The sequence below is a fragment of the Podarcis cretensis genome, assembly GCF_951804945.1.
Source record: "Podarcis cretensis genome assembly, chromosome: 14".
Lineage (NCBI taxonomy): Eukaryota > Metazoa > Chordata > Lepidosauria > Squamata > Lacertidae > Podarcis > Podarcis cretensis.
In genome coordinates this window covers 46,132,616-46,255,798 of record NC_137183.1, presented here as the reverse complement: position 1 = coordinate 46,255,798, position 123,183 = coordinate 46,132,616, and the positions used below count along the sequence as shown (strand labels likewise).

The window sequence follows — 123,183 nt, the reverse complement described above, 5'->3', positions numbered from 1 at the left end:
GGAGTTGGGCTCGTTTAGCCTGGAAAAGGGAAGCAGAGAGGAGATACGATAGCCATCTTCAGATATCTCAAGGACTGGTCACCTGGGAGATGGAGCAAGCTTGTTTTCTCCTGTTCTGGAGGGTGGGACTCGAACCAATGGCTTCAAGTTACAAAAAAGGAGATTTCAACTAAACATCAGTGTGGAGATCACACAGGGCCCCCAGACGTTTCACGGTCTATTGACCCTGTGCCACCACTGCGGTTGCTTTCTTTGCTGCCACCACCCCGCTTCTCACGGGGACACACGGAGTCCAGACAGTTGTTAACATAAACAAATAATCAAGTTTATTTTTAAATGCAGGAATAAGCGTATGGTTTCGGTTTACAGTGGTGCCCCGCAAGACGAATGCCTCGCAAGATGGAAAACTCGCTAGACGAAAGAGTTTTCCGTTTTGGAGGTGCTTCGCAAAACGAATTTCCTATAGGCTTGCTTCACAAGACGAAAATGTCTTGCGAGTTCCTGCGGTTTCCCCCCCCCTTCCCCCCCTTTTTCTAAGCCGCTAAGCCACTAAAAGCTGCTAAACCGCTAATAGCGCTAATCCGCTAAGCCGTCAATGGGCTTGCTTCGCAAGACGAAAAAACTGCTAGACGAAGAGAATCGCGGAATGGATTCTTTTCATCTTGCAAGGCACCACTGTATTTTTCTCTTGTCAGTTTCTTACACTTAGTTCCTAACAACTCCAAACTGATTAATCCAATTATCTATCTGCCTCAACCTAACATTTCCTCTCACTCTCTCACAATACAACTCGACCAACCCACTGCCTATTCCACCCTCTTCCTTCTCCAACACCCAAGCCTCAACTCCCAACTGACAAACCCCAACTCCCAACTCCCAAAACCTCCTTTTCAAAACCTCCCACTCTATCTTTTACTCCCCCCTTGCATTCTCACTGGCCAATCACATCATACCCATTTTAACCCTTTCCTTGACCCATCCTAGGAGGCAAATGCCACAATCAGGAATAACTTTTGACTATAAGAGCTGTTCAACATTGGAATGGACTCCCTCGGGAGTTTGATGGGCTCTCCTTCCTTGGAGGTTTTTAAGCAGAGGTTGGATAACCATCTATCATGGATGCTAATGCTGAGATTCCTGCACTGCAGGGGGTTGGACTAGAGCAGGCTTCCTCAACCTTAGCCCTCCAGATGTTTTGGCCTACAACTCCCATGATCCCTAGCTAGCAGGACCAGTGGTCAGGGATGATGGGAATTGTAGTCTCAAAACATCTGGAGGGCCGAGGTTAAGGAAGCCTGGATTTAGAGGACCCTTGTAGTCTTCTCCAAACCTACAATTCTATGCACAATTTTAGAAACTTCTTCTCTGTCTTCTTACTTTTGTTTTCTCATGATGAAAATGTCCTAAATCCTGTAATCATAGCAAAGTCGCTCCATGCCCTTGATCGTTTTGGGTGCCCTTAAGCTTTTTTCCAACTCTGGCAAAGGGGATTACTACAACTACTAATTGAGAGTCCCACGGACTGCAAGAAGAACCTCTCCATTCTTAAGGAAATCAGCCCTGAGTGCTCACTGGAAGGACAGATCGTGAAGCTGAGGCTCCAATACTTTGGCCACTTCATGAGAAGAGAAGACTCCCTGGAAAAGACCCTGATGTTGGGAAAAATGGAGGGCAGAAGGAGAAGGGGACAACAGAGGACGAGATAGTTGGACAGTGTTCTTGAAGCTACCAACATGAGTTTGACCAAACTGCGGGAGGCAGTGGAAGACAGGAGTGCCTGGCGTGCTCTGGTCCATGGGGTCACGAAGAGTCGGACACGACTAAACGACTAAACAACAACAACAACTCTGTCTTTTTACTTCTGTTTTCTCATGATGAAAATGTCCTAAATCCTGTAAACATAGCAAAATTGCTCCATGCCCTTGATCGTTTTGAGTGCTCTTTTCTTAAGCTTTTTTCCAACTCTGGCAAAGGGGATTACTGCAACGCCACTAATTGCCTAAGATCCCTGCAGTTTTTCGTGAGGCTCCGAATCAGAGTTGTTCAATGGTTTTACTGTGGACTAGGGAGTGGTGGTTTGGGATGGGGGGGGGAGGTGGGCAGGTCCTGCCTATTGGCCAACTCAGAGGAGGAAGTGAACTGCAGCAGCTGGCAGGGTGGAGAGAGAAAGTGCCCTGCAGAGAAGACCTTTGGCATTTATTTTGCTAGTTTACGGGGAGGTGAGTTCGCATGAAACAGTACAGGGAATGTAACTTCTGCCGATAGCTGAGAGCTTTCTTTCAAATTAATGCTTTAAGTAGCTTGGCCTTCCTGTGTGATTTCTTTCAGTTGGAAGGAAGACCTCACTGTGTTGCATGAATTGGACTTCCTGCCTGGTAAACGGTAGTTATAGGGGCTGCAGTCTTGGGTAAAACTGCAGAGAGAAATGGAATTTGTGCGGAGAAAATGTTTGTGGTGGAGAAGGGTAGCATTGTCTTGGAGGGCCAGGGGGGTTGCCCCATTTGCCGTTTTGATCACAAAATATTCAGTGGTTCAGTTGTCTTTTTCAGTGGCTTGGGTAAAGGAATTGGAGGGGATACTCACCAAATTTGCAGATGACACCAAGCTGGGAGGGGGTCACCCAGGCTGCAGAGGACAGAACCGTGCTTCAAGGTGACCTTAAACAGAGAATGGGGCCCAAACTAACAAAATGAATTTCCATAGGGACAAATGTACTGCACTTAGGCAAGAAGAATCAGCTGCACAAATATAAGATAGGGGGTAGGGGTGGGATCTGGCTTGCCAGTACAATGGTACCTCGGGTTAAGAATTTGTTCCGGAGGTCTGTTCTTAACCTGAAAGTCTTCTTAATCTGAAGCACCACTTTAGCCAATGGGGCCTGCTGCACCACCGCTGCACGATTTCTGTTCTCATCCTGAAGCAAAGTTCTTAACCCGAGGTACTATTTCTGGGTTAGCGGAGTCTGTAACCTGAAGCGTATGTAACCCGAGGTACCACTGTAGTACATTTGGACTAGATGAGCCCTGTGGTCTTCTCCAACTCTACAATCCTATGATTCTATCTAAAGAATAGAATGTGTGCATACAGCTCTCTTTATGATGGTGTCTTCCAGAAGTGGGAATCTTTCTCAGCCTGAAACCCGCACTCCTTCTGGGCAACGTGCCAGTGGTGGGTGGGGCCTGAGGCAAAGGTGGGTGCACAGATGGCTAGTTTATTGTCATAATTAAAAGATACATTCCAGCTGGGCATATATACTCAAGGAGGGTCAATGAACAGGGTGTCCTGGGGTGTCTCCCAAAGGCTATATAGATGGCCCCCAGATCTAATATTCCCCACCTCTCTGTTTGAAGGGTTTATCTGGTCTGCAATGGGCTGCAATTATTTTCCCCATTCAGAGTATACCAATTATTTCTAAATTTGCACCCACACATCTATAAATTAGTACATGCCCATTTTGTACAAAATTGTGTCTCTTTTCGGGGGGATGTGTAAGTGGTCAGCCTAGACGTTGGCGCTGTTGGGTTGTTGCTATGCAGAACATCACCTGAGATAAAACTTGCATGGGGAATCAGGGCAGGACTGGCCGTATCAAAAATATGAAGTAGTTGCTGTAGGGAGCAGATTCCAGAGCGACTGCAATTCACATCTGAGGCCAACTCAATTTGGAGATATGCAACCCAGTTTCACAGGAAATCTTGGGCCCATGACTGAAGTAGACCATGTTCCATAGATTCTCCATCTCTTTCCTCTCCCACCAAATAACCAATATCCTCCTGGCTGCCATAGCAATGTGTACGCAGCCAGCCAATTCCTTTATGATGTTTAGGTTGTGTACATTACCATATATTGAAAGGGGGCTCTAGTTTCCAGGTGCTGGGATCTGAAGCGCCGTGAGAGGTAAACTATAGTTCTCAGTATTCTTTGGGGGGGGTGCTTTATGGTGTGTATGCAGCCTTTGGCTGTGTACAATGCAGCAAAGTAAAAAAACTATTAAAAATTAACTGTAGCAAGGTTATCCTTCTTCTCAGTTTGGATTGAACCTGGTTTTGCGGAGAAACCAGGCACAGTATTCCCCTAAGAATAAGCAGGCTAGATATCTGAGCCATGTGTACACTACTTCCCAAACCAGTGGGTGGGAGGGCAAAGTAAATGTGCACAATTAAAGTACACAGAATATACACAGTACATTTGAAGCACATACTTTTTCAGTGCCTGCAGAAGACATTCTTATTCAGACAAGCCTACCCAGACGTTTAGAAAGTCTGTATGCGTTTCAATTCATTTTGCTCTATTCTATTGCAGTTTTAACTTTCTGCGTTATGCAGTTATTGATTGCAGTGATCATTTTACGGCTTCATATTTATTCATTTATTTGCAATCTGCTTTGAGGTTTTCTATGGTCAAGCGGCACATCTGTTGTAAGAGATCAATAAAAAAATGCAAACCTCTCTCCACCCCACCCCCTGGCCCAACAAATCCTGGGAACTGTAGTTTGCCTCCTGCGCTGAACAACAATTCCCAGCATCCATTAAACTACAATTCCTGGTAATTCTCTGGTGGAAACTGTGTGCTTTCAGCTGTAGGTGTGTGGACTTTTCAGAGAGCTTAGGCAGTGTTTCTCAGCCTGTGGGTCCCCAGATGTTCTTGAACTACAACTCCCATCACCCCTAGCTGGCAAGGCCAGAGCTCAGGGATGATGGGAGTTGTAGTCCAACAACATCTGGGGACTCACAGGTTGAGAACCGCTGTGTGAGTGTTGCTCAAACTTGGGTCCCCAGGTGTCGTTGGACTACAACTCCCACCATCCCTGACCGCTGGTCCTACTAGTTAGGGATGATGGGAATTGTAGTCCAACAACAGGAACCCAAGTTTGAGAAACACTGGCTTAAAGAGCCCAAGCCATGCTCTCCTCCTCTCTCAGGCAAAACTTGGGATTTATTTTTCGCAAAGCGGGAGCTTCGGGCCTGCGGGCTTTTTCCCCCCTCTCGTCTCTGGAAAGGAAAAAGCACATTTTCCTCTCTTCCCTCCCTCCTCTTTCTTCGCTCTCTGCAGGGCCCCCACACCCACGCAAGGAAGTGGCGGCCACATTTTCTCCTTCCTCCCCCCCCCCCCTTCCCTCTCGAGCTGAGGAGAAAAGGGGAAGTCGGAGAGAGCAGAGAAGGAGGAGAGAAAAAAAAGCGCGGCTGCCGGTTCGCCTCGACGCCTCAGAGTCCGTGAACCGGCCGGGGCCTCCTTTTCCCGGAGCCAGGGGAGGCCAGGCTGCTTTGCGCCCGGCTCGCCTTCGGGTGCCGTCGAGGTAAGTGGCTCCCTCAAGATGCCCGACTCCCTTCTCTCGGCGCCACCAGGATATTTTTTGCGCCCCAGGCGAGGCAAACTCCTTCCGCCCTCTCCCCGCCTCAGGTTTTTATCGTCGTGTTTGGCCCACTTCGGTTTTCAAAAGCCTCGCAGAAACGACAAAAGTCAAGATGTTGTAAAGCGAGGGCAAAATGTTCTGAGAACGAATTTGTAAGAAAACTGCTCCCCTCGGAGAGAGAGCTGCGCCCTAGCGGGAGAACTTTTTATTAAACTCGGTATTGGTGGTGTTTTCCCCTCCCTTTTTTTGCTTCTTCCTGAAACCAAAGCTGCTTTTCGCGCAGCAAAGAGGAAGCAATTGCGCTCCCCCTGCCAAGCTCCCCATTCCCAGTTTTCGTTTTTATTAAAAAGTTACAGATAGGTAGCCGTCTTGGTCTGCCATAATCAAAACAAAATAAAAATTTTTGAAGAAGTATCTGAAGAAGTGTGCATGCACACGAAAGCTCATGCCAAGAACTAACTTAGTTGGTCTTTAAGGTGCTACTGGAAGGAATTTTTTATTTTATTAAAAAGTTAGTTTCTAGCATGTTTTCAGAAGCTGAGATATGAGGCAAAATGCTGCTCTCGTTTGCAGGCAGAAATTAGCCAGCTCCTCGCTTATTTTACTTTATAGCCTCTCCTCTGAAAAAGAAAAGTCTTGGGAATGCCCACGAGCAAGACCTGGTTTTTTTTGTGTGTGTGTTGGATGCCTTTTGACGTTTTGCGTCTATTCCCTACAAAAATCTGGAGAAGAGCATCTGCTTTGCCCTTCTTCTTCTTCCTCGTCGTCTCCTGGAGAGATGCTGCCAGTCAGTGCAGACAACACTAGGAAACCTGGAGAAACCCAGATACTGGGGAAACCCAGCCAGATAGGCAGGGTATAAATAATAAATTATTATTATTATTATTATTATTATGGGAGGAACCAATGGTCTGACTTAGGATAAGGCAGCTTCCCGTGTTTTAAAACAATCCTGTTTAAGGTTGCTTTGAATTAGGATGAGAAGTCAGGCTCAGATTCTCGCTGAGAGGCATTATTGCATTTCTAAGCAAGGACTGATGTGTTTCAGCTGCGGTTGGGCCACTTCCTCAAGGTACTTAAAAAATAATAATGTGTGTGTTCAGCACTGTGGGTTTAAAAAATAAAAAAGGAAGGAGTAGCTCAGCAGAAAGCTATGTGGCACTTTAAAGAAAAAACATTAGCGGCGGCAGAGGCCCGCGTCATCAAAGCCATCAGATGTAATGCAATTCATGTATTGCAGTTGATTTTAGTCTACAGAAGTACCCCCCACCCCGGTAAAAAAAAAGAAAAAATAAATTAGGGTTTTACCCAGCTAAGCCCTACTCAGAGTAGACCTGTTGAAATGAATGAGGCATGTCCATTAATTTTGGCAGGTCTACTGGCTATGGCAAGCCTTTAAGATGCCATGAGATTCTTTTGTTTTAATATTTGTTGTTGCTTGCTGGGTGCATGCTATAACTTTAAAAGCATATTCAAAAGACATTCTTTCCATCAGAGAATTCTGGGCTCTGTAGTTTGCTAAGGAGTTGCTGGGAATTGTAACCCTGCGGGGTAAACTACAGTGCCCAGAATTCTTTGCAGGAAGGAATACATTTCGAATGTTCTTTAAAAGTACGGTATCTAGTGTGTACACAGCCTAATTGAGATTAAGGATCTGGGATTTGCACATTAGAGCATTTAATATAATGTCACAAGCTCTACGAAAGGTTCGTTTTAAGGGAAGGCAACTCAACTGACTCTTTGGGGTGCAGGGGTCTTGAGGGGTGCAGGAGATTGGGCTGCCATAGGGGTCAGGGTGTGGTGTCTTCTAGACCAGAACTTTCCATACTTTTCATGTTGGTGACACACTTTTTAGATATGCATCATTTCGCGACACAGTCATTCAGTTTTACTAGCAAACTGGAGGCTAAACAGAGCCCTTTCCAGCCCCGGGAGAAGCATGGGGAGCGTTTGTGCGACATATCTACAAACGGCAGCCGAACACACTTAACGTGTCGCGACACACAGTTCGGAAAGCTCTGCTCTAGATGTTGAACTACAACTCCCATCAGCCTTGGCTATTGACCATGCTGGCTAGGAGAGATGGGAGTTGGGAGTCCAACATTATACAAGGCAGCACTTGGCTACCCTAGGCCCAACTGTTTGCTCCTATCCTGATGTACAACGAGCTCATCTTCACTTGGAATGTGTGGCCAGCATAGCCTTTCCATGCTTTCTTTTAAAAATTAGTTATGGGGAAATGCATGGCATGGGTGCCCATGTGCAAGTTCTGTTCTCAGTGCCAACGCATTTGAGTGCTTTTGTAGTGAACAAGCTCTGTAGGGGAAAGCTAGACGCTGACACAACTCTATCACAAGCACAGATGTGGCTAAAAATAGCATGTGTGCCAGAATAAAAAAGGCAAAAAGTGATTAATTTTCATGCTTCGGGGCAAAAAAAAGCTACAGGAGACATTTTTCCCTCTAGGGGGCACTCTGGCCCAATTGGGTTCGGCTTCCAGAGAAGAACTAAGGTTGCACAAATTTCTGATAGGTGAGGTATGCTGTTTTTTTCAGCATTAAAGTTGGCAGTCCTCTATTAAACCAAAAGGGAGAAAGTTCCTGCCTTCAGAGAAGCCTGTATATATAGGGGTGTGTGTGTGTGTGTGTGTGTGTGTGTGTGTGTGTGTATCTATCTGAGTCAGTTATTGATCTGGGTAATTCTCTCTCAACTGGAGGGAGATGAGTCCACCAGAACTGTGACTCATTGAGAGACACAGTGGGAGTCTCCTAGAGGGCAGTCAATTATGTTGTCAGTCTAATTAATTAGATGATCATAGAATTGTAGAGTTGGAAGGGACCGTTAGTCCAACGCCCTGCAATGCAAGAATCTCAGCTAAAGCATGCATGACAGGTGGCCATCCAAATCTCAGCTTAGAAACCTCTAAGGAAGGTAAGAGAATTACTTGCCCCCAGTGGAGGCTGGTTGGAAGGAGATCAGCAACTCATGCTTTTTGCATATCCAAGCCAGCAGGGATTTGGCTGACACTGGGGGAATTCAGCCAGCTTGCAGCTCCCTGCTCCTTACAGCTACTAACACTCAGCCAAGTCCATCCAGCAACTCATGCAGAGATACAATGGAGAGACTCATCTGAGGGTGGATAATTCTGCTAGAGACCTGCTTTACCGCTGAGTCACAGCCTTTTCCTGTTTATTGGATGTGCTAGCTGAAGCTGATGGGAGTTGGAATCCTTCCCTATAAATCTGCTTTCCACCTACACACAAACAAGCCTCTAGGATTGGGTACGGTTGAGATTTCATCATATTTTGTACCCTATACATTTCGTTGTCTGGCAGCTATGATTACTTCACTGCCTGGAAGATGTTGGTCATAATTCCCACTGGAGACAGACAAACCATGCCTTGTATAAAGTTGTGTAAAGATTATTCCTTTTTTTTTCAGAAGTGGTTGCTGCTCTTGTCACGGTTTTGTGTAGAGGAGAACTTCTGGGCACAGTTTTACAGGGCAGAATCTCCTATAGATGAAGGAGAGCAATTGAGACTTTTTTTAAAAAAAAGCTATTTTTATGAAATACTGAGAAATATTCAACAATATACAGAAGTCAGCATCAAATACTAAGCATTTTTTAAACATAGGAACAAAAATAAAGAAAAGAAGAAACTTTGAATTCTCTATCAGCTTTAAAAACTCATGCAAAACTCTTACCCCACTGGCGATTTATTAAAGCGTCTTTGCAATATTTGCTTAATTTCCAAACATGCAAGCTTGAGCCCAAGTGGAGGCGGAACAACTAAGCTCACACCTGAGTTCAGGTGTGAGGAGGCCTTTGGCCAGCTGCCCTCTAGTGGGCTCATGTGGCAAGGACAGGCAGCAAGGCACACCTGAAAGACACCAACCACACTTGGCTCCTCCAGCAGCAGCAGTCTCTGGTGATTTCAGCTGATTGGAATGTGTCATTGAACTGTGGAAAAATCCCTCTTGCTTGCCCAAAGGAAAGATGGGTAGGGGTGTCTGGCCGCATCGACTTTTGCCACACTCACCAGTGGCCAGCACTTTGTGAAACATCCACAAGCAGGGATTGGCAAATACGCCAATTTCAGTTTCTTGCTTTCCCATTCTTCAGTTCTTCACATTTTTATGTCAGTCTGTTCCTCTTCTTCTTCTTCTTCTTCTTCTTCTTCTTCTTCATCTTGTTTAAAAAAGTGCTCATGAAAATTCACCAGCATTTTATTTCATTTCCTCCCCCCAAAACCTGCATTTTTGCAAAGCAATTTCCCCTAATACAATGCATTTTTGTATGTTCACCATTATGTGCATTAACTGTATGCATTTTTGTAGACATTACTTGGATGTGCATTGCAAAATTCGGAGAGGTGTGAATTTCGAAGGAAGGGTGGTGTTTCAGTTCATCTGTAGTTTTGGAAAGTGTGAATTAGTGAAGGTTGTCTATAAATATGAACTGCAGGCAAATTCTGCCCCATCCCTTCCCACGAGGGCTGATGAAGGAAGTTTATGACTCCTTTCCCTTCCACAACCTTTCCGTGAACCACCTGGTTGGAGCTTACGCTATTCCTCTGGCCACAGTCAGACAACCTCTTGCTAGAACAAAGCAAGACTGAACAGAACCCAGCCGAAGAGCCCAGACCTGGTGTTACACCACCCACAGAATTGTCTCTTATGATTCCACTTTTGATGCTTCCTGCCGGGTCTGTTTCTAGCCTTATATGGCGTTTGTCAAATTGCTCTTCATCAAGATGCAGCTGTTTCCTCTTTCCGCCTTCCTTCTCTAATTATACACACATGCTAAGGATTCTCGCGGGCGGAAGTCGTTCTGAGCAGGACTACACGGGCTGTAATCCTACATGTACTTTACTGGACCGTAAGTCCCACTGCAGATGGCGAGGGTTTACTCCTGAGTAAACAAACATACAAGTGCACTGTGGTTGCAGTCGGTGAGAGGCAGCCTTTCACAAGGCTGGAGGGTAGGACTCGAACCCATGGCTTCAAGCTACAAGAAAGAAAATTCCGGCTAAACACCAGGAAGAACTTTCTGGTAGTAAGAGCTGTTCAGCAGTGAAATGGTCTCCCTTGGGAGGTGGTGGACTCTCCTTCCTTGGAGGTTTTTAAGCAGGAGTTGATGGCCAACTGTCGGGGTGCTTTCGCTGAGAACCCTGCATTGCAGGGGTTGGACTGGATGACCCTGGGGTCCCTTCCAGCTCTACAATTCTATGATTCTACAACCTTCCACCTCCCTTGAGAGCCAGTGTGGTGTAGTGGTTAAGAGCGGTGGACTCGTAATCTGGTGAACTGGGTTCGATTCCCCGCTCCTCCACATGCACCTTGGGCTAGTCACGCTTCTCTGTGAAGTCTCTCAGCCTCACTCACCTCAAAGAGTGTTTGTTGTGGGGGAGGAAAGGAAAGGAGATTGTGAGCCGCTTTGAGACTCCTTAGGGTAGTGATAAAGCGGGATATCAAATCCAAACTCTTCTTCTTCCTCTTCTTCTCCCTTGCTCTTGCTCGTGGTGGACTGCGTCTGATGAAAGCTGTGATCCAAAACATCTGGAGAGCAGCAGGTTAGGGAAGGCTGATGCTAGACCGTAGCTGCTCCTGCCAATATGGCTTATTTAATACAATCACCAAAGGAAATGAATTGTTGTCCTTGATTGCCCTGGTGGCTAGTCTGACTTGGTCAAGCCATAGGAACTGGCTGAGTGAAAGTTAATGAGCTGACGTTGAGGGAGCCCCTTCAAATCTGTTCTTTCTTTCAAGCCAGCTTCCTGTTTTGAAAGGTTATCAGAACCGCCTTGTTCCCTTTCAATAGTCGTTCTGAGCCAAAGGCCGCTGGGTGTAAGACGAAGGGTACCAGTCTGCCAGGATTTAAGCAGGAAGGACTCAGGAACATACAGTAGTGGGAAATTTAGGTCCGTGCAATTAAAGTGGACTTAAGTCCTCTCGTCACTAGGAATGGAAGGAAATTTCCATTTCTCATTTTTCCATTCTTAAATTCAGTTCTTGACATATGTACAGCAAGATGCGATTTTACTTTTTTTAATTGTCATGAAAACTCACCAGCAGTTTGGTCCAGATTCCTCCTAGTAAACAGGCAGACCTACCTCACATGGTTGTTAGGGGGTAAAGAACAGGGATGGTAGAGAGGAGACTATTTATGTTGCCTTAGGTTCTTGGAGGAAGGGCGGGATAAGAAATTAATACATTTACAGTGCAATCTTATACCTGTTATAAGCTTTGAGCTCAAAGGGACTTATGCAGAATTAAGCCCTTTTGAGCTCAAAGGGATTTGGTCCCAGGTAAGGGGTCACAAGACTTGCAGCCAACCTTAACTATTTTGAAATATGTTACTTAGGAAAAATTAACTGTTTTTTCTGTATAGGTTGAGAAGCCATGGCTTATCAGAGTTTCCTGCTGGAGCCAATCAGCTGTCATGCCTGGAACAAGGACAGAACCCGTAAGCCCTTTCCTTTTGCATTATGACTGTTTAATTTTAGTAATCACTTTCCACACAAGCGTCTCAAGGCAATGCAATTGTAAAAATAGCAAAAAAAAAACAAAAAAAAAACAAACCAAAACAGAAGCGCTGAAACCAGGAAAAATAAGTTGAAAACAACACGAAACAGGTACCTATGTCAGAGACTCATTCATCCAGCTGGAAAAGCCCTTCAGGACAAAATGTCCCCAGTTGTTTCCAGAAACATCCTTTAACTGCTGACCATTGAGGCTGATGGTTGCTGCGAGTCCCAACAGCCAGTGGAGGACCACAGGGGTTACACCCTCCTGCTGCAGGGCGAGCGAGTGTTAATAATTATAACAACAGCAACAACAGCAACAACAATTTATTATTTATACCCTGCCCATCTGACTGGGTTTCCCAAGCCACTCTGGGCGGCTCCCAACAGAATATTAAAAACACGATAAAACATCTAACATTAAAAACTTCCCTAAACAGGGCTGCCTTCAGATGTCTTCTAAAAGTCAGATAGTTGTTTATTTCTTTGACATCTGATGGGAGGGCGTTCCACAGGGTGGGCAGCACTACTGAGAAGGCCCTCTGCCTGGTTCCCTGTAACTTCGCTTCTCGTAGTGAGGGAACCCCCAGAAGGCCCTTGGAGCTATACCTCAGTGTCTGGGTTGAACGATGGGGGTGGAGACGCTCCTTCAGGTATACTGGGCTGAGGCCGTTTTAAAGGTCAGCACCAACACTTTGAATTGTGCTCGGAAACATACTGGGAGCCAATGTAGATCTTTCGGGATTGGTGTTATGTGTTCTCGGCTGCCACTCCCAGTCACCAGTCTAGCTGCAGCATTCTGGATTAGTTGTAGCTTCCGGGTCACCTTCAAAGGTAGCCCCACGTAGAGCGCATTGCAGTAGTCCAAGCGGGAGATAACCAGAGCATGCACCACTCTGGCGAGACAGTACACGGGCAGGTGGGGTCTCAGCCTGCATATCAGATGGAGCTGGAAGACAGCTGCCCTGGACACAGAATTGACCTGCTAACTGGGAACTACCTGGATTGCTGGTTCTTGCAGCAAATCTAGTCCTCGGTTGGGAGCAACTGCAAGAGAAGAGAATGTGAGCGATTGCCCCATTGCATGAATAGATGTGGGATGGTGGGGGCAAGAGAGAATACAGCCATTGTTTGCGGGTCAGCAGAACGCCCTGGCAGATTGCGGCCAGCAGGACTTCCTGCTCCCCGGCTGTGGGGTTTTGAAAGAACTGCTGCAATTTGCATGATTGTCCCCAGGAATATAAACATAACAACACTTGAAGCATATTTAAACCACATGGCTTCCTCCCTAGAGATTCCCGGGAACCAAAGCTTAACCTTTCCTGAAACACGATTTCCAGCACCTTAAGCAAATGACAGTTCCCACAATTCTTTGGGGGGGGGGGAAGCCATGTGCTTTAAACGTGTGGTGTGTTACGCAGCCTCTCCTTTCCAGAGATGGGGAGGTGGGAAGAGAAAAGAGGCTCTCAGGTACTTGGGAAGAGGCTGTAGAGCACCCAAGTGAAGATGTTACTCTCTACCTTTTCCTAGGGCTAGTTCCCATGAGCAGATGCATCCCTTCAAATCATGGCCCATTTGTAAATCAGAACCACATGTTTTGTAGCAGCATCAGGAGCTAAATAACTTTGGAAGAGCTGGAAGGAACCTAAGAGCTCAGGGCAAAAGTCCTTCCTGACCATTTGTGACTGGTGTCCTGGGCACACCCCCAAAAGTGCCCTCAGCCTCCGAAAGCTTGGCAGAACTCGAAATACGCAATATGTGCACAAACTCTTCCCTGCCTTCTGTTCTGCAGAACTTGCCATCTGTCCCAACAACCACGAAGTTCACATCTACAAGAAAGACGGGACAAAGTGGAGCAAAGTCCATGAGCTGAAGGAGCACAACGGACAGGTGACAGGTGAGGACCTTCCGATTCCTCTTTGTGTGCAAAACGGCACACACACAACCTTTCTAAAGAGCCATAGCCCCTGTAAGGCCATTATGCCTAACATTACCTAACTGTGCCGTTGCCTTTTTTAAAAACAAAACATTGTTTACAGTGGTACCTCGGGTTACAGATGCTTCAGCTTACAGACGCTTCAGGTTACAGACTCCACTAACCCAGAAATAGTACCGCGAGTTAAGTACTTTGCTTCAGGATGAGAACAGAAATCGCACGGTGGTGGCGTGGCGGCAGTGGGAGGCCCCATTAGTTAAAGTGGTACCTCAGGTTAAGAACAGTTTCAGGTTAAGAACAGACCTCCGGAATGAATTAAGTTCTTAACCCAAGTGTCAGGGGACTGCCATCGGAACAGGGGAGGGAGGCAGGGGGACCATTGGGATATAGAGAGCCTCCGAAACTCGTAAGGAGCTGTTCCTCTTCCAGCGGTGGGAAAAGCCGCACCTCCAGTGGAGAAGAGAGGGAAGGGGCCAGCCAAGAGAGGAAAAGGCTTGAGGATGCTGCTGAGAACCCCAGCGCCGCACCTCACCAGGCTGGCCAGGAGGGATGCACGCCACTTCCATCACCCAGCTTGCGCAGAGGGGTGAAACTCAAGAAGGGGAGGAAGAGGCTTGGGGTGCCGAAGTTCTTATGTTGGGGGAGAAGCCGGAAGGGGCCACTCCTGAATTCTTCAAGTGACTGAGACAGACATGAACTTGGTAGATCTGCACTGTAAATAGTTTGCACAATAAAACCTATAAAAGACAGTTTAAATAGTTTGCACCATAAAACCTGTAAATAGTTTGCACCATAAAACCTGTAAAAGACAGTACTCACGAGCAACCGCCATCAGCATCTGACACCGAGGTACCACTGTATTTCTTGATGAATCCGCCATTAAATTTGGCAGCCCTTGTAATCAAGGCCTGCCTTCTGGACCTCTGATCTATGGTGTCCTTTGCAGGCATTGACTGGGCCCCCGACAGCAACCGCATCGTGACCTGTGGGACAGACCGCAACGCTTACGTGTGGACCCTAAAGGGCAATGTGTGGAAGCCGACGCTGGTCATTCTGCGGATCAACCGCGCTGCTCGCTGCGTGAAGTGGTCTCCCAAAGAGAACAAGTTTGCGGTCGGCAGCGGCTCGAGGCTCATCTCCATCTGCTACTTTGAGCAAGAGAATGACTGGTGAGTCCCAGCGAGGAGGAGAGGAGGAGGAAGAAGAATATAATAATAATAAAAATTATTATTTATACCCCGCCCATCTGAAGAAGAATAGAATCATACAATTGTAGAGTTAGGAGGAGGCTGATCTAGTCCAAGCTCCCCTGCAAGGCAGAAATCTCAATCCATTATAAATGGATTTATATATGGAATTTGGTGGCCCTGACCCAATCAAGCTTTGCCTGCGTTGGACCCCTTCCTGCATTGAGCGTGAACTGCTCAAAGCCTCAGCTGCTTCTTCACTTATTTTTGTTTTTCATAAAAAAGGTTTGCTTACTTGCTTGGTATGATTACTGTCTTGTCCCTCATATTTGCTGTCTCTTCTAGGTGGGTTTGTAAACATATCAAGAAGCCCATTCGATCGACAATCCTTAGCCTTGACTGGCACCCTAACAATGTTCTCTTGGCGGCTGGATCCTGCGATTTCAAATGCAGGTGAGGCAAATATCCTGGATCACATCCAACGTGTGACTTCAGGATGTGTTTGGGGCGGGGGGGGGGGGGGCTCTGTTGGACAGTCTCCCTTCCAGGCCTTGACTGGATCTGCTCCTTGTCTAGCTTTGATAGACCCTCCAGTAACATGCTTTCCCCCTCCCTCCCTCCCTCCCTCCCTCCCTCCCTCCCTCCCTCCCTCCCTCCCGCCTCTCCTCTCCTCTCCTCTCCTCTCCTCTCCTCTCCTCTCCTCTCCTCTCGCTCCTGCCCTGTAGGATTTTCTCTGCTTACATCAAAGAGGTTGAGGAGCGGCCCTCGCCGACCCCGTGGGGATCCAAGATGCCGTTTGGAGAGCTCATGTTTGAGTCGGGAAGCAGCTGCGGCTGGGTCCACAGCATCTGCTTCTCTGGGAGTGGCAGCCGCGTGGCATGGGTGAGCCATGACAGCACCATCTGCCTTGCGGATGCCAACAAGAAGATGGCGTAAGTTGGGCTGTTGGGTGGGGGTTCAGAGTTTCCCATGAACCGGCCTGGCCCAGCTGGCTGCAGGGACTTCGCTTCCTTGGGATGAGCTGATCCTGAGACTCTGAGCAGATCTGCTCCATGCTCTTTCAGCCCCTGTGTAAACCCACACGACTTCCCACAAAGAGTTCTGGGCCCTGTAGCTTACTAAGTGTGCTGGGAATGGTAATAATAATGATGATGATAATTTATTATTTATACCCCGCCCATCTGGCTGGGTTTCCCCAGCCACTCTTGGTGGCTTCCAACAGAATATTAAAATACAATAGTCTATTAAACATTAAAAGCTTCCCTAAACAGGGCTGCCTTCTAAAAGGTGTCTTCTAAAAGTCTGGTAGTTGTTTTTCTCTTTGACATCTGGTCGGAGAGCATTCCACAGGGTGGGTGCCACTACCGAGAAGGCCCTCTGCCTGGTTCCCTGTAACCTCACCTCTCACAGTGAGGGAACTGCCAGAAGGCCCTCGTTGCTGGACCTCAGTGTCTGGGCAGAACGATGGGGGTGGAGACGCTCCTTCAGGTATACTGGACCAAGGCCGTTTAGGGCTTTAAAGGTCAGCTCCACATCCAAATAACTTCATTGTACTAGCCATTGGCCATGACAAATTGAACCAAAACCATGCAAGGTCTCTGTTTAGATCTCCGCGTCTCTCTTATAGTTCATTGCTATATTGTCCAGTTTCTTCTTTCTGATCTTTTCGGTTGTCAAAAAAGGAAAAAAATTGTGACTTCATGAGTCACTGAAATGTTTACATCGCTAAGAAGCAGTAGAACCTTTTCTTCTGGGGAGATACATCTTTCCTGTATGGACGGTTGAGTGAGAAATCACCTCCTGGGTCCAGTGTATAGTGGGCAAAATGGGAATGGTAGCTATGCGAGGGGGAAAACTCCCAGGAGTTTTTGGGTGAAGTCATGCACATTGAATGGGTCTTAAATCAGTGGTGTGGACCTGCCCCCAATAGAACTGTGATGCTTCAAAGCAAGGCGGAGGTTTAGGGTGGAGGCAGGACCCTGGACAGCGCCTCAGAGAGCTCAAACAGTGGTTGAGAAAAGCTCAAACGTTGCTTCAGCCACAGACTGTCCATCAGCGTGGTTCCCTCTTCCTCTAGGGAGAGAAGTCTCTTCAGTTAGAGAGTCCTTAGTCTGCTTCAGCAGTCGTTGACTCCAGTGGACTGAGGGAAAGCATTGCTCTGCTGGGATTTCTGGGCTGTTCTCCGAGTAAGAGGAGTCCAGCTTGGCCTGTTCAGGTTGGAGAGGTGTTGACAGAACAATTGCCTCTTATGTTAGAACTTCTGGTTTAATAGGCATGCCAGGGGCTGGCTCCAAGGTCAATTTCCTCTTCTATCCCTCCTCCAAATCCACAGCCTCATCTCCCAACGATAGGGAGTGGGAACCCAGAACACGGGCTGAATTTTATGGTAGGTCCAGCCACTAAGGGGCTGTAAAGCAGCTAATCTGTGCTAACCAACCTTGCCTCGTTCTTCCCTTCAGCGTGGCCTGCCTGTCCACGGAAACTCTGCCTCTCCTGGCTGTGACATTCATCACTGAGAACAGCCTCGTGGCCGCGGTAAGTCATGTACCATAACTCTTTCCAAGTGTTTATTTGTCCAGTGAAGATTCAGGCCCCATTCCTACGTGGAGCAATGGTATGTGGTGTAGTCCTGTCTGGACCGTTTCATTACAGTCTGCAAGTGGGCAATTGCATTCTTAACAACCAGTGCTTTTTTTTCTAATAAAATGTTTAGGGGTACTTTAATTTACTTTAAACTTAAATGAGTACTTTAAACTCATATTGAAATACTGCCCGTCAATGAGGTCAAACTTAAATTCACAAAATGTTTAGGGGTGTGCGTACCCCCAGAAAAAAAGCACTTCTTACAACTCTCTTTAAAAACACACAAGCGCATCCACTAATCTTTGTAGTGACAGTATCATGACCTCTAGCGGTGCAGTTGGGTAATTTTAGACTCTGGACTTGAATTCTCTTAACGCTGCTGCCCTGCCCTCGGGCTCAATTTCCTTCCCTGTCTTCTGTTGCTCCCCCTTGCGGTGTTATCCAAATTGTAAGCCCCTTGGGGCCAGGGACTCGCTCTGTTCTGTTACTTGCAAAGTACATAGATACAGTGGTACCTCGGGTTAAGAACTTAATTCATTCTGGTGGTCCGTTCTTAACCTGAAATTGTTCTTAACCTGAGGTACCACTTTAGCTAATGGGGCCTCCCGCTGCCACTGCACGATTTCTGTTCTCATCCTGAAGCAAAGTTCTTAACCCGAGGTACTATTTCTGGGTTAGTGGAGTCTGTAACCTGAAGCGTCTGTAACCGGAAGCATCTGTAACCCTAGGTACCACTGTAATCTCATAATTATCATATATTTTTATTAGTGGCCTACCTTACAGGGCTGTTGTGGGAGGAATATTGAGAGCGTTTTGGACCCTTGGGAGTAGATGTTGCTGATGAAAAGCCTCCAAGGCCCTGACCTCTGCTTGCCTCCCCCCAGGGCCACGACTGCTGTCCGATGCTGTTCACCTATGACGAGCAGCAGGGCACGTTGAGTTTCGGGGGGAAGCTGGATATCCCCAAGCAGGGTGCCCAGCGTGGCCTCACGGCTCGTGAGCGCTTCCAGAACCTGGATAAGAAAGCCAGCTCTGATACCACCAGCAATGCCACTCTGGACACCCTCCACAAGAACAGCATCAGGTAAGTTCTTCCATGGGCTCTGCCCTTCTGCAAATTAAACAAGATAACATTGCAGAACTGCAGCTGCAGGCGTGCAAGACCAGATCCAGCCTGATCTAAGAGACCCGCCAGCAGCTGCAGGGAAAACACTGCCCCAGCTCCCCTGTGCTGAGACTTTGGAAAGCCGTGACCAGTCAAATGACACTGGGATACATGGACTGGCTCGGTATAAGGCAGCTCCGTACGTTCAATGGAAGGGTCATCCTTCCCCAGTTCTTGTTGAGATCCTCTCTGAATTCACCAGGCAATGGGGCAGATCTGCTATGAAAGAATGAAGCTCAAACTTCAGGGCCTCTCGTCCTGAAGCCACATGGCTGCAAAATTCTAGGGCAACTAAACCAAATTTGAGTCGCACATCTCCAATTGATTCATGTTTTGTTGTCTACATTTCAACAACCCCAAAGTTTTGGAGTTGGTAGCTCAGGTGTTGTAAAGGTGTGGTGACCTGTCATGGAACAACCCCATTCAAGAAGGTAATAGTGGCTACCCAGACCTTGTTGCTGGTTGCCAAGGGGGCCCCATAACTCTTCAAGCTTCAGGGCCCCCAAAATGTAGATCCGTCACTAGACATAAACTGCTTGAATCCTGGGAGGGCAGAGGTTGGGTAGATTGCATGTTTGGGAAGCAGGCAATTTACCTGCTCTAGTTGGAGTCCAGAAGGAGCAAGTGTGTGTATTGGAGGTGCTCCAAGATACATCTTTGACACCAGAGGGCATTCCTCTATGGCTAGCAGTGCCTTTTACCAGCTTTGTCTGGTTCGCCAGCTACTGCCGTTCCTGGACAGGGATTGCCTGACCACCTTAGTCCACGCACTGGCAACCTTGAGGCTGGATTACTGTAATGCAGCTCTATGTGGGGCTGACCTTGGACCTGGTGCAGAAGCTCCAGCTGGTGCAAATGCGTCAGCCAGACTGCAGGAGGGGATATCTGGCCCAACAGCATGTGACACCTGGCTACCCATTTACTACCAAGCCAGGTTCAAGGTCCTTGTATTAATTTACAAAGCCCTGAAGAACTGACGTCCAGGGTACCCCAGGGACCACCTGAACCCTGATATCCCAGCTCCATCACTTAAAACGGCTGCAGGAGCATCGTTGGTTGGTTCCCCAAGTTGGCGAGGCTCATCTGACAACAAGAAACTAACATCCTTAAGGGTCATTGGCTCGGTCCTGTGGAACTCTGCCAATAGAATCGGCAGGTGCTCTCTGTTTCAACTGCCTGCTGAAAACTTTGTAGGCAATCAAAAATGCACCTTCCCACTATACAGTCGTAGCTTGGTTCTTGAATGGAATCCATTCCAGAAGTCCATTCGACTTCCGAAAACGTTCGACAACCAAGGCGCTGCTTCCGATTGGCTGCAGGAGCTTCATGCACTCAATCGGAAGCCGCGTCAGCTGCGTCAGACATTTGGCTTCCAAAAAATGTTCGCAAACCGGGACACTCACTTTCGGGTTTGTGGTATTTGGGGGCCAAAATGTTCGAGTGACAAGGTGTTCGAGAACCAAGGTATGACGGTATTGTTAGCTGAATTTTTGAATTTCCTGATGTAAGCCAGGCCTGTAACTTGGGAAAAGACCCTACCTCATCCAGGTCACTATCTTAGCTGAGCTGGGCTGTGGTTCAGTGGTAAAAAATCTGCTTTGCATGCAGAAGGCCCCAATCCTTGGCATCTCCCAAGTAGGGCGGGGGGGAATCCCTGTCTTGAGTCCCTGGAGAGACAAAAGATGTGACTTGATTCAAAGCAAGTTTTCATGTTCACCTCTTTGGGGGTAGAATTTCCTAATGGGGGTGTGCTATGGTAGAAAAGGCCCCGCCCTTGGAACTATCCCCTGCCTTCAGTCTGACAACCCTTCGTCCTCTGTAAAAAAAGGTAAAGGACCCCTGACAGTTAAGCCTAGTCACAGACGACTCTGGGGTTGCGGCGCTCATCTCGCTTTACAGGCCAAGGGTGCTGGCGTTTGTCCGCAGACAGTTTTTCTGGGTCATGTGGCCAGCATGACTAAGCCGCTTCTGGTGCAATGGAACACCAAAACCAGAGCAGCACATGGAAACGCCGTTTACCTTCCCACCAGAGCGGTACCTATTTATCTACTTGCACTTTTTGGCGTGCTTTTGAACTGCTAGGTTAGCAGTCATCTTCTGTAGTCCCGTACAAGTTCCCCTCTGCTTTGAGCAGTACAGTGGATGCTCGGGTTGTGAATGTGATCCGTGCGGGATGCACGTTTGCAACCCGCAGCGGCGCGTCTGCGCACGCGCAGGTTGTGATTTGATACTTCTGCGCATGCACGACCCCCAAAACCGGAAGTAACCCGTTCCGGTACTTCCGGGTTTCGGTGGGTCCATAACCTGAAAAAACGCAACCTGAAGTGTCTGTAACCGGAGGTATGACTGTACTAGTTTGGCAGTTAATGCCCACAGTTGTCTTGTCTTCCCTTTCAGCCAAATATCTGTGATTGCTGGTGGGAAAGGCAGCTGCTCCAAGTTCTGCACCACAGGAATGGACGGAGGCATGAGCCTATGGGACATCAAAGTAAGCAATAATAATAATAATAATAATAATAATAATAATAATAATTAATTTATTATTTATACCCCGCCCATCTGGCTGGGCCTCCCCAGCCACTCTGGGCGGCTTCCATAGAAACCAAAAATACAGTAAAATATCACATGTTAAAAACTTCCCTGAACAGGGCTGCCTTAAGATGTCTTCTGAATGTCAGGTAGTTGTTTATCGCTTTGACATCTGCTGGAAGGGCGTTCCACAGGGCGGGCGCCACTACCGAGAAGGCCCTCTGCCTGGTTCCCTGTAGCTTTGCTTCTCGCAATGAGGGAACCGCTAGAAGGCCCTCGGCGCTGGACCTCAGCATCTGGGCAGAATGATGGGGGTGGAGACGCTCCTTCAGGTATACCGAAGGCTGGGTGGTGAAGATGCAGTTTTTGCCCTAATAGACCAGTGGTTGCACCATTTGCATTTAGTATGTGAAGATGCTCACTAAGGAGTTGCACCAGAGGAAGACTTTGGATGGCCACTCTCCCTGCAAAAAGCACCACCTCCTTATGGCAAGGATGGGAAATAGTTTCTTAAGCCTGAGGGGCCACATTCCCTTCTGGGCAACCTTCTCAGGGCCACATGCAGCTTGTTTCCTCCTGCTCTGGAGGGTAGGACTCGAACCGATGTCATCAAGGAGTTTCCAACTAAACGTCAGGAACAGGGGTCAGCAAACTTTTTCAGCAGGGGGCCGGTCCACTGTCCCTCAGACCTTGTGGGGGGCCGGACTATATTTTGAAAAATATATATAAAATGAATTAATTCCTATGCCCCACAAATAACCCAGAGATGCATTTTAAATAAAAGGACACATTCTACTCATGTATAAACATGCTGATTCCCAGACTGTCTGCAGGCCGGATTTAGAAGGCGATTGGGCTGGATCTGGCCTCCGGGCCTTAGTTTGCTTACCCATGATCAGGAATAACTTTCTGAGAGTAAGAGCTGCTTGACAGTGGAATGGGCTCCCTCAAGAGGTGGTGGACTCTACTTCCTTGGGAGTTTTTAAGCAGAGGCTGGATAGCCACCTGTCATGGATGCTTGGGTTGAAATTCCTGCATTGTAGGGGGTTGGACTAGATGCCCCTTGGGGCTTGGGGAGAAAGTCTCAAGGTCTACAAAGAGCTGCATTCAGCTCCTGCACTTGAGGTTTCCCACCCCTGCTCTCTGGAAACCGTCCGTAAGAGGTTTAATTAAATGGACCCGTGCCCAACTCTTTAACTTCATTTGGGATTGCTTCTTTTTAAATTTGGCAAAGTCCTTAAGAAATACACTTCCTGCAATCTGAAGCCATGAGACATACACAATGTGTGCTCCCATTGCAACGTGATATATCACGCCTGGGATCAAGCTATTATTTTCGGCACGTCCCCAGGGCTTGAATACACCCTGTAGGATTTGTCTCCACTGCAAGCTGCTGAAGTTGCCAGGTTTCAGGCTTTGGCCTGGCCTTGCATTAGTCAGAGGGAAGCAGCTGGTTTGGGGGGTCACGAAAAGGCACCAAATGGTTTCAGCTGTTACTGCTGGCATTTGTACTGCCAAGCGTCTGGGATTTTGGGATCTCTGGGTTGCGCCCAATGTTTTGTTTTGTTTTTTTTAAAAAAATTTTTATTAAGCAAATCAAATTATAAATCAAATATAACCAATTACATTTCCCACCCCTCCCTCTCCCACCCTCCAAAGACTTCCCTCCCCTCCCCTCTCTGATTTGTTCCTACATATTATTCTCTGCATGTTATAAAGTTGTAGGTATCATTATCTTATCTATCATATGTTCTACTAATAAATTTGTGGATATTTATTCAAAACCTGCCAAGGAGTCAAAATCCTTCCGTTGTCTTTTTAAGTAGTTTGTAAATAGTTCCCATTCTTCCTTAAACTCACGGTTGTCCTTCTCACGCAGTTTGTGTGTTAACTTTGCCATCTCCGCATAACTCATCAGCTTTTCTTGCCATTGTTCTTTCATTGGGACTTCCTCACTCTTCCATCCTTGTTCTAACAAGACTCTTGCCACTGGGGTTGCGCCCAATGTTAGTCCTGTTTCAAGCAGACTCATTGAAACAGACATGACTGTTGCTGCTCCATTAATTTCAGTGGGTCTACTCTGAGGCCATACCTGCACTATAAAGCAGTATCGTACCACTTTTAACGCAGACTTCCTGCTCTTGGAACTATTCCTTTCCTTTCCGATGACCCTTTGCCCACTGCATTGGGCGTCCAATCCCCTGGAGCGCTGACCAAAACTCTGGACAGCTGCTATCCTTCAGCGCAACAGTGAAAAACATGGCCCACCTTGGGATAAGGCAGCTTCCAATGTTCCAAGTTTAAAACTAAGAGAAATTAATATTTGGGCCAAAATCAGCAGTTGCAGTTTTTGAATTCTGGATGTTGTTGTTGTTGTTGTTATATTGCCCTTTATCCGTAGATCTCAGGGCGGTTCACGACATAAACATACAAGCTAAAAAATGCAAAGAACAAAACAAAACCAATAATCGCCCCCTCCCACAACACATTAAAAAGGGCATCAGATATCAGCAAGCCAAAAGCCCTGTTGAAGAGGGTTGTTTTCACCTGACGCCTAAAGGTTTATAATGAAGGCGCCAGGCAAGCTTCCCTGGGGAGAGCGTTCCACAGACGGGGAGCCACTCCAGAAAAGGCCCAGTTTCTTGTTGCCAAATCTCTCATGGAGGGGGCACACAAAGAAGGGCCTCAGAGGTTCGGTTCATATGGAGAGAGGCGGTCCTTGAGGTATTGCGGTCCTGAGCAATACCTTGTGAATATTTTCCAGTCACAAGGAAAATAGCTCTGGAGCAGGTGTTTCAGTGGCTCTGTTTGGCGCATGTCTGGGTGTTTTGACAATCCTTTAATGACTTTTTAGGTTTTCCTCAGCCAGAATGCCATTTTCCTTCTGACAAACCTGCGTTTTCATTTCAGAGCTTGGAGTCTGCTATGAAGGGCCTGCGGATCAAGTAACAAAGGACTGAAGAGTTATTCATCTCAGCAGCGCTTCCGTCTCACTGGAGTCTGGGGTGGGCAGGGCAGAAGACCCCCGACTACCAGCTTTTGCTTCCTTACCCGATGCAACCTGCTTCATTCCTGCAATCCCGCATACCTAAGATGACAATCCCACCAGCTACAAGTTGGGCAGATTTTCTGTGTCGCAAGTGGAAAACAGGTTGATAACTGTTAACAGTGTTCAATAAAGAGATGCTGGTCACAGTTAGAGTAGCAAAACTTCCATCTCCCCCTCTCCTACCACCAGGAGAGACCATCAGCACAACCCTAACCACGTCCACTCAAAAGTAAATCCTATCAAATGGTTATTTTATCTTTAGCAATGATTTCCACCTGTTTTCTGGGGACAGACATTAAACTAACCAGCCTGTAATTGCCAGGATTGTCCCTGGATCTCCTTTTTAAAATTGTGTTACATTTACTGCTTTCCAGGCCTCATGTATGGAGGTTGAGATGAAGGACAAACTGCATATTTTTGTTAGCTCAGCAATTTCGCATTTGAATTTTTTGAAAACTCTTGGGTGGCTGCCATCCAAACCTGGTGACTGATCACTTATCTCGTCCACCCCCCAGTTGGGCCTAGAATATTATCTCTCATTGCCACTATCTGCCCTTGTTCCCCAGGCCACTGGGATCTGCCTCATCTTTTCTGTTGTAAAGACAGATGCCAATGATTCATTCAGCTTTGCTGCAGCAGTCTCCTCTTCCCTTGTCACGCCTTTGACTCCCTTGTCACCCAAAGGTGCAGCTGCCTCCCTAGATGGCTTCCTGCTACGAATATAGTTAAGAACTTGCTGTTGTTGGTCTTAAGTGTTTTCAGGAGGGCTAGTATGGCGCTGCTGACTCGATGTCCAATACTAGTCCTACTTAAGAGTGGACCCATTGAAATTGGCCTCAACAGGTCCAATAATTTCAGTGGGTTTACTCCCAAGTAGAACAACCCCATCTTTTTCCTGGGGTAGTTTTCTGTCTGCAGATGTTTTTATGGAGAGGGTTTCTCAGAACTAGACCACTGCCACAGTTTGAAGCAGCGCAGGCCCAATTTGAATAGACTAGGCAAAGAGTGGGGGACAGAGTTGGCTCCTTTGTTCCCACCAGTCCCATCTTGCATGAGCCACAGTGGTTTCTGCAGGCCCATGTCCTGCCTCATTGAAGGCTTTGGAACTCATTCCTCAGCCAGCAGGGCAGGCCAGCCAAAGTTGCTTCTACAGAAGACAAGGCACAGAAGGCGTTTTACGATAATTTAAACTTTATTCAGCCAAATATACAAGTTTTGCTTCCAATTTGCACCTCTTCCAACATGTTGCACAATCAAGAAAAGAGTTCTCTGGTTTTGCAGGGATGTGTTTTGTTTTCGCAGTTAAAAAGTCACTATCAGAGGAGAAGGGAAGAAATTAAGGATGGCTTCTTTTTTAAAAAATACAAATAAAAATGGGGAGAGAGAAGGGTAGAAAGTGGAAATAAAAAGACCAAAACAGCCACACGGTCCAGATCCAAATGTGTTTTTATTTCTTTGCTGCTCCACATTCCAACCCTGCAGGCCGTTTTTCAGACGAGTGCCTATCGCAAACACGCACCCGCGCCAGCATTTTGGATTTGCGCCTGCATGCCAAGACTACCGACCCTACTCCCCCCTCTCTTGAGGCTCTTGGGGCCTCGCTGAAGCCGTATTTTCCCCCGCCCCCTCCATTATCGCTCCAGCTTTTTCCTGCTCCCCTGAATAGGTAATCTGGAATTTGAAAGACAGCAAAATCGTTCGGTTTATAGCCCCCCCTCCTGAAGCGGCTGTGCGGGAGAATCGCTGCCCTGGCGACTCCTGCGTTCAAAGGATTATAATAGCTTGCCCACCCACCCCACTGATTCCCACCCTGCCCGCCCACCCCTCCCCACCATGGAATTCTGTGCCCAGATGAAGACGAACACGCTGCTGCCAAGTGTCTCTTAGGAGGGAAGAGGACGCCGGTTACGGCCGTGCTCTTCACGCTGCGGCGTCGCCTCCTCTGTGTGTGAAGCCTCAAAGAGTGCCCAGCAGGCGCCAGCCAGGCACAGTTCCTGGGAAGTTTCCCTCCTCTCTTGTGGCTGGCGCTTACTTGTTAAGGGACAGGGACTGCAGTCTTTTGCCTGCTGAGGATGCTTCGTCTTTAGCTGGTGGGTGAAAAAAACGGAGGGAGAGAAGCAGGTTTATAAAAGCTAACTAGGCATTGCCTTGCAGGGGCTTGGACCATGTAATCTCTTTGGGTCCCCTTTCTACAGTTCTGCATAAAAAAAATCCCCAGCTCCTTTGGCCTAGAATCGGGTGTTGTTGAAACTTGCCAAACCGGGTACAACTCCTTCTCCCTGTCCCCCGCCAAAAAACCTTCTTCTCTCCCGCCTCCCCCAAGCCTAGACTCTTTAAGGTGGCATTCCTTGAAGCCCTGCTTCTTGGCTGCTTCCTTCACCTTACGGGAGCCATCAGTTTCCTCTCTTTGGGACTTCTCTCAAGCAGGATCCCGAGGCTGGCCAAGGCTTGGATATTGGGTGGGAGGGAAGGCAAAGGGAAAGGGGCAGGGGTCTCCAGAGAACGCTCATTCCAGAATTAGTCCCATCTTTCCCCCAGTGTGTATTTCTTTTTTGATCTCTATGTGTGTTTTTGGAAAACAAATGTGGAATGGCAGCTGCGTTCCGCCCCCCCATGACCCACAGCCTCTTTACAACCATAGAGGCGTTGCGCTTGTCCGTAGCACTGTGTATAAGTGAGATATTGTGGAGAAAGTTGTGTGCATCTCAAAGCAGTACCAATATGGAAGCAGTACCAATGATCTTCAATAAAAAATAAGATGGGTGGGGTGGGGTGGAAGCACAGAAATTGGGTCACTGAAGCGGCTGGGGCAGGAAAACAGATCCATTAGTGAAGATATAAAACCCAGCAGTTACCCAGATGGACATTCCAGGGGAGTGTCAGGAGGCTGCTGAGTGCTGCAAGGCCTTTTTAAAAAGCAGAAAACTGAGGGGGGGGGGAGGTTGCAATAGGGTTATGGATGCTCCGACAGCTGCAAAGAACAGGCCCACATTTCTGGAGAAGCAGGAAAAAATAGGAAGAAACCCTCACCACCTCATGAACTAGAGGTAAGGCACACAACCTCAGCAGTCTTTACAGATTTCCACCACTCACCCTCACCCCACTGCCCCAGACTGAGAAAGCTGGGGCAAAAAAATACCAGGCCAGCACTTGTGATTAAAATACTACTTTTTCCTGCAACTACCGATCAGGTCATATCCAAGGGTCAGTAGTAATGAAGTAAGGAGACCCACTGAGACCAGTTTTCTTGGCTTTTGATCCCACACCCTGATCTGCAAGCCGAGAAACACTGCTTTTCGTCAAGCAGCCAACTAGATTACAGGGGATCCTGTTCAGCAAAGCTGCCCCCCCCCAAATACACAGCTTATTTCTGCTCAATACACAAACATTTGGGAAAATGTGTCGCGCCGAGACGGCCCATCAGGCCCTAATATTGTCCACTCTGGCAGGCAGCAGTTGTACAAGGCTCCAGGGCAGGGGCTAACCTGAAAGTTGAGGCTTGGGTGCATGCAAGGAATTTATGGCCCCCTCTTGAAGGAGGTTAGATGAATAAAGTTATTTGGGCACAGAGTTGCTTCACACATGAGAGTGGCTCAGACACAGCAGTCCTCTGCTTCAAGTCTTAACATTTTATTCCCAACATAACAACAGCCCCCAAATTTCTCTCTCCCCTCTGCAAAAGTAGTTACTGTGCAATAATTTTGTGTAAAATACTAACGATGCTTGACGTTTAAACAGCTCCTTCGGGACATGCAAAGAATGTCACTTCTCTGTAAACTTCACAGCTGCCTTGCACCTGGGCAGCAGGCTAGGAAAAGCCTGAAGCGAGGGAGCCACCACCAGTCAACGCAAATAGGGAGCTAGATGGCCAGTGGTTGGATCCCGCAAAAGGCAGCTCCCTAAGTTCCTGCCAGGAAGGGGCTCTATATTAAAGAGGTGGTGGGTTACTTTTTGGGGTCTGTGGGCCTGATCCTAGATGGGCAGAGCCACTCACCTGTCAGTCACCTGATGGCACAATGGCACCAGGAGAAGGCGGGACTTCAGAGCACAACGCAGGGCTTGCAAAACACTGTGCACAGTGATTCAGAGGCCAGAGGCTTGGGCTGAGGGGAGGGAGAACTGAGCTTTCTCCCCCTTGCCAGTTCACAATTGGGGCCACATTTTAAGGTCCACATGGTGTACTGGCAGCTGCCTCTCTAGCAAGTGTGTGTGTGTGGGGGGGAGAAACAGTCTTGAGGAGGCCAATTTGAACCCCTGAGGTTTGGGCCTTCTTCGGCTCAAAGGCTTCCTTACCTTTCCTTTCTTCCTCTTTCTTTTTGGCCGCCTCTTCCCTCTGTTTCCGGATGATGGCTAGTCGGGCGAGGTCTGCCTTGGCCTGCTCTGTCTTCCCGGCGAGGTGCATCTTCATGTACCTCTCTTTCGCCTTCTGTTTCTCAATCTCTTCTCTGTTTTGAGAAAAAAGGGGGGGGGAGGAAAAAAAAGAAGAACAATCCAGCGAAGGAGGTTTTAATCAGAGTTCAGAAGACACTCCTTCCCACATGGACACAAGCACAGCTTAAAGGAGGTGATGGAGGGCCAAAAGGATTGTGACGACGTCCCATCCGTTTGCATTATGCCTCTGCCATTATCAGAGGCCACCGGGTACCATTTGCTAGGGAGCCACCGCAAGGGAGAGGCACCTGCCTTTATGCCCTGCTGATGGTCTTTCCGGAGGCATCTGGCTTGGCCCCTGGGAGATACAGGATGCTGCACTAAGTGGACCTTTGAAGCTCATCCAGCAGGGCTCTTACACTTTCAAAATGAATTTTATTATTTCAGTCACAGACCAGCTCCAGCCCACATACAATATCAAGGAAGTCGTAAAACACGATAGGGATACATTTGAATTTGCAATTAGGTGTAACAGGGACAGTACAGATATAGCAACGGTTAAAAAAATAAATAAATTAAAACTTAGTCACTAACATATAACCTAAAATTATCATTTTAAACCTTAATCATGATGATAGCACAGCTTGTTCCCTAAGTTTTATGGCAATCACACAGAATTTGGCTACCCTTAACGTGATCTCAGGATCCTTGTCCTCTACCAGGGATTTTAGACATTGAAGTTCGGATTCATTTGGAGATTTTTGCATAGCAGGGGTAATAAATACTGAGTGCATATCCCCGTAGAGATGGCAGCGTAACAAGGCATGAGAGACAGTTTCTACCTCCATCAAGCCGCAGGGGCAGACTTGTTCCACATATGGTTTACGCTCAAATCTGCCCTGCAATAAGGCAGGTGGCAGCAGATGGCTTACACTTTTATGTCCCTCTACCTGCTCCGCTTTCCCACCTGAATAGCATTCTGAGCAGAGACTACTCTGTGGATTTCAACCCTAGATAGAGGGTACAGCTCCTCCTCTGCATGCAGAAATTGCTGCTTCGGTCTTTTGTGTGCAGGTTGCCACAGACACCTCTGGTACCCCCAGCCCCTCCGCAATTGGCCTTGCTGTTTTTCCAAACCAAAATGAGTTGGAGGTGGGCATGTGGGACTATCCACAGCTGGAGAAAGGTTAATCCAATCCAAACTCAATCCTGCCATTCCCAGCTGCCACCCTGCTTGCACGGCAATGAGGTCTGAAAGAAGCTTCAATGTAAAGAATCTTTCAAGCCTAATTGTGGTGCTCATGGGGGGTAGGATTTAATGGGGGACACCAGTAACCCCCCCACTGCCAAATGTCTTCCCGTGCCACACAATTACACCTGAGAAAACTCTTCTATTGCCTCCCTTTTTGCAAGTCAAAAGTGGGGCTGGGGCAGGTGGGCTGGCCGTTTCTCTCAAGCTGCAGTTTCCAGGAAGATGTTTAAGCTTCAAAAACCCAGATTTTTTAAAGCCTAATTGCCGGGGGAGGAGGGCCAAGTATGCTGTAGAGTTTGCATCTAGGGTTGCGGGGCACTTGGGGAGGTGGGTAATTGCTGCCCATGATGGTTTCTCAGGTTTCCAGATGTGTCCACAGGGTTGGTGCACCTCCCCCCTGCCACTCTCTGGAGCAGCAGTTCTAGTAAAAGACCATCTCACTGCCAGAGACCTTGAAGAGTAACTATCAGAGCAGCCCTACAGCGGCGACTCTGCTGACTTCTTTCCGCACGGGGAGGTGCTTGCCCTGGGAAGCCAAGCGCCCCTGGGTTTTGCCCCCTAAAGAGCAAGTCAAATAACTGGGACAGCAACTAGTGCCTTACTCTTGCTCCCCAGTCTCTTCAGTGTATTGTCTTTTGCAGGCCACTGTATTCCCGACTCAATTCCTCTCTGGCAGCCTCTGCTAAAGGCACACATGCAGAAAGGCAAAAATATGGACAGATCTACTAAGATGGTGAATGCACCATGTTCGGTCGGCCAAGAGGTGACTACTCAGGGCTGCTTTGCTCAGCATAGCTGCGTTGGCATGCAGAAGGGCGTTAAAACACAATTTATCCTCCCTTTGCTCCTGGGACAGGCCCGTTATTGTCCCTTGACAGTCTGCGGGTTCCCAAAATAGGGAGCAGGGAACCACAGGCTCCCAGACTTCTACACACCCCAAGCAACACTTCTCTGAGAATCCCACACGCCAGAGGGGAGGAAAACACCTTACCGTTCTCTCCGCGACAATTCCCTGGGGCTCTCCATGTCTATCTGAGTTACTTTTTTGGCTGTCTGTGCAACGCGGTTGGGATTCTCTATGTCTATCATGCCTTCCACGCCTTTGTGCTTTGGCTGGAATGGAAGAAGACAAGAGGGGAACATGAGCAGCGGCAACTTCAGGTGGGTGGAACAAACAACATGTAAAAGCTTATGGCGGTGTGTGATGATGATGATGATGATGATAATAATAATAATAATAATAATAATAATAATAATAATAATAAATTTATACCCTGCCCATCTGGCTGGGTTTCCCCAGCCACTCTGGGCGGCTTCCAACAGAATATTAAAATACAATAATCTATTAAACATTAAAAGTTTCCCTTAACATTAAAAGCTTCCCTTCAGATGTCTTCTAAAAATCTGGTAGTTGTTTTTCTCTTTGACATCTGGTGGGAGGGCGTTCCACAGGGTGGGCGCCACTACCAAGAAGGCCCTCTGCCTGGTTCCCTGCAACTTGGCTTCTTGCAGCGAGGGAACCGCCAGAAGGCCCTTGGAGCTGGACCTCAGTGTCCAGGCTGAATGATGGGGGTGGAGATGCTTTGCCTGAGGGGTTGGACAATTTCTAAAATCTCTAAAAGCTGTTGCACACTTTTGTTTGGGGTCCTCACCTCCTTGCAAAGTTGAGGGGAGGGGGCTGTTGCAACATGAAAATGAAGATCTCCCTTGCTTTCCTTTTACTAGTTCCTGCCTCCATCCATTCTTCTCTGACTGATCATGGACTTAGGACAGTGGTTTTCAACCAGTGTGCCATGGTACCCTGGGGCGCCTTGAATGATGGTCAGTGGTGCCGTGGGCAACATTGGCCTCTGTCTGTCCTTCCTTCCCTCCCTCCTCTGAAGCTCTCTCACATCTCTGCCTCCTGAAGGCTTGTGCAGCTCTTCGTTGCAAAAGCCTTAGCTACATGCTCCGTAAGAGAATGGTGCCCCTGACGCTGGTCAGGGGGTGCTGGTTGCCAGAAGCTGACATGGCCTCAGAGTAAGCAAGCAAGCAGGCCAGCCAGCTAGTCTGCCAGCCCTTGCTGTTGGGAATGGACAGACAAGTCCCAGGCCTCTGTGGGGCAGTGTGAGGAGGGACCTCTCTTTGGGGGGCAGCTGAGACCAGGGGCAACAGCATCGGCTGCCTGGAGGACTCCCAAGAGGAGGGGAGAGGAGAGGAGGCTAAGGGAACACTCCACAAGGGAGGGTGTTCAAAAAAGGGTGAGAGGTTGCTAGCTCTGCAGGCGAGGGGCGACGTAACTGGGCTCCTGAGTCCCACGGGAGAGCTGCAGAAATAATGCAGTTGGTCAAGGGAGCCGTGGACTCAAAAAGGTTGAAAACCTCTGACTTAGAGGATTCAGAGGCCCTTGGGGAGTTGGGCTACAAAAAGCCAACCCATGTTGCCCCTACAACAACCTTCTCAAGGTTTGCCCAAGCCCACTGCAGCAGATATCTGAACTGGGTTGGTGGGCTCTTCCCCAGTTGGTTGCTGGGTTCTCTCTGGAAAAACTGCTCAGGGAATGGGACCAATTCCTTCCCTCTCTGCTGCCCCTGCTTCCCGCTATGTTATCAATGCATCTCAAGAGAGACAGGGGTGGGGAAACTCTTTCAGCCCAAATTCTCTCTTACGGGAATCTTCCAGGGGGCCGCATGCCAGCGGTTGGTGAGGGCCAGAAAAAAGCAGGTGGGGAAATGGATGCGGTTTCTCAGCTTTGTAGAGTAGGTCCTATTTCAGCCAAACACAACTCACGAGTTTTCTATACACCTCTCCCTTTCTCTCGTTGCAGTTTGAGGGCATGTCCCAGCTAGTCAGACGTACGCAAAGATGGGGTGGAGCAGGCTAGCAAAGGGGAGGGGGCATGGCTTTGGGGGAGTCCTAAGGGCCACACAGAAATATCTGGAGGGCCACATTCAGCCGTGTAAGAGCTCGTCTGAAAGAAAACCAGCCCTCCAGGGTGAAGAACTCGGCAGCAATCAGCTGGATGAGAAATGACCTGAATTTCAGGGATTAACACGAACTGAGCATCCTTCCATGGCACATCTCGTTAGTACCTGGTAGTCTTCATCGTCCTCCTCCTCCTCTTCGCTCTCGTCTGAATCTAGCGATTTCTCCTTCTTTTTGGGTTCTCCTGTTGCCCCATCGCCACCTTCCTCTGCTTCCTCCTCCTCCTGTGGAAGTGAAAAGCATTATCAGTGCTGGGCGACCACAGAGTAGAAGTTACAGTGTGACTGCTCCTCAAACTGCTCTTCATCCATGAAGCTCACTGGATGATCTGGACCAACCGCCTCCTCTAAACCTAACCTAACCTGTCAGGGCTGTTGTGAGGATGAAACGGGGGGATCCATTTATGCTGCCCTGAACTCCTTACAAAGGATAGTGGACTATAGATCTAATACGTCTATTTTATTTTTTTACGTCATGTTCTGTCCCAGAGGTATGGGCATGTGCAAAGGAGGGCAGGCAAATGACGGAAGTGGCCCAAATTCATTGGGTTCTGTAAGCAATAATTAAGCATTTGAGAGCTAGTGTGTTGTAGTAGTGAGGATGGTGTGAGGAAACATCGGTTCAAATTCCCATTCAGCCACAAAGCTCACAGGGTGACCTGGAGACAGACACTCGATTCTAGTGTGCTGTACCGCAAAGGGTTATTATAAGGATGAACTAAGTACCTATCCTAAGCATCTCCTTGGAGTAAAGGTAAAAGGTCAATGCTAATAAATACGTTGCAAGCCTTTGCCCAACGTTAAGGTTAAATGATCTTCTCTCTGTCAGGAGTGCGTGCAGGAGCCAGGCTCTGTGACCAGTAGGACTTTGCAGGCTTGGGGGCCTTCCTAAGTTTGTTCTGAAGAGGCAAGGCACGGCTGCACAGGTGAGGCCGATTGGTAACTCGCAGCACCTGGTGGCAAGAGCCGGGAAGGGATATAAGGTCTGCATTTCCCTTCGGCTCTTTGCCACAGCAACACGTTCCCTGCCTTGCTGTGTTTGGCTCCTTGACTCCTTGCTTCCTTGATCCTCAGACCCTTGACTTCCTGGACCTCTGTTCCTGCTCCCACCCTGCCATCTTGCCCCCGGTCCCGACGTCCCCAGCCGGGACTTTGATCGCCTGTGAACCGGACTGTGACACTCTCAATATGAAAAATGTAGAATTCCTTTTTCTAAATCCCCATTTTTGCAGATGGGAGGCTGAGAGAAGAACTCATGTGCCTGTGTCAAAGGAAAGGGTGAACTAGGCAACTTCCCATCTCACAGTTCAACTCATGCCTGCTATCACTACCCCGGTCCTGTGAAAACGGCAGCAGACACACACACACCTTGGCCTTCTGTTTCTCTGCTTGGAGCTGAGCGTCAATCTCCTCTGGGCTTGTGTACTGCCGTGCCCGGCCTTTGTGGCCTCCTTTCCTACCTGCAAGGAAAGAGCCAGTTTAGGGATTTGAGACCTACTGGTATAGGGCAGTATGCAAATTTAACATACAGCAAAAAATAAAATAATAAATAATAATAATAACACGACTTCAGACAGCCGCTGTTGCCCTCGTCTCCTCACTCTCAGCTTGTTGCAGTCAACCAAGCAAGACCAGACCAAAATGCCTAGGCAGTCCAGTGCCCTGCCCCTTCTGCCCAGTTGCCAGCCATGTGCAACGAAACAGGTAGACTCCAACTCTTCATCGGCACCAGCCAGCATGACTAATGGATGTGGATGATGGGAGTTGGAGTCCAGCAATGTTTGGAACGCACTAGAGGCTGGAAAGTTTGCCCTAGAATGTCCCAGCAGCCAATCATCATCATCATCAGTGCACCCTGCCAATCTGACTGGGTGGCTTCCAACATATATAAAAACATGACTTCCTGCAGAGCATGAAGGATGAGGGAATCGGTGGTTCCTTCATTTAGCATCTAGGGGATAAAAACCACATACAACCACAGGTGGCAGCCTTCCTCAATCTGGTGCCCTCCAGATGTTGGACTGCAACTCCCATCATCCCCGGCTTTTGGCCATTTTGGCTGGGGCTGATGAAGGCTTTGAGGCATGTACATATATATTCATAGTGACTGGTAACTTGGCAGAAGTCCTGCAATATGAGGAAGGCTGGCTTGAGGGGAGAGAAAGCTCAAATAATAATAATAATAATAATAATAATAATAATAATGATGATGATGATGTTATTTATATCCTGCCCTCCCCAGCCAAAGCCGGGCTCAGAGCAGCTAACAACAGTAAAATAATACAGCATTCTAAAATCAGTTCAAATCAAATTAATGGCAACCACTGGGCTACAGTTCTGTGAGAGTTACCAAAGGAGGGGGTCAGACTGTACCTTGGCCAAAGGCCTGGTGGAACAGCTCTGTCTTGCAGGCCCTGCGGAAAGATGTCAAGTCCCGCAGGGCCCTCGTCTCTTGTGACAGAGCGTTCCACCAAGTTGGGGCCACAGCTGAAAAAGCCCTGGCTTTGGTTGAGGCCAGCCTAACCTCTCTGTGGCCCGGGACCTCCAGGATGTTTTTGTTTGAAGACCATAAGAAAGGCTGGAGAACTTTTCAATTGGCAAGTCCCAGCATTCCTGGTTCTTTAAAACCTTCTACCATCCCTCCAGACCTCGTCATTCTTCCCAGCAGGGAGTCAAAGGGGTCCTTTCCATCTCATCCTGGACATATCACTGCTCAACCCATTGCTCAGCATGGAATTCTAAGCCATGATGGCCCCCCACTTGGCTTGTCCACAGCCTTCCTGTGGGATTGGGAGTCACAGCATCTCTGTCTTCCCCTCACTGCCTGACTCATGCCCTGGGCTGCAGGCCAACTACAAATCCCACAGCTGTTCCATACAGTCAGGCTGCATGTGCAACGCCACATTTAAAGCTGTGTCATAGCACTTGGAACAGTCACAGCTTCCCCCAAAGAATCCTGGGAACTGTAGTTTGTTAAAGCTGCTGAGAGATGTTAGAAGACCTCTGTTCCCTTCAGACAAAATACAGCTTCTGGGATGGTTTAACTGTCAATCCCTCTTCCCAGGGAATGCTGGGAACTGTAGCTCTGGAAGGAGAATAGGGGCCCCTTCTAGATGCTGTTAGACTACAATTCCCGTCAGCCCAGCCAGCATGGCAGCGGCTGGATCCCAACAACATCTGGATGCACACAAGTTCCCTGTGCCTGCTCTATGTAGGTGGAAGAAGCAGTATATTATTTGATAAAAGTAAATGGATTATAAGCAAGCTCACCAACTCAGCTTCCACTGTGTGCATGTACAGTGGTACCTCAGATTAAGTACTTAATTTGTTCCGGAGGTCCGTTCTTAACCTGAAACTGTTCTTAACCTGAAGCACCACTTTAGCTAATGGGGCCTCCTGCTGCCGCTGAAGCACAATTTCTGTTCTCATCCTGAAGCAAAGTTCTTAACCTGAAGCACTATTTCTGGGTTAGCGGAGTCTGTAACCTGAAGTGTATGTAACCAGAGGTACCACTGTATGTAGCACATCAAAGTCAGAAAGGAACTATTTTCACTTGCTTTCCAGAAGAGTAGCTGCACTATTCTGTTAGTTGGAGAGGTGGGTGGGGGTGGAATCCTCTGAATACTTATTTGAGAATAATACCGTTAAACCCAGTGGGGCTTCCATTTGAGTAGACCCATATGAAACTGGAAATTCTAATGCGAGGTAGAATTCAAGATTGTGCTCATGTGAGCAAATCTGCCTACAATGGACAAACAGTGGGAACTGGATTTAAAACAAAAATAAAAATAAAAATGGGGAAAAACAAAGATTTCAGACTGCTTATGTGCCACATACTGAACAAGGATGAGCAGTCACTGTTTTCATTCCCTCGTAGCTCAAAGCTGCTGTGTCAGTTGTGTTGCTCTATAATTCACTTACCGCATTTTCAGGCAATGCCCCCTTCACTTGAGGGTCTCAGGGCAGAAAGACACAAAGCCAAAACTAAAACAATTGCAAAGAGAGCTGAGAGAGGCAGGAGCAATACAAGGAGGTTAATCTAAAAATGTGAGGTTGGGGAAATAAACCCCTCCTCTCTGCCACTATCTTTTTTGTTTGTAGGTGGAGGTGGAGCTGTCCGGCCAGCATGGCCAGGAATGGAGGGAGATGCAGTCCTACAGCATCTGGAACCATGTTGACTATTCCTGACCCAGAGAAAGACATCTGTCGCGTTGGGTGAAGCTTCATTAATTTAATTCCAACTGGCCACACAAAACCTCTTACTGCTAACTGGTTAACGCAAGCTAGCTTGTCTGTCACACAACCCTGACACTTAAGTTGCTTTAAAAAAAAACCAAACAAAGAAACCCACATTTGGGAGCTGCGTCCTCCAACGCACATGGAAGTTGCTACTGCAAGATGCTATGTGGCTTTGAAAACGATCAAATGCAAAGAACTTGGGTCAACCAATGGTTCTTAGCTGAATAGATCCTCCATGCTCAGAAGCAAAATAACACAGACTACCAGGAACATACAAGAAGGGGGGCATGTTGCTTTCATGCCATAGTGGCAAACTTCCACGGGAAAAGTCCCTATGAAAAACAGAAGACTGGATAATTTGGACCTTTGATCCGACCCAATAGAGCAATTCCTGAAATAATTCTGTTGTTTCAAATATGGATAGCCAGCACCCCAGCCATAAATGCTCAGTGTTTGTATCCTAGCCATCTCCTGCCATTACGTTTTTTGAACTATGCTTTGCTCTTGTACTTTTGGCCAGATCTGCTGCACTGAGAGAGCACCGGGTATTGCAGCTTCCATTTCCTTCAGGATGTCATCATGCTTCAGTGGCAAACCTCATCATGCTCCTTTTGTAGATCCAGCGAGGCAGAGAATCCAAGAGCCACCACTAGGAAACCCTGATTATGGAAAAGCTAGCATTCAGGAAAGACATCCTGGCAGAATCCCTTGGAAATAGTTCAAACTGGGTGTGGTGCAGCTTCAGGACTTGCTCGTTCTTCCTCTCCTGTTCATGCAAGCAACCAGTCATGCACTGAATATGCAGCGGCAAGGCAGCCTCTCCACTGGGGGGGGGGAGGGGGCCAGCAACAAGCTCAGTCATGCCTCCATCTTCACTAAAAAAAGGTCTGGTGAAAGCCAAGCTATCAGTTTCTTTTCTCTCTCTATTGCAGTCTCCTCCTCCTGGCTCTGTGCCACCGCTTCAGACGGGCAGAATTTTCAACTTCATATATATACACCCTTCACTTCTGAAGAATTAGGGACGCTGTCGTTTTTAACCAACCAATTTAGCTAAATGCACAATAGCCATGATAACCTTCATTCAGAAATGACGTACAATAAGCTCTGTATCAATTCACCGAAACTGACACACACACACACACACACACAAAAATTAGCATCAGCACTCGTCAAAGCAAGATGACTGCTTCTGTTTCCTTCCTCAGCTGCTGCTGCTGGTGGTGGTGGTGGTGAAGAATGAAAGACATGAGCTGCTAGCCTCCAGTACAAAACAAGCCCCTAATCTAGCCAAGTGCCCACTGGCTTCCCTTGTTCAATCTGTTCTTCTCATGGGGAAAACAACACAGGCTTACTCAAAAGGTTGGGTTGGGGGACCTGTGGTTCTCCAGATGTCACTGGAGAACTCTCATCAATCCAGCCAACTTGGTCAATGGAAAGGGATGGTAGGAGTTGTAGTCTAAATAATGGAGGTTCCCCAGCTCTGTTGTAAGGACAAATCTATTATGTGCAGCCTGCTTTGAGCTCTTCTCAAAAGGACTATATTTATATACTGATTAGACTCAACCCCCTCAACCTCTCAGGGGCTCCTATCTTGACCTCCACTCCTCTCTCTAGGTGAGGACTATCCAGAGGGTTTCCTTTTTTAAAAGTCTTGCTGTTAGCTTTTGTCCTGCAATTTCATACAGAGGCTTTTGGAAAGTGTTTATGGAGTATATTACACAAGGTTGCAGGTAAATGATCACAAAATCTCGGAAGAGCAGCACTACTGGATCAAACACAGGAAGCTACCTTATACAGTGGTACCTCGGGTTAAGAACTTAATTTGTTCTGGATGTCTGTTATTAACCTGAAACTGTTCTTAACCTGAGGTACCACTTTAGCTAATGGGGCCTCCTGCTGCTGGTGCCGCACCGCGGCGGCACGATTTCTGTTCTCATCCTGAAGCAAAGTTCTTAACCCGAGGTACTATTTCTGGGTTAGCGGAGTCTATAACCTGAAGCGTCTGTACCAAGTCAGACTATTGACCTCACTATTATCTACAGTGACTGGCAGCAGGTCTCTAGGGTTGCAGACAGGGGGCTCTTCTATCTGAGGCCCTTCCATGAGAGATCTGGAGGGCAGCAACACAAAAACCGGCTTTATCTGAGGTGGCTTCCCATTTGTAGAATGCTCTCCCCAGGAAAGCTCATCTGGCACCATCTTTATATATCTTTAGATGCCAGGCAGAAACTTAAAAAATAATTAAGCCTTTGGCCTTTAACTATCTGTGGCCTTTTAAAGTGTGTGGGATGGTTTTTTTTAATGTAACACAAATGCACACTGTTTTAATGTATCTATGTGGGGTTGTTTGTTTGTTTGGCTGCAAGTTGCTTTGGGTTACCTTGGGCAAGATAAAGTGACTAACAGATTTAATAAATACAACAACAACAACAACAAAACAACCACCACCTTGGGAGATGGCAGGGAGCAAGAACAACAACAACAACTTTGGGAAATGGCAGGGATTGAACCTGGAACATTCTGTGGCAAGGCTTAGTGAAAGCTGGTTCAGTAAAGTTTGGTCCTTTCTAATAAGACATGAAAGCAGCCATATACTGAGCCAGACTCAGCCTGAGCTCAGTGTTGCCTGCACCAATATTCCCAGCCCTAACCTGAGAAATGAACCAGAGACCTTCTGTTTTCAAAGCAGGTGCTCTACTGCCAAGCCACAGTCCTTGCCCTTCAAGCTCAAATTACCGTTTAATCTGGCACCCTACTGCTAACAGCAGGTGCCTTCCAGAAGGTCGTATAGAAAAGAACCACCTGGATTCTCAACATTTGAGATTTAGGAGACTATGTGCTTTAATGGGAAAAGTTCAGGGGCAGTTCCACGCCCCCTTTCCTTTCTACTTGTGCAAGCCAAGCGCCTGAATCGGCCCTCAGCCTCCTTCCCACGTGGAAGGCATATCAGAGGCTTCCCCCCCCCTTTCTTTTTGTACGCATGCCCCCGCTTTGCCTGACGCAACTGCCTCCATGCTCAACCCGCAGCGGGGAATCTAAGGCAACCTGGTACCTTTTAGCTACTGTTAGGGAAGGCTTCCAGAAGTCGTGATTTGGTGAAAAGTTGGGGCGGGGGGGGGGGAGAGTATCATCAGGACAGAGCCCACTGAAGGCATTCACCCCACCCCAAGTTTCCTCTCCCCATCGTTTTCTTCCCGGCATTTCTAAGCTGCCTTTCACCGCGAGCCCCTTCGGGAGGCAGCTCGCGTGGATCATCAAAAAAAGCACCATGAGTCGTTAGGTTGACGATTAGAAAACAGCAGCGCAGACCGTTCCAGAACAAAACACGTCTTTTTATTTTTAGTTAAAAAAAAAATACCCGGACCAGCGCCTTGGGTTTCCAAGCCGCACGAAAAGGCAGGCAAAGGAGCAGCTTGGAGGGAGGGAGAAGAGAGGACCCCCGCCATCACCCTCACGACCCCCCTCCCCTAAGAGGCGCCCCCTCCCTCCAGCTCTTAATAATAATAATAATAATAATAATAATAATTTTTTATTTATATCCCGCCCTCCCCAGCCGAAGCCGGGCTCAGGGCGGCTAACAACAAGACCCTCCAACCCCTCAGAGGGTCCCCAGGAAGGGAGAACCAGAGACCCCAAGTCCCCCCCTCCAGCCGGCCCAGAGGGGAGCCCAAGATGGCAGGGGGCTCCCCGCTCCCGCCGCCTCCTTCACCCCACAGGGCCAGGCCACAAGGCCCCGGGCCTCCCCTCCCGGCCGGGCTCACCTCCTTTGGGCATAGCGAGGACGATGGCGGCGGCTCCGGCTACAAGCGACTCTTTCCTCCCCCTCCTCACTTCGCCCCGAGCTTTGGCCGCGACCCGGAAGCGGAAGTGGAGCCGGCCCTGCGCTCCTCAAGTCTATGGTCCCCCCCCCTCCTCCTCTCTCTCTCTGATACACGTTTCGTGCGCGAGAGGAGCGGGCGGACACGCGCTGCCTTGGGGGCCTGGCCGGCAGGATGCCGGCGTCGGGAAGCGGAGGCTGTGCTCGGCGCCGCCTGATGGAAAGCTCGGAATTACGAAGCGCACTCCGCGTCCGCCGAGAGGCTTCGTGCGGTCCGCCTGCCTCGCCCTGCGGCTCCGGCGGCCGTCCGTGGAGTGACTTCTAGACAGGCGTCAGCGAAGACAGCCGCAGAGGGAAGCCCCTTATCGTGACGCAAGCGCGAGGGAAGGGCCTTTCTCGTCTTGGGGACGTCATCGCGAGGCGACGGAGAGCTTCGAGGAGGCGGAAGAAACAAGAGTCTCCAGAAGCGTAGGAGCTTTTCCATTGGGGGCTCTCTAGGGGAGGGTGGGGGTCGCAGGCCCTTCATTTGACGAGTTCTCTTTCTGGCCGGCGCATTTCTTTTTTGCTAAGGTCCTCCAGTGGCGTGTGGCAGGCAGGAATTTATGAGGAGGGCATCCTACCTGGCAAAGGTTTCACCTGTTGGATTTCTGCCTGCTTGGCAGCCATTAAAGCAGGCTTGGGGAACCTCTTGCTCTCTGGGTGTTTCTGAATTCCCAACTCTAACTAGCCCCCGCCACCGTGGCCAGTAGGGATGAGGAGGGTTGGCAGGGCCGGATTTAGGTTTGATGAGGCCCTAAGCGACTGAAGGTAATGGGGCCCTTTATATGTCCAGCTGTCCTTTGTCAACAACAAATTGTCACTGTTTTTTGTGTTGAATATATGCTATATGGTAATTTATGGACCTAATAGGTATCTAAAGCCATTTTATTTGTTTTCTATCTTATATTTTGGAAATGTACATCCAGGTTTTTTTTCCTTTACTTTTTTTTGTGCCACCCTAGAGAGTGGGGCCCTAAGCTTGTTTAGCTTATATGTAAATCCGGCCCTGGGGACGCAGGTGGCGCTGTGGGTTAAAGCCTCAGCGCCTAGGGCTTGCCGATCGAAAGGTCGGCGGTTCGAATCCCTGCGGCGGGGTGCGCTCCCGCTGCTCGGTCCCAGCGCCTGCCAACCTAGCAGTTCGAAAGCACCTTCGGGTGCAAGTAGATAAATGGGGACCGCTTACCAGCGGGAAGGTAAACGGCGTTTCCGTGTGCGGCTCTGGCTCGCCAGAGCAGCGATGTCACGCTGGCCACGTGACCCGGAAGTGTCTCCGGACAGCGCTGGCCCCTGGCCTCTTGAGTGAGATGGGCGCACAACCCCAGAGTCTGTCAAGACTGGCCCGTACGGGCAGGGGTACCTTTACCTTTACCTTTAAATCCGGCCCTGGGAGTTGGCGTCCAGCAGCAGCATCCAGAGAGCCGCAGGTTCCCCATGGCTGCATGAAACAATAGGCTTGGGCACTGATACATTAAGCGGTGTCTCCTTCCAGGTTGTCCTGCCCTGGTGCTAAAAGGCCAATCTATGGCTTTTAAAATGTTTCTGGGGGCATTGCTGTTGTTATGTTATTTTGTTTTCTTATAAAGTGCCCTGTGATCTTCAGATGAAGGGTGATACGTATATAAATTTTATTAATAAACAATAATAAATTAATAAAGAAACAGAGAATGTGTTCAGATAACCCAAGGGAAATGAGGGGGGGTGTTTTTTGGTTGTTAATGCTATGGGGGAGAAATTAGGCTATTCAGACACCTGGTTCAAAAATATGTAAAAGGAACATGTTATCCAGAGTGCTCTATAGTGGTACATATTTTATTACTCCCTTATTTTTTCCAGATTCACCCCCCCCCCCCTCTGTGCTGACAAGATGCCCAAGGTGAAGAGGAGTAGAAAACCACCCCCAGATGGCTGGGAATTGATTGAACCAACCTTAGATGAACTAGATCAAAAAATGAGAGAAGGTGAGTAGCAGAGTACTAATTCGGCTGTGAGCATGAATTGTGTAATAGAACAGTATATGAGCTGGCCTTTTTGGCACATTCAGTATAGGAAGCCCATGGTGGTTTGTACACAGATCCCAAGTGCAGTCCATGACATCTCTAGTTAAAATAGAGATCTCAGAAAGATAGTGTTGAGATAAGGTGCATTTATTTGGCACTGTGCAGTTTTTAATGGTGTTTTGACTCAGAACCGTGCAGTTTAAGCAAGACATATTTACTGCTTTCCTTTTTTCATTTTCCCCTCTCTTTGTATGGCTTTGAAAAGAGGACAGGTAGTTTGTTTGGGTTTTTTTACTTTAAATTATGGTACACTTACCAGCTGATATTGGCTTAACGGTGGATATCAGAAGAAGCCTTTTCAGTGTCCTTCAGACAATCATTAAGTAAACAGAAGAAAAAGGTGATAAGGGTTTTGATGGGAAAGACCAGAGTATTGAAGGTCAGCAGTGGAATTTACAAAGCCTCACAGGCCAGCAGTTTCGAGGTGTCAAATATAAACCTGCAAAGGCTGGAAGTTTTTATGCTAATTATTAGTTAGCACCTAGTCTTCTCAGTGTTGTACATATAATTTGGCAAAGAAATTGTGCTTACCAGAAATGCTTGTAAAACTCTGGGAATTGTACCTACCTTTGGGAGTTCCCTTTTAAAAGGAAAAAAAAAAAGACCAGTTGAAAGGAACATTTTTTTTTCTACACTTACGACTGAAAATAAAAACCAAAAGACAGAAACAGAGACTTTACATTCCTTGAATTCTGTTATAGATTGGACCGTGGACTTAAAAGGCACCACTCACATTCACAGAGATGATTCATCTTTGTTAACCTTGCATCAGTTAAAATGGTATCTGGAATGGGAACAGTTCTGGCTAAGAAATTAGAAAATTACTGCATGGGTAGTGATCCGAGTACAAATCACCTTTATATACTGCAGGTTAAATGTGATGACTGAAAACATTTGTTGGTTCAGCTTGCAAAAAGCTACATGAGAAAACTATAGCATATATTCTCCAATGAATTCTCACATCATATTTATCAGAATATTATAGGATTTCCCCCCTTGTATTTAGCAACATGAAATAATGGAGATGTAATGAACATTTGAATTAGCTGGCAAAATTAACATGTTTTCTGCCCTTCTTCCCACTTTTCTTCAGCTGAGACTGAACCGCATGAAGGGAAGAGGAAAGTAGAATCTCTCTGGCCTATCTTCAGAATTCATCACCAGAAAACACGTTACATTTTTGATCTCTTCTATAAGAGAAAAGCCATCAGTAGAGGTAACACAGCTGTCTTTGATCTTTTAGGGGGAAATGTATATGCTTCGTTCAGTATGGCTGGGAAATCTGCTTGAGCCGGTCTGTCAAATGGAAAAAGAAATACTAACCTTTTTAGAATGTAGGTGTGAGCAAATACTGCCAAAGGGGTATAGTAATTTTTGTTTGCCACTACTGAGCATTCTAATTATCTCATCCTCTCTCTCTCTCTCTCCTGCACAGAGCTGTATGAGTATTGCATTAAAGAAGGATATGCAGACAAAAACTTAATTGCAAAGTGGAAGAAACAAGGGTACGAAAACCTCTGCTGTTTGCGCTGCATCCAGACCCGAGATACCAACTTTGGAACCAACTGCATCTGCAGAGTGCCCAAAAGCAAGCTGGAAGTGGTAAGAATGTTGTTTTCAATAAGCCCCCTGGGTCATTACAACAATTCTTTCTGTGTCCTATTTCTTCTGCCTTTTTGTGCAACCTGGTTCATGCAAGTAAGTAGCAGTGTGACCTCTGGAAATCCAAACCACGTGAAAGGCAAGTGTTTGTTACTCCTCTTGCTAGAGACCTTGTCTGTCTCTGAACTTTCTCCTTGGGGACAGTTTGCCATTTCAACTTAGTAGGACTGGATGAACAACCTCATCCTGTTATGTTGTGAACCACCCTGAGATCTATGGGTATACAGATTGATTGAATTATTATTAATTTTTTTATATTGATCTTTTCTGTGAACCGCCCTGAGACCTCCGGGTATAGGGCGGTATATAAATCCAACAAATAATTAATAATAATTAACAACCACCATCTCTTGCGGTTCCACCAAAAATGTTGCTTCAAAACTGACCACCCATGGTATAAGTGTGTGTCTTTTACTCTAAAACTTCTGGAAATCAAAGAAATAGGCTGCAAAAAGATTTGCAGTCTCATTTCCTGGCTTTTCTAGTACTCTGACATCTTAAGGGTCTTTTAAAAACAAGCAAGTTATAAGACTGTCCTTGCAGTTTTGAGAGAGTCCTATCTTTTTAAAAATTTGGTTCTTGTAATAAATGCTCCACCCTGCAAAAGTAATATGAAAGTCAGTAGGAAACAGTGTATCTATTCTCATTTGTTGCAATCCTGTAAGTTTTCATAACCAGCGAAATTTCCTTTTTTCTTGCTCTACTGTGTGCTCAGGGGCCTGCTGTGACTAACATGCTGATTTCATTTTACAGGGAAGAATAATTGAGTGCACTCACTGCGGGTGCAGAGGCTGCTCTGGATGAAATACCCTTTCCACCTTTTTAAAGTTACCCTTCCCTTTTGAAGAGTTCTTAAATGGCTGGTTCATCGTCAATGACTGTTAATAAGAACCATAATTTGTTTGTCGGAGATCCACTCACCGCCGGGTCTTATAACAACCTGAATTGTAAATGCTGTAGTGTTAATGTCTTGTATAACTACTTTATTTTAAAATAAAGTCTTGCCTATTGCCTCAGCAGGTGGTTTGTTTAATTCTGTGCTGCTACTATTACCTTTATGAATGTTTTCATAATAAAGAACATAAATGAAACTGGACCCTCCTTTTTCCAGGGATAATTTGGAAACATGGGGTAAAGTTGTTTAATAATTATGCTTAGTAATATTGGATTGGGAGACATGAGTTAATTCAGAGTATACATCAATGCACTAATGTGGGACAAAGGACCTGTGTAAGTTTGCAAAACTGCTGCTTGTTAGGGGAGGAACAATCCCCCTCATTCTAAAATTCCCAATAAAACTCAAGCTCTCCGTTTACCTGTGCACCAAGACTTTTATAGGAATTGCCTATGCCTTCAGACTTACATTTAAAATCTCACACCCTAGAAACATGTATTTTAATAATAAAATTAAGGTAACAAGAAAGCTAAATTTTGCATCCAATATAAAATTCCATACTTGCATGAAATATGGGGGAAGGGCACCCTTCTGGAACTAAAGAAAAAAGCCCCAAGTCTCATTTAGAGCAGAAAATACGAAAAATTAACTTTATTACAGCAGTTCACATTGCAATGTGTGAGGTCTTCATTTTTTAAATATTTTTGTCGCAACCCGATAAATCAGGAAGGGAGAACCTTTAGCATTCTATATATTCCACTATTTGATGATGGAGGTTGATGGAGGCTGAAGGGGCTAAAGGTTCCCCACAACTGCTATAAAAACCTCCTTGGTAGTAAATCCCACTGAACGTAGCAGGGCTTGCGTCTCAGTAGCAATACTCCCTTTTTTTGTAAAACAAATTCTAAAGCCAATTTGGACAAGAATGCGGGTACAAAATGAGGCAAAAGGAACTTTCCAACACCACTACAGAGTATTAACATTGGTTTTATTTTTCTACCACCTCCTCTGGCTGCTGTAGTTTTCTGCATCTTCTGTATTATGATTGTTTTCTGGCTGCTTAGGAGTTCTGTATTTTGCCCAAGGGTGTGGTGTTTCTTCTGCCTCCATCCACTTCAGCCAGCGGAAGTAGTAGGCTCGAAAGCCATTAATTTTCTCCAGGTAATAGTCCTTTGTTTTGTACTGCAAGAAGAAAAGGAGGAGAGAATTAACACTCTGTAACAGCAAGAGAAGATTAGTTCTATTCTAAGAAGTGAGAAACTGCTTCTTACTACATGTCAGGAGCTTACATACTGTATTTTTCGCCCTATAGGACGCACCGTCCCATAAGGCTCACCTAGTTTTTTTGGGGGGGGAATGAAGGGGGAAAATTTTATCCCCCCCCCCAGGTGCGGGGCTGTGGCAGGGGAAGCCCGAGCTTCCCCTGACCCCAGCCCCCAGAACAGGCAACTCTCCATAAGCCGCGGGAGCCTGGCGCCGGGCTCCTGCGCCTTGCGGAGAGCCGCGCGAAGTCTGGAGAGCTAGAGGGGTCGGTGCGCACCGACCCCTCTCGCTCTTCAGGCTTCAGCGAATGCCTGCATTCGCCCCATAGGACGCACACACATTTCCCCTTCATTTTTGGAGGGGGGAAAGTGCGTCCTATGGGGCGAAAAATACGGTAATCTTTTGCTGCTTCTATTTGGAAGGGGTGGAGAAGTGTGCTGGTATTAAAAGTTTCTGTAGAGGGAAGACCACAAGCAAGTGCTTAAACTCTCTTCTGCTGGAATCAATGGGGTCTAGAAGTGTTACCAGGTCTGGCTGCTACCAGTTGTGTTTGGTGGTCTCTCAAAGAGCACAGGTGAGATAAACTGAAAACTATTGGATTTCTCATGTTTCATCAAATAGCCCTAGGGTAGAAATTCATTAAACAAATTAGAGGGCTGTAGCTAATGTTGCCCATACCCATTAAAATTAGTGAACAAGTCATGTCCATAGACTTCAATGCGTAGGAATATCACTGAATACAACCCAAAGGTGTATAAACATTTCTGCAGAAAACACACAGTATCAGTGTTGAATTAAAACACGCAATAAATAAGCTCATCTAACCTCTCACCTTGTCCCATGGTCTGGGTAAATAGTACATTTTCAGCTGTCAACTGAAATGAATACCATTGGTGCAAGACACACTTCAGAACTTGTATGGAGAAGACCTTTATCCAATTAAGTAGATGCTGGTATAATGGCCTTTCTTTAGATACTGTATACTTGCGGTCACTTAGCAATCCTATACATTTTTCTTCCTCAACCTGGTGCCCAACCATTATCCCTGACTACTAAATTATGCTGGCTGGGGCTGATGAGAGTTTGATTGCAAATACCTGGAAAGGAATATTTTGGGAGAAGGCTGATGCACACTTAACTGGGTGCAATCTGGGTAAATGTGCAGAGGACACAGAACTGCAAGGGTGTTCAAAGACCTGTGCATATAATATGTAGTCTTAATTTTCTCTTTTGAGTATAAATCGGCTTCTGCAGAAAACAAAAGGTTACCTCACCCTATCAAAGTTAGGAGGATACTGGGCTGCAAACTCCAGCTGGCGTAGGACAACTTCATTTGGAGGAACACGGTTTCTACTCATATCTGCGAGGATCTCTGTGAGGTAGGCATAGTCCAGTCTCTTCACAGCTGCAGTTACAAGCGCACCATAGATCTGTACATTGGGATTTATTCCAGAACGCTGAAAAACACAGCCCCAAACTGTCAGATAAAGGTAATTCTGAAGTCCTTACACATGTAGGAGTTTCACAGTATACCAAGATTACTGCCAAAGCCAGGGAGACAGGGATTTGCAAACTACACAACTGATTGCAATGGCCACCTACAGGAAGGCTGAAAGACAAGATCCCCTTATGTTAACAGAACTCATTAACATGTAGACATCAAAACCACCAGGTCTTCCGCATGCAGAACAGCTTCAAAAGCTTGAGTTTTCTGTACCTTCATGTCTGAGAGTAACTGCAGTCCATCCTCTTTTTTGCGGCAGGCTATTGCCAAGTTGCAAAATGTCTGTAGATTGGGAGAAAGTCCCTCCTTCAGCACCAGGGGCAGCAGGCTCTGTAATATACAAAGGCATGTGAGAACAGCTGTCCAGATTACCTGTTCAAGTTCATGCTAAGAGGAGGTGCAATGTGTACGAATGAAGTTAACTGAACATTGGAAGCTGCCTTACATTCAGTCAGACCACTGGCCAATTAAGCTCAACACTGACAGGATTTCAGACAAGGTTCTGTCCCAGTCCTACCTGGAAATGGATTGATCCTGGGACTTTTTGCATGCAAAGTACTTCTTAGTCATCACTGTTCTCCAAATGTTTTTGGCCTACACCAGCGGGTGGGCAGAAAATGTATCAGGTTCTGGTAAAAAAACAGTAGTTCCTGCAAGACTGAAGACCGTCCACCCCTGACCCACACACACTCATATGCCCGTGATCCTACCTTTGCTCCTTCCAGATCTCCTCCTTTGCTCTTCTTCCTCACCAAGGTGTTAAAAAAGGTTATATCTGGTTTCACGTTGTGCTCCTCCATCGCCGTCAACAAGGAAGACTCTGACTGGCTGTTGGGCTGCACCAGCTCAGCTAGCAGTGTGAAAGTTTTGATACTGGACGTGGCACCATCTTCCTTCATTTTCTTTAAGAAACCCTCCATGTTCCCAATGAGTGCCAGTCTGTCGGAGGGGGTTGCCACCGTCCCTAAGGAGATCACATTTTCGTTGGGCGGCTGCGAGTCCAACAAGTTGGGGAAGTTGAAGGAGGCTTTGGAAAAACACAGAGTGTTTGTTTCTGCCGCATCTGGAGTCATCTGTTTTTTATCAGAGATCCCTAAATCCCTGGGTGCAGCAGAATCTGGCAAAGTAGAGATATCACGAGTCTCTGCCTTTGCACAATTGTCATTTTTGCTTTTGCTTTTTTGGCTATAGACTTCCTGCTCAGGTTTTCTGTCCTCCTCCGGGAACACACATTTTTCCAACATCTCCACATCAAACTGCATTGCAGCTCCAGCATCTATTTCCTTTCCTCGCCAACCCTTTGCCTTCCGGTGTTGCTTACCAGCTTCCAGTCTCAGGATAGCTGGGCTTTCTTTGAAAGTTCCTAGCAACAAATTGGAAGCTATACGGGGGTCACCAAGGCCGCAGTCTCTGGCAGCACCGAGCATCAAGTTGTAGCTGTAACTGTCGGGTTTTAAGTTCAGTTTAAGCATCTGCTGCCAAACCTGTTTTTGGAAAGAAAAGTCAGGGCAGAGAAAAGAGAAATGTACCCCAGGTGATCCATATAATTACAGTTTTAACACTAATGGGAAACAGACAAGTTGACCCTAAATGTGTTCACTCGGCAGTAAGCCTCAGTATTCAGAGGAATTTGTTTCTTGGGATTGGAGCCTGGAAGACAGCAGTTGTCTCCAAAGCCACTTAGTAGCTCAGTTTGCACATTACCGTAAAACAGTGTATACTTTGAAAGCACCAATCTCATCCATGTTGCTCGTCCCTCACAGCATGCAGGAGAAATGGACCATGATTCCTGGCATTGGGTTATGTCTGAAATGGGGTCCGTGGTTTGTTTAGCTCCAAACAAACTATGAGCAATAAACAAAGCAGCCTGTGGGGGTAGCTCAGAATCAGGTCTGCAAGCTGGATCCTATCTCCTGCCCACCTCCTCCACAGTACAGGTTGTGTTCTGAAGGCAAATGTTTTAACATACCATATTTTTCGCCCTATAGGACGCACTTTCCCCCCTCCAAAAATGAAGGGGAAATCTGGGTGCGTCCTATGGGGCGAATGCAGGCTTTCGCTGAAGCGTGGAGAGCGAGAGGGGCCGGTGCGCACCGACCCTTCTCGCTCTCCAGGCTTCAGGAAGAAATCCGCAGCCTAGGCAGCCCTGCGGGAGTTCCCCTCAGGGCTCCCCACGCTGAGGATAGCAGCCTGCTGCCCGGCGGGCGGATCGCCCTGAAGCAGAGTGCCCCGCGCGCCGGACAGACATCCGCAGCATGGGGAGCCCTGCAGGAGTTCCCCGCAGGGCTCCCTACGCTGCGGATAGCAGCCTGCTATCCCGCTGTTCCTCGACCTGGTTCAGTTTCCCCGACCTGCTTTTGGGGGGGAAAATAAAGGGGGTAAAATTTCCTTTATTTCCCCCCCAAAAAACTAGGTGCATCCTATCGGACGGAGCGTCCTATGGGACGAAAAATATGGTAATCATGCTAAGTAACTGCAAATGACATAATGGTGATTAACTAAAGAGGAACACATTTTCTCTTGTCTTTTTAAAAAGCAACTCAGAACTGACAGCACAACCTCACAATCATTAGCATGATTCTTTCAAAAAAATTTGAGATGGTGTTTAATTGTTTTAAATATGGTTTTTATTTGATTTTAAATTATATTGCTTTAACATTTTGTTATCTACTGCCGTGGGTTCCTTTGGGAGGAAGGCTGGGATACAAGTTTAGCAATAAAATTAATCTAAGATGTATATAGCTCCCTAGTTCTATTAGATACATGGAAATTTAATGATTACAACCAGAGGAAGCACTTGCGTAAGAAAACCAGCCAGAATGAATGCAAGCTTGAAGCTCTTTGTTGGTTTGCTCTGCTGTAAAGAGGAAAGGAACATACAGACCTGCAAGGCATAGCGAAACCCATTCTCTTTGTCTTTTATGCACCCCATAAGCAGGAAGTTGAAAGTCTCTGTGGTGACCGTATGGCCTTTGTGGACGATTTCCTTAATTTTTAAAAAAGGGATGAATACAGTAATTTCATTCCACAATAGAAATCTTTAATAAAACATTCACTCTTTTGTAGCTCAAATGGAAAACATCTCTCTTTCTCTCACTCAGATCATAATAATAAAAAGATTCAGAAAAGTCTAAGAAGGCCAAAAGTGACACTTTCAAATTAAATTAACCAAGGTACAAATGTCCATCAATACTGTGTTCACAAATACTATTGCTGAGGTCAGCTGGGAAAGCTAATTTCAACCTTGTACTGTAAGAAACTAAATACCATGCACTGTCTAATTCTCTTTAAGATCAGAAGCAATACTTTCATTATTCCACATTCTAACTTATTGGCAAACAGGAGTTTTTAGTTGGATTTACATGCCTCTCTGTTCCAAACCAGACCAAAAATCAGCAGGAGACAGACATGTTTACAAAAAAGGAACTAACTAAAAGCAACAGAATCTCTGCCGATTTACCAATTTGTGAGGAGTGGGGGTGGAATTTTATGGGAAATCAGAAATTTGTCTATGATAAGTAATGCTCAGATAGTGTATCTTGGTTAAAATGATGGTCTGCAGATGACACCAAACTGGGAGGGGTAGCTAATACCTCAGACGATAAAGTCACCTTGAATCCTGATTCTAACAGATTGGAGAACTGGCCCAAAACTAACAAAATGGATTTCAACAGAGATACATGTAAGGTTCTGCACTTAGGCACAAATAACCAGATGCACAAATATAAGATGGGAGACACCTGGCTTGCCAGTAGTACATGGGAAAAGGATCTAGGAGTTTTAGCAGACCACAAGTTTAACAGGAGTCAACAGTGTGATGCACCAGCAAAAAGAAAAGCTAATACACAGGAAATAATAGTATCATGCTATTCTGCTTGGGTCAGACCCCTCCTGGAGTACTGTGTCCAGTTCTGGGCACCACAGTTTAAGAAGTATATTGACGCTGGAACATGTGCAGAGAAGGGTAACCAACATTGTCAAGGACCTGGAAAGCAAGCCCCATGAGGAACAGTTGAGGGACTTGGGTATGTTTAGTATGGTAATGAGGAGACTGAGAGGAGATAAAATAGCTATCTATTTCAAGGGCTGTCACATGGATGGTGGAGCTTTTTCTGCTCCTCCAGAGGGTAGGACCCGGACCAGTGGATTCAAATCACCAAAAAATGAGATTCTGACTCAACGTATTTCAGCTGTTTGATGGCAGAATGGACTGCACTCCTTTCATTGGAGGTTTTTAAGCAGAGGTTAGATGGCCACCTGCCAGGGATTATTCAGATGTGATTCCCGCATTGTAAGAAATTGAAATAGATGGCCCTTGGGTCCCTTCCAGCTCTACAATTCTATGCAAATCATTTTAAGTATTTGGAAAGCATTCTGAAAACCTGGAAACAGAAGTAACAACTTTGTCTGAAGCCAACACTTTCATTCCCACACCCTGCAACATTTCACAATCCTGTGCACTGTTTACATTTTGCAGTCTCCCCACCTCATGCTGTTTGTTTGAAAGTGTTGGATGGGCATTTACTACAAGCTCATGCAGTTTATTTCCTTGAGGATAATATATGCCACTTTCTGCTACACAGTTCCTTGCATAGAAAACCACACACAGAGATTAAAACAACCCAAATTTTATACCAGAAGCTTCTTTACCTTCAATATGTCAAAGCACACCCGGAGATCTGCACAGTGGGCACACACTTTCAACAGAGAATGGTACGTGACTATGTTGAGCTCAATGTTTTTGTTCAGTAGTTGCTGCCGTAGCCTAAGAGCATGTTGCAGGCCCGAGTCCTTCCAGGGTGACTCTGCACAGGCGTTAAACAGGGCTGTGTACGTGGCGTCAGTCGGAGTCAAGGCTCGCTTCTTCAACTGCCTCCCAAGAAAACAGCAATAGATACGCTTTATAAAAATACTCAAACAATTATGCGGTATCAGGAATAGAACAGATACTCGGTGAAAGTATCGTAATGCACAGGAGTCAATTATGCAAATCCCAATTAGACAGAGAGGACTTGTATATTGAATGGAAAACCTTTAAAGAAAATATTGCAGGTGTCACAGACTTCTAGCAGGAAGCGCAGAGAGCCATACTTCCAAGCACTCGATGGAGTCACTATTAAGATGGGAGGATGTAATGGGGATTCAATTATGGGGATTTAAATTAAGAAAATAAAATAATAAACCCTGCAAGGTATGTCAGTCCACCCATCCTATTAGCTAACTGCAAGAGTCACTGCCAATACCTTCACAGCCCTTGTGTTTCCTCTGCCATATGCTGTTCATCGTGCTATAGAATTAAAATAAAATGAAAATTCCACATGGCTATGTGATTTCTACTGCAAAGAATCAGAGGGAAATCCCAGGCATACTTGCTGACTTTATTTTTTAATTTGACGCATCATAGGCCATGAATTTGCGTTTTCTTGTCAGTTTAGAAACTTGGCACAAAAACACACCAGGATGCTGGCTAATGGGATGCCTGTTGAATGAACAAATGGAAGGCGAGATCTGCTTTTGACTTAGCTCACTAGAACAGGGCTGGGGAACCTGTGGCTCTCCATCTGTTGCTGGACTCCAGCTCCCATCATTCCTTATCATACTTGTCATGCTGGCTGGGACTGATGGGAGTTGGAGTCCAACAACATCCACAAGGCCCAAGGGGGTGTGCTGGAGGGGTGACATGACGCAGCTCAAAAGCAGCAGGTGAGATGGATGCACCTTTCTCCACGTGAATGAAAGATGCCCCCAAAACCTTCTCAATAGCACTTTGCAGGAACATTGTCTTTCAATTCTTCTCTGGCAACAAGAGTTCCCTAGTTCAGAGATGGGGAACCTGGGAAACTCCCATCAGCACCAGCCACACTGGGTGGTTTCATACAAAAACTACCCCTGGCTTGGTTTTCTGACAGCAGCTCTCTTCCTTATGTGAACGAAACCAGAGTACTTACATCGTTATAGAGCTTGAATGCCTTCTTCACATAGCCAGCTCTGCCACAACCACCGATCAGGACAGTGTAGTTGCTCTCTTCTGGCCGAACACGTTCCTCCTTCAGCATCTGTACCTCAAACAGGTTCAATGCCTCTGCCAGCTACAGTTAAGAGAGGACAACTGTGAGGACGCAGCAGGACCTGTTGCTACTGCAGGGCCTGGAGAACCTTTCTCAGCCCAAGACCACATTCCCTTATGGGCAACCCTTCCATGGGAACAGATGTCAGTCCCCACTGGCAATTTAACGTGTATATTTGGATTAAACATGGGCTGGTTCCAGGTCTGAATAGGTTGAAGATGGCTGCACAAGATCACACTGCTCATCTAGCTCAGGAATTGGGAGGTGCAGGCAGAAACCTTGTCTCCTGATCCCACCTCTACGGGCCACGTGTGGCAGGTGGGCATCACAGTGGCATTGGATGACCCATTTTTGTCAGCATGGTTTGACACCTTGTTTCGCCAGCCTCAAGGATCAGCTGGTCGTTGGGTTTTGCAAAGCGCTGTGCACAGACAGGGTTTTGCCAATGTCAATGATATGGTGTTGGGTATGGGCTTGGCTAATATTAGGCCTGTGGACTGAAGGCTCCTTAACCCTGATCCAGCCCAATATTGTCAACTACACTGACTAGCAGTGGCATCCCAGAGTCCCTGGCAGGTGCTCTATTCTAGCAGTGAGCAATGGCTTTTCACTAGCTATGCAAGTCTATTCAATACTCTTGCAATGAAAACAGCTGAGATAATGACCTTGCCTTCTTTTATCAATGCCTTGCACTTCAAGAAATACCAATACGGAGTGTTCCTGGGACCTTGTCTGGGTTTTGGTTCCAATTCTTCCTCTTCCTCCACTTGGCTTTTGAGTTGCAAATCGTGAAATTCTTCAGAAGCTTTGTGAAAAAATTGTCTAGAAGAAAATTTTTGAGACAACAACCCAAAGCCTTCGTCGTCATCAAATTTCTCTTCTTCATTGCTGGCTGTTTCAGAGGTGGGGGCCGAGTGTGTCTCTTTCGGATCTCTCCTGTGTAACTTGTAGACCACTGGGGATGAACTAAAAGGTCTCAAGGCCAGAAACCTGAGATGATGAGCATTTCTAGGCCCTGCCAAATGTTTCTTTGAAATGGACCTCAATCTGGAAGTAGAACACAGCCAAGGATAGAAAGAACCTCTCACAGTGAAAAGGCCTGTAGGGAAGCAATGGTGTATCAGCTGCAAAGCCATTGTGGTACCCGTTTTCGTCACCTTGTTCTCCGATTAGACGGCCATCTCCTAGAATCCAAATCCAAAACATTTATATATCTGTATCCTCACTTTTCTTCAAAAATAAAAAAATAAACAAACCTGCAGTGCCTTCTGTTAAACATTAAAACAACGATATATCGAATTAAAACAAGATCATAGAAAGTAAACACAGAACTGATCAAATTGTTGTATCACATCAGGGATGGGGAGCCTGGGGCTCCCTAGATCTTGCTGGACTCCCAACTCCCATCAGCCAGCTAGGCCTACAGCTAGGAATGTTGGGAGTCCAGCAACATCTGGAGGGCCACAGGTTCCTGATGGGCCTCTGGAGTTCAACAGGTAAGTTAGTCATAGCTACAGGACTGAAGCCTTAGTTAGGTACGTAATTTATAATTTTGAGTTTATTGTACTTTGCATGTTAGCTTGTTCCTGCTTTTATGCTGTGTTTTCAATCTGTACTTTCCAATACAGTGGTGCCCCGCAAGACGAATGCCTCGCTAGACGGAAAACTCGCTAGACGAAAGAGTTTTCCGTTTTGGAGGTACTTCGCAAAACGAATTTCCTATGGGCTTGTTTCGCAAGACGAAAATGTCTTGCGAGTTCCTGCGGTTTTTTTTCCTCCCCCCCCCCTTTTTCTAAGCCGCTAAGCCACTTATCCGCTTATCCGCTAAAAGCCGCTAATAGCGCTAATCCGCTAAGCCGTCAATGGGCTTGCTTCGCAAGACGAAAAAACCGCTAGACGAAGAGAAACACGGAATGGATTCTTTTCGTCTTGCGAGGCACCACTGTATATAAAAAAAAATTAACTGAGGCCCATTAATTTAAATGGGTCTATTTTGAGTAAAACTTAACTACATGCAACGCTTTACCTATATACTATTATATGCTGCTCTGAAATCTGTTTTGATGAAAGGTTAAGTGTGGAAACATTTCAAACAAAGCTTCTTATTTTACATGCACCCACTTGACTGTTTTGACTGGTGGAATTGGCAATACTGTAGGTTCCACCATAATACCCATTCCATATCTGTAACAACTTGAACTTTTAGTGTGGTAGCACCTGCACTTTGAAACTCCTTGCCTATGGAGATCAAGCAGACGTCTTCATCGCACTCTATTCGTCGCCTGCTGAAAAGAACATTCCTGTTTAGAGAAACCTACCCAGGTGCTTAGAAATAAGCTTGCCATATGTCAGGAAAATTCCTGACATGTCCTTGTCTTTGGGTATAAAAAATGGCGCCAGGGGGCAAAATGTCAGGGAAAACTCGGGTGCATGGCAACACGATGGAAAAAGCTCAACAATTTTGCAGGTGTCAGGAATTCTAGTTCTAGTATTTAAACTTTGAAAGTAGGGTTGCATTCCCCCCCCTCCATTTTACTGTTTTCTCTTTTTGTAAACTGCTTTGAGGGTGTTGCTGTTGGGGTTTTTTTTTTTTTTTACAATCAAGCAGTAGGTAAGTTTTACGAAACAAATGAACGAAGCTTCTCAGGGCTGAGGGAAGAAGCCCCCCACCTGATACTTCTAGGCAGTGGTGTTTTCCCATCAGATGTCAAGGAGATGAAGAACTACACAGCCTTTAGAAGACCTCTGAAGGCAGCCCTGTATCGGGGAGGTTTTAAATACAGTATTTGATGTTTTATTATGTTTTATTTGGGGGCAACCCAGTCAAATGTTCGGACTATAAATATAATCTTTAAGATAATATTTTAGGTTTATATTATGTTTATTTGACTATATACTCTATATTTGACTTTCTTCAGATTGTTTTATTTATGTTTTATTGATTTAATATGCTGTAAACCGCTTTGAGATTTTTCTTAAAATTATAAAGCGGTATAGAAATAAATAAGGATCACTGCCTTGCCGTGGCGAAGGGGCTTGAATAACTCGGAGGAGCTATGAGCTATGCCGTGCAGAGCCACCCAAGATGGACAGGTCATAGTGGAGAGTTTTGACCAAACGTGATCCACCTGGAGCAGGAACCGGCAAGCCACTCCAGTATCCCTGCCAAGAAAACTCCATGGACAAAGACAAAAGGCATATAAAAGTCATGACGCTGGAAGATGAGCCCCTCAGGTCGGAAGGCGTCCAACATGCTACTGAGGAAGAGCGGAGGACAAGTACAAGTAGATTCAGAGCTGATGAAGCGGCTGGGCCAAAGCCGAAAGGACGCTCAGTTGCAGATATGCCTGGAAGCGAAAGGAAAGTCCAATGCTGTAAATAAAAATATTGCATAGGAACCTGGAATGTAAGAACCATGAACCTTGGTAAGTTGGATGTGGTCAAAAATGAGATGGCAAGAATAAATATTGACAACCTGGGCATCAGTGAACTAAAATGGACGGGAATGGGCGAATTCAGTTCGGATGACCATCATATCTACTACTGTGGGCAAGAATCCCGTAAAAGAAATGGAGTGGCCCTCATAGTCAACAAAAGAGTTGATGCAATCTCAAAAATGATAGAATGATCTCGATACGAATCCAAGGCAGACCTTTTAACATCACAGTAATCCAAGTTTATGCACCAACCACTGGTGCTGAAGAAACTGAAATTGACCAATTCTATGAAGACTTACAACACCTTATAGAATTGACACCAAAGAAGGATGTTCTTCTCATTATAGGGGATTGGAATGCTAAAGTAGGGAGTCAAGAGATAAAAGGAACAACTGGCAAGTTTGGCCTTGGAGTTCAAAATGAAGTAGGGCAAAGGCCAATAGAGTTCTGCCAAGAGAACAAGCTGGTCATCACAAACACTCGTTTCCAACACCACAAGAGACGACTCTACACATGGACATCATCAGATGGGCAGCATCGAAATCAGATTGATTATATTCTCTGCAGCCAAAGATGGAGAAGCTCTATACAGTCAGCAAAAACAAGACCTGGAGCGGACTGTGGCTCAGATCATCAGCTTCTTTTAGCAAAATTCAAGCTTAAACTGAAGAAAATAGGAAAAACCACTGGGCCGGTAAGATACAATCTAAGTCAAATCCCTTATGAATACACAGTGGAAGTGAGGAACAGGTTTAAGGATTTAGATTTGGTGGACAGAGTGCCTGAAGAACTATGGATGGAGGCTTGCAACATTATACAGGAGGCAGCAATGAAAACCATCCCAATGAAAAGGAAATGCAAGAAAGCAAAGTGGCTGTCCAAGGAGGCCTTATAAATAGAGGAGGAGAGAAGGCAAGCAAAATGCGAGGGAGATAGTGAAAGATACAGGAAATTGAATGCAGTTTTCCAAAAAAATAGCAAGGAGAGACAAGAAGGCCTTCTTAAACAAGCAATGCAAAGAAATAGAGGAAAACAACAGAATGGGAAGAACCAGAGATCTGTTCAAGAAAATTGGAGATATGAAAGGGACATTTCGTACAAAGATTACCATAATAAAGGACAAAAGTGGTAAGGACCTAACAGAAGCAGAAGACATCAAGAAGAGGTGGCAAGAATACACAGAGGAATTATACCAGAAAGATACGGATGGCTCGTACACCCCAGGTAGTGTGGTTGCTGACCTTGAGCCAGACATCCTGGAGAGTGAAGTCAAATGGGCCTTAGAAAGCACTGCAAATAACAAGGCCAGTGGAAGTGATGGTATTCCAGCTGAACTACTTAAAATTTTAAAAGATGATGCTGTTAAGGTGCTACACTCAATATGCCAGCAAGTTTGGAAAACTCAGCAGTAGCCAGAGGATTGGAGAAGATCAGTCTACATCCCAATCCCAAAGAAGGGCAGTGCCAAAGAATGCTCCAACTACCGCACAATTGCACTCATTTCACACGCTAGCAAGGTTATGCTTAAAATTCTACAAGGAAGGCTCAAGCAATATATGGACTGAGAACTCCCAGAAGTGCAAGCTGGATTTAGAACAGGCAGAGGAACCAGAGACCAAATTGCAAACATGCGCTGGATTATGGAGAAAGCTAGAGAGTTCCAGAAAGACATCTACTTTTGTTTCATTGACTATGCAAAAGCCTTTGACTGTGTCGACCACAGCATACTATGGCAAGTTCTTAAAGAAATGGGAGTGCCTGATCACCTCATCTGTCTCCTGAGAAATCTCTATGTGGGACAAGAAGCTACAGTTAGAACTGGATATGGAACAACTGATTGGTTCAAAATTGGGAAAGGAGTACGACAAGGCTGCATTTTGTCTCCCTGCTTATTTAACATATATGCATATATCATGCGAAAGGCTGGGCTGGATGAATCCCTAGCCGGAATTAAGATTGCCGGAAGAAATATCAACAACCTCAGATATGCAGATGACACAACCTTGATGGCAGAAAGTGAGGAGGAATTAAAGAACCTTTTAATGAGGGTGAAAGAGGAGAGCGCAAAATATGGTCTGAAGCTCAACATCAAAAAAACGAAGATCATGGCCACTGGGCCCATCACCTCCTGGCAAATAGAAGGGGAAGAAATGGAGGCAGTAAGAGATTTTACTTTCTTGGGCTCCATGATCACTGCAGATGGTGAAAGCAGTCATGAAATTAAAAGACGCCTGCTCCTTGGGAGAAAGGCGATGGCAAACCTAGACAGCATCTTAAAAAGCAGAGACATCACCTTGCCAACAAAGGTCCGTATAGTTAAAGCTATGGTTTTCCCAGTAGTGATGTATGAAAGTGAGAGCTGGACCATCAAGAAGGCTGATCGCCGAAGAATGGATGCTTTTGAATTACGGTGCTGGAGGAGACTCTTGAGAGTCCCATGGACTGCAAGAAGATCAAACCTCTCCATTCTTAAGGAAATCAGCCCTGAGTGCTCACTGGAAGGACAGATCCTGAAGCTGAGGCTCCAATACTTTGGCCACCTCATGAGAAGAGAAGACTCCCTGGAAAAGACCCTGATGTTGGGAAAGATGGAGGGCACAAGGAGAAGGGGATGACAGAGGATGAGATGGTTGGACAGTGTTCTCGAAGCTACCAGCATGAGTTTGACCAGGGGGTCACGAAGAGTCGGACATGACTAAACAACAATAAAAATAAAATAAAAAACATAAAACTATTATTATTGTTACTATTACTCTTCTCAAGAGCAAAGTGAGGATCAGGCTCCATGGGCTTTGCTGTACTCCAATTCCAGTCACCCGTGGCCACTGTGCTGCGCTGGCTGAGGCCGACTCGGGGACCCTCTTACACGGCCGAGGCAGAAGGAGCCTCCATGAGGCGCCACGACCACCTCCTCCCTCCTCCTCCCCTCTTTATTGCGCGCACGCGCACACGGGCCGCCACTCACCCGCCAACGTCCCCTCCACGCGCGAGGCAAGACCTCCCGCTCGCGACTCCCGACTTCTCCGCACACCTCGGCCTCTTACCGTGGTAGGCGGAGCTTCTCGTTCGGGCTAAGGCGATAGGCCGAGGAGCCACCCCCAACCTCTGCGCGAGAGCCGATTGGTTCGCTCTTCCTCCGCCTTCTTCTTTCCCCCCCCCCATAACAATGCTTCCGACTCTTTAAGCGAGGGGAGGCGGGGCCGGAAAGAGGAAAGCGAGAGAGAGAGACAGAGACACGCACCATGGCTGCTCGAGGGACTTTAACCTCGCCCACCCAACTGAAGGGGCGGGTCCTAGTCTTATTGGCTGAGCCGGAGAGCGAAGGCGGGGCGTGCGGATGCGCGTGCGCAAGTCCCGCAGCTCCCAGCATCCCTCGCGAAGGCCCGTCGCGTTTGGATTGGAGGGAGCTGGTGTCCCTCTTAGTCGCGCGCGCACACAAGCGTTAGGCTCCTCGCTCGCCCCGCCCTTTGGTTTTACCTCAGTTTTCCCTCAGAGCCGAAGCGCCTCGAGGGGAGCGGAGATACTTCGCTTCCTCGCCCAGTTTGCCTCCCTCGAACGCACAGCCGCCGCCGCCATGCAGGAACTTATCGCCAGCGTGGATCACATCAAGTTCGACCTGGAGATCGCGGTGGAGCAGCAGCTCGGGGCGCAGCCTCTGCCCTTCCCGGGCATGGACAGTACGCGAGGGGGCGGCGGAGGGAGGGAGGGAGGTCAGGGAAGGCCGCAGACCCAGATTTGCCCCCCCCCCATCTGTTCTTCCCGTTGGAATTGAAGAGGGAGGCAGAGGCATACATTGCAATTATTATTATTATTATTATTATTATTATTATTATTTCCAATATACTGAATAGGGGCCTTCGAGGGAGGTGTTAACTTGCAGGACACGTCACGGAAGGGAGCCAGAGCAATCCTTGTTCCATGCGGACGTCGTATAATTTTTGCTGCTGCTCCTAGGTTTTGAGGGGTTTTGTTTTGTTTTTAAATCTTCTTTCAGAGTCTCAGTGGGATTTAAGTGTTATCTCAATAAATTGTATCAGTTGTGTGGTTTACCATCCCACAAAAACACATTTTGGAATAACCCCCCTCCCCGCCCCAGAAGAAACTTCTACTTTCAGGGATAGGTCCTGTTGAATTTGGCAGGGCTTATTTTTGAGGAAGGCAGTGTAGGTTTGCCCTGTGAGTCACTGAAGAGAAGACGGATGGATTAAAATATGAATCAAATTTATTTAAAAGGGGGGAAAGTGAACCTACTTGTAACCCCAATGTAGGAAGAGCCCTGTTGGAGCAGGCAAAAGGTCCTGTGTAGTCTGGTTTCCTGCCTCCGGTAGCAGCCACCCAGATTCCACTGGAAAAAACCCCAGTAGCGCATGAAAGCAACAGCTTTCTCTTGCTATTGTTCCGTAGAAAATGACTCTGATACACTGACTCTTGATTCCAGAAGTTCCATGTAGCCATCATAACTATGTGGCGGTACTCTCAATACTGGATTACTGCAGTGTACAGTGGTACCTCGGGTTACATACACTTCAGGTTACATACGCTTCAGGTTACAGACTCCTCTAACCCAGAAATATTACCTCGGGTTAAGAACTTTGCTTCAGGATGAGAACAGAAATTGTGCAGCGGCAGCAGGAGGCCCCATTAGCTAAAGTGGTGCTTCAGGTTAAGAACAGTTTCAGGTTAAGAACAGACCTCTGGAACGAATTAAGTTCTTAGCCCGCGGTACCACTGTATTTTTTGTGGGTCTGTCCAGAGGCTCCAGCTGATGCAGAATAGAATGGCCAGACTGCTGACAGGACCACCTGGCCAACAACATGCAACATCATTATTAAAAAATCTGTGCTGGCTGCCTATCTACTACTGAGCCAGGTTCATTGTATACATTTACAAAGCCCTGAAGAACTGAGATCCAGAGTGCCTTCAGGACTGCCTGAGCACTTATATCCCAGCTCATTCCTTCAGATCATCTGCAGGAGTATTGTTAGCTGCCTGCCCTACCCTTGAGTTGGTGAGGCTCATTTGACATTGACACAAATTATGGTCTTTAGTGTCATTGGTCCTGTGCAATACTCTGCCAGTAGAGCTTCGGCAGCTGCTTTCTGTTTCAACTTTTAAACACCAGCTGAGAATGTTCCACCAGGCTTACGTAGGCAATTAAGAATACATATTTCCATAATTAGTCGATGAGTCTCTGATTCTAATTTTTGTGTGTTATTATGTATACAAATTATATAAGCCACTTTGCTATTTTTAATGCTATAGCTGTATATAAATCTTGTAATCAATAAATAAATGACTAGTTGCTGTTGATAGTGCCCTCCATCAATCACACTTATGTCATACTTTGTGTTTTACTCTGTACTTAATAAAAGGATGCATTGTATGGTTTTAATTTTGGCCTGTTGACTGATAAATTAATGATGGTGGTAGACTAGTGAGTAAAAGCAAAGATGCAGCTTTGTAGGATTAAAACGATATTTGAGAAGTCAGTTGCTAAAGTGCAAAGGAAATATTTTTTTAAAAGGAAAAAAGTGGATCCATAAAATAGTATAGTCACAGCTGTAAAATTTCCATAAAACTGCATCAAAAAATGCCATCAAAAATAATAACTTATTTACTTGCCCCCAAAGCTGCAGTAGGAAGCATAATAATAACGGCTAGCATTTATATAACACTTTAGAGAATTCAAAACAGGCAAGCTTTGGGTGAACAAAATAGGTAGCCAGCTTAGTACAAACTTGTCTTCATGGTGCATGTGGGCTTTCAAGTTATCCAAAACATTCTCAGGCTAAGGGAAGAAATGCTAGGAAAACCTTTTCTGGATTTCTACTTGTTACATAGCTATGAGAGGCTCAGGAACACTGTGTATGTTGCCCCAGCAGTTCCTGTCAGTGCTGTGACAATCTGAATATGGACTATGTGCTCAGCCATAAATTCATTAGATGATACTGGCTAAATTTCCATCTGAAGACTTGAGTGATTAATTTGTATTTCATTTTAATAACGCAACTGTTGAAACTACAGAGGTGTGGGATATAGGGAGCTTCATTGTGAATCTCTTTTTCCACAGAATCGGGTGCAGCTGTCTGTGACTTTTTTTTAAAAGCGGCATGTGGAAAAGGTAAGCCACACCTGCAAATTGCTGTGCTAGAAAAAGATGAAGCAAAGCCAATTAATAAACCACAGTCCTTTATTATGAATCAGTAGTTAGTCTTTATTTATATACTGCATCAGTGTACGTAGCACTTGACAGAGAAACAAGGAAGTTTGTTAGGTAGAATCATAGAGTTGGAAGAGACCACAAGGGCCATCGAGTCCAACCCCCTGCCAAGCAGGAAACACCATCGGAGCACTCCTGACATATGGTTGTCAAGCCTCTGCTTAAAGACCTCCAAAGAAGGAGACTCCACCACACTCCTTGGCAGCAAATTCCACTGTCAAACAGCTCTTACTGTCAGGAAGTTCTTCCTAATGTTTAGGTGGAATCTTTTTTCTTGTAGTTTGGAACCATTGCTCCGTGTCCGCTTCTCTGGAGCAGCAGAAAACAACCTTTCTCCCTCCTCTATGTGACATCCTTTTATATATTTGAACATGGCTATCATATCACCCCTTAACCTCCTCTTGTCCAGGCTAAACATGCCCAGCTCCCTTAGCCGTTCCTCATAAGGCATGTGGACATAAGATGTACAAAACTTTGTAGAACTAAAGGGCCTCCAAGGAGACTTATCAATCCCTGGTACAACAAAACCACTTTTTTGACCCCATTGACTTACAAACTGAGGTGTCAGAATAAAAGTAATACATTAGGATCTCGTGGTTTCCAACTCCTATGATTTTTTGAGAAGACATGATTTTCTGTTCATGGACCCTCCTTTCATTTTGACATCTCTTCGTCATCCTATCTGCCTAGAAGACTCTACAAGGGAAGAAGTTGTTTCTACCATGTTAGTTCTGCATATGTTAAAGGGTAAAGGGACCCCTGACCATTAGGTCCAGTCATGGCCGACTCTGGGGTTGCGGCGCTCATCTCGCTTTACTGGCTGAGGGAGCCGGCATACAGCTTCCGGGTCATGTGGCCAGCATGACTAAGCTGCTTCTGGCGAACCAGAGTAGCGCACGGAAACACTGTTTACCTTACCGCCAGAGCGGTACCTATTTATCTACTTGCACTTTGAGGTGCTTTCGAACTGCTAGGTTGGCAGGAGCAGGAACCAAGCAACGGGAGCTCACCCTGTCGCGGGTATTCGAACTGCCAACCTTCTGATCGGCAAATCCTAGGCTCTGTGCTTTAACCCACAGTGCCACCCGCGTCCCTTCTGCATATATTATCTATGAACAAATATGCTCTGTGAGCCAAACATGTTTATTTGACCTAAAGGAAAATTGTAAGACCTGCCTTGATGCTTTCTACCCATAATTCAGATGGGGTGTGTGTTAAAGAGCATTTGTTTTATCTCTTGTTTTCTGCACAATAGGAGGAATGTGTCCCTTCCGGCACATCAGTGGCGAAAAGACAGTGGTTTGCAAACACTGGCTACGAGGGCTGTGCAAGAAGGGTGACCAGTGTGAATTCTTGCATGAATATGACATGACTAAGATGCCAGAGTGTTATTTTTACTCAAAATATGGTAAGAGGAAATATGGTATCTGCGTGAGTTTTACTGACACTGTGAAGGCTTGCCTTATACAGAGGAAGTCACTCAATACAAATAGACATTTATGAAGCACTTTAAAATGTTGAGGGTACTTCACGTATATTGTCTCAGCAATCCTTACAATAGCTCCATAAATTAAGGTCAGTACTGTATTACAATTCCACGAGGAGATGCTTGCCTAACACCACCCACTGATGACAGAAGTTTGCAACTTTGTGATGTATAAATTTTGATATTAGATTCTTGATACAGATTTTGCTGTAGCTGTTTTATGTATTTATCCAATGGCACTTATTCTCTATATAGAATGTACCAATGAATAATTCGATCCTGGTGTTCCTGCATTGTGTAACTCTCATGCGTATCTCCCACATTGTGTAAAGCACTGAATCACTGCATTCCATGCTTATCTGACCCTGGAGTATTTTTTTGCAGCTGGTCAGAATGTTTTGCTAGGACAGTTTTAAGTTAGCACTGGAGTGTTAAACTAGCATCTCCTTGAAGCTTTCCTAGGCCATGTGGGAATGGAATGTCATAGTTCCTTTCTGAAGGCCTGGTTGTCAAGGCAACTGTGCAATAAGTGCAAAAGCTGAATGAAGGGAAGTTGCTAACACAGTGGAGCCTGACATTTTACATCCTTTGATGTTTGCTTGATGTTTTATGATGTATGGCTATGTGTGTAGAACTCTATAAAAGCTTTGCTCTACTGTTCAATCAGAGCAATCTTTCTAACTTGCAGTTCATTGCTAACCAATGGTTAGTGGGCCTGTCCTATTGAGCAATACCTTTTCTATTGTCTTTTATTTAAAGGTTGGTTCCCTCACCTGGGCAAGAACCAGTGGTTTAGAAGTAAATTCTTACTACATTTGTAATTCCATATTTTGGTTGCTATACTGTACTGTCCTAGGTCTCCATAGACACATCAGCCTTGAGTTGTAGTTTGGGTCATGTGAAATCATACTGCTTCACACATTTTGGGGTCATGTATTAGGATTGGCAGTAACACAAGGGAACAAGATAAGTTACCTTGCAGTTCTCGCCAATAGGAGCTGGTTTTTGAGCTAAACGTAACTTGCAGTGAACATTAAATTCTGTATTTTATTATGCTGTCTGGTGCAATTTGGAATTTCTCTTCCCAAGTGTTTATAGGACAAAATAATCAAAAATGTGTATAACCCTTGAGTGCGGGCATATGGTTGTACATTGAGTAGTTCTGTTTGAAAATTTGCACTTTTAGTTATCATTGTTTCATGATGTGCTGTGCTGTCCATAACGTGCTGTGCTGTCCATAACGTACTGTGAATTCCATAATTTTCATATGCCTTATTTGTTTTGGGTTGCACTTGAAATGAATAAATTATCTAAGTGACACCAACTTTGTGGTGATTTAGTAAAGGTAAAGGGACCCCTGACCATTAGGTCCAGTCGTGGCTGACTCTGGGGTTGCGGTGCTCATCTCGCTTTATTGGCCGAGGGAGCCGGCGTACAGCTTCCGGGTCATGTGGCCAGCATGACTAAGCCGCTTCTGGCGAACCAGAGCAGCGCACGGAAACGCTGTTTACCTTCCCGACGGAGCGGTACCTATTTATCTACTTGCACTTTGACGTGCCTTCGAACTGCTAGGTTGGCAGGAGGTGATTTAGTATAACATAAGTAAAAACCTTAAATTGTCTTCATTCTGAATAGGACTCTTTATGCTTAACTTTTTAGAATCTTTATTTATCTGGCTAGAGAAGGTTTACACTACCAGAAGAAAGCCAAGATTCTAGAAAGCCAAGATTCTTGCGATAGCAAAAGATATGCATTCAAGTTTTTCCTGATGCTGTAACATTGTTCTGGGAAAACTGTTTGATCCTGATGCTGATGCATAATGCTCTTTCTCTCTTGGTTGGTCCAGTAAAGTGAGTGTTTGTCTACTGCAGGGGAATGCAGCAACAAGGAATGCCCATTCTTGCACATTGACCCAGAATCTAAGATCAAAGATTGCCCTTGGTATGACAGAGGTTTTTGTAAACACGGTATGTATACCTCATATTTGTGCTGATGGCTGTGTAGCTTGCTAGCCTGCATCTGTGTTGACTTCCAACATATATTTGCTTTGCGACCATAATGTGAAGCTGCAACACCTTGCATCTTGGGAGAGTCCAATCCCTGATGTCTGGCATAAGAGTTGGCTGCTTAAGAATTTGTCTTCATTTCTGGGAAATTTCTATTTGTGGTAGTGAGAAAGTCTCTGAAAATGCACAATCCTTGTAGCTTGAATGGTCAGAAATCACAGGTAGCCTTGGTTGGCTCGGCTTTGTGTGTATACAGCAAGCCTTGTGTATCCTGAATGTTTCCTGTGTTTGCATATAACAGATATAACCATAAAATCTTTTATTGCAGGCCCCCTCTGTAGACACAGACATACTCGGCGTGTTATATGTGTGAATTATCTGGTAGGCTTCTGTCCAGAGGGCCCCACTTGCAAATTCATGCAGTGAGTATGCTCCAGGATTATTTCTGCTCTTTTATGTTTCCCCTTTAACCTTATACATCATAACTTCTATATCATACACTTGCATATATTAATTTCTTTGAAAGTTGCCCCAGGCTCATTCACAAGTGTCACAGGCTCATCCACCATGCCCTCTGCCATTCAAATGTAGCCTGGAAATCTTTTAGGCTGGTTCTGTGGTCAGAATATTCCTCAAATGAGTGATGAGAAAGTGCTGGACTCTTCTTTTTCAGGTTGAAGAAAACATTTTAAACCCATTTCTGAATAAGCTCCATAGTAGTAAGAGAGAAAGACATGGGAGATTTAGAAGCCAGAAAGTTGGGAAAGGTTGAGGAAAGAAAGTTCTGCAGAGCCCTGTCAATGCTCTGTTTTCTGGAGCTAAGATACGATCCATATGGGAAGGGCCTCTTGTACACTTGAAGGTCTCAAAGCTTGGCCCTGCCTTCTGGAACAGCTGGGAGGAGAGCCAGTGTAGGATTAGGCCCTCCTTCACTGTCAGAAAACACATGGAAGTGAAATGGTCTTGGGAAACGATTACTGCATTTCACAAATATATTTCTTAACCTACTGAGGCTTGTGGCTTCCCAATAAGGCAGGCTTGCACAGAGTTCAGGTTTTGCTCAGGGTGTTTTGCTATCATACTTGAAAATGGGAAGATATTGTCAGGTTGACAGTATCCCAGAGTTTTGACTTTCCCTAGCAGCATGGGGTATGGCTTGTTCCCAAAAGTTGTCTCAAGGTGTTAGCCCTGTAAGCATCTCTCAATTTGGCTGGAGGAGAAAGTACCTCATGCTTCTTTAGCCTTGAGGGTGGGCTCTTCCTCAAGCTGCTCTGGTTGTTGGTTACTGGCCTCTGAATGGTTTGGTTGGGGAGAATCTGTTTCTCCTTCCTGTACTAGTGCTGTATGTAGAAAATACTTTCTCATTGCTGTAGTTTCTGTATCCAAGCAGCAAAATGTAGCATGGAGAGGAATTATTTTCTGTTGCTCAGGACAGGTATGGATTATGAAGCTGTAAGGGGGAGGTGTCAGTGGTTTGAGGGTCAATTTGATCTTTGTATGTTTCCTTATGTACACTTTCTTTTTAAATTAGCCCTCGATTTGAACTTCCCATGGGAACCACAGAGCAACCACCGCTGCCTCCACCAACACAGCCACAACAAAAGGTATGCAGTACCCCAGTTAAATCTACAGACTTCTGCAGCATCTTCTGAATGCCAGAGGGTTAAGGTTGTTGAAATAGTTGAACACCAAATATACAGTTTATATCCTTCGGAGAATAGAAATCGCAAAGCACCATTGTGAAATCATTGAGAGGAACTTCTTTTTTTATTTGAAGGGTATATCTTTTTATGCACCATTGGTGTTCCATTCTCTAGTCAGATACTGTGGGAATTTCTTGCTGTCTGAAGGTTGGATGTTACAATCTGCATTTGTAGAAGCCTTGGCAAATAGAAACATTCTTGGGGGTAGTTGCATTTCAATCATGGTTCAGGGCTATGGTACTTTTTTCTGAATTGATCAATGTGTGGGCTGCTTTTCCCCCTCTCAGCAAAATAACAATCCACCACTACAGAGGTCATCATCCCTCATCCAGTTAACAAGTCAGAACTCTTCTCCCAACCAGCAGAGGACCCCACAGGTCATTGGAGTTATGCAGTCTCAAAACAACAGCATGGGGAACAGGGGTCCTCGGCCATTGGAACAGGTCACCTGTTATAAGGTAAGCTGAAGCCTGCAGGTTGTAGGGGCAAGAATAGTCTGGGGAATCTTAAGACTCTGCACCCCAAATCCTGAGTTTTGAAAGTGAAATAAACATAGTTGCATTTTATTTTCATACATCCAAGCGGAGAGTGTTGTTTCAGCCTACTTTGAAAAATAATGGGATTTAGGGACTTGCACTACTTTGCATTATTACATATAAGCATCTAAAACTTCCAAGCACTCTACTGTAATGTTTAAGAAGACAGTCCTTTAATTGCAGGGATAATCTAAAAAGGAATGTGTAAGAGTATGAAGCAGCAAAGCAATGGATAGGTATCGAATAAGGAAACTCATCTCTGTCTTGGGTACCTGCTTACACCTTTGTGAAAACACCTTTGTTAATATCGCTACACCTCTGGAAGTTGTTGCAATGGAAGGCAACAAAGTTGAATTCCATAGTTCTCAAGTAAAAAACTTACCCAGATACAATTATCTGTCTCCCAAAGTATGTGTGACAGGATGGGTAAAGAATTCCCCTCTATCTATATCAGCAATGACAATTTTCTGGCTGATGGTCCTGATTTGCCCTGCCAGGCTGATTGGACCAAGGCATGCCCACTTGTTACCTGATGTGGCTTTGAACAGTACCAAATTCAAGCTGAGGTTGCAAATGAACATTACTTAAAGCCATAGATTAAATTTAGTGCTGTTTAACATTTGGCATCTTACTCTGTTGTCACTGCTTTCAACAGGGATACCAACCACTTCCGAAAGCAGCACCACAGGGAAAGGCACCAATTCAAAGTTTCAATCATATATAAACTATTGACTTCCAACCTTGGGAGCACTTTAGGAAGAAAAATAGGTTCTGTGCTTATCATTTGCATTCATGCTAATGTTTTTATTCGAAGCTTTTAACTTCCTGCATTTTAATAGCTTCATTTTTTTGTCCTCTCTCCAGTGTGGTGAAAAAGGACATTATGCCAACAGATGCACCAAAGGACATTTGGCATTCCTTAGCGGACAGTGAGCCAGCAGCACCTTTTTAAATGTGAGGGCCGAGTTTTGCCTGAAACCACATTGAACTTGTTGAGCCATCTTTTCCCCCCAGTGACTAAATGAAAAGGACAGCCTACTGAGGACTACTTACCCACAACCTCTTTTTTTGTATTTCATTTGTTTTACGTCTTAGAACATAAGTGGTGCCTGCCTTTATTCAGACTGCCTAGCTGGGAAGCAGGCTGAAGAAAAGCTTAATACACAAGCCTTCTTCCGAAATAGAATATTTGGAATAGGCACTCCTTGTTCCAATATCCTTGGCTTGGAAGTCTTTCATTTTTTCAGCAGTCCTTGGCTATGGGTGGAAGGTGGGAATTAGCTCATGAGATGTCATGAGTTGCACAGCTTTGCTGTGTTCTGCACATGCTTAAAATCTACACTGATGCCTTCCTTGTAAAGTGTTTGGTCCAAGGGTTATTGGTATGTCACGGGGAGGGGGAAGGAGTTGGCATTATGCTGAAGTCCAGTAGAATGTCCTTGCCTCTCTAGCCAAGATGAAAGCTACACAGCTCATGTCCCTTTAACTTATTAGTCAGAGTTGAAAAGCAAAGGTATTTAAGTTTATTATGCATTCATAGTTGGAAGTAGAGGGACACGTGTGTGTTTAAACTCATGTTACATGAAGATTATATGTACCTTTTCAGAAGCACCTTTCCAAAATCCTACAACAGAACTATACTTGATTTTGATGGTAGAATCTGCACTTTCTGAAATTTGTCATACAATTCTGGCACATAATCAAGAGTTGCCCAAACTATCTTTAAGTATTTATTTCCTATTTCAAAGGGAGATACTTTGATATTAATTTATGAAGTGTGACTTTGGGGGACAGAAAAGGAGCACATGCTTGGGAAGAACTAACTGAAGTCCTGCATCACAACATAAATCAGGATATTTAATTGATTTTTAAAAACTAACAAGTGCATAAGGTTATCTTGTAGATTGAGCAGTTATATAGCAGGAACAGTGGTTTCAATTTTACTAAGGAGTTACCAAGGAATCTTCCTGCTGGAAAACAAGAGCATTAAATGTCCCTTATTAGAGAAACTAGGGCCAGACTGAGCCTACCTCTAAAATGCACACAGCTTCAGTCACCTGAACTAAATTACTCTGCAGACTTGAGTAAGTTCCAAGGATGTCATATAGTCTCTAGATTTTGTTAATAGCACTGACTATGTCTAATGCTCTTTACCCCTTCTCCTTACAACTTCAGGCAATTATTCACTCATGGGCTGTGGTTAACAATCCCTTCAAGCACCAACTTAATGTACACTCCCCGTGCCCGCTGTGGGATCAGTTTGTTTGTTACCTTGCAGTGATCAAATTAGTTCCATCAGTCACAAGGAAAGTAGATATTTTATTATTGGTCACAGAATACACTGTTGAGTCTAGAAGGTAAGAGCCAATCTGCATTCAGTTGAAGTAAACTCACTACGAGTCGCAGTATGGCAGCTTGTATTCTTCTGGTCCATCAAGCTCAGTGATACTTCCTCCAGCGATCATGCTCTGAATAGCCAAAACAAACAGTTGCAGTCTTTTGGATATTAGTATATGGAAGTGCATGCTTCATTTAAAAGGTTTAATCCCATATTTCCATGTGTGTTCAAAACAGCTTCTAATTACCATGACAAAGCTAAACAATGACATACTATATACGATCATTAACCAAATACCTGGGAAAAATGGGTTTTACCTAACACCTGACAGCAACATGGCATCCAATTAAACATTCAGTTTCCCAACAGTAAGCAGCTACATGCATCTGGGAAAATTACAAATTTCCTATGAACACAACCTCCCCATTTCTCCAGGACAAGGACTCAGAGCTATACTTTGGTTCAATTTAGGTATCCCAAGAAACTTTAGTAGTTCCAAAAGGAAGAGAGAGAGAGTGCAACTGATGCAATCCACCATAGGTCGGGGCATGAAGCACAAGCAGAAAATCAACAGAACACATGCCTTTCCCTAAAAGCATTAACAATTCTCCTCTCAGAGGACTTACAGTACAATCGCATCTTACGCAGGGAGATATACGCATATATGCAAAAACTGCTATACTTGAACCACCCATTAGTGTGCTTACATTTCCAGAGCCAGTGCACTGAGTGGGCCTTGTCCCCCAAGCAAAGCCATCACATCATGTTGGCTCTGGAAGCCTGAGGGTGGTCATGCAAGTTCTTGTGGGAACCTGGGACAGACCCACAGTGTCTTGCAAGAGCACCCCAGAGCCTGCCTGCTGAGCAGGGCTTGCCCAGTAAGCAAGGGAGGGAGGTTAAAAGATCTCTGCTTTGCATGCATTTATCATGTAAAGTTGAAATCGTCCAAGATAAATGTGTGAAAGATGCGACTGTACTGTATTTACTGCTGCTTTTTAGGTATACACAATGAAAGTTTTACTCACTTATATGGTCGAAGCTCCACACGTAGCTGAGAGCCACATAGGCAGTTAGCATCATGGCGATGCCACCAATGCCTGGTTTCTTCACATCAATGTACTTTTTGACAAATCTGTCATAGCCTAGTGAAAAAGAAACGTAGTCTTAGCCATACAGATAGCAGAGGAACACCTAGTAGTGATAAGTGACAGCTACACTAAAAAGCTAACAGAATAAGGAAATGAAGTCTTGAGCCCAAGATCACTACTTTTGCAGCCTGTTGTTTAGTTCCATTGAACTCAGTGGCCTCAATGAGACCTATCTTTCTAGCTAGTGTACTTAGGCTTATAGCCCAAGTAGGAAATTTATCAAAAATCAGGCTTTTACAACAAGGCTGTACCATTTAAAATGGCTACATTAAGACATATGCTTAAGAACAGAGAGAAAGGGACTGAGAACTCAGGTTAAAGCTGCAGCTCTGTAGAACAACAAATGTTTTGCAAAAGGCCTTGCGTTCAATTCCTTCCTGTCCAAGTAACTGGGCTCGGAAATAAAAACCTGCTTGAGATGTTGCAGAACTACTGCCAGCTCTACATGGGGTAACAGCCCTCTGGTTTTTTATTCATAAGCAGCCACTGCCTCTGTATGTTTTTATGCTACTCCTGTTGATTTTGCTGTTTTTAGTATATGCTTGTTTTAAACTGAAGGGTAGTGTACAAGTCCTTTAAATAAGTAGGAACGAAGGCCAGAAACTGCCTGTTCAGGGTTGTAGTTCTGTGTGCATTTATTTGAGTGTGCCAATGAGCACAGTGGAAGTTAGTCAAGAGTCGAAATGCAAAGGATCTGGCTGCAAGACTGAGGAGACTTGTGGCTCAATCCTTTGTCTTTTTACTCTTATGCTACTAAATTCAATAGAAATATACTCCCAAGTATGTATTTGGATCACACTGAATGCATCAAGTGGGATTTAAAATCTGAAGGTGGATCACAACTAGATTTTCAAACCCCATGAAGCCTTTATTTCGTTGGCAAATTAAGAGTATTTCAATGGAAAGTGTGATCTGTTGTACACTGAATCCTGCCAGTGTTTCTCAGGTATAACACTATTGGCATAAACCTAATAGGAGACTTCTGAAACTGGTTATCTGCACACAAAATGTTGGCGTTGAACAGATTAAATATTCAGCAAGACAATCACATGCATACAATTCCTGCCACAAACATATGCTCCACATCAGATGTTTCCCAGACACTCACCCCCTCGGATACTCGTAACAATTCCAGCTGGGGTGTAATCTCGAGTTGCTAACCAGTTTGGCAACTGCCCCACTTTTACATCCAGCAGCCTCATATCTTTTACTGGAACTAAGAGAAAAAAAGAATGTGAGGGTGGGTATCTGCTATGACTTACCCATCCCTATTCCAAGGAGGAGGAACTAGTGGTAACATAAGGCTCCCCCTCCCCACCTCCCCTCGGAGGCAACCACCGACTTCCGACATCTTCAAAAGATGAATAGGCAAATTCATGGAGAAGAAAGTTATTGGTGGCTTTTAGCCATCACAGCTATGGCACAGCCTCTTCGGATGGAGGCTATAAATATTTCCCAATACCAGTTACTGGAAATTGGAGGAAGGAGGAGTTGTTCCTGTGCTCAGGTCCTGCTTGCAGGTTCCCCAATAGAGGCATATGGTTGGCCACTGAGAGAACAGGATGCTGGCCTAGGTGGGCCATGATCCGTTAGATCAGAAATGTCCAACTGGTCGACCGCGATCTACAGGACCTATTTCCGTGGGCGTCGAGTTGACATTTATTTTCTCCCCTCCGGTGGGGTGGGGGAAGAAGGTGGGCGGCTGATAGGTGGCTTTATCACTGTGTGCGACTGTCAGCGAGTTCTTGTAACCCTCCTTAAAAAAAAGCTCAACAACACCCCCCCCCCTAAAAAAAGCTCAACATCGCTGGGCAACCCTCCCCCTAAGAAGCTCAACAACTCTTTCCACCCACGCATGCTGCTCCTCCCTCCAATGGGTTTTATACTCCCAGTATTAAAAAACTGCCCGTTTTTTTTTAATACTGGGAGTAGATCGCTGTCTCTTGGGAGTTGAACGTGCCTGCACTAGGTTATTCTTATGGGGTGGGGGGAAGGGGAGTTCGAAGCTTTGTCTGCCGAACTTCTGCCTGACACTGACACACAAATGCAAAGGAAAGCTGTTGGGAGGCAACAAAGAGAAAGGTTGGGGTGAGAAACGGTGGCCTCAAGGGCGAACCCCAGCAATGAAGAGCAGCGGCCTGGCGCTACATTGAGAAGGACGTCTCTTTCTCAGAAGGCGCTTCTTTCTCCTTCCACAGAACAGCGGGGCGCTTCTTCTCCGGGAAATGGGAGCAAGTTAATCCCAGCACCGCCCAAGCCCTGACAAGAGCCGGGTCACCTTGGCGTCTCCCTCCCTCCCTCCCTCAAAAAGCGCTTACCGGGTCGGTCCGCCATCTTGAAGCCGCTGTAGTGTCTCCCTGCTGCTCCGCTCGCAAGGGCTGCCGGGAGAAGGTTGCTCGCGCGGGGGCTCGTGGGAAAAGAAGGTCGCCCTCTCCTTGGGCGGTGTAATGGGCGGGCCTGGCGAGGTGAGGGGCTGGGCGGAGCTAGTTTGGGCGGGAAAGAGAAGCCAAGTGATTGGATAAGAGCGGGACGTTCTCCTCACAGGTGTCTTTGGCGACCATCCTTGGCGCGCGCGCACTTGAGGAGCGAGATCCACTGAAGGCAGTGGGAGTTGCTTCCTGAGTAAACAGGCATAGGGTTTCATATTCCGCTTTTTTTCTTTCCTGAAGGGGAGCCAGAACGGCTTTTCAGCTGAAAAATACCCCAGTCAAAGAAAACACACACAAAAGCAAAACAACAACAACAAAACAAGCCCAGAAACAATAAGCTCTCGCATAGAAAATACTCTCTTAATAAATGACTTAGACGAAATGTTTGTCCAAGCCACAATGAATTAATGAAATTTGCTTTTGAAACTGACCCCCCACACAAATACTATTTTTTTAAAGGTTTTAACAACTATTTTTCGTTACTGGTTGCTTAATTTCTGCTGACTTTTGTTGTGTTTTAACCTTTCAAAAGCCACCCTTAGTGCGGCAAAGGATGGGAGAATATATTAAAATAATATTGCTGTTCTATATTTCTCCTTTTAATATAAATCTCTCAAGTTGTGTAGCATAAAACTGCAAACGTCGTAACACGATGCATTCTAAAACAATCACTAATCCAAAATATAAAAGCAATAAAAAGGCACCTCACCTCCAAAAAAAGAGAAAAAGAATACAAAGGCATACCTTTTAAAGAGAAATGATTTTGAAACATAATCTTCTAATGATTAGACAATTCCGTTATTTTATTGCTGATTGATTTGTTCTGTATAAACGCTGGCTTCTGCTTTTATTTTTATTGCTTTTATTAGTCTTGGATGTTGGGGTTTGTTTGTTCAACCCTGATGATCAGATTGAAAGGCAGGATGTTAACATTTAAAAATTGATATTTAATGTAATCCAGAATGATGAAGGGGATGTAGCAATTCTCTTATGAGCAAAGGTCACAGCATTTGGGGCGTTTCGGTTTAGAGGATAATAGAGGTTTGCAAAAATATGCATGGCATAGAGAAAGAGGCTACAGCATGTTTTTCTCTAGAACTCATGGGCATCCTGAATGTTGGATTCAAGACAGATAAAGCACTTCTTCATACAGCACACAGTTAAACTATGGAACTCACTGCCACAGGAGGCAATGAGGAGGTGGCCACCAACTTGAATGGCTTTCAAAGAGGACTAGAAAAATTCAAGGAGGTGATAAGAAAATAAATGCTCCCTCAATTACATAAAGGCATATTGAACTAATAAAGGGAACAGCCATGTTTCTTTTCTCTCCGCTGTGAGGCCTTGAAATAAAATGCATCTTGATATAAAACGTATCCCCATGAGTCAAACCCCTTGCAAATATAAAGACATGTAATAGTTTGTTTTGCAACATTTTTATATTAAGTGCTTTGTAACAACTGATCGTCTTAAAGCTTTCAAACTGTTTGCAGCTTACACTTGAAATCTATGCAACCATCTTTTGTTTGTTTGTTATTATTTATATATATATAATTTTTATTTATGATTTTCAATTGTATACCTTTCAATAATTTTACAATCATTTTAACATTCTGAAACTCGACTTCCTTCCCCCTCTTTCTGCAGTTCCTAAAATTTGTTTTTTATATATTTTTTTTCTGCATTTTCCAAATTAACTTAATCATTTATTCATCTACTTTAAATGTGTACTCTTATAAAGCAGTTATTACAACAATCCTGCCAATGTTCTTATCCATTTACAGTTTGTTTGTAAATATTCAATAAACCATTTCCATCTTTTGTTTGTTAAATCCTTTTGCTCTTTATGATTCCTGTAAAAATTAGTCTGTGAGTTTGTGATTGTATTTTGTAAATCACCCCGTCAGGCATTGTCTCCAGCTATCAGTTTCCAGTCTCATCCTCTCACGACACCTAGGGGGATGGAAAAGCCAAAGATGAGCACAAAATCTTGTTGCCTCTGTCATCACTGAATCAGGTATGACTCACCTGTCTCACATGTACCTAATCTATGTTTGGCACGAGGGAGTAGGTAGGGCAGTTCGTAAAAAACTTTTTTTTTGGAAAATGCCTGCTCCAAAGGTCTTATCTTACTACACTAGGGATTATATAGCTATACGTATCTGAAATTTCATGCGTATCAGTTAATATCTTGACCCTGCTCCACTGAATTGAAATTTCAGCCTTCACGACACAGGAAAATGGCCAAGTAAACAGCTATTTTCATGGAGGAGGGTCAAGATATTAACTGATATGCATGAAATTTCAGATACAGTAGTACCTCGGGTTACATACGCTTCAGGTTACAGACTCCGCTAACCCAGAAATAGTACCTCAGGTTAAGAACTTTGCTACAGGTTGAGAACAGAAATCGTGCTCCAGCGGCACGGCAGCAGCAGGAGGCCCCATTAGCTAAAGCGGTGCTTCAGATTAAGAACAGTTTCAGGTTAAGAACGGACCTCCAGAACAAATTAAGTACTTAACCCGAGGTACCACTGTATAGCTATATAATCCCTAGTGTAGTAAGATAAGACCTTTGGAGCAGGCATTTTTTAAAAAAAGTTTTTTATGAACTGCCCTAGTAAAGGGGGATATGAGCTCGGGGCTTATCTCAGTTCGGGGTTTTCTCTCTTTTGCCTGCCTGTGGATACAGAGAGGACCCTGTTGCAACACTGTCCACACAGTGGGTTCCCTGGCTACTGACGCCTTTCTAGAAGCAGGAACAAGTCACATGCTCACGGGCTCTTTTGGCCAGGTGTCACGAAAACCTTGATGACTTCTTCGCCAGACTAATTACTCAGGAAGAAACATGGGTCCATCCAAACAAAGGAAGCACTCTGCCTTACCACCTCCAAAGTAGGCATGTGTCCAAGCATCAGTGGGCAAGGTCCTGCTCACGGTCTTCTGGTACCAGCACGGAGTAGTGATGATGGATTTCCTGGCAACGGGTACCACAGTTTCCGGGACATACTACGCTTCACTGTTGCGGAAGGCCATCAAAGGTGAACAAAGGTGTCTGCCTCCTGCAGGATAATGCCCCGGTTCACAACTCACATGTTGCTCAGATGGAAGCACAGTCCTGTGGCTATGAAGTCCTTCCTCACCCCTTTATTCTCCTGACCTCGCACCATCAGACTTTCACCTCTTTCCAACCATGAAGTTAATTTTGAAGGGCAAGCTTTTTCCAGATGATGAAATGCTCATTTCTGGGCTCAAGTCATGACTTCTGATGCAACCTGCTGATTTCTACAGATGAGGTCACCACAGCTGCATAAAGCGATGGGAGAAGTGTGTGACTCTTGCTGGTAGCTATGTAAAGGTAAAGGGACCCCTGACCATTATGTCCAGTCATGGCCGACTCTGGGGTTGCGGTGCTCATCTTGCTTTATTAGCCAAGGGAGCCGGCATACAGCTTCCGGGTTATGTGGCCAGCATGACTAAGCCGCTTCTGGTGAACCAGAGCAGCGCACGTAAACACTGTTTACCTTCCCGCTGGAGCGGTACCTATTTATCTACTTGCACTTTGACATGCTTTCAAACTGCTAGGTTGGCAGGAGCAGGGACAGAGCAATGGGAGCTCACCCCGTCGCAGGGACCCAAACCGCCGACCTGCTGATTGGCAAGACCTAGGCTCTGTGGTTTAACCCACAGCGCCACCCACGTACCCTGATAGCAGCAGTGCTCTTAAACACCAGTTGCTGGAAACCACAGGTGAGGAGAGCGCTCATATGCTCAGATCTCATTGTGGCTTCTCATTGAGGCATCTGGTTGGCCCTTGTGAGAAACGGATGCTGGTCTAAATGGACTATTGGCTTAATCCAGAAGGCTCCACTTACGTTCTGATGCAACCGTCCTGAATGCATGTTCTGTTGGCACACGTACCTCCTCCTCAGGGCCAAGATCTGGACATTCTGAGTGCAGATCCATGCTTGATAATTCACATGTAGAGAAATTAAGGGTCATACAGGGACCTAATAGTGAGCAGATCTGCACTATTTGACAAATAGCCATTTCAGAGCACCCCAGCAGGTGTCAGCCTTGCTTAGAAAAAAAACAGCCTGTTCAGAAAAAGCTGTTAAATTTCTCCGGCTGCTAAGAGGTTCTAGAAAGGCTTGCGACATATGGATCTTTTTACTATTTAGTTATTTCTTAAAATTGAGCTAGAGGTTGCTGCAAAGGGATAGGCCACTAAATAAATTTACATCCGAAGGAGGCTGTGCTACATGGCCGAGGAAGGCAAGTATTGCGATATTTCCTGCAATTAGAAACAATAAACCAATCGGTTAAAGATTCTGGGTCTTGCTGATAGTTTAGGTATTGTAACTAACTGGTTTTTTAATTATAATGGCTGGATCGCAGTTTTCATGTTGTGTACTACCCTGTAATCTGTGTAAGAAAGGGTGGGGTGTTAGTAAGAAAATAATAGGAGTAGTAGGAACAACAACATAAACAACAAGAACTAGCATTGTTACAGGTGCCATATAATGCTTGTTCCACATTTGTAAGAAATCAATCATTTAGTGTGGTCACACTTTGAAAATCCCTGCCTATTCAAACAAGGCAGGTACCTTTACTGCACTGTTTTCAGTGCCTGCTAAAACATTTTTGTTTAGAGAAGCCTATCCAGATATGTAGAGTGCTGATGTGTGTTTTCATCTGTGTTTAGTTTATCACTAATTTATTTTATTTTTGAAATGTTTTCAATAGTTGTTTTTAACTGTTTTACATGTAATGTTATTTTTTATTCTTTTGAGGGGTCCCCAATCAAGCAATAAATAAGTAAATAGACAACAACAGCTCTCAGTTGGCTTAATGTACATTCACATCACACAATTGTTTCCAAACAAGCAATGGTGGTCAGAACTCCCTGAGGGAAAATTTCCCTGCTATTTTTTAATTTCCCCTTGCAGTATGAAACTTCCAGAAAACACAAGGGGCACTCTAAGCCAAAGCTTCCATTCAAACAGGCCAATGGTGAGATCCAAAGGGCTGGACCCCATGGGAGATCGTGTGCTCCCTAGAATAGGGATTTCTTCATTAAGGTGGCCTGTGGCATGTCTGTGAAAAGACAATTAAAAATCATACAGCATCTAGCACAGTGCATTACAGTTGCTGCAAGAGGCAGGAAAAAATTGTGGTTTGCCAAGAACCTCAGCAATTTTCTAGTAGCCCATGGCAGGTTGGATTTTGGGAACCACTGCCTTAGAACATCATATCCCCCAGTAAAGACCTGCAGATGGAGGTTTCTTAGTAGACAAGTTGATACTCAGTGGAACAGGGTTTCTCTGAAGGCAGAAAAGCTTGAAAGCTACTGGCTTAACCATCACCAATTTGTTGTGGGCTGTCAGATGTCACAGGGTATGCGTGAGAATTCTGGTCCTCTGTTGCTTAAGATGCAGGAAATGCTTCCTGATGGAACTAGGATTTTGTAAATGGCTACCATGAACAAGTCATCTCTAGAGAGGTTACTGGACAGCTTGACAACTGAGAGGTGTCCATATTTGAACATGGCTTTTCGTGGAATTTAGTGTACACAGCAAGTTTACCCCCACCTCTTTTTTCCTTCAAAAGATGGCCTGAGGGACAATTCTACATTAATAGCAACTCCTTTCAGAAGAAGCAATCTCTGCTCCCTGAGAAAACAGCTATTTTCAGGCAGGCCTGTTCTCGAGGAGCTGCTATTTTTAGCAAATTCTGTTTGGTGAAAGGGGGGGGGGGCGTCTTTGTTTCTAAAAACCCACAGCCTTCCCTTCACTCCAGCACTGGTAGCTGCTCCTTGTCTGACAATGAGCTATCCCTTGTGGCACATATTAGTAGCCTGAGGGAAGTGTACAAAAAGCAGCAAGCCAAGCAAAGCTAATGATGGAGGCGGAAGCCTTACGGAGTGCTCCTTTCTCAGCAGGTTCCATTAGTAAATGAAGTTTTCCTGAAGGGACCCATATTTGCTTTCAGTGTATTCCAAAACACAGCACTTAATCCTGCCATTCAACTTTCTTTAAAATATGCCCCTCCTAGCCATACGACTCAGATGTCACGAGCCACAATGGCATACCCTCCAACATTTCTCCAATGAAAATAAGGATGTCCTGTTCCATAATACAGTCGTACTTCGGATCCCAAACGCCTTGCGAGCTGAACGTTTTGGCTCCTGAACGCCCCAAACCCAGAAGTGAGTGTTCCGGTTTGCAAACGTTCTTTGGAACCCGAACGTCTGATGGGGCTTCCACGGCTTCCGATTGGCTGCAGGAGCTTCCTGCAGCCAATCGGAAGCCGCGCCTTGGTTTCCGAACGTTTTGGAAGTCGAACGAACTTCCGGAATGGATTCCGTTCGACTTCCAAGGTATGACTGTAATAATAATTTTGTTATTATACCCCGTCCATCTGACTGGGTTACCCCAGCAGCTTCCTACATACAAAAAAACCTTATAAAACATTAAACATTAAAAAACTTCCCTATGCAGGGCTGCCTTCAGATGTCTTCTAAGGGCTGTATGGTTACTTATCTCCTTGGCTCAGGGGTCAAATAACTCCATACCCTCCAACCTTTCTCCGAAGAAAATAGGGGCGTCCTAAAGAAAAGCGGGACATTCCAGGATCAAATTAGAGACTCGGATGGCTTCTGTAAATCTGGGACTGTCCCTGGAAAATAGGGGCACTTAGATGGTTTGTTAACACACCAGAAAACTTCCCGAATTATCTCAGCAGCCATGTGGATTGTGAGACAGGGGTGTGGCTCAGTAATGAAACATCTGTTACTATTGTTACTACTGCAAAGATGGGAGAGAGGTACCTGAATGGTTTTTCTGGCTCAGGTGCCAGAATAGCTTGACTGGCCTTGAGTTCTACTCTCCCTGAAATGGAAGGAGGAAGATACATTTGCTGCTGTGCCTTAGGGGGAAAAAATGTTGTGGGCTGGCTGTTCATACATAGAATCATAGAATCATAGAGTTGGAAGAGACCACAAGGGCCATCGAGTCCAACCCCCTGCCAAGCAGGAAACATAAGAACTACTGCATGCATTGATTAGAAATTGCTAGGATTGCAGCGAAATTTGTACGGCAGCGAGGGTGGTCAGCCTTTGGAAGCCAGGACAGAGCTAGCCTTGTCTCTGCCAAATCTGCTTCTCGCTCCTGGGTTGCCCTTTCCCATCCAGCATCTCGGACACGCCCCATCCAGGCTAGCCTTTCCCCAGCGGACAGCATCTCTGGGGATGCTATCCGAAACCCTGTTTCATATCAGGCCTCTTGGACGGAGCATCGCATCCAGATGTTTTGCTGGGAAGCTACCTTTGAGAAAGCCCAAGCTCAGCGCCACTGCCAAGGAAACGTCTCCATCAGTCAAGAGGTTGCTAAAGAAAAAAAGAGTCAACAAAAAAAGAGAGAAATATTTTCTAAACTAGGCCGTACTACATCTGACCACATCTGTGACACTTTGGTATCTTGCAAACACAGGGTTGTATCCAGTGCTAGTCCTTCTCATTGAAATGAGTGGATCATAACTCAAGTACATTAATTTTAGTGCGTGTACTATGAGTAGGATTTAGTTGGATACAATCCACAATTTCCACTGGTCTTGCGGGGCAGGGTATAACTAGTTCTTGTGATCTTTATTTCAGTTATCAGCTCAGGGCCACAGGAGACATGGGAATTCCAGAATGAGATCTCCCAGTTTTCAGTTTTTAAACTCGGTCATTCTAGCTGTTAATCCTATAAAATATGGCCCGCTTCCCCTAGCATAGGAAAGACCACACATTTGGTAAGTTTAAAATGGTTTACTTACAAACTTTCCAAAGGTCAGGTTCATGTGCTTTTCCATACATCAGTCAGAAATCACAAGCAGTAAAACTTGATTTAGTTACAGTGGTGAAAGTTCCTAAATAATTGGTATAGGAATGCAAGAATGGCTTGTAAGAACCATAAGGTCTGAGCTGCAGCAACCAATTCAGAACCTCTTCACACGCAGAGCTTCTCTGGTAGACTGAGAGGGGAACAAAGGCCTGACTACCTTCCTCCCAAAGTAAGGGAGGGTGACCTAGCTATGCCTGGCATGGTGTTAACCCCTTCATGCATTAATTAGACTTAAACATGTTGGTTATATGAGGCAGATTATAACACAGGGAAGAGGAATGGACTATCCTGAAAGAAAGAATGGGACCCTGAATGTGAGAATTCTGCTCTGCAAAATTTTCCTGCAAGACCCACTTGCCACATTTTGAAACAAGTCCAAATGATGCTGCAAAAAAAGCTCTTTTCAATTCAGTTTATTATGAAGTTAAGCAGGTGCTGAAATCTCATCTCCTGCTGCAATCAGCGGGGCTTAAAATTGCTTCACTTTGGCTGGGTCGTGCACCCACCATGAGTAATATATACATATGCTTAACGTTTTTCATGGATGCCTCATTCTCGAGCATCTGAAAGGGCTTCACAGCATGAGCTGTTCCCAGTCATCTACCCCTTGAAGTTAATTCTCATCCTCTGATAAACACTTTCTTCCCCTTTTCTTATGAGAGAGGGCAGGGCAATCATTGCTGGGGATCAGCCGCATGCTCTAGCTCACTTCACCTGTTACGAATGACCCACACAAAAAGAGAGCAGCATGAACAAGATAATCCCTGTGCATTATCACATCTGAAGCCTTACCAACAGGCTTTTCAGATTCTGTTTTCAGTTTCATGTACATGCCTCCAGTTTCCACAATGGCTGATGTTTCTACACACAGTTTTATTTTTTTTAATAAAAAACAGTTTATAAATGTAATAGTGACAATCTACATCTGGGATGGGGAAGCTCAGGCCTGGGGGGCCAGGTGTAGCCTTCCCCATGTGTCCTTGACTTGGGAATATGTGCTTGCTACTGAGGCTGTACTGCTGTTGGCCTGAATAAAGATCTCTTCTTTACTCTGAAATAAGTGTTGCCATTGTTGTTTTCTGGAAGGGGAGCCTGATAGTAAGAAGACAGTGATTTCCTTTCCAATATCATCCAATTCATCAATATCAGCGCTGCTTGCATTCCCTTGCGGTTTGGTTTCTGCCAAATACTATGCTATTTGTTTCTCTGGCTGCTGTGCAAGTTATGTAACTATTTACACACTTTGCCTTCCTCTCAATGTAAAGGAAATCCCATAGTAACGATTAAAAAGTCATCAACTGCATATTATTTCCAGGCTTGAAACACATATGCACCAATGGGAATGAATATGGATTGTGCTGGGTGACTGATCTCCATTCCTGACCACAGAGAAGCACGCAGATTGCAGCAATTTCCAATTCCTTCCCTGTTTTCATCACCATCCTGACCCTGCGAGCTTTGCTCTCCTCAACTTGGGACGTTCGCAAGTGCCATCCTCATCGCTCCGTGAGTCGGGCAAAAGGAACAGTCTGATAAGAGAGGAGGGAAGACTTTGATAACACTGTGTTCCACCCTCCATGCAGACTGTGACATTTCAATCTGTTTTAAACATCTGCTGTATCATTCCAGGAGCTTCATATTCAATGGCAGCCAAGGCGAGAGCTATTTTAATCCCTAATCGTTCATCATTGGGCCCTTTCCCATCCTTCCCTTGCACTCACTTTCTCCCTCCCCTCCCCTCTGTTTTGCCCCCTTCCCATCTGCTGCCCTGCAGGCACATGTCGGCAAGAAATTCCCAACTTCAGAAGCCACTGGGAAGCTCAACGGAGAGACTTCACCAACAGCAGGTCCCCAGTTAACATTATTTCAACAGCGATGAACATCAGGGAGGAAGGAAATGCTTGGCCAGACCCAAAATATTTTGCTGCATGAGATGAAAAGGACAAGATGCTGACCCCCACATTCCTTGTACAGAAGATGACTGGCCTGGTCAGTTTGCAAGCTTGTGACAACCCCAGTATTTCCCCTCACTGCAAGAAGTGAAGCTGCAGGGTTATTAAAGGTAAAGGGACCCCTGACCATCAGGTCCAGTCGTGACCGACTCTGGGGTTGCGGTGCTCATCTCGCTTTATTGGCCGAAGGAGCCGGTGTACAACTTCTGGGTCATGTGGCCAGCATGACTAAGCCGCTTCTGGTGAACCAGAGCAGTGCACGGAAATGCCGTTTACCTTCCCACCGGAGCAGTACCTATTTATCTACTTGCACTTTGACGTGCTTTTGAACTGCTAGGTTGGTAGGAACAGGGACCGAGCAACGGGAGCTCACCCCGTCGCGGGGATTTGAACTGCCGACCTTCTGATCGGCAAGTCCTAGGCTCTGTGGTTTAACCCACAGCACCACCTGCGTCCTGCAGGGTTATTAAGGTAAAGGTACCCCTGCCCGTACGGGCCAGTCGTGTCCGACTCTAGGGTTGTGCGCCCATCTCACTTAAGAAGCTGGGGGCCAGCGCTGTCCGCAGACACTTCCGGGTCACGTGGCCAGCGTGACAAGCTGCATCTGGCGAGCCAGCGCAGCACACGGAAACACCGTTTACCTTCCCACTAGTAAGCGGTCCCTATTTATCTACTTGCACCCGGGGGTGCTTTCGAACTGCTAGGTTGGCAGGCGCTGGGACCGAGCAACAGGAGCGCACCCCGTTGCGGGGATTCGAACCGCCGACCTGACGATCGGCAAGTCCTAGGCGCTGAGGTTTAACCCACAGCGCCACCCGCATCCTGCAGGGTTATTAGAAGGTTATTAATGGATGTTCTTCAGGAGAAAATCGAGAATAGAGGACAAGCTTTTGTGAAAGGCAGCTAGCCCCCACACTGTTCCCCTTCTGCTGCAGTGTGCCACCACGCTGAGCAGGATGGGTGCAGCTGAGGCCGCACCCTCCGTTCAGACAGGGTAATGGCGGAGTGCAACCAGTGGGCTTTGAATTATCTGTTGGTGCAATGAGGAAAGCATTTGCTGCTCTGAGATTCCAAAATGCCCAGAGTATATTTAGAGGAGAGCTACAGCAGAATTCCTGTAAATTGTCACTTGGGGGGCCCAGAGAGAAGCGAAAGGTATTGTCCACGATGTGTTGTTTCCTACATAATTCCCCTGGGAGACAGGTTTTTGGAAGTGAGGCTTCAGACAGTTTCCTTTTTGTACAGGAGGGAGAGGATCTGTTACTCGCTGGGATAGGGATAAATTTGTTACATATACGGTTTGTATGTTTGCTCTACCAGCCGGATGGATCAGGTTTTTAAAAATCATTGAGCATAATGAGGTCCAATATGCTCAGGACCAGCAATGCATCTCTAAACTTGACGGTTTGTGGTTTTGTGATGACCAACGGCTTTTAGCAAATCCATCGGACTGACTGACAATGGTCTTCATAAACAAAGGACAAGAGTGGTGGTTCTCAAAGGGTGTGGCATGCCACAGTGGTGCATACTTTCCAAGAGCCCCAGAAAAAATGGGACACCCTGTTTTTTCTCGCGAGAACTTGGCGGCCATTTTGGGTGCTGCGATCTTAGGTGTTCTTGGGCAGTGCTCTAGCCCTGAAAAAGTGCTTTTCTTAGGGCTGCATGAGATCCCCCCCCCCGCCCCAGTGCTTTTTTCGGGATGAGAGCGAGGCATGCATCACGTGACTAACTAAGGAGTGTGTCATGGGAAGATGCGCACCTCAATTTTGCATTGGAAATGTTGGAAAGTATGCTGGCAGATGAGGATGGCAAGTGTGGCAGGAGGTTCAAGGACGATCAAAGAAACATTTAAACATTTCAGTGTAGTATAATACAGTATCAGATTTTTTTTAATTGCAGAATATGGATAGATATCTTTTCAAAATGCTAGCAAGAGCATCAAGTGGTACTGAGGACAATCCTATTCAAACAGAGTGCGGCGCAGAATTTGTTTGATTCAACACCAGTGGCAAGTTTCTTTGTGTTGATGAGGAGTTGAGAGCTTGTTTGTCTCAAAATAGGTCTAATATAAATGAGATTACCTGGCAAAAGCAAGCTCACGCCTTTCATTGAGTTTGTATAGCCACTTAAGGTACATGTGTCAGAGTCTCATTTGAAATTATGGTATATTTTGGGGATGATTCATGTTTTTATGTAGCTGCACTGCATTGTTTTAGACTTTCGCCGTCCCACAATCATATTAGAAAGTAGTTGTGTTCTATGGTATAAATCAAGCACTGTTAGGAGTTGTTCCTTTTTGTTTTCCAATGTATTTTTTTATTAAAAAAAATTGGCGTGAGCAAATTTTCATTCTGAATGTGGTCCAGAGAAAGACGTTTGAGGACCACTGGACCAGAACTAACATAATACAGACTACAGGCAAAATGTGTATAGTATTGTAATAGAGCAATCCTCCCCTAGTGCACTCTCCTTTCTGCCCACCTAACAAGTAGACAGAGGTATCCCATCCCTGGGACATTCCAGGGGAAAGGAGGGGCTGGGCTGGCCCTGGAATCACTAGATCCTAAGCCAACACTACTGCTGTCTTGTGACAGCCTTGGGCACAATCCATCCATGTCATGGAATGTAAATAAGCATTCTAACTTCTCTGGGTTGAGTGCTATGAACCCACTTTCTGTGAGGATTTCAGATATGTGTGTGTTGTGTCCTTGTTTCTCAATTTGATCCTTATACACTTTGTTTGTATGTTCTGCAGTATTTTATGCATTGTGGCTTGACGTTACTATTTTTGATGGTACAGTCATACCTCGGTTACAGCTGCTTCGGGTTGCATTTTTTCGGGTTATGGACTACTGAAACCAGGAAGTACCAGAATGGGTTATTTCCGGGTTTCTGTCGTTGTGCATGCACAGAAGCACTAAATCGTGCTTTGCGCATGCACAGAAGCGCCGAATCACAACCCACACGTGCACAGATGCGGATTGCGAACACTGTGGGTTGCGAACATGCATCCCGCACAGATCACATTCGCAACCCGAGCGTCCACTGTAGTTTAATAATTCTTTATAAGTGTAATCTGCTTAATTACTATTTCTTGATATTTAATTTTACTGTTTACTATTAGATTCTAATGCATGATTGAATATTGCTTTATTTTATGTAAGTTGTTTATTTTAAAGTTATTGTGACTTTTCTTTGCATTGGTTCAGACTGTTATTATTAATGTTTGACGTTTTATTGTGTGTGGTTTTTTTACATTCTGTTGGAAACCACCCAGAGTGGCTGGGGCAACCAAGCTGGATGGACAGATATCATCATCATCATCATCACCATCACCATCACCATCCAGAGGTTGACAGGTTCCCCACCCTGCCCTAGAGAGTTTGCTGTCTGTTTCCATAAAGAAAGGAGACACTGGCAATAACGTTCCCTCTCACTACTCCAACCCTGCATTGAATATTTATTTTCTATTTTGTGCATTTATTAAATTTGCATACTGCCCTTCATCACAAGACCTCAGGGAGGTTCACAGACTAAACTGCAAGGTAAAAGAACAAGTAAATAGTTAACACGAAAACAACAAAACAGTAACACCCCCAAGCAGGATGCCTGCTGTGTTTTTCACCCGAATGTCACACACCACAATCCAGGCATTGTGGCATTATCTGAAAGCGATACCACACAGGCATGGCATCCACAAAGCTGACAACGAGAGCTGCAGCTTGTATTTTTATCTCGTAACAGTGGAAACAATCCTAAGGTTTCTCCCTTCAGGATATAGGAGGGATGGATGAGAGTTTTAACTCACTGTTGTAACTCACCTATGAGAAGTGGGCTAAGAGAGTGTTGTGTTCTTGCAAAAGGGAAGGTAGAGTTGTGTGAGTCATCTAGTCAATTCCCCTGCAGTGCAGGAATCTCAACTGAAGCATCCCTGACACATGGCCATCCAACCTCCGAACAAAAACCTACAAGGAAGGGGAGTCCGCCATGTATATTTTGCTCTAGGGGGCTTAGTTTGGTCAGAATTGAGTAGGCACTTCCAGAGTTATTGCTAAATACCTTACTTCTGGTAAATGAGCTACCACAGCTGCCAGAGGGTCATGAAAATTGGTATCCCAGGCTTTTTAGACTTGTCTGTCTATGTACTACCTGAAACCAAAGGGTTGCCAGATGTGAAATATATTGGCATTTTTTCCAGCTCTCCTATTCCACTACTAAACCAGGATGGGGGTATAACTGGGTTGTGAGTCCCAGACGACATGCTCCCTTCCTTGCAGGTCTCCCCCGCCCCCCGGCCTTGGAGTCAGTGCCCTGACTGACTCCAGCTACAAAAGCTGAGGCTGCCAAGGAGGCCAGAGAGCATTTTTGCTGTTATTTAGCGCAGACGCAGGTCATCGAGCCTGGGCTTCCACAGCCTCTTCCTGCCCTGAACCAGCATTGGCAGGAATGGTGGCAACAGCAGCATATATGTTCCATGCTTATGGTAATATTTTATTCTCTTGTTAATTACTGGTATGCTGTTTCAATGTGCATTTTATATTCGGCTTCCTTTAGCAATGTTTTCTTTGAGAAAGTTTCAGTTTATTTTCTTGGTTCACTTTGCTGCGTTAAATTATGTGCATTCTATTGTAGTTGAGCTCTTTTATTAATGTTTCATTTTGAAAACTCTGAGGTAATATTTCAGCTTCCTGTTAATGATGTTGCTTTGGATGTATCCTTTATACTTTCTTCAGTAATGCTTTATTCTGGAATTTATTTATTCATTTTTGGATGTTTTAAGGCAGGCATCCCCAACCTTCGGCCCTCCAGATGTTTTGAGACTACAATTCCCATCATCCCTGACCACTGGTCCTGTTAGCTAGGGATCATGGGAGTTGTAGGCCAAAACATCTGGAGGGCCGCAGGTTGGGGATGCTTGTTTTAAGGCGTTGTAAACCACTCTGAGATTTTCCCTTAAAAAATATAAAGCGATATAGAAATGAAATTAACAACAACGCAGCAGAAATACGTCCTTCTCTCTGAACACACGGAAGCAGTAACAGCGCATGGTGAATGCTTTGTACTGTATAAGATTGAGAGTGGGAGTTTAACAACAGGCTGAAGCCCTTCATTTCCCTATAATTCTTGGCTACAGCCTCACGCACCCGAGGGCAGAGGAGCAACCGCTCTGAAGGCCACGGCACATAATTACCCACTCCAAGAGTTCAATTGCACACTGTACAGTAAGCAGCACAACGTTAATAACACTCTTTCAAGGAAAGACCCGGACGCCTCCTTTGCTCTTTGAACGATAGACAACCTCTGGCAGGTGTGAGAGACCATTTTCAGCCAAGGGGCCACATTCTCCTGTGGGCAAACTTCCAGGGGCTGGAGGCCAGTGGAGGGGGGGGGCAAATACAAAGTGTGTGGGGCAACTGGTGTGATTTGTACAATAGGGCACACTCCAACTACACAGAAACCAAGTCTCTCTCTCTCTCTTTACACACCCATACCCACACCCTTTCCATCAAGCAAAGTCATTATTGTGTTCAGGGCTGCATTATAACTAGGCAGAACCATCTGAAAATGGCACAGAGCAGTGCTGGTGAGGACTGTGGCCAGGGGAGAGGGGTGCGCCCTGAGGCGAACCCTGAAGCCCAGACAAAGAGGTCTCAAGGGCCACGTTTGGCCCCTGGGATTGAGGTTTCCAGCCCCTGGTGACTGGAAAATATAAACTGAATTTGCTGTTGGGACCTATCAGTCTGTTGATTAATACATAGGGCTCATCCATACTTACTTTTTGCCCTGCTCTTTCCAGCCAGTGGTCCATTTTAACGCTCTGTGTTAGAGCTTTTTTCTTTTCTTTCCCCCCTGAGCTTTCCCCACAAAAATGACGACGACGATGATTTTATTATTTATTCCCTGCCCATTTGGCTGGGTTGCCCCAGCCACCCGCTCTTCAAATCTGAATTGGAGCAAACGTCAATTTGGGTTTCCCGCAGATTGATGTTTGCTCCGATTGAGCTGTAAAGAACGGGGTTTTTGGCGGGAAGCTCAGGGCGAAAGAATGGGTACCCAGGCACAGAGCTTTAAACCATGGACCATGCTTTGAAAGAGCGGAAGAAAGGTAAGTGAGGATAAGCCCATAAAGCATGATGTTATGGCGGCTGGATGATTGTCCTCAGGTGACATTGCATCAATAGGCGTTTCCATGGAGGCTACTAGCCAAAATGGCTACTAGCCAAAATGTCTACGTTCTCCCTCCACTGTCAGAGGCAGTAGGATGCTGAAGCCTCCAGCCTGACCCAGCCAATTCTTCTTCTTATGTTGTTTTTAAATGGCTTCTGTGTGGTTATTCTGACTGTTCTAAATAATTTTCACAGCTAGCCACTCTGGGTTCTGTTGCAGAAAAAGCAGGGCAGACCTTTAAATAAGCTAGTAAGGATTCTAGGAAACTAGGAATTATGTTCTCATGTGGTGGGGGTGTAAATAGGTACAATTTTTTTTTCCTGGCAAAGGGTGTTTAAAGAGATAACAGAAATCACTGAGTTAAAGCTGACCCAAAGCCCAGAGGTAGCATTATTATCAATTTACAATGGGGTGGAAGGTTCACAGGCTATGAAGGCCTCGCTCACAAATTTATTGACAGCTGCATAAATTATGATGGCTAGGAAGTGGAAGGGGAAAGCAGAATATAAAATGGAAGGTATTAATGATAAATTAACATGTGCCATTAAGGTAAGATAGAGAATATGCAGGAGAAATGATTTTGAGGAGATATGGAGGGCATTTGCAGAATTTGTACTGTTAAAACAGAAAGGGGTCAAAACCATCGCAAGAGATGTTGAACTTTTGGGAGGTTGGATAGTTACAGTGGAATGGTCTCGATGGTGGGGTGCACGTTTTTATTCTTATTTATGTATGATTATTACTTTGTCAAAATAAAATAATAAAAAAAGAAAAAAAGAAAAATAAATAAGCTAATAAATAGCCCCAAAATAAAACATGTTCATCACAACAATTTTGAGGCCCCAGCGTGGGGAATTCATGGCTCTCCAGATGGTGTTAAAGTACATCACCATGCCAGCTGGGGCTGTTGGGATTTGGAGTCCAAACCACATCTGGAGGGCTACAGATTCCCTCCACCCTTACTGAACTCATTCCGGCACGCTTCTTTCATTCTGCTTCCAGCTCCTCTCATTCTCATTATGCAACCCTTCAGGTTGTAGGAGGTGAAGCTCCGAGATTGACTTAATTATCATTAGCTGTTGCTGGTAACGATAGCAATGCGAGAAGCACTCCGAAGCCTTGCGGGCTCCTGTTCTTTGTTCTACGATCCTGAGCGATTTGTCTGTAGGCAGCTCCGAGTCATTTGCAACAATGGAGATCAGTAACGTCGGGTGACTCAGAGTCACACATGTGGGACCTGCCAATCCTTCTCTGCCCTGCCAGGAGAGCTGAGAGAAGCTTGGCACATTCGCCAGGAGGCAAAGCAAAGGGAACAACAGAAGTCAGCACTGGCGTGCAAACGTCTCCTACGAGCCTAAAGGGCTTTGAAAATGGCAGAAACTCCCTCTGGGACATCTATGTCAGAGGTGGGGAACCTGCGGCCCTCTAGATGTTGTTAGACACATCCAGTCACCATGGCCAGCAGTGAGGGATGATGGGAGTTGTAGTTAGGCAACATCTGGCTTGAACCTTGGCCCGGAGTTGAGCCTTTGAGGAAAGGCTCCAGCTCAGTGGCAGATCATAGACCTTGCATGTAGAATATCCCAAGTCCAGTTCCTGGTGTCCCTTGAGAGTTACTCCAGGTCAGTACAGAGCAGTGTTTCCCAAAGTGGGTGACACTGGCTTCACCCAGGTCCAAGAAGTGCATCACAGCTTGCCTGCCTATTTGGCCAATGGCAGGCGGACTGTGGCACTGGCCCTGCCCTTTCACTTAAAGAAGGTAGATTTCCAGGAGGCACTGAGTAATTTTTTTCTGAAAAGGGGGCAGTAGGCCAAATAAGTTTGGGAACCTATGGCATAGACAATACAGAACTAGGTGGACCCACATGTACCGGTAATTCCATTCGTGTATACAGTGGTACCTCGGGTTACAGACGCTTCAGGTTACAGATGCTTCAGGTTACAAACTCCGCTAACCCAGAAATAGTACCTCAGGTTAAGAACTTTGCTTCAGGGTGAGAACAGAAATCGCACGGCGGTGGCGGCAGTGGGAGGTCCCATTAGCTAAAGTGGTACCTCAGGTTAAGAACAGTTTCAGGTTAAGAACAGACCTCCAGAACGAATTAAGTTCTTAACCCGAGGTACCAACTGTATATCCTTGTTTCTTCTCTCCCCCGTTTCTGCTCCCCACTGTTGATTTAATTGTAAGTTCCTCATTTTTCCAAGCTGATGTTCAGCTCTGTCTATTTTTGCTTCAGTTGTTTTCGATTTTTTTTTAAGTCCTCCTGAAAATTCACCGTCATTTTAGTGCAAATTTCTCCTCTACACATTTTTGTGTGCCATTTTGCCTCATATGCCCAAAAGGATGCCAACGAAGGGCCGTGTCTCTCTATGCATTGATGGAGGCACCTGATGAGTGGCGCTGCATTCACTGAGTTGATGCCACAATGAAGGCTGTAAACACCCTTGTCAAACCCTTTACGCTGACAAGACGCTCGGCGATCATTGTTTCCGTGGCATTTCCGTGCTCTTCTGGAGTGGTTGTAGTGCACTGAGGTGCCTCGGTTCTTTGGAACCCACTTTCTGCCAGCTTCATGATTGATGCTTTTGTCTTGGAGTGTCAATAAAAACAGCAGCTGAGCTTGTCAGGGCCTCATCTGCATGTGTGCACCTCTGGGGAAAGGGCGGTGGGTTCTGAGTGACTCATCCTGACTCGACTCCTCTGGAGAAAGGCACTAGGCAGAACAGTTTGCCTTCCACTGCTCAGGAGCTCTGGAAGAAAAAAAAATAAGTTTGCTCTGAAGAAGTGCTCCAAGCTACAGCTGTGCAGAACCCTGAGGCGGAATGAGGCAGCCAGTTGCCTTGGGAGGAAGATGCTTGAGGGGTAAGAAGCAGAGGTATTATGTTGGAGGCATGTGTCACGAAGCTGTACTGCAGCCCATAGGGCTCCCATGAGCAGTAGCACATCAAAACGTCCCACAGCCTCTGGCTCTTCTCTTACTTTGCACCAGTAGCAGCAACCACTGGATCGTTCAATTCACAGTTGCTTCTCAGGGACAAAGCTGTTACATCTTAGGATGTCAGAGAAATCAGATGAAAGCAGAAATGGATATTGCTGATGTTCACTTATCTATCCCAAGTCTGGAAGGGATGCAAGACATGGGATTCAACCCAAGTCTTGATGCAAAGGAAACGCAGTGCAGATTGGGGTGGAGTGGGGGAGACGACGTACAAAATTAGGGTAGTTTGTCGCCTACCTCGCTCTGCCCCAATTTGCACTGTTTCCTTTGCATCAAAATGAATAGGCTGGCAGAATCCGAGACCTGGGAGAAGAGTTGGTAGAAGAAGATTGGAAGAAATTTAAAGACTATCTACAAAAATATTGTAAAATTAAGGAATCTTAGAAGGATGTTGGAATGAAGTTATGTGGTTTTAGCAGTAATGTTATAAAGGAGTATTTAAATATGGATTGTTAACAGGTGAAAATGTGAAGTTATAATATATTAAGATAAATTATTAAGATAAAAGCAAAAATGGAAAGGATTTGCTGAAATAACTAATTGAACTAGAATACAAAAAAGGGAGGTGTGAGGAGGTCAGGGAAACAAGTAAATGAAAGTCAAGACTTGGAAAGGTTGATTTGTTTTTAATTGTTTTTAATTGTTTTTACTTTTTTGTATTTTGTATTTTTTGCTTCTTTTTGTGTTTTTTCTTCTTTTATTCTTGTAACTTTTTTGAAACTTTAATAAATATTATTTTTTTTAAAAAAACAAAATGAATAGGGTGGAGTAAAGTAATAGCCTTGCCAACAAAGGTCCGTATAGTTAAAGCTATGGTTTTCCCAGTAGTGATGTATGGAAGTGAGAGCTGGACCATTAAGAAGGCTGATCACCGAAGAATTGATGCTTTTGAATTACCGGTATGGTGGAGGAGACTCTTGAGAGTCCCATGGACTGCAAGAAGATCAAACCTCTCCATTCTGAAGGAAATCAGCCCTGAATGCTCACTGGAAGGACAGATCATGAAGCTGAGGCTCCAATACTTTGGCCACCTCATGAGAAGAGAAGACTCCCTGGAAAAGACCCTGATGTTGGGAAAGATGGAGGGCACAAGGAGAAGGGGACGACAGAGGACGAGATGGTTGGATAGTGTTCTCGAAGCTACCAGCATGAGTTCGACCAAACTGCGGGAGGCAGTGGAAGACAGGAGTGCCTGGCGTGCTCTGGTCCATGGGGTCACGAAGAGTCGGACAACTAAACAATAACAACAACAAATGTAATAGCAATGCAACTTATGTAATTTACACAGTCAATTAAGTAACTTACGTAATTTTGCCATAGTAGATGGTGCAACAAATAATGTAGGTTTTGCTAGGAGATGAACTGCAGCAGAACAGAAGCAGGGCTGCACACGATATGTACAGCTCGATTAGTTATAAGCAGGGTACCAGTTAGGATAATTTGTTTTCATTCTGTTTGCTGTTTGCTGAAGCTTCTTGTTCAATCGGATACAAGCTGTATTACCATTGGAGATGCAATATGCATGATGACAAATATAAAATAAATTAAACAGAATACAATTTGAAAGAAGAATAAGAAGTAAGCACTGGAAAACTGGTCTAGGATTAACATTTGGCAAATTGTTTCAGCTGAAAAGTTAACAGAAAGGTTGAAGGCTATGAAAGGTTAAAAAGATGGCTATGGCATAGTTTGGTTTGGTTTTATTTCATATGTTAACAGATCCAGTTGCATTTTAAGTTCTCCATCAACCCATGGAGATCTGTGAAGAGTCTCTTTAGGTTAATCTACTGAGCATCACAGTGAACATTATTACAACAGATATACTGTGATTCTCTTTGAGGTTGATGCTCAGGAAACCATTAAATAAATATTGTGTGTGTGTGTTTTGTTTTAATACTTTGAACTTTCTTTACTCTGTGTGTGTGTATTTAAGGGGAAGACGTAATTAAAAATAATATAAAAGAATGGACTGTGCTGAAATGGTGAAATTGAAAGGGAAAATCAGAACCAGGAAGAGAAGAACTTTAAGAAGGAATGGGAAAAAATTACAATGTATTGAAGAGAACACCGTAAACAACTAAAAACTTTGGCAGGATTTGAGTCATGCTTATGGTAAAAATGGATTATTTAAGAAAAATAGAAAAAATAAGAGAAGCAGTTGAAAAAAGATTGATGGTGGTAACCATGGAAGGGTGGAGGGGAGTCGAAGGATTCGGGGAAGTCTCAATGATGATGTTGACGTTTAATGTTTGAATGAAAATTGGCAGTGTAAAACTTAATAAAAAAATTTGACAGAAAAAAGAAATATGATTTTTAAAAAAGAAATACAAAAGTATATGTGGGGAGGTGTCTTTCTCCTTCCAAGAACCCAAACGGCACTTGCTGTTGTTCCATCAGGAAACCCAGAAAGCATCACTGGAATGTTGCAGCTGTTTGCTACCTCACACATGTTGTTTACGCTTTTTCATTAAGGGAGCCCTGCCAGCTGATACCAGCTGGGACTGACCTGGCCCTTGTAATGGAAAGAAAGGTCGTATTTGCCCTCCATCTTCACCTGCCCACCCCCACTTGCACAAGAAAGACCCTTTCTGACAAAGAGACTCCGTTCGCTTCCAGCCTGGCTATTCGGTTTGAGGAGCATCGAGGGCATCCATGGTCTGCCAGCTGCCAGGTACATGACGGAGTCAAGTTCCCCTCCTCTGAAATGTAATCAGGTTTGCAAATATCACCGTCTCAGCTGCCTCCGCTAAGTGGGATGAGTGAGGAAGGAGAATCTGGCACGTGTCAAAAGAATTTTTTGACATCTGCTAAAAACATGTTTGTTTAGGCCAGCCTCCCCAGATATGTAGAATGATGACATATGTTTTAGCCTGTTTTAGCTTCTTTTTTATTTTAATTATTCTTTGAGTGTTTTAAATAGCTCTGTTTAACTCCTTTTACTGTACTGACAGTGTTATTGTGTTGTTCTTTTTCTAAACCGCTTTGAAGGTTGGTTTGTTTTTTTACAATCAAACAGCATGCAAATGTAATGAAATAATAACACAATCAATAAATTGTGCCTTTTTGCACGGCATAAATGTTTTCTGTCTTGCCAATGCCACACACACAACAACTTAACTTTTGCATCTTGCTGTGCGTAGTGATGCATTGCTAAATTCTGCACATCTCCTGACCATTAGATCCTAATGTGGACACAACAGTTCCCCATCTAAAGCCATTGGCCTGCAATTTCCCCAACAAAGGATATGGCTGGCACAGCTTGGCAGGTGCTCTGGACAATACCTTACCCACAGAGAAGGTTACACAAGCACTTTATATTGTGTGGATCTCCATTAGCAACCAGATGCAAATGCATCTTTCCTTGTAGAATGCAGCTGTGGGTGCCTCCAGACTATTTTGCAGGAGGGATTCAAGCGCATACATTAGGTGTCTGCATTTAAAGTGGACAAAAGGGGTCTGTCGCCCCATTGCAACAGTTCCATTTTTAAAAATGGACTTCTTGTGGTTTTGAAAGTGTTGCAGAAATACATTGCAATGTGTGGGACAGAGATGCATAGTTTCTCCCTGTACGTGTCACACTCAGCAGCGTTTCTCTTCTGCTGCAGTTCACCTTTCACTGAAAATGACATCATTTTCCCCGCTGTCCACGGTGCTGAACTTACGCAATTCATTACGTAAATGACATTGTCATTACGTTATTCCACCCTGCTCATTGCAGAGCAAAGGAAACACAATGCAAAGGCAGAGGGAGGAATAACTATGTATTGTTTGCCAACTGAAAGTAACAACAGCAACTCCTGGATCCTCTTCCTCTGACAGATCTGCCTGCCAGCCCCAGTTGGTGCCATGGGACCTATGGAAGCCACAGTAGGAAGGAATGTGACCAGGTGAGCTGTTTGCCTGCTCAGTCTACTGTCCAGGTGTTGATGGGTGACTTCAAGGCCTCTGCTGCACACCCAGGTTAAGATCCTTTATTTTTACCCTGTACTCAGCTTCACAATCTGTCCTTCCAGTGAGCACTTAAGGAAATCAGCCCTGAGTTCTCACTGGAAGGACAGATCATGAAGCTGAGGCTCCAATACTTTAGCTACCTCATGAGAAGAGAAGACTCCCTGGAAAAGACCCTGATGTTGGGGAAGATGGAGGGCACAAGGAGAAGGGGATGACAGAGGATGGGATGGTTGGACAGTGTTCTTGAAGCTATGAACATGAGTTTGACCAAACTGCGGGAGGCAGTGGAAGACAGGAGTGCCTGGCGTGCTGTGGTCCATGGGGTCATGAAGAGTCGGACACGACTAAATGGCTAAACAACAACAACAACAACAACCTGTACCAGGGAGCTCTTTGAATAGAGTACACCTTCAAATACAAGTCTGTCCTCTGTAAAGTAGGACACACACCACTGTGCAAAGATGGGATATGTTCATTGTCTGCCACTGCCAAGGAAAAGAGATGTTTTGTCAGAGTTCCTATTGGCTGTGACAGGCTGAAACCATCCAGAGGATGTGACATGCCTTCGGAAATAGAAGCAGACTCTTGCCTCGAAAGGACCCTTTCTTCCGCTTCTGCCTCCAGGCATTGCTGGTCTCAGCAAAGCCTTTGGAAACCCGCCAGAGGCCAGGAGGAATCCAAAGTGAGCATTTGATGGCAAAGTGGCCAGGGGGCTTGTCTCAACATGTGGGATAACTGTCAGAAGCACAAAGGCAGGAAACATTCACATTCAGGGACGCAGGTGGCGCTGTGGGTTAAAGCCTCAGCGCCTAGGGCTTGCCGATCGAAAGGTCGGCGGTTCGAATCCCTGCGGCGGGGTGCGCTCCCGCTGCTCGGTCCCAGCGCCTGCCAACCTAGCAGTTCGAAAGCACCTCCGGGTGCAAGTAGATAAATAGGGACCGCTTACCAGCGGGAAGGTAAACGGCGTTTCCGTGTGCGACTCTGGCTCGCCAGAGCAGCGATGTCACGCTGGCCACGTGACCCGGAAGTGTCTCCGGACAGCGCTGGCCCCTGGCCTCTTAAGTGAGATGGGCGCACAACCCCAGAGTCTGTCAAGACTGGCCCGTACGGGCAGGGGTACCTTTACCTTTACCTTTATTCACGGAAGGTTTCACAGGCAAGAGAGGATGGAGCACATATTATGACGTCACCAATTTCTCTTCCGCCCTTTCCATGCCTCTTCTGGTACAGTGGTACCTCGGGTTAAGAACTTAATTCGTTCTGGAGGTCGGTTCTTAACCTGAAACTGTTCTTAACCTGAAGCACCACTTTAGCTAATGGGGCCTCTCACCGCCACCGCACAATTTCTGTTCTCATCCTGAAGCAAAGTTCTTAACCTGAGGTACTATTTCTGGGTTAGCGGAGTCTGTAACCTGAAGTGTCTGTAACCTGAAGTGTCTGTAAACCAAGGTACCACTGTACTGGGAAACCGGAGGGAAGGGAAACTTGTTGCAGCAGGAGGGGTGAGGCACTGATGCCTCTTCCCCAGCTAGACTCATCTCGGCCTCTCAGCCTCCTTCATCTCACTCTCCTGATTCAGCTTCTGCCTCTGATTCTGGACTGCTCTCTGCCACAGACTCCTCCATCTCACTAAGCCCTGCTACCTCTTCAGCTTCTGACACACACACCCCAGTCTTCTCCCTCTGACCACTCATCATTGTCCCATCACTCCTTGGCCTCTGAGCCTTCTTCCCTTGACGGTTCCCCAGCTGCTTCCTCTCCCTGTTCCTTTGTGTCCAACCAGTCCACGAGCGTTTTAGGAAGTGTGAATTAGTGTTAACATAAGGATGTAAGAGGAGCCTGCTGGATCAGGCCCATGGCCCATCTAGCCCAGCATCCTGTTCTCACAGATGCCTGAGAGAAGCCTGCAAGCTGGACATGAGCTCAACAGCTCCTCCGCCCACTGGGGATCCCAGCCACTGGTATTCAGAGGCATGATGCCTCTGTCAGTGCAGTTCCAAGGATTCTTTAGGAGGTGTCATGTGCTTTAAACGTACAGTCGTACCTTGGAACCCAAACGCCTTGTGAGTTGAGTGTATTAACTTATGGTCTCTGTGTGTGGTTTGGAGCTGCACTGTCAGGGGAAAAACAATGTTGTCCAGGGTTGTAAAGACTGTGGAGAGAATAATTGGGTGCACTCTCCCTACCTTGGATCAAATCTATACTTCCAGGTGCCATAAGAAAGCTGCAGAGATAGTGCAGGACAGTGCACACCCTGGAGATGATCTCTTTCAGCTTTTGCCTTCTGGAAGAAGGTATAGGGTTATAAAGACAAGCCGCCTGAGAAACAGTTTCTATTCAAATGCGATTTTGGTTTTAAACGCAGTGTAAGGTAGTCTCTATGGGAGTATAGTGTACTTAATTATGGGGTATCAGAGTTTTTAGGGGGCTAACCAGGCTGGGATAGCTGGGATAGCAGGCTTGTTGGTTTCTGAATGTCTGATGTAGATTTTCAATTTTGTTGTTCTGTATGGGACAATGACAATAAAGTTTATTGTATCGTATCGTATCGTTTTGGCTCCTGAATGCAGCAAACCCGGAAGTGAGTGTTCCAGTTTGCGAACGTTCTTTGGAACCCAAATGTCCATCGTGGCTTCCGATTGGCTGCAGGAGCTTCCTTGGGTTCTGAACATTTTGGAAGTCAAACGGACTGCTGGAACGGATTACGTTCGACTTCTGAGGTACAACTATATGGGGCTATGTATACACAGTCTATACCTTGGAGTCCTGACAACAGCCCTGAACTGAACCTTCCTCAATCGAAAGCCAAGCGGACAGCAGTTGATTGTCCGTGCCCCCACTTTATTAATTGACATGGCTGAATAATGGACATCTTTCTACTCATTAACTTGTGATCTGTAATTGAATTTCGGAGCTGCGTTTCCTCCACCTCTCCTCTCAGAGCCTTCATCAATTACAGGCAGATATTTTAAAGGCTTTGGAGTTTCCATTTGATCTTATTATTTCTTAATAGATCCTGCCAAGAGAATGAATAATTAAAAGTCCATTTCCTTCATGTAATTTGGACTTCAAGTGATGGGGGAAGAAAAGTATTTTTGAGGCCTGAGAAACTTGTATATTTCTTTCCACCCCTGAATCCTCAAGATGTGCTATCAAAACATTTGAATAAAAAACTTGTGGAATATCTAAGTCAGCGACCTTTAACCAGGTGCTCTCCAGATATTCTGGGCGGCAGCTCCAATAAGCCTTCATTTTTAACTATTTCTGACCTTTTGTGGTACTATTTTTTTAAAGTCACAATTTGTGTGCATAAATACTGTGGCTTCCCCCCCCCTTGCTGTGTTTGTCTTGATACCCCTATACGGTAGACCAAAGAAACTTAACTGACAAACCCCATTGTGTGTCTGTCTCCCACAAAGTGAGAAGCAGAGAGTAGAGGGAAAATAATGTGTGTGTTCAGCCCTTTTAGTTGGAGCCTGACTTCTAGGACAGCAGGGCTGTTTGTGCTCTTTGTACTGTCCTTCATAGCTATAGCTACATTTGGGTTTGGTCCATCAGCAGGGGCTCTCTCCAAGAGAAAACTGGATTCCAGCTACTTGGCCTCTGTGACTCCACATTCAGGCCCACGCAGGCTACAAAACAACGATTGCTTCATAACTTTTCTTGCAACCGGTTTGGCAGGGAATGAAGCCCACCCAGAATGACCGCTCTCTCACACACTGAGGCTGTGTCCCAGATGCCACTGTTACCGGTGTAAAAGGTTGAGGGGGCTGTTATAACAACAACAACAACAACAACAATAATAATTAACTAGGGACGCAGGTGGCGCTGTGGGTTAAAAGCCTCAGCGCCTAGGACTTGCCGATCGAAAGGTCGGCGGTTCGAATCCCTGCGGCGGGGTGCGCTCCCGCTGCTCGGTCCCAGCGCCTGCCAACCTAGCAGTTCGAAAGCACCTCCGGGTGCAAGTAGATAAATAGGGACCGCTTACCAGCGGGAAGGTAAACGGCGTTTCCGTGTGCGGCTCTGGCTCGCCAGAGCAGCGATGTCACGCTGGCCACGTGACCCGGAAGTGTCTCCGGACAGCGCTGGCCCCTGGCCTCTTGAGTGAGATGGGCGCACAACCCCAGAGTCTGTCAAGACTGGCCCGTATGGGCAGGGGTACCTTTACCTTTACCTTTATTTATACCCCACCCATCTGTCTGGGCTTCCCCAGCCACTCTGGGAAGCTTCCAACAAAATATTAAAATACTGTACACTAATGCATCAAACATTAAAAACTTCCCTAAATAGGGTTGCCTTCAAATGTCTTCTAAAAGTCAGATAGTTGTTTATTTCCTTGACATCTGATGAGAGGGCACCACCACCTCTGCCTGGTTCCCTGTAACCTCACTTCTCACAGTGAGGGAACCACCAGAAGGCCCTCGGAGCTGGACCTCAGTGTCTGGGTAGAATAATGGGGGTGGAGACGCTCCTTCAGATACAAGTTCCCTCCCGTAAAGTATGAATAGCAGCGGCTGGAGTGCTTCATTATGAGCTGGCTTGAGAGAAAGAGGGAATTTTGTATAGGAGAGTAATGGAAAAGTGCTGGTTGCAGTGGAGATTGTTCTCTAGTTCACTCCAGAATTTGTGGCTGCATTGGAAGCAGGTATGATGAGATCCATTATCTGTCTTCTTTCCATGCCAGTCTCTCAGTACCATTGCTGCCCTGTTTATAACTAGCTTGTGTTTATTTTGTGGTGTATTATGATGTCTTTTAAAAAGTTTCATCCTGCCTTGAATCCCAATTTAGAAGCAAATTTTAGAGTTGGAAGGGACCATGAAGGTCATCTAGTCCAACCCCCAGAAATGCAGGAATCCTTTGCCCTATGTGGGGCTTGAACCCATGACCCTAAGATCAAGAGTCTCGTGCTCTACTGACTGAGCTATCCTTTGGGAGAAAGTTGGGACATAAATTCTTTAAATAATTTAAAATAAACAAATATTCGATGAAAATCAAAATACATTAAAACAAATACCTTCATACAATTGAACAGCTTAAAGCAAGGTTGACTTCCTGTGCAACAATGAAGAAAGGAAGGCTGAAAGAAAAATGAATGACTGAATGAATAGATGGATGGATGGGTGATTTGGGGGCCCCTAAACCCGAGAAATTAATAAATGGTAGGATTTTGATTATTTGGAGTATTGAAGGGAAGATTGGAGGCCAGTGGAAAAGCACAGGTTAAGCGTCCTTTCCAAGCTATTGCCTCACCTAGAATAGAGATGTTAACATGACAAAAGCGTTTGATAGCCCATCTATGAGAAATCTTTGGCCTGGGTAGACAGAGGTTGCCATAGTGATGGGGGTGGGTTCAAAGTGACAGGAAAAGAGAGTCCTTAGAGCAAGGTGTGCTGGGAAGAAGAAAAAGGTGGAGGGGGAAAATGGTTGGGATCCATCTTGGGCAGGTTGGCTGCAGGTTGACTGGCTGGGAGAGATGGCTTGGACTCCAGGATGGAGGGTGAGCCCCTCTTGAAATGACCATGCTGTAAGATATGCACCCAGGTGTAGATATGTGACTAAATCCTATTTCTTAAAGCTATGGCTGTCTCCATGGTGTCTCAATTCTCCAAAGGAACACAGACCCAGAGTAAGTGCCTGGAACCCACTGGAATCTTGCTACCCCTTGGCAGAGAGAGGGGGGAAGCACCCAGAATTTTGTAACAGAATCATGTATTTTCCAGTGCTTGATTGGCCTTTATACGACAACTCGAGCTTTCCCTGCAGGCTTGGGAGTTAACGGTCGCAGGCATTCTGTAAGTAAGGCAACGTCGAAATGTTCATCAGATACATACTTATTTGGCAAGATGAGCAGGCAGCAGTTAAATTGAGGGCTCTTTCCCTGTTCAGACAGGTGACGCCCCTGCCCTCTCCATTTGGGCTCTGGAAGTCAGGCTGTTGTCCATGTGATGTAAAGCCCCTCCCTCGTCACACCTCCTTCCGGACCTTATTGGAACCAGCTTCAAGGCAGGGTAATGTAGCATGAAAGGCGTTTTGGAAAGAGGCTCTGAGAGTGAGGCCTTCCGTAGACTCAGCATTTTTCGATAGTCCCTAAAGCAAAGACATGGCTAGAAACAGATGCTCTGAGAACGCGCCAGTTTCCTGTGGGTGTGGAAGGGAATAGGAAAGAGGCCAAGGAGCGATGGAGCCTTCTGAGTTCACTGAAAGCTGCCTTGCATTATGTCAGGCTTTCTGCCCATCTCGTCCTGCTTAGCCTATTCTCCCGACTGCCCTCTGTGCCTTTAAGGTAAAGGGACCCCTGACCATTAGGTCCAGTCGTCGCTGTCTCTGGGGCTGCAGCACTCATCTCGCTCTATAGGCCGAGGGAGCCGGCGTACAGCTTCCAGGTCATGTGGCCAGCATGACTAAGCCGCTTCTGGCGAACCAGAGCAGCACATGGAAACACCGTTTCCCTTCCCACCAGAGTGGTACCTATTTATCTACTTGCACTTTGACATGCTTTCGAACTGCTAGGTTGGCAGGAGCAGGGACTGAGCAACAGGAGCTCACCCCGTTGCGGGGATTTGAACCGCCGACCTTCTGATTGGCAAGTCCTAGGCTCTGTGGTTTAACCCACAGCGCCACCCGCGTCTGTGCCTTTAGCAGCCCCCAATTCCAAAATCTCCATGCCAGGAAATGTTCACCTGCTCCAGTTTCGCGTATCCAAGGGCCGTAGGATACTTCAACAGGTGCCTGGCAAAGCTGACATTTCCTCCTGACCCTGCTTTCCCTCTTCCCGCCCTCTGCTAGAGATGGAGGATGCACTGGGTTGGTTCAGCTTTCAATGAGAATCTACCTCGCCTGCACTTTCTCAAACAATATGCGCACCAAAATGCAGCCACCTTTCAAAATTTGCAATTGTCCAAATTTCGTGATGGGGACATACAAAGCTTGCTTTATGCTGAATCAGACCATCAGTGCATGGATAGCTCTGCTGGTTACGGCATGGTGCTGATAATGCCAAGGTTGCAGGTTCGATCCTTGTATGGGACAGCTGCGTATTTCTGCATTGCAGGGGGTTGGACTAGATGATCCTCAGGGTCCCTTCCAACTCTATGATCCTATGATTAGCTCACTGTTTCTACAGGGTTTTGCACAGGAATCTCTCCCACTCCTAACTGAAGACGTGAGGGAATGAACCTGGGAGACAGATGTTCTACCACTGAGCTATGGACCATTTGAAAAATATTGATCACACACGGATGCAGAAATGTGGAGGCCTGAGGTTAAGCCTGGAAAAATGAGAAACGGAGAGAGAAGTAAAGAATTGCACATCCTGGTCTGAAACCTCTGGAAATCAACCAGTGAAGAAAATCCTGAAGTAAACAGAGCAATAGTTTGATTTAGATAAGGCATCTTCCTATGCAAAGCTGCACACCAGCCATTGCTAACCTGCTGTCCTCTAGAAGTTTTGGACAACAACTCCCTTCAGCTGGGGGCTGATGGGAATTGTAGTCCAAAATATCTGAAAGGCAGTAGGTTGGTGAAAGCTTCTTATGCACACACTTATGGAATCTGATGCCCTTACATTGCTGCTGGCGTTGTGATCGAAGTGCAAAGGTAAATGTAAAGGTACCCCTGACCATTAGGTCCAGTCGTGGCCGACTCTGGGGTTACGGTTCTCATCTCGCTTTATTGGCCGAGGGAGTCGGTGTACAGCTTCTGGGTCAGGTGGCCAGCATGACTAAGCCGCTTCTGGCGAACCAGAGCAGTGCACAGAAATGCCGTTTACCTTCCCGCCGGAGCGGTACCTATTTATCTACTTGTACTTGACGTGCTTTCAAACTGCTAGGTTGGCAGGAGCAGGGACTGAGCAATGGGAGCTCACCCCGTCGCGGGGATTCGAACCACCAACCTGATCGGCAAGTCCTAGGCTCTGTGGTTTAACCCACAGCGCCACCCGCGTCCCTTTTGATTGAAGTGCAAACCTGCATCTAAAGAAGCTCAGTTTAAATGCCTAAAGAACTGCCCACTCTTTGTTAGAAGGCCTGGGCTTGCTGCCTGGACTCTGGCGCCCTGCCAAGGCCACAGGAAGGGCTTGGGATTCCTGGCAGGGACAAGCCTTGTTGAAACGCCTGTAGATTCTTAGGACTTTATCGGCTCCAAAATTATCTCTCGTCACCGCAATCCTACTGGGAAATCAAAACCGGATTGCTTCCTGCTGATAGACAAGAGGAATCTCTAATGGGTGGAGGGAAAACGAGAGGTCGCCATCCAGCACAGAAATCAACGGGCTTCATCAAAACTACCCCTGCACTGCGGTCAATAAAGCTGGTGACCGCTGGCAGCCAGTGTGGCGTAGTTATTCTAATTCTGGGCTGGGAGTGGAGAGATTTGGGTATCCCTGCTTGGCCGTTGAGCTCACTGGTTGACCTTGAACACATTGCCATCTCTTCCCCCAGGGGTTCCCAGCATGGTGCTCACAGGTGCCAAAGGACCACCAGAGCTTCCTTTGGCAGCCATGAAGAGCCTCGGTACATAACTGCTCAGAAAATAATTGTATTATTTATACACTGCCCATCTGGCTGGGATGCCTCTCCTACACAGAACATGCCCCTTGAATATGTTAGCAAACCCAGTTTACATAATGCAGGCAGAGTCCAGTGAGAAAAATCCTGATAACACATTTCTGAGCAAAACCGAACAAAAGCTATATAATTTGAGGAGAAAGGCTTTGTCTTTCTTCCTTTTGGCCTTGTACATAGCAGAGAGACATCCAACGCATCATAGAGCTACAAAACTCCCTCAGAACTACACAGCCAATCAGAGCCCATGCTACCTCAGCAAATATCATGCCACTTTGGCAGGTTGCTAAGCAACACCTCGACACACAAGGCTTGGGTAATAGAGAACAGATTTAACCCCTTAGGTTACAAACTGAATGATCCCTGCTGTTGCACTTCCAACAAGAGGCAGGCAAAGACAACACTAGGCACTTGCAGGCCTGTCTCCTGCACAGAGTCTCTAACACCCACTGCCCTGAGGGCTGGCTGGATTTTGTGTTAAGCATGTGCTTCTGGGAACATCTTCATATGTTTATATGCTACACCCACCCATCGTTTGAAACTGCATAGCTTCCCCCAAAGAATTCTGGGAACTGTAATTTACCTGTCACGGAGCTACGATTTCCAGCACCCTTAACAAACTACAGTTCCCAGGATTCTTGTGGGGTGTATGTGCTTTCAATGTGTTTTAAAAGTATAGGATGGGCTGTGCCGTTGTCTAAAAGGTCCCTTGAGCAGCTGGTCAATTCAATGATTGTTCTGTATCATTTTGGAGGGTTTTTTTGTATGTTGCTGCACAGTGCCCTAATATTTTGTGGGCACTCATAAATGTTATTATAATAAAATAAATAATGGTGGCCTTGAACTGACCTAATTTGCGCAAGTCATTCTTTGCTGTCCGGTATTGTAAAAGCCGATCTGTTCTGATCTGAAAAACACAACACTTCATGTCCGCCCACTGCCCCTGAAAACGCACATACGCAAAATATAAAATGGCTTATTTCATAATTCAGCAGTTTCGGCTCTGTATAATGCGTAAATCAACATCTAGCCAGCCGGAACAGGATATGCAGGCCTCCTACATCAAAATTTCCCAGTCTAAAGGTTTCGTCTTGTTAAAAAAAGCTGCTTACCAGCTTATGGGAACAATGAAAGTGGCATTATCTGTCTGGACCAAACAGATGGTTTGCATGATTGGTTTGTCTCTGAGCTGGATTTCCGGTGCAGATATTCTGATTTTTAAAAATAAATAAAAAAATTGGAGGCTGGTCAGTCTGGAGTACTATAATCCCCAGAGTCAAATTAACTATTGTTCCCTCTGTGTCTGATGCTCGGAAGTGAGCATGGTCAGGACCAGCCTAAGACATTTTGCGGCCTGAGGCTAAGGACAAGATGTTGCTCTCACCATAACTAAATCTTACTTTAGTCCACATCTGCACTGTACATTTGAAGCGGTATCATACCACTTTAAAACATACCTTTCTCCCGGGAACCGTTGTTTGTAAAGGGTGTTGAGAGTCATGTGTATGTGTGATTTCTTTTCTTTTTTAATATTTATAATTTTCTAACAATACAATTGTTCACACATTAATAATAAACAGCATGTTAACCATTGACTTCCTTTCCACCCTTCCATGGTTTCCTCTAAATATCAATTGCTGCTGCGTATTATACTCAATCCAAGAGTGTTGAGAGTTGTTATTCCCCTCACAGAACTGCAATTCCCAGAGTCCCCTGGGAAGAGGGATTTATTGTTAAACGACTCTGAGAATTGTAGCCCGGGGAAGGGAAGAGGGGCCTCCTAACAGCTCCCAGTTCCCTTCACAAACCACAATTCCCAGGATTCTTTGGGGAAAGCCAGGACTGTTTAAAGTGGTATGATAGTGCTTTAAACGTACTGTGCAGACGGGGTCTCTACAAACCTCAGACACAGCCCAACAGAGACAGAGCATGCTCACTGATCGTGGAAAGCTGAATGACTCTTGGACTCGGGAAAACAAGAAGGAGGATGAAATATACCCAGAGTCCAGAGTGGATTTCATGCTCTTTATTCAGCTCATAGTGGTGAGGAGGAATGAAAGTTTCCCCAGAATGTCTGTTTTATATACATTACTTACACAATGGGCCCCACATGATTGGCTAATTCCTGGATTCACCTGTAGGCCAATCAGGTTGCGGATTCACTTCCACCTGGAGCTGGATTGGGTGGCTCCTGTGGACCAATCAGACTGCTGCATTCTGGACCCTATTGTTCTAAGACCAATCAGACTGCTGCATTCTGAATCCTATTGTTCTAGGACCAATCAGACTGCTGCCTTTTGGATCCTATTCAACTCGGTACATAACACCAAATGGAATGGAGTGTCCGAAGAGAGGGCATGTGCAGATCCCACTTGCAAATATTGTGTCCCACCCCACCCCCTGTGTGACTTTGAATATTTATTAGGGGTTCCCTTTTCAGCTATTTTGCTGGCTGATCCCGCACCTCACAACTTCCAAGCGGTTGGCAAAGAAGTGATGCCAGTTAGGATATCAGGAAAAGATATAATTTAAATATATTTATAGTTACAAAATGGAATGTTATATGTCAAAAGCACAATAGACTTAGAAACAAGAGCTGTTCAGAAAATAAAGTTTTGAAATATATCTATCAAGGAAAAATATGAGACCCAGGGAACTACTGACCCGTCAGTTTGACGTCGATACCAGGAAAGATCCTAGAAAAGATGATTAGACAGTCACTCTGTGAGCACTTAGAAAAGGATGTTGTGATTACTAAGAGGCAGCCTGGGTTTCTCAAAAACAAGTCATGCCAGACAAATCTCTCTCTCTTTCTCTCTTTGATAGAGTTACAAGCTTGCTGTATCAGGGGAATGCTATGGACATAGTGTATATCGATTTCAGTAAGGCTTTTGACAAAGTCCCCCATGATATTCTTGCAGAGAAGTTGATAAAGTATGGGCTGGATGAGGAAACCGCTAGATGGATTTGTAGCTGGCTCACTGACCGAAACCAAAGAATGCTCACTAATGGTTCCTTGTTATCTTGGGAAAAAGTGACAAGCCACAGGGTTCTGTCCTGGGCCCGTTGTTATTCAATGTCTTTATGAGCGACTTGGACAAAGAAATTGAGGGGATGCTCATCAAATTTACTCACTAAACCGGGAAGGGTAGCCAATTCCACTGAAGACAGAATCGGGATTCAATATGACCTTATCAGGTTGAAGAACAGGGGCCAAACTGACAGAATGAATTTCAATAGGGACACATGTAAGATTCTACACTCAGGCAGGAAGAACCAGCTGCACAAATATAAGACGGGAGACACCTGGCTTGCCAGTGGTACATGTGAAAAGGATGTAGAGCAGAGCAACCAGGCCGCTGAATTCTGCACCAGCTGAAATTTCTGAACCTTCTTCAGAGGCAGCCCCGCATATAACATGTTGCAGTAAGGTAAAGGTAAAGGGACCCCTGACTATTAGGTCCAGTCATGTCCGACTCTGGGGTTGCGGCGCTCATTTCGCTTTATTGGCCGAGGGAGCTGGCGTACAGCTTCCGGGTCACATGGCCAGCATGACTAAGCCACTTCTGGCGAACCAGAGCAGCACACGGAAACACCATTTACCTTCCCGCCGGAGCGGTACCTATTTATCTACTTGCACTTTGAGGTGCTTTTGAACTGCTAGGTTGGCAGGAGCAGGGACCGAGCAACGGGAGCTCACCCCGTCGCGGGGATTCGAACCGCCAACCTTCTGATCGGCAAGCCCTAGGCTCTGTGGTTTAACCCACAGCGCCACCCGCAATCTAACCTAAATGTGTAGCTGGGCCACCAGCCAAAGCTGACGGAAGGCACTCTGTGCCACCGAAGTCACCTGAGCCTCAAGTGACAGCAAAGGGTCCAGAAGGACCCCCAAGTGATTAAAGTGCTCTATCATCATGGTGCAACACATCCATTTTTTTTAATTAAAAAAGCAGGTTATTTGCAATTATGAAAGCAACAGGGATATACATTGAAAAGCATGGGGTGAACGAATGATTAATTGGAAAACATATAAGCAAATCAGGGCGAGTGATTATTGCCATGTAACATCCCTGCAAACAAATCAGAACAAATGCCCAGTGAAGACCAGATGATGTTCATCCTCCACATAACCTTTGTGACCGGAAATCAGGATGACTCCTCACTAAGCAGGTCATCTGGAGAAGCCCCCTGTGCTTCTCCCGTTGCATATTTGCTTGGGTGATATTTCCATCATCAGCTGGCTCTGAAGCCAGGACCATGGACAGAGAACTCTGCTTCTTGGAACAGCCAGATGCCCTCCATAGCCAGCTGCTGAAATCAGTCCCGTTCCTTTCGGCTTCCTGGCTTGGTACATGCTGGGCCGAGAGTTGTCTGCAGAGAACTTTCAGCCTCATTGGGGGGAAAGTTTGGGGGCGGGCAGGCAGGGGAATGGGTCTGGCTGGACTCTGAGGAGCTGTGACTGGAGACTGATGATGATATAATTTATTACTTGTACCCCGCCCATCTGACTAGGCTTCCCCAGCCACTCTGGGCAGCTTCCAACAGAATATAAAAAGAGACATAAAAATTTCCCTATACAGATGTCCTCTGAAAGTCATATAGTTGTTTATTTCTTTGATATCTGATGGGAGGGCGTTCCACAGGGTGGGCGCCATCACCGAGAAGGCCCTCTGCCTGGTTCCCTGTAGCCTCACTTCTCGCAGTGAGGGAACTGCCAGAAGGCCCTCAGAGTCCAGGCTGAACAATGGGGGTGGAGACACTGTATTGTGTTTCTAATATTCAGTTGGGAGCCGCCTAGAGTGGCTGGAGAAATTATTATTATTATTATTATTATTATTATTATTATTATTATTATTATTATTACAATGAACGCTTAACCATGTCTACTCAAAAGGAAGCCCTACTCAATCCCATGTAGGTCATTACCAGGGAAGTGGGTTTAGGATGACAGCCTAAGTTGCGAATATGTCCTTGTTGTTGTGGAACAGGTACATAAATGGAAAAATAAAGAAGGACCTCAGGTTTCGGGAGATTAGAGCTTGGGTATCAGTTAGGGATGGGAAGTGAATTTGCTTCAGTTCAACTTTAAAGGTGAGCCTGCTTAATTCACGCATCCAGAAATGATACAAAGACCAACATACAACCATCCTTCAGAATTTGCATTGCTATGAATATTGCAGTGCATTTCTCCAGCCACATAATATGGACCAAAATGCATATACTGGAATAAAAGGTGCCCTAAAATGCACGCATTAATGAAAAATATATATATAAGAAATGCATTCTATGAAGGAGAAATTGCTTTGCAAAAATGTGTATGTTAGGCAAAATTAGATACGAACATGTGTATATTAGAAGAAATACAGCGGTACCTCGGGTTACGAACCGTCCTACTTAGGAACGCTTCGGGTTACGAACTCCGAAGTAGGTGCTCGAACACAATCCGCTCCTGGGGACGTGGGAGGCCTATGTAGGGAATGCGTGCCTCGGGTTAAGAATGCTTCGGGTTAAGAATGGACTTCCGGAATGAATTAAGTTTGTAACCTGAGGTACCACTGTATGTTGATAAACTTTCATGCCGCCTTTAAAAAAAAAAAAGGAAACTGATGTAGAAATGTGGCGAACTGACTATAAGAATGGAAAAATGAGAAACTGTGATTCACAGATCCACCCATCCCCAGTCTTCGTAAGTGGCCAACTGGATCAGTCCCTGAACTATTTAAAAATAACAGTGACAAAGTGGATTCCTGGTCACCCAGAACAGCCCAGAAGTCGTTCCCACTTGCTCACAAGCCATGTAGAAGAAGTTAATGGAGCTTTTGGTATAATTTCTGAAAACGACCCTATCTGCCTCAGCTTGCTCCGTGCAGCCTTCTTATCGATTACTTAGTTAACCGCTGAAAAATGCATTGGCAAAGGATGTGGTTCCATACAGAAGTGCTCAACAGGCATTTGCAAATACAAATGCACCCATTAATAAAAGATTTGGGCCAAAGAGCCAGGCAGTTCGTGTGCCGACATGCATTTGCCAACATAAATAACTCCTCCATTGACATTCTGGTCTTTCCCCGATAGGAAATGGAATAACTTAAAGGGTCTGCTACATGACCTAAGAGATGGAGACATGTTCTCTCCAGAGTCGCTGCAGCAAAGTCCCGGCACGTCACGTACGGAAAGTAAGAGAACGAAGCAGTTCCATTTATCTTCTTGCAGGGAAACGGTCTCAAGCTGGATTCTTTTAGTACTAACATTTATAATGGGGAGATGCTATACATTTATTGCCAGAGGGTCCAAGTCCCCAAATTGTCATGACCCTGAGATTGGATCTCCCTTCTTCAGGGGATGAGATTGAGGACACGGAACTGGAAGGCCATGCAGAAACACTTCCACGAATTGATACTGTAATGCTGACAGCCCTACCAACTCAAGGTTGCCACATTGCCACTCTCTGACTCAGAGGACTCAATCACAGAAGCCCAAATACAGTCGTACCATGGAAGCAGAACACTTTGGCATTCGTATGTTTTGGCTCCTAAATGCCACAAACCCGGAAGTGAGTGCTCCAGTTTGCGAATGTCCTTTGGAAGCTGAACGCTGGCGCAGCTTCTGATAATAATAATAACATCAACAACAACAACAACAACAACAACAACAACAACAACAACAACAATTTATTTATACGCTGCCTGTCTGGCTGGGTGGCTTCCAACACAATATTAAAATACAGTAATGCATCAAACATTAAAAGCTTCCCTAAACAGATGCCTTCAGATGTCATCTAAAAGTCTGGTAGTTGTTGTTCTCTTTGATATCTGGTGGAAGGGTGTTCCACAGGGTGGGCGCCACTACCGAGAAGGCCCTCTGCTTGGTTCCCTGTAACTTGGCTTCTCGCAGTGAGGGAACAGCCAGAAGGCCCTCGGAGCTGGACCTCAGTGTCCAGGTAGAACGATGGGGGTAGAGACGCTCCTTCAGAAATACTGGACCGAGGCCGTTTAGGGCTTTAAAGGTCAGCACCAACACTTTGAATTGTGCTTGGAAACGTACTGGGAAGCTCCTGCAGCCATTCGGAATCCACGCCTCAGTTGTCGAATGTTTTGGAAGTCTAATGGACTTCCGGAACGGCTTCCAAGGTAAAATTGTACAACCAGAGTCTCTACTAGGCTGTAGGTAGCTATAGGTAAGCAGGTAGCTCCTCGTTTTTCCAGCGTGAGGATAGTAATGTTTGGCCTACCTAACAGATTGTCTTACGGGCTGCTGAGAGAAATGTATGAAAAGCTCTGAGCACTCTGTTGTTGGTTGGCATCTGTCTGTCTCAGGAGACAGCAGTGGAGAAGTGTGGGGGTGAAGTCAAACCATTGCAGAGTTACAGCACCTGCTGTGGCTGTAGAGACCGAAACAGGAGAGAGATGTTTTGTTGCAGCTGGGGCAGATGAAGGCATCCGGTTGTGCTGCGGATGCAAAATGGCATTTTTTCTCTCCTCTGTGGTCATTCCTCCTCTGGCCCCTGCTAGGGATACACAACCTGACCATCTGTCTCCAGGCACTGCGGTTGCCTGCAAAGGATTCCCACACAGCGGGGTTGATGATGTCAGCCTTCATGTCATGTTGCAGACATCTTTGTAATGTAGTCCTTGGTCTGCCAATGGGTCTGGTGACAGAAGCCAGTTCCCTGTAGAGGACGTCCTTGGGGATTCCGTTCTGTGGGCATGACCAAGCCAGCGTTGACGTTGCTGAGACAGGTGTGCGAACCTGCTGGGAATGTGTGCTTGGGAGAACACATCTCTGTTTGAGACTCTATCCTGCCATGGGATGTCCCAAATCTTCCTGACACAGCGCAGGTGGAAGGTGTTGAGGCATAACTCCTGACGGTTGTAAGTTGCCCGTGACTCACTTCCATAAACCAGCGTGCTCCACATGCAAGCCTCAGTAAGACATACAAATGTCAAGAATGGTTAATACAAAGAAAGATGAGCCATTGTGCAAGAGTAGAGGATCTCCCTTGCAATGCAGAAGATCCCAGGTTCATTTTTGGCATCTCCAGGTATGGCTGGGAGAGACCCTTTTCTAAAATTCTGAATAGCCACTGCCAGTCAGTGTCAGCAATGTTGAGCCAATGTCAATAATCCTGAGCTTGATGGACTAATGACCTGATGCAGTAAAAGGCAACTTCCTGTAGGGACGTGGGTGACGCTGTGGTCTAAACCACTAAGCCTCTTGGGCTTGCCGATCAGAAGGTCAGCGGTTCAAATCCCCCATGACTCTTTGCTCTGTCCCAGTTCCTGCCAACCTATCAGTTCGAAAGCATGCCAGTGCAAGTAGATAAATAGGTACCGCTGCAGCGGGAAGGTAAATGGCGTTTCCGTGCTCTCTGGTTTCCGTCACGGTGTTCTGTTGCAGCAGAAGTGGTTTAGTCCTGCTGGCCACATGACCCAGAAAGCTGTCTGCGAACAAACAGGCCTGAAATCAAGATGAGCACCGCAACCCCATAGCCACCTTTGACTGGACTTAACCGTCCAGGGGTCCTTTACCTTTCCCCAGTGCTTTTTTCTAAAAAATAAAATAAACATGTTTAGGGGTACTCTCATTTTGACTCAGGAAAACCACCATTTTATAGTTCAAATCGGGGAAAATAAAAACAGTAAATGGACAAAAGTGCAAAGATTCACAAAACGTTTAGGGGTATGTGTACCCCTGCGTGTGTCCCCCCCCCCTCCTTTGAAAAAAGCACTGCCTTTACCTAAGGCAACTTCCTGTGTCTCTGTGCTTTTAAGAGGTTTTAAACAGAAAATGTCATTTGGGGTTTTTAACCTCACAGAATCTCTTTACTACCAAACCTAAAGGAAATTCTGAGTTTCATTCCTCTGCCACAAATTAAGGCGGAACAAGAGAATTAAAACTGACATTCCCTCAGTTTAAGATGCCAGCAGTTGGTCTCCTGTTAAGTACCCCAGTGTATTAGCAAAAGAATTTTTACCTCGGAGGAGATTAAGAGGAAGAAAGTAAGACTACTTCGCAGACCCATAAAAATATGCCTGTAGTCAATGCTGTTGAAGGGGGGGGGGGGAGTGTAGAAAAGGAAAGAAAGATGTTCTCCCTTAATGCTGGCAGAAAAACAAAATTGGCATTAGAAATCTGTGGAGAAGCTGATGATGTGTTACTATGGTTACCTCGCGTGAGCAACCCATTCACTTCCCAGGGGTATCGTACCCTAGGGTAGAAGCAGACAAGCTCAAAGAGCGAGGCCTTCCCAGAAGGCATTGCAAACAGAGCAGCAAAAAGCAGGTCTAGGAAAGGAAGGGAGGGAGGAGCGTAAGAAGTAGAGAATGGCTGCAAGAAAGAAGGAAGGTGGGAGACAGGGGTAGATGCACCTGCCAGTTTCTCCCAGTTTCTTGTTTCTTCCAGCCATGCATTCGGTTCTTCATGTTTCCACATCAGTATGCAAGTCCGCATGAAAACTCATCAGCATCCGAGTGCTATTTTCTTCTAATTTTGTGGGTAATTTTGCCTAATATACACACCTCTACAAGCAACGTTCCCTTATATATTGCACCCTTTTGTATTGTTAAAAGAATTCTAAGCTCCCAAATATACAATAAACGTTCATAAATGTACAAGGCAAACACACACATAAGTATATAAACCACATGTCCGAAATAATATGGGAGAGCAATCCTGAAACCGTTATGACTCCCCCAAATTGACCTCAATATATTTCTCTGCAAGGAGGGAGGAAATGGGGAAAGGCTCCCCTTTGTCTTTTTGCTTACAAATCCTGTCTTAAGGGCATTTTTTTGTGTATGAATAGGGTAATTCCTGGATTCAGGAATTAAAAGTTTTAACCATCACAAAAGAATGGCCAGGCTGCCCAGGTAAAGCAATCAGTGACTATTAACAGATATTCTAGCAATCAGGATTTCTGCTGGAGTCCGCCTCCTTCTGTGATGTATGTATGATGTTTTTTGGGGGTGGTCTTGGGCTACAGGGTGGGCAATTTCAAAAGTCTATATAAGGGCTTGTGCACCATTGTTCTGGGTTTTCGCCTCCCTCCTGCATGTGGTGAGTGAGGACCCTGTTGCAACAGTTTAATAAAGATCAGGCTTACTAGCTGCTTTGCTTCTCAATATTCTCTGGTTGACCTCTGTTATTTTCTCCTACCAATAGGGAACCCAATTAAGGACTCTATACAGGCTCTTGGATACTCTATAAGGGAAAGAGAGTGATTTGTTATTTACAACACACACACACACACACACACACACACACACTTTTATGTGTGCTTTGTCCTGCTACATGCATTTCTGGACACACGACTGGCAAACTGCACGGCAAAATTGGGAAAAGAGTGAATTTCAAAGGGCAGCTGGGTTTCATACCGTTTGGGGAAGTACAAATTAGGTAGATTTGCCTTTAAACGCAAACTGCACTAAATTTCTCCCTCAGCCTGTCCCTTGCCCTTGTTGAACCGACCCTTCATCCTACTATGGGCCAAATCTCAGGAGGGCCATTTTATACTGGTTATTTAATGCGATGATTGCACAACTGGTTCTGAAAAAATGCACGAGCCTTTCCAACAACCGCTTCCCAACCTGGCTCAGATTGCCTCTTCCTGAAGTCCTAGGAAAACAAGGGGGAAAATAAATCTTGTTTGGTCTTTCAGCTTGAGGAGAGAACTGGGGTGGGGGGTTAATCTTGTTATAGATTTGGAGCCTCCCCCCCCAAAAAAAAAGACCATAAAAATTAATAAATGATAGAATTTTGATTCTTTGGGATATGAAGGAGGAAAACAAGCTCCCAAGGAATTCCTGGGCTAGCCTATGCAAAACATAGCTAGGGCCAATAAGAAACAATTGAGGGCCACTGAGGGCCATTGGCAATGCAAGAGAACTGTCTTTCCTCCTGAAATGTCTTGAGGTGTGAACAGAGACAGGAGTTTGGAAGGATGTCAGGGTAACTGGACATGAGGTGACTGGAAAAGAGAGTCTTGAGCAAGGGTTGCTGGGAAGAAGGGAGAGAAAAGAGTGGGATCCATCTTGGGCAGGCTGGCTGCACTGCTGTGAGGGACAAGCTCCTCTTGAAATGACCATGCTGTAAGATCTGGACTCCTTCCGTGCAGATTGAAGGTGTAAATAGGTGAATAAACCATATTTCTTAAAGCCACGACAGTCTCCGCCGTATCTTAATTCTCCAAAGGAACACAGACCCTGGAGTGAGTGCCTGGAACCCTCTGGGCTCCTGCCACCGCTTGGCAGAGAGAGGGGGAGGCACCTGACTTTTGTAACAATATGTACAAAGGAGTTTTTTCTGCCTTATTAAAGAGCAAGAAGGCAGCTTTGAATTAAATGCCTACGAAAGGCTTGAAGGTCAAGGCAGGCAGGGACTCTGGAAAGGTTAAGGGGGCATGAAGCCGTTCTGAAAGCAAACATTCTGTAATAAGGGGAGGAGGAGGCAGTTTGTCTCTACAGCAGGGCCGTCTTTAGCAGATGCGGCGCCGGGGTGCAAATATTCCCTTGATCTGGGCACTATGTTTCTGAAACACCGGTCCTGAAAGATCTACATTGGCTCCCAGTACGTTTCTGAGCACAATTCAATTTAAAGCTGCTAACCTTTAAAGCCCTAAACGGCCTCAGCCCAGTATACCTGAAGGAGCGTCTCCACCCCAATCATTCAGCCCGGACACTGAGGTCCAGCGCCGAGAGCCTTCTGGCAGTTCCCTCCCTGTGAGAAGTGAGGCTACAGGGAACCAGGCAGAGGGCCTTCTCGGTGGTGGCGCCCGACCTGTGGAAACAACTCATTGACTTTTAGAAGACACCTGAAGGCAGCCCTGTTTAGGGAAGTTTTTAATGTTTGCTGTTTTATCATGTTTTTAATATTCTGTTGGGAGGCGCCCAGAGTAGCCTGTTATTAAACCAGTCAGATGGGTGGGGTATAAACAATAAATTATTATTATCAGTGCTTTTTTTCTTTAAACAAATGTTTAGGGATACTCTTGACTCAAGAAAATCACCATTTTATAGTTCAAATCGAGAAAAATAAATACAGTAAATGGACAAAAGTACAAAGATTCAAAAAAAGGTTTAGGGGTGTGTGTACCCCTCCGTCCCCACAGAAAAAAACCACTCAACAATTATTGTTGTTGTTTAGTCGTTTAGTCATGTCCAACTCTTCGTGACCCCATGGACCAGAGCACGCCAGGCACTTCTGTCTTCCACTGCCTCCCGCAGTTTGGTCAGACTCATGTTGGTAGCTTCGAGAACACTGTCCAACCATCTCGTCCTCTGTCGCCCCCTTCTCCTTGTGCCCTCCATCTTTCCCAACATCAGGGTCTTTTCCAGGGAGTCTTCTCTTCTCATGAGGTGGCCAAAGTATTGGAGCCTCAGCTTCACGATCTGTCCTTCCAGTGAGCACTCAGGGCTGATTTCCTTAAGAATGGATAGGTTTGATCTTCTTGCAGTCCATGGGACTCTCAAGAGTCTCCTCCAGCACCATAATTCAAAAGCATCAATTCTTCGGCGATCAGCCTTCTTTATGGTCCAGCTCTCACTTCCATACATCACTACTGGGAAAACCATGGCGCTTTAACTATGCGGACCTTTGTTGGTAAGGTGATGTCTCTGCTTTTTAAGATGCTGTCTAGGTTTGCCATCGCCTTTCTCCCAAGAAGCAGGCGTCTTTTAATTTTGTGACTGCTGTCACCATCTGCAGTGATCATGGAGCCCAAGAAAGTTAAATCCCTCACTTCCTCCATTATTATGATATTATTATTATTATTGTTGTTGTTGTTGTTGTTGTTGTTGTTGTTGTTGTTGTTGTTGTTGTTGCAAGAGACATACAGGTCATCTGGTCTAACCCCTTGCAATGCAGGAATCTCAGCTAAAGCATCCATGACAGATGGCAATAGCAATAATAATAATAATAATAATAATAATAATAATAATAATAATAATCCTATGCTTAAAACCTCATCTATGAAGCTTCCGAGGAGACCTTGAGCTATTCACTGTCAGCCTATGTCTTAGGGTTGTGAGAACAAAATGTGAAATCCCAGAATCATATAATTGTAGAGAACCACAAAAGAAAACCAAACTTGCACTTTAAAAAATTGGTTCTACACAGAATAGCTATTCAAGGGAAGGTAGCACAATGAACAGGGATTTTCTCTTGGGTCTGGTGGCTGTTTCTGCTCTGAGCAAATCTGAATGTATTCAGCAGAGCTAACCTCAAGGTAGGTGGGGTTAATTTATTAACTGCATTTATATCACCTCCCAAAATGGTTCTCTCTCTGTTTCCCAAAGCAAAGCAAAACAGTTAAAACTGTAAACTAAAACTGAGACGCAATATGCAACATTATCAAAAATATGTCGGGTGAATACTTTCCCAAGACTATACACTTTAGCATATAGGCACTGCAAATATAACACACACACACACACACACACACACACACACACGCTTAAACCCAAGGCAATGTGGAAAGGGTTTGGAGTGTGCTTTTTAGCATTCAGGTCTGATAAATGGGAGGGGAGGGGAGATGCTGGGCGGGGGTGGGGATCCAAAGAAAGGAAGAGAGAGCCTTGGGGGAGAAAGGCAGGAAGAAATCAAGGATTCTAGCAAGCAAAGGAATACACATCACAATCCAGTCCCACCCAAGACACACATATAAGTAAACAAAACTCTCCACACCTCCTTATAAACCTTCCCCCTCCCTCTGCAGATTATTTGTCAGGGCAAGCCAGCAGTAAATCACACAGAGTGAGTGCAGTTAACTCTTTATTGGGGGGGAACAAGATCTGTTCAGGAGTGGCAGGCCTAATGAGTCCAGCAACTCTTCTTGCATCTATGGAGCAGTCGGGGAGACTGAAGGTCCCCACCTTCTCGTAGCTGCTGAAATCTTTCCAGGGTTTTCCCCAAGCAATCTAAGACTGTGCCTGCGTGCCTGCCTTTGCTCCTCCTGCTTTATGCCTCTCCTGGTCCTGGGAGACCAGAGAGGAAGGGAGCTTGTCGTAGCAGGAAAGGGAGACACCCATGCTTCTTCACCAGCCAGACTCATCTCTGCCTCTTGGTCTCCCTCCTCTCCCTATTTCCCCCCCCCCCCAGAGCTACAATTCCCAGAGTGGTTTAATTCCTCTTCCTAGGGAACTCTGGGAATTGTAGCCCTGTGAGGGGAAATAGGGGTGTCCTAACAACTCTTGGCACTCTTAACAAACTATAGTTTGGGGCGTATGTGTGTGCCATAACCGCTTTAAACATTTAGTGTGAATAAGGCCTCTGTGGCTTCAGCCTTAACAAACTACAGTTCCAAGAAGAAGAAGAAGAAGAAGAAGAAGAAGAAGAAGAAGAAGAGGAGGAGGAGGAGGAGGAGGAGGAGGAGGAGGAGGAGGAGTTTGGATTTGATATCCCGCTTTATCACTACCCGAAGGAGTCTTAAAGCTGCTAACATTCTCCTTTTCCCTTCCTCCCCCACAACAAACACTCTGTGAGGTGAGTGGGGCTGAGAGACTTCAGAGAAGTGTGACTAGCCCAAGGTCACCCAGCAGCTGCATGTGGAGGACCAAGGAAGCGAACCCGGTTCCCCAGATTACGAGTCCACCGCTCTTAACCACTACACCACACTTGCCCAGGATTCTCCTCCTTACTTTTAACATTTCCCTTGTAGAAGTCAGCCGGGAGGAGGGTGGGGACAAAGTACAAAAGACAATGGCTGTCATTGGCTTAGGGATGCTGGAAAATTTTGAAGAAAAAGGAAACGGGAACAGAAATTGCCAGTGTTGGCCTATTTGTCCCATGTCTGAAAAAGAAATCAATCCAGTGAGCACTATTGGCATTTGCTGTTGTTGTTGTTGTTGTTGTTGCTTTCCATCCAATGAGCCATATGCAATTTATTACATTTCTCCTCCCGGCCATTTGCCTTGTGTTTCCTTTGTGCTGAAATGAATGGGGTGGAATGGTGTAATGACAATACGCACAAAACGTCAGTTACCTGATTTCGCCGCAGCAGATGGCAATAGGAATTATGTTGGTTTTGGTGGAAGATGGACCGCAGTAGAACGGAAACGCAGTGCAACGTGGCAAATACAAGGCGGAATAGAAGACGTTGCCTTCTCACAACCTTGTTGTGACTACCTGTTCTTGGCTCTGACTCCACCTCCCGTTGGCTTCTCGTCGTTTGGCCCACCAGCCCCAATGGGCACAAGCCACCACTGTCCCTGACCATTGGGCTAATGGAAACTGTTGTGGGCCCCTCAGTTGTCAGGATTTGGCATAGTTTGGGTGATCCCAGGTTGAGAAGGAAGGAGAAGGAACTGGCACCCAGCCAGATGGAGGGCCTGAACAGGAGGAGCTGGCAGTGGAGCTGGAGGCAGAGGGGAAAGATGGTCTTGTCACCAGGTACCAGGTAGGGCCTTCATCAGTGGGACACACCTGCTCAAATGGAGTGCCTGCGTGGCAGACCCATAGGGCAAGAGAATCCCATGCGTGAGCTTGCCCCCTTTAAAAGTGTGGCAGTCATCAGGATTTTAGTGCACCTTTCTCCTAAAATACACATGTTTTATGATGTAATTTTGGCTTACCTGTTTTGACAAGCAATTTCTCCATAAGCAATGTATATTATTACAGTGGTACCTTGGTTCTCAAACTTAATCCATTCCAGAAGTCCATTCCAAAACCAAAGCATTCCAAAACCAAGGCGCGCTTTCCCATAGAAAGTAATGCAAAACGGATTAATCCGTTCCAGACTTTTAAAGACAACCCCTAAAGCAGCAATTTAACATGAATTTTACTATCTAACGAGACCATTGATCCATAAAATGAAAGCGATAAACAATGTACTGCAGTCACACAATCAATCAATCAATCAATCAATCAATCAATCGGTAGCTGAAATGGGTTCCACACAGTCACAAAAACAAA

General features: G+C 45.7%; 6 protein-coding genes and 2 long non-coding RNA genes across 15 annotated transcripts; 4 read left to right on the top strand and 4 right to left on the bottom strand.

Moving 5' to 3' along the window:
• The first annotated feature begins 2,094 nt into the window (after nt 1-2,094).
• Nucleotides 2,095-25,749, top strand: ARPC1B (actin related protein 2/3 complex subunit 1B). 6 transcript variants are annotated; one of them, XM_079953955.1, is made up of 11 exons: nt 2,172-2,219; nt 3,113-3,190; nt 11,745-11,819; nt 13,670-13,774; nt 14,760-14,982; nt 15,346-15,453; nt 15,726-15,932; nt 17,460-17,535; nt 18,468-18,667; nt 21,146-21,236; nt 24,188-25,749. In XM_079953955.1, exons 3-11 carry the CDS (start codon nt 11,756-11,758, stop codon nt 24,224-24,226), a joined length of 1,113 nt encoding a protein of 370 aa, XP_079810081.1. In that variant the 5' UTR covers nt 2,172-2,219; nt 3,113-3,190; nt 11,745-11,755; the 3' UTR covers nt 24,227-25,749. The 6 variants fall into 6 exon arrangements, with proteins under 6 accessions (XP_079810080.1, XP_079810081.1, XP_079810083.1 ...); XM_079953954.1 differs by lacking the exon at nt 3,113-3,190 and having other exon boundaries at nt 2,095-2,219; XM_079953957.1 differs by lacking the exons at nt 2,172-2,219; nt 3,113-3,190 and adding an exon at nt 2,353-2,375.
• Nucleotides 25,500-41,069, bottom strand: PDAP1 (PDGFA associated protein 1). The gene is made up of 6 exons (XM_079954074.1): nt 40,913-41,069; nt 34,281-34,372; nt 33,021-33,137; nt 30,941-31,062; nt 28,620-28,771; nt 25,500-26,413 (listed from the first exon to the last, which is right to left on the bottom strand). The coding sequence occupies exons 1-6, from the start codon at nt 40,923-40,925 to the stop codon at nt 26,355-26,357; spliced, it is 555 nt and encodes a 184-aa protein (XP_079810200.1). The 5' UTR covers nt 40,926-41,069; the 3' UTR covers nt 25,500-26,354.
• Nucleotides 41,070-42,801: 1,732 nt separating this feature from the next.
• On the top strand, nt 42,802-45,742 carry BUD31 (BUD31 homolog). Its single transcript, XM_079954091.1, has 4 exons — nt 42,802-42,965; nt 44,158-44,280; nt 44,500-44,666; nt 45,480-45,742. Exons 1-4 carry the CDS (start codon nt 42,872-42,874, stop codon nt 45,528-45,530), a joined length of 435 nt encoding a protein of 144 aa, XP_079810217.1. The 5' UTR covers nt 42,802-42,871; the 3' UTR covers nt 45,531-45,742.
• An 850-nt stretch (nt 45,743-46,592) lies between these two features.
• Nucleotides 46,593-61,483, bottom strand: PTCD1 (pentatricopeptide repeat domain 1). Of its 3 annotated transcripts, none has more exons than XM_079953793.1 (9): nt 61,371-61,483; nt 55,122-55,640; nt 54,337-54,477; nt 53,039-53,257; nt 51,273-51,374; nt 49,099-49,872; nt 48,602-48,718; nt 48,159-48,341; nt 46,593-46,803 (listed from the first exon to the last, which is right to left on the bottom strand). In XM_079953793.1, exons 2-9 carry the CDS (start codon nt 55,590-55,592, stop codon nt 46,618-46,620), a joined length of 2,193 nt encoding a protein of 730 aa, XP_079809919.1. In that variant the 5' UTR covers nt 55,593-55,640; nt 61,371-61,483; the 3' UTR covers nt 46,593-46,617. The 3 variants fall into 3 exon arrangements, with proteins under 3 accessions (XP_079809919.1, XP_079809917.1, XP_079809918.1); XM_079953791.1 differs by lacking the exon at nt 61,371-61,483 and adding an exon at nt 60,859-60,998; XM_079953792.1 differs by lacking the exon at nt 61,371-61,483 and adding an exon at nt 60,760-60,858.
• CPSF4 (cleavage and polyadenylation specific factor 4) lies at nt 61,437-71,060 on the top strand. The gene is made up of 8 exons (XM_079954013.1): nt 61,437-61,570; nt 63,964-64,014; nt 65,369-65,521; nt 67,471-67,566; nt 67,934-68,027; nt 69,137-69,209; nt 69,596-69,766; nt 70,709-71,060. Exons 1-8 carry the CDS (start codon nt 61,468-61,470, stop codon nt 70,775-70,777), a joined length of 810 nt encoding a protein of 269 aa, XP_079810139.1. The 5' UTR covers nt 61,437-61,467; the 3' UTR covers nt 70,778-71,060.
• A 1,083-nt stretch (nt 71,061-72,143) lies between these two features.
• ATP5MF (ATP synthase membrane subunit f) lies at nt 72,144-75,801 on the bottom strand. The gene is made up of 4 exons (XM_079954100.1): nt 75,649-75,801; nt 74,439-74,546; nt 73,208-73,324; nt 72,144-72,312 (listed from the first exon to the last, which is right to left on the bottom strand). Exons 1-4 carry the CDS (start codon nt 75,662-75,664, stop codon nt 72,284-72,286), a joined length of 270 nt encoding a protein of 89 aa, XP_079810226.1. The 5' UTR covers nt 75,665-75,801; the 3' UTR covers nt 72,144-72,283.
• Nucleotides 75,802-76,867: 1,066 nt separating this feature from the next.
• On the top strand, nt 76,868-78,793 carry LOC307203370. Its single transcript, XR_013833200.1, has 3 exons — nt 76,868-77,047; nt 77,667-77,776; nt 78,452-78,793. It is a non-coding gene; the product is annotated as an uncharacterized lncRNA (long non-coding RNA).
• Nucleotides 78,794-106,016: 27,223 nt separating this feature from the next.
• On the bottom strand, nt 106,017-116,490 carry LOC307203367. Its single transcript, XR_013833197.1, has 4 exons — nt 116,445-116,490; nt 109,942-109,973; nt 108,127-108,220; nt 106,017-106,068 (listed from the first exon to the last, which is right to left on the bottom strand). It is a non-coding gene; the product is annotated as an uncharacterized lncRNA (long non-coding RNA).
• Nucleotides 116,491-123,183: the final 6,693 nt, after the last annotated feature.

Coding starts and splice junctions, on each gene's coding strand:
- ARPC1B (XM_079953954.1), top strand. CDS start 11,756: ATGGCTTATCAGAGTTTCCTGCTGGAGCCAATCAGCTGTCATGCCTGG. Junction 11,820..13,669: donor CTGGAACAAGGACAGAACCC/GTAAGCCCTTTC, acceptor TCTGTTCTGCAG/AACTTGCCATCTGTCCCAAC. Junction 15,933..17,459: donor GATGCCAACAAGAAGATGGC/GTAAGTTGGGCT, acceptor TCTTCCCTTCAG/CGTGGCCTGCCTGTCCACGG.
- PDAP1 (XM_079954074.1), bottom strand. Junction 33,138..34,280: donor CAGAGAAACAGAAGGCCAAG/GTGTGTGTGTGT, acceptor TCACTTCCACAG/GAGGAGGAGGAAGCAGAGGA. Junction 28,772..30,940: donor GAATTGTCGCGGAGAGAACG/GTAAGGTGTTTT, acceptor TTCTCAAAACAG/AGAAGAGATTGAGAAACAGA.
- BUD31 (XM_079954091.1), top strand. CDS start 42,872: ATGCCCAAGGTGAAGAGGAGTAGAAAACCACCCCCAGATGGCTGGGAA. Junction 42,966..44,157: donor AGATCAAAAAATGAGAGAAG/GTGAGTAGCAGA, acceptor ACTTTTCTTCAG/CTGAGACTGAACCGCATGAA. Junction 44,667..45,479: donor CCAAAAGCAAGCTGGAAGTG/GTAAGAATGTTG, acceptor TTCATTTTACAG/GGAAGAATAATTGAGTGCAC.
- PTCD1 (XM_079953793.1), bottom strand. CDS start 55,592: ATGGCTTTGCAGCTGATACACCATTGCTTCCCTACAGGCCTTTTCACT. Junction 53,258..54,336: donor CATTCAAGCTCTATAACGAT/GTAAGTACTCTG, acceptor CTTGGGAGGCAG/TTGAAGAAGCGAGCCTTGAC. Junction 48,719..49,098: donor GAGATCTGGAAGGAGCAAAG/GTAGGATCACGG, acceptor TGTATATTACAG/AGCCTGCTGCCCCTGGTGCT.
- CPSF4 (XM_079954013.1), top strand. CDS start 61,468: ATGCAGGAACTTATCGCCAGCGTGGATCACATCAAGTTCGACCTGGAG. Junction 65,522..67,470: donor TTATTTTTACTCAAAATATG/GTAAGAGGAAAT, acceptor TGTCTACTGCAG/GGGAATGCAGCAACAAGGAA. Junction 67,567..67,933: donor CAGAGGTTTTTGTAAACACG/GTATGTATACCT, acceptor CTTTTATTGCAG/GCCCCCTCTGTAGACACAGA.
- ATP5MF (XM_079954100.1), bottom strand. Junction 73,325..74,438: donor TGTTACGAGTATCCGAGGGG/GTGAGTGTCTGG, acceptor CTTTTTCACTAG/GCTATGACAGATTTGTCAAA. Junction 72,313..73,207: donor GTGGAGCTTCGACCATATAA/GTGAGTAAAACT, acceptor TTGGCTATTCAG/AGCATGATCGCTGGAGGAAG.